Source organism: Mixophyes fleayi, chromosome 6, assembly GCF_038048845.1.
Source record: "Mixophyes fleayi isolate aMixFle1 chromosome 6, aMixFle1.hap1, whole genome shotgun sequence".
In the NCBI taxonomy this organism is placed as follows: domain Eukaryota; kingdom Metazoa; phylum Chordata; class Amphibia; order Anura; family Limnodynastidae; genus Mixophyes; species Mixophyes fleayi.
The window spans coordinates 80816775-80938670 of record NC_134407.1 but is presented as its reverse complement, the minus strand read 5'-3'; the positions used below and the strand labels follow the sequence as shown (position 1 = coordinate 80938670).

General features: G+C 41.0%; 2 protein-coding genes across 6 annotated transcripts; both read left to right on the top strand.

Annotated features, from left to right (window-relative positions):
• The first annotated feature begins 4901 nt into the window (after positions 1–4901).
• Positions 4902–91130, top strand: PIK3R6 (phosphoinositide-3-kinase regulatory subunit 6). Of its 3 annotated transcripts, none has more exons than XM_075216946.1 (20): positions 4902–5083; positions 53490–53626; positions 54319–54405; positions 55671–55762; positions 60129–60197; positions 60675–60807; positions 63858–63927; positions 69238–69421; positions 70151–70298; positions 72823–72906; positions 73718–74126; positions 77777–77876; positions 78202–78321; positions 80252–80362; positions 83570–83660; positions 86418–86488; positions 86610–86700; positions 86778–86842; positions 87808–87920; positions 89423–91130. In XM_075216946.1, exons 2-20 carry the CDS (start codon positions 53614–53616, stop codon positions 89577–89579), a joined length of 2208 nt encoding a protein of 735 aa, XP_075073047.1. In that variant the 5' UTR covers positions 4902–5083; positions 53490–53613; the 3' UTR covers positions 89580–91130. The 3 variants fall into 3 exon arrangements, with proteins under 3 accessions (XP_075073047.1, XP_075073048.1, XP_075073050.1); XM_075216947.1 differs by lacking the exon at positions 4902–5083 and adding an exon at positions 10708–10806; XM_075216949.1 differs by lacking the exon at positions 4902–5083 and adding an exon at positions 17057–17098.
• Positions 91131–107906: 16776 nt separating this feature from the next.
• On the top strand, positions 107907–118319 carry MFSD6L (major facilitator superfamily domain containing 6 like). Of its 3 annotated transcripts, XM_075216942.1 has the most exons (3): positions 107907–108175; positions 112560–112731; positions 116294–118319. In XM_075216942.1, exon 3 carries the CDS (start codon positions 116327–116329, stop codon positions 118199–118201), a length of 1875 nt encoding a protein of 624 aa, XP_075073043.1. In that variant the 5' UTR covers positions 107907–108175; positions 112560–112731; positions 116294–116326; the 3' UTR covers positions 118202–118319. The 3 variants fall into 3 exon arrangements, with proteins under 3 accessions (XP_075073043.1, XP_075073042.1, XP_075073044.1); XM_075216941.1 differs by lacking the exon at positions 112560–112731; XM_075216943.1 differs by lacking the exons at positions 107907–108175; positions 112560–112731 and adding an exon at positions 112737–112820.
• The last annotated feature ends 3577 nt before the right edge of the window (positions 118320–121896 follow it).

The window sequence follows — 121896 nt, the reverse complement described above, 5'->3', positions numbered from 1 at the left end:
CATTAAAGGATAATTTCACCCAAAACTAGCAAGGTAGAAAATCTTACTGAGCTGTACTCCCCTGATCCTCTAAGCCGATAGGTCCTGCATTGCCCCTAAAGCTAATCATACACAGGCCACATGCACACTCAGGTTGGATATGGCAGAAACCACCAGCCTGGTCAGACAATGACTGCATAATTTTTGGGTCTGTACACGCTTTGATTTGCTGCTAATAGGGTTGATAAAGCCCCTCCCCGTGAGCTTACTATTCAGAAGAGTCATTGTAGGAGCCGTCACTTCGAACAGCTTATGCTGTAACTTAAGAAACATTGGGCATGGATATCTATGGCTATAACTATGCACTTTACATTCATTGATAACAGGTTAGGCCACTTCTCTCACACGAATAATATAATAGGGGATGATCGCAGCAAAAAATATTTGCCAGTTCTCTTAGAAAATCTCTGGAAGTTCATATCTGTCTTGACCGTGCACATTGTACCATTTCTCTTGTTCTGTAAAATGACATAGTACAACTTGTCTTGTTATGTATGTTGTGTGCAATTTATACCTATATTCTGTACTTGTGCACGTCTCTTGTGCAGTATGTCTTGTCATTGTGTGTGTATGGACAATAAATTAGTACCACTTTTTTGTTGAAAAGCATGTGCAATTCTCTGTTCTTAGTTGTAATGTAATGGCAGTTTAAAACTTCAACCATGGGACCTGTGCCACAATAATTTGTCATATCTGATTGCCTACCAAAACACTTTTTATTTTAAATATCCATTCTGGACTACTTTTCACCTTATTCCATGTGGTGAATTCTACTTGTTGTGCATTGTTATAAAGTTGTGTTGCAATAGATGCTGCAAATTATAATGAACCTGGGATGAGGTAAATGTTGCGTATTGTAATGAACATAAGCTCTTTCATTTGTTGTTTATGGTGAAATACAATGTGCTTATCCCTTTACAGGTCTGTAAATGATCCAAAACAAATAATTTAATTGAAGGCTTAAACTAGGTGGGGCAATGTATTCTCAGTGATGATGAAATTCTATGTAAACACTAAAGAGCTTTGGAACTTAATCTAAAATATGTTTGATATGTTGTAGAAGAGGGTAAACCGAACTCTCTTGCCTTTCCTGCATAATCAGAAAATCAATTAGGATTTGTACCCTGGATACTGCCATATTTATCTCAATATTCATTTCACATTTACTGTTTTTTTTTTACAAATTGGCATTTCGGTGCAGTAGATCTTCACGTGCCTCCATGAATGTGAAGCTGTAGAGCAAGCACTGATTCGCATGGAACGATGTTTACAGTGGGCATCTGTAAGAACCAGAACATACAGTGTTCTAACAAAGCATACCTCCCAACTGTCCTGATTTAGGCAGAACACTCCCTATTGGAGGGGACCTCCCAGCTGTAATGACAGTCAGTGAATGGATTCCGCACCCAACTGCCACCAGGGGTGGACCAAGACTTTTCTTTAGGGGGGGCATTTAGCATAACCACGCCCCTCCTTCATTTTGATTGGTTGGCCCCAATGGCCTTGCCCCCTCATTCCCTTTAATCAGATCTCTCGGCTGCAGTTCAAGGTAGGAAGATTGCTGTTGGGGGGGGGGGGGAGGTGGGGCAATTGCCCTGATCCGCCAGTGACTGCCACAGGTGCATGCGGAAATGCAGCAATTCCTGTAAGGCAGAGAAAGGGGCTTCATAATGGATACATGTCCAAAGTAAAATGACCCCAGCATGGCATGACTACACCACTGTTCTTCAGCACAGACTGTAACCATTTGGACAGTGACATGTTAGGAGGTATGTCAAAGGTTTGTGTCACTATATATAACTCACTTGAGGCACCACATGGCATTAGGGCAAAACCATATGAGAGTATCTCATGGTAAGTCCAAAACCATGCTTAATTTCTGTCATGGTGGACACAAATTAGGACACTGCATAAGTCTTAATTAGTATGCTGTGTTATTTCTCCGGCTGTTCTCGCACTTAGCAATTCATTTTCAACGCAAGAAGGAAAGACTTGTCTGGACACGGACAGATCCAGCCTCTCGACCCTCATTGTTTAATACGTCACCCACTTTCAAGTTTAATGCCGCCAGATCACAAACATGGGCTTATATGAGCTATCAACAGTCATCCAACCACTTTTCAAGAGGATTATTATTGGATATCGCAGTTTTCATACCATGCAGGCAGCAATATTTTACTGTGTTGGGGAACCTCAAAACTTCTAAGATAAAGTAAGGTCATATTATGTGAGAAATAAAGTCTTTCTTGGTTTATTGCCTAATGCATCCTTTTTATTTACATGTAACATTGTTTGCATATGGAATTTTGCAGATCCATTAAGTAAACTAAATATTTGCATAGACACTGCTTTTTAGAACTGAAAAAGGTTCAATAAAGATTTTTTTGTGCGTGCATGTATATGAACTCCATTTAACTGTTTTACACCTAAAAAGCCAGAGGCAAAGTAGAAGTTATATGAGGACGAGGTATTCTAGAAGTCAGATGATCATCTTCTAAAAACAGTTGGTTACCAGACACTACCCCATACCAAAAAGCATAGATTTAATTTTTCCAAGTTACTATCCCTTTAAGAATAGAAATGTTTTGCATTGGATTCTGGGTCCAGTTGGCCCTGCAGTTGCTGCATTCTTTAATTTTAGTTTTTAACTTGACTAATGCATTTCAAGGTGAAATCCAATCTAAGGGTCTGTGGAACTGCCAAATCAACAGGAGCCTGGTTTTGAGGTTGGCATGGTAGAAAGAATAGGTTGTCACTTTAAAGTCCCAACAACATTTCAGTTTGTCTCCTAAATTACTGCTTAGTATAGCTTAATTTATGTCTTACATTAACCATGAAATTGAGGGGATTCTGGGACTGTCTTTATCAAGTGTCATAAATTGAAGTCACTGTGTTTCGGGCAATCCACATGTAACGAGAATCAGCCTGATCAGCCCAGCTCGTCCCATTGACAAGAGCAAACTATGGCCCCTGCGCTGACTCTGTCATCTTGCCCTACAAATAAATGCACTTCTCCAATTGGTTGCAATTACGCAACAGTAAGTGCATAACATCACTAAAGCACATAGCAGGTTTTCACTTTTGAGGTTCATAAATGACCCTTAGTATGTCTTGCTTAGGAGAGTATAACATGTTTATTACTAAGCACTTCAGAATGAATGAGAACTATTTATAATTAGTTAGTGATTATGGGGCACATTTATCAACAGCCGCATAAAATGAAAAACAGTTACCCTTATCGCATTGATAAGGATTGAACTATTTCTCATATTAAAAAAATCTCCACAGAAGCCGTAGTCACGAAAAACTGCTGTTCCTGTGAAGTTAAAAACTTACCTTTTCACGGCCTCTTCGTTCCCGAAGCTGCTGTGCGATCCATAGAAGCCTTGTGCGCACGCTCCATCTGAAAACTTCCCTGCAGTTCACTGTTGCAGAGAGCGGTGAGTGACAGGGAGGATTCATGTGATCCCTCCACACATGCGCTGTAAAGCTCTGCTCTTCAGAGCAGAGCTGAACAGTGTTGAAAAATAGCAGAAACGGTAATGTACAGCAGCCTGAGCTGGCGTACATTACCGTATGTGTAAAACCAATTCCATTCATTGTTAAATTGCAGTACATAGCAGTCCCCATAGACATCTATGGGGACTGCTATGTATTACGAAAAAAGTGCAAAGCAGCAGATGTCTATGATATCTGCTTTGATGTACTGTTGATAGATGAGGCAAATACTTCAATTGGCGTCTATTCCCCGATAACTGCTGTTTTCAGGGAATAGACGGCAATCGAAGGTTTAATAAATAGGCCCCATTAAATCAAGTAAAGCGCATTTTTATATAGTGTGCCTACAAATACTTCTTTATTTAATTCATAGATTTGCAACAGAACATGCATTCTTCAGATTTACCTTTGTGTAAGGTTCACAATAGGTAAATATGGCAAGGCATACTGTGACTTGTAGTTCCGCACCACCTGCAGAGCCTTGATTTGGCTAAGCCTGGTCTATTCACTAAAAGAACCCAATAAACATAATCAAAATTAATATAATGGAAAATGAATCACCCCCAGCTGTGAAATGATCCTTTTTTTTTAATCTCCCTTGTGTAAATTCTGTAGAACTATAGACGTGTCATATAGCACTTCCTTTTTTATAGGGTGCAACATCCACACCATTATAAGAATTCTATTTTAAGCAATATATGCCTACAAATGCATTTTTTGGGTATAGTTAAATCTGAACAGGGCATTTCTCAGAAAAAGAAGAAAATAGAGGATATTTCCATGCTAAATTCCAGCTCAGGGCATGGGTTATCAAGTTTCCCATGTACTTTGGGGCCAAGATAAAATTTTATTCTAAATATCAGACATTCTTCTATGAAGTACCTGGCTCTCTGGGATAAAATGGTTCAAATTACAGACATTCAGTACATAGCTGCCAACATTTCAATATAAATTCTAGAGCCACTTATTAAACTCAGTAACATCTAAACACGTCATGCTGGGCATCTACGACCCCAAACGTGGCATGGTCTATGTGTATAGTCATAATAATAATAATATACATATACTATATATCTTAAAAACATACAGAATGAGAACAGTTACAATTAATATCATTCTTGTATTGAATTGAAGAAGTAGGACTGTGCAACAGATATACTGAATTTCCAAGGGCAACATTTGCCAGAGACGGATCTTTTAAACTAGGGACTGTCCCTGGAAATAAGACACAACTGACAGCTATAGTTTGCCATTAGCTGTTTACGCCTATTTCATCTAGTGTGTTTTTTTTATGAATTAGCGTTGAGATATTTTTGATTTCCTCATGTGATCGGCTGCTGTCCTGCCCTCCTCTTCCTTCCTGTGCCTAGGGGCCTCGTACACGATCATAAACAGCTATTTATTTCCCCGTCTGTCTCAGCCTCCGGCCGGCGCGTGTATACACTTCTCCAGTCCCACATTCCGATCTGGTTTCCTGGCTCCTCTTGCAGAAAGTTTTCATAGTCAGCCTAAGGACTAGGCTGAAGGGAATGGCAGACAGCAACAGGTGAGACACTTTACACACGTATACTGAATTTAAAGCAATTCTCCGGTTTTGGCATCTGTTTCTTGTTCTTTATAACAGAAAGGTCATTTGAGAGAAAATGTATTTTGGTTCAGAAATGAATGAAGTATTCCAACTAAATATTGGACATTTACATATCTTTTTGCAAATAGTTAAGCTGTTCCAAGTTCAAAGGAGAGGCTTGAGGCAGGATATTAGAAATGTATAGAAATATTGTCACACACTTGTAGAAATGTTATTTACATCCTTATACTGCGCAAAACAAAGCAAACAATCCATTATAGTTACCCAGGATTGTTTATTACTGCGTTCGTCACCAATTGTAAAGCGTTACGGAATTTGCTGGCGCTATATAAATAAATGTTGATGATGATGATTATAGAGAATGCCCATTTCAATAACCTCAGAATCTGCTCTAATCACAAGTGTAAGCAGCTGTATTTTTCTGCTTAACCATTCAAAATACAGAATTATATATTTTTTTCGAAAGTGCACCTGAAGTGTGCGGCTGTAGGTCGGATTGGTTAATCAATCTAAAATAACATTACATACATAAATCATAATATTTAATCTACAGAGTAATTTTCAATTTTGAGTAAGTCTGGAGAATGTTAGTTTATATGGCAGTTATGCTCATGGGATTTGCCTTGCTGCTGACATATCATGCTCTTCCTCGATTATATTCTGTACTTGCAACGCTATATCACTGCTACTGTTGAAAATGCTTCAGTCTGCCACGCGAACAACACCAATAATTACCAGTTATCTAAAATTAACATTTATTTATATAGCGCCAGCAAATTGCTTGCGAGCAGGGTTCTCTTACCTCTCTGTCTGTATGTATTACCCAGTATTGTCTTATTAATGTTTGTTCCCAATTGTAAAGCGCTAGGGAATTTCCTCATCGTTTATTTCTAAATGCCCAGACTGTTAGCATATATTGAAGAAATATATTTTCTATTTGCTATTTATTTCAAATAATCTTTGGCAGGAACATTGACATAGAGGTCCTGATTGATTAAGGCATGCAAAACGAACGTAATCGCGTATTCAAATACAAGAAACGTCTCTTGTTAAATATGGGTGTAGGTATGTTCTGTATATACAGCACTTACCGTATTGTGACAGAAGCAAAACACTGCAGGATACATACACTCAATACATAAGTGGAATATAAAGTCCCAGAACCCACAGAAAAAAAAATACACTCAATTATTGTCACCTTTAAATAATATAGTTATTAATGAAAAAAACATTTAAAACAAAAAAAATTTTGTTTTCATTTTTTCACCCATGATTTATCAGGATATTATTAATGTCTACTGTACATAAAATGCACATTTACAGTTGCTTTTGATTGCAAACACATGTTCAAGCATGTATATGAGACTGTCATCTCTATCACTCAGCACTTAGACATATTCTATAGTGCAAATGATACGACTGAAAAACACATGTCTTAGAGATGGCCAAAGCTTGAATCGGAAGCTGCTTGACCTTGGGACACCAGTTCTTTACATTGACAACGTCCATATACCCCCTCCATCCCCTGTTTTGGTCATGAAATCGTAGGATGTCAGTAGTATCCTTTGCGCGTTCAAAGGTGAATTGGATGTTCTCGCGTTCATTGGTGTATAGTCAGCTTCTGGGTACACAAAGTGCAATTTAGCGCAAAATATGGCACATATGAATCAGGCCCAGAATTTCTTACACCTTAAAACTTTGTGAATTTGTTTCCTTCATATTTCAGTTTATTAAAGGCCAAACTGCAGTACCACCTATAAAATATTTTGCTAATGTGCACCCACCCCTAGCCAGAGCCCTAGGACCAAGCCATGCAGCAGATTGGTTAGCTTAATTACTTTGCCCGTTCTGCATTACCAGGAAAAATTGGGTGAACTCTAGTATATATTTCCATAATGTAGTTTAAAAATAACATTACTTGGGTGTAATTACTGTACTGGTCTTTTGCCATCTCTGTTTCGGAAACCTTTCTATGTAGGCATTTCGTAACACCTTTTTATAGATAACAATTTGAACACCACATTAAATGTAATGTACTGCCCACATAGAAATATAGTAGGGTTTTTCCCCAGCACGGGTGTTGGTCCTTTTAGAGTTAGAATTGTTGCTAAAATGTTCTCTTCTTCTCATTACCTTTTTTTGGTTGGAATAAATTGCTGCACATGTCCCGTATGAAGGTAGAGAACTGTTTGTTATATAATAACAACTAGTGTTTGAGTGTAATATATCATCTCATTTGGGGAAGATTAATGCACAATGGATGGTGATTCTAATTACAAATGGGTTTACAAGAACAATAGGGGCCATGGCTCAAGTACTACTTGGATCATACTTTCCAACTCTCCCGGAATGTCCGGGAAGCTCCCACATTTTGGGAGAGTCTCCCAGACTTCCGGGAGAGTATTTTGCCCACTTCCTAGTGAAGTGGGCAGAATTTGGGCCAAAATGCTGCAATTCTCCGTGAATCGCGACATTTGGCCCCGCCCCTGTGTAAAATGACACGTCATTACGTCACAGGGGGCGGGTCCAAAATTACGCGATTTTTGGCACTCCGCTCCCCCCTTGCGCCCACCTCCCCCGGCAGGCTCCTGGAAGACAACACCATGAAGTTGGTACGTATGACTTGGTTCCATATATAATTTTAAAGGGTCATCCACCTTCCCTTGGGATATGACACAAAACTGATCTCAAGATACAAATGTATCCAGTATAGCAGTGATAGGCAGCCTGATGCACTTCAGGTGCACATTACCCTTAGGGGCTTATTTATCAAAGCCCCCCCTCCCCCAAAACCTGCAAAAACAGCAGTTTTAACAGGATTACAACAATATTTAATTATAGGTGTTATTTAGAGTACTAAATGGGCCAATTTAACATACTGCAATTATGTTTTTGCAGATTGCTAGCGACATCCTTTTGGTATCTGCTTTGTACACGTGTGCGGCCTTATGGACATGCACAGTGAATAGAACTGGACAGAATACTCTTACACCACTGCTATCAGCAAGCAGCGGATGGTATAGCAATATTCCATGTGATAGCTGCTTATCGGAGCATGATTTAATTAATAAATAACTCTGTTACTACATCCCGTACCGATGCAAATAGCGACGATGGGATATTGGTTAATGGGCTAAAATTGTGAAGGGTCCTAAATATACTCCTTAATCTTAGTAATAAGTTAAAACAATACATTTAATCTAAGAAATATACAACTATCTGTAATACATATCAAGACACATTTTAATCAAGTTTTACAACAAACAAATCTACCAATAAAGCAGGAAGCAGCTTTAGGCCACAGGCGAAGGCTCGTAGGGTCGTATACGGCCCTATAGCCTCCTGTTACCCATCACTGCAATGCAGAGAGTGCAGCAGAGCTGTAGCTAGGACAACTATAACCAACTGTGTCTAATGGCTGAAGTGTACATGCAAAAGCTTTAATAAATCAAAGTTGCAGTAGGGTGTATACAAACCAATAACGAAGTCATCTGACTGTGAAAAAAACATGGTATTAGTTATCTGGTGAATAATGTTGTAAAATGTGGTCAAGTTATCACATTAAAGGTTGGGCCTACAGTTCTTTACAACCCTACTTGCCTCCCACCCAAGATTTATATACCATCCACATACCTTCACCTGCTACATCATGCTCTGGAATAAGTTATAATCTCTTTTATATAGAACATATTGTGTACGCTTAAGAAAGGAAACAGGCATGGAAGTGGTTCATATATATTCATTTCCAGCTCAATTTTAAGCGTTGTTTACAGAAAGCTGTGACCAATCTGTCAGGGGTGATAACATTGTATTTATTTATTTTTTGTTGCATTACTGTTTACTAGACATTTATTTTACTCTATACGCAGAAAGTGGACAGAAACATTAAGTTAAAACTTTCATGATGTGGGTAGGTAGGAGGTTGGACTTTGATGTGATGTTTAGACATTTGCACAGTGTGACTATTTCCGTCTGCCCATAAACGTAGGCACTAGTTTGTGCAGGTGGTCCAGAACATTAATGCAAACCAAACCAATTTGCAGTGTTTCCTCCTCTGTGCTTCATAAATGAGGCCTGATGTTTGTAGATGACGGCTGCACATAACTTACCTCCTACATCTCTGTTCCATTGTGGTGCTGTGAGTAGCCTTACTTGTGTTTTCAATTACTCTTAAAAATATTGACAGGTTGAAAACAGGACATGGTGCGATATGCTGGGGTGTTGAATGGGGGTACAAAGTACTCAGGCCTTCTAAGACTATGCTGGCGAGGGCGGCATGGACTCCACAAGACCTCTGAATGTGACCTGTTGTATCTGTAGGTTGTGAGGTGGAGCAAGGTTTCCAAGAAGAACATTGCCCAAAGCTTCACACTGACTCTACTTGCTTGCCATTTTCCTGGTGTTGTCTCTTCCCCAGGTATAAAACAATGCACACACACCAAGCTGTCCACATGATGTAAAAGAAAACGTGATTCATCAGGCCCGGCCACCCTCTTCCATCCCTCCATGGTTCAGTTCTGGCACTCATGTGCCCATTGTAGGCCCTTTCGGCGGTGGACCGGGGTCAGCATGGGCACTCTGAGCGATCTGAGGCTACACAGTACGAAATGCAGGAAGCTGCAATGCACTGTGTGTTCTGACACCTTTCCATCATAGGCAGCATTTAATTTTTCAGCATTTCTTGCTACAGTATCTCTTCTGTATTGGACCAGATGGACTATCCTTCACTCCATATGTGCATAAATGAGCCTTGGACGCCCATAAACCTGTCACCGGTTCACTTGTTGTCCATCCTTGGACCACTTATAGGTACTAACTACTACAAACCGGGAACACCCCACAAGACCTGCCATTTTAGGAGTACTGAATATAGCATAGAGAATAGGGCGTTTTGGGATGCTCTGACCCAGTCGTCTAGCGATCACAATTTGTCCCTTGTCAACGTTGCTCAGATCTTTGTGCTTTCCAATTTTTCCTGCTTTCAACACATCAACTTCAAGAACTGACTGTTAACTTGTTGCCTAATATATCCCACCCCTTGACAGGTGCCAGTGTAACGAGATAATCAATGTTATTCACTTAACGTGTCAGTGGTTTTAATGTTGTGGCTGATTAGTGTAGATCCTTCTGCAATATACCAAGAGCCATGTTCCTGGGCTGTAATGAGGCACTCATGTTTTGTGCAAGGCAGTCGGAAAACTAGTTAATGTTGTGTGTTATTCATGAATATTTGATGGGTGGACTGTTTGTTTGGTATCAATAATGCTCTATCGATCTTAGGAAATCCTTTAAATATTCCATTAGAAGTGTTAACTTTTATCTCTGCATGAGTGCGTAAGGAATGTTAACCCTTAGTTAAGAGGAGATAGCAGAGTAGCTGCTGTATTTACTTGCTGTGAAGGAGTTAAACCTTGTGCGTTATGCCTGCGAGGGAATGTGGTTCCCAGCTCCGCACAGCTTGCTTTCAGCTGAGATTCTCCCTGTAATGACATTCCCCCTTATTAGGGTTTTCAAAAGTCCTTTATCCAGCAAGTAACTGTAGACAACCCGCTCATTATTCAGATGGCAATGAGTCACCCTGAGCCCAGATGCACATCTCTTCTTGTTTCTGTGTGTTTGGGTTTATTGTGGATGAGGATTGGCTCTAAAGACTGGTAGATCTCGTGTCTGGAGGGTTTCAGGTAGGACAGATCAACACACACAGATTTTTATTCTGCACCAAACTTTTCTACAAACTGTTCTCCCACTAACACCATCCTGTACACCCACCTAAGAACCTTTTCCTTCTCCCACTTACACTATATGTCCTATTTTTATCCTCCACCATCTACTTTTATTTTTAGCATTGCTTAAACATTTAATGTAACATTTGTATGTATTCTGCTGTAATTGTATTGTACTATTTCTTGTCTGACATACATCACCTAGGCGTCCTAGCCTGTTATAGCATGCCCTTGTCTTTCCTGTGTCCTCCGCTCTTTCTGTTCAATTTGCACATTTTTTTTACACTTTCTTGTTCACGTTCTCCTCTGCACTTTATACTCAACTTTTTAGTATATATCTTCTACAATCACCTATGTGCTTTGTACTATTTCTTCCAGTATATCCTGCTCTCCACCATATTCTCTATGCTTTGTTCAGTATCCCTAGTCCACCTTGTCCTCCACATTCTCCTGTATACTTTGTACATTACCCCTACTGTATCTTGTCCTCCACCCAATCCTCTGTGCTTTGTACTCTCCTGTCCAGTATATATTATCTTCTCTGGTAAATCTTGTCCTTTATACACGCCTCTTTTCTTCGTCCAGTATTCTCTAGTATATTTAGCCTAGCACACTGCTGTGTGCTTTGTTCACTACCAGTGTATATTGTCTTTAACACTCCTCTGTGCTTTCTATACCACTCTCTAGTATATATTGTCCTCTACATTCTCCTGTGTGCTTTGTACTTTAGCCTACAGTGTATACGGTCTTTCTTACTCTCCACTGTAATTGTACTGTGCTCTCTAGTAGATCTTGTACACCACACTCCTGTGTGCATTGTACTCTTCTCTCCATTTTAGAGTGTCCTCTACACTCTCCTCTGTAATGACTCTCTGTTTCCCCATTTACTTTCCACTTGTTTATTCTAACTTGTCTTTAAATTGTGCTTTTCTAATTTTCCTCCATTTGTAATCCACATTTTGATTTGGCGGGGCTGATGTAGGGTTGTTCCCCAAATCGCAGAACCCAATTTGCATTCACTGAAGAATCTGCAAATGCGATCATTTGCAAAGTGGAAACTATGTGCAGCATATGCGCCTATTTCACGCCACACATGCGTCACGTGCATTTACGTTCCACTTGCACCGATGTCTGTAACCATTTATTTTATTTGCAACAAACGCATTCGCTATTAGGCATCAATAAAACTGTTAAAAAATTCTAATACAGCAGAAATAACTCACCCATCTAAAATACAAAAAAAAACAGTAGAAGCGTTTTGTAAACATGTACACAAAAGCATGATATATGTTCAAGCCACAAAGAATTCACCATTCAGTGTGTGTGGACCATTTGCAAACAGCCAGTCACAAGCAGTTCAATAGTGCTGGGGACCGTCATCATCTTCATCCACTATTTCAACCTGCCCTGCAATAATACAGTTTTCTCAGGTTCATCTTTGCCCTGGTCTGCATCTGTGTGCAAACACACCCTCATTGCCTATGTTAGAACGCCCCTGTCCCGCCTTCCCAGGCTCAAGCTTGCGTCAATGGATGAATCACACAAATCTGCAAGGGTGCATATGGATGTGCCCACTTTTGGTGGCATGTGCAGAGTGAGTTCATGCACACTGGCATAGTACTCACTCTGCATCAGCCCCTGCATCCTCTTCTCACTTGTTCACTAATTCTCTCCACAGTTCTATTCAGTTGTCCTCCATTTGCCTTTTAGCTATTATACTCTCTAGGGCTCAGTTAACAAACCTGCTCTGAACCACTACAACCTATCAGCAATTAGCTTTAGTCTGTCTAGTGCAGGTTAGACAATGAAAGCAAGTGTCTGCTTAGTTTTAGTGCAAATTGTGACCAAAATGTAATGTTGGTAGATGAGCCCTTTTGTCCAGCTTCACCCTTTCATTCCTCTACGCCCGGAGTTACCAATTGTCAGGTTCATTTTGTTCCCCAAATGTTATCTTAAATAATTTCCCTAATTACCTTTGTAGATTCTCTGATACTTCTGTTGTACAGGCGACCACACATAAAAATTTGGTCAACCGATTTCCAAGTCTTTTTTACTAAATTAGTTGATCATAGCCTACAATACCGCTTAAATTATGAGTGAATATATCTTGAACATTAGGCTAGGTCAGTGAAGGGCAACAGGTAGTCCTAGGGACACATATGGCCCTCCGAGCCTTCGCGGCGCCCAGCTCCTTCCTGCTTTATGATCAGGTTTGTTTGTTATAGCTTGTAACACTTGTTTAAAATGCCTACTGATGTGTTATTACAGATAGGTGTCTCTTTATTTAATTAAATGTATTGTTTTACCTTTTTTCTGAGAGTAATGTGCAGCCCTTTTGAAGGTTAGAGGGCCCCTGCAGTGTATCAGGTTGCCTATCAATGGGCTAAGTAGATAAGCACCTGTGGGTGCTTGAATCACTAGAGAAGTCTGAAACTCTGGATAATCAGGTCTACTGGGTAAGAAGACAAAGTCAGACGCATTATAAATTTGTTTTATATTTAAAAAAATAAAGGCTAAATGAAGAATGGGAAATAAAATAGAATTTGTTGTCTCTCTTCACCACTCAATGGAAAGTCCATGGGCTAGATTTACTAAGCTGCGGGTTTGAAAAAGTGGGGATGTTGCCTATAGCAACCAATCAGATTCTAGCTTTCATTTATTTAGTACCTTCTACAAAATGACAGCTAGAATCTGATTGGTCGCTATAGGCAACATCTCCACTTTTTCAATCCCGCAACCTAGTAAATCTAGCCCTATGTCTTCATCTTCTCTCAGGAAGGGCTGTGCCTGATGCAGCTGATATTAATAAGGCCTTCATCTTATTGTGTGTTCAATGTATATTTTGTATTTTCTTTGTTGGGTAGTGGACTGGTTGAATTTGTTTGCATCTCTATCATATGTCCCATTTGAATACCAGTCTTCTCAGGAGTAGGGAAATAACTTACGAGGAAGTGGCCAACGCTATTGCTGCATTTTGTAATATAAGGCAATCCGAATGGAGCTGTGCAGTTCACACGTTTAGCCACATTGCTCACTCAACTGATCAGTTTGGTCTCGTTATAAGTCTCACGTCTCCTTTAACCACTTAGTTACTCATTCTTTGTAGACAATATTGTCCTTTGACATAGCCCTTGTCTTAACACCCCTCACCTGATTTCCTCTTGGAACAAATGAGGTTTTTTTCCCCTACAGGAAACAATTTCTAATTACCTGTAACATCCACCTACTACTGCTAATGGGTGTACATGTAAAATTGTTGTGTGTATCACTTATTTCTTCATGCACAGTGCCTCTACCAAGTCTTCTTAGTATGTATGGTTGTGCTTGTTATGACCACCAGGGGCGACTTCCTTTACCCACACACATTTCGCACAACTCTGAGACACGATAAGATTGTTGTTTTATATATTTATATTTTTTTTACATTTTATATATATATATATATATATATATATATCTTAAATAGATGTACAATTAGGGAATAAATAATAGTTAATATCACAAACACTTTTATGAGGTTGAGTATTAGACTCACTATAGTATACATTTGAATGTTATAGTATCTATGTAAGTTTGATATCATGCTAACTACTTCTAATAGACTACAAAATGTCTGACTCACTATTAAAGGCAGAGTAGTGTGAGATCCTCAACTGCTAGAACCACTTTACGGGATGTTCACCTTTAGTAGCCCCCTTTTCGAAGAAATTGTTATGTTCAACAGTACTCGGTTCCCCCAGGACTTAAGCTCAGGTAGTAGCAGTTGTTGATCCAGCACATGCCCAGTGGAGTAGACGGAAAACGGTAGGAGGTAGTGAGCAACCAGAGTGTATTTGGCAGAACTCAGAGTTAGACAGGCACGGATCAGGAGTAGAGAAGACAGAAGAATCCTATAAACAAGCCTGGTGTCAGGGCAGGTAGAGATATGAGAGCAAAACTGTTTAGCAAAGAAAAGAACCTGGAGTGGATAAGACAGCAGAATCCTTAGAACAATTCAGGTCAAATACAGAGAACTGAACAGGTCAGGATACAAGGCACACTGGCTCAAGCAGGAACGGTCACCAGGATTGGTATGCTTCCAGGAAGACGTTTATAAATGTAGCAGCACCAATCAGAAACTGCAGGATTATTAGCTGCATGGGTGTGGTAAGTAATAGCACAGCTGTCATACTGGGAGCTGAAGAGAAGCTTATTGCTATTTACCTAGCAACCAGCTGAATTGATCCTGCACATGGTTACAAAGTAATGCATAGCTGACAGATCATACCAACAGGAAACATCCGATTTCTTAACACTCACTATAAAATATCACTATGTCTAACACCTATATATAGATCATATCACATTAAATTACTTTATAATAGCCTGGAAGTAATAATAAATTAGGTAAACCCGGCGGTAACTGCCTTAAATTAAACTGAAATGTAATGACTAAATTACTTTATTAACATAATTCAATAACTTTTTTATACACTATATTACATGTAGAAATTTGAAGAATGGAGTATAATGAATATTTTATAAATCAAAAAAAATAAAGGAATCCAAGCATTTCTTTATACACTACATTATATGTATAAGTTCTTTCTACGAAATGTAATTGCTGGGCATGGTCAACTTTAATTTTGATAGGTGCTTCTGTTTTCACTTGGGATAATGCAACGTAAAGCTGTCCATGTGTAAACACCGTTTCTGGTAACCACAGGCCAACCTTTTGAAGGGTTTGTCCTTGACTCTTGTTTATTGTCATTGCCAATGCGATAATTACGGATAATTGCTATCGTTTAAGCAAAAAAGGGAAAGAAGTGTTACTTGGTTGTAGCTGAATGCGTGGTAATAAAATGTCCTTCAGCCTCCCCCTTTAAAACCATTAGAACAATTGTAAGGTATTGGGATGCATATGCTTTACCTGAAGCCTTGTACCTTTGCTAGTGTCCATATGCAAAGATGTAATTGAAGATATTATGGAGATAATGAGTATGTGATTTGAAGGTATTTATCATAAACAAATCTGCTAAATATGGTGGAACAACCACATCGGGCAACAAAATGTTTTCATTGTGACAGTAGTCTGAAAAATGGACGTCAATCTCCTCGACCAAAAATTGTAGGGCACCAGAGTTCACACATTACACGTCCATAGGACCCAAAGAGTAGCACTGTGGCTAATACGTCATATCCAATACAAGCGGCGTATCAGTTGTTTTTGTTATACGTTGATTGTGACGATAATATTCTTGACTGAAAGATTTTTGTTCTGCGTGCTCTGTGTTTGAGGTCCACGCAAGATGTGCTGATATATGTGGTTGCAAATAACTGTCACAGTTTTCAGGTCACCCAGCAGGTGCACAGGGAGAGTTCACTAACTGTCAGCCGATCCTGAGCAATTAGCAGTTGCACGGGTGAATAGCCAACGGTCACATTTTCAGAGTACAGTGGTAATGTATTGTTGTAAATGGCGGGTGGCCGTTTTCCAAAATAACTCAGAAACAATGCAGCAGATTACAATACCAATATGTTTCTGCGAATCCACAGACCAAGACCTTTAATTATTATTTTATATTAATTTTCCTCACTCCATACAGGGCTCTCGTTGGTGCTCTTATAATACTTATCATTTAGCTATATGTATATTTTATTTTCTCCAGATATGAATTTGAATTCCATATCACTAACGATGCAGATGATATAATAAATCAATACATAATTCCTTCTCTAAAATAAGTACTTCTAATAACTCAAATAATATATTGACTGGATCACAGTATCTGAAATAAATATTTATACTGATGCAGGTGTTAAATCTATATCTCCTTTTCACTTCACGTTTTTGTAATATAAGGATATGATAGTTTCTCAGGTTTACTCACAAGAACCAGGGTTTGATTATACTAATACCGTTTTTCTCATTGTTTCTTTTCCCAGAGGGTTGTTTTTTCAAAATGATGTTTCCTCTCAGATACTTTGGCTTCATAGATAATTCTCTTTACACGTATTTCTGTAATCAGATGCTTTTTCTCATAAATGCTGATCTCCACAAATACAACATTTTACATATACATCTATCATTAGAATAGTCTCATTAATATATATCTGTCTTCTTACAGATATGTCTCGATTTGTTTTCTCCTCACATAGGTCTGTCTCCGTTCTCCCTCACACTGGTGTCCAGTAAAATCATTATTCTCCCTCACTTCACTGTGACTGACACACTTCCTTGTCAGTTTTGCAAATTCTTTCTGGCCGCCAGGTATGTAGTCTCAGCCAGCGTCGGCTTCTATATTTATTTTTAATCTCCGCTCGGTGGCAGATGTTAGATTACTAATAACATTCTTCAATTTAAACTTAATCTTTGTTTCTGCACTTTTTAGCTTTCATATAAAAACAAATGCTGTACAGTTTCATTGTTGCTGCAGAACAGACTTTAGTAACACAATGGACATTGATTAGGAACGAGACTTTAGGGGCAACTGTTGGATTTTAGTGTCAAGATCCACAAAACAATGACAGGAGTTAGGGAGACTTTCAAGCTAATCCCCCAACTCTTATTTTTAAATTGAGGCTGTTTCTGTAGCTCTTCACATGCTGACCGGAAAAACAACCTCTGCACTGATGAAGTCGAATTAGGCTAAACAGAGGTGTCTGTAGGTGCATGTTTTGTGCAAGCCCAACCCTGTGTGTTTCTGTAAATACTAAATAGGTGGAGCAGTAAATCAAAGAGCTGCCATGTAAATGACTTACCTAAAAGACCCTCATTGTTTAGGAGAGGTTTATTTGCAGTGTCAGCATTCCAAAGGGTGGCATAAAATGTGAAATATCACAGAGGCAACACAATATTTTTCTGGGAGCCATTACATCTTACTTTTGCTTTGTCACTTCAAATTAATATATATATATCATAACTATAATGTACACATAAGTACAGTATATATCACTTATGCCCTAGCATAGTTTACAAATAATATAACTGAAAATATATACTCTTTGATTACAAGGCCTCTAAGCTATCAGTGTTCATTGGTCTGTTATCCCCTAAATATGTCGGTGAAAGTGTCGTGCCATCAATTTAATGTAGAGAACATACAATTATATTGTTAATTATTAATATTATTATATTATTAATAAGCTGACATTTTCCTACAGCATAGTTTTCTACTCTACCATAATGTCCAGGGGACTCGCAAATCAGTAGTAGACCTCAAAAGAGCGCTGATCTGCCTGCAAGGGGTGGGGTATGTTCTGTGATGATGCAAATCTTATCCAGGCCATGTTCATCTCAGTGATGTTGACAAAGATATAAATAAATATATGTATATAAAATAAATAATGAGGAATATTCTTTAATCATTTCTATCAGAGATATGAACAAGACTATACACTATAATTATAAAACGCAATGAGACACAAAGCTCTGTAGGCACAATAATAATACAATACATGATAAAAAAAATGCCTGTGTGTGTGTGTTAAGTAGAGATGGTCACTGACCCCCGTGTTTTGGTTTTGGATTCGGTTTTGGATCTGGATTACCGTCGTGTTTTGGTTTTGGTTTTGGTTTTGCAAAACCGCCATTGCGTGTTTTGGTTTTGGTTTTGGTTTTGTTTGGTTTTGTTTTGCTATTTTTTGGGAAAATCCATGTTTTTGGGCCTAAATTAACCCAATTTAGTGCTCCAACTGTTTTAGAGACAAGTAATCTAATTGTTGAGGTAATAAATCATCCAAAAAAACAGTTTAATTCTTCGTTGGTAGGCCTATTCTACACACAAAACAGATTGTCTTCCTCTCCATCTATGCATATTGGCAATGCAGCCATCGTCTTTGAATGTATATTACACCCTACACTTATAGTTAAATATGTAAAGAAATGGAAAAAGCCAGTTTGGTTTCTGTCTCTCAAGGCCCCCCTCCACTTGTATAAAATACCAAAATATTCAGCCATTATAGACTGTACAATATTAATTGACATGGAGAAAGCCAGTTTGGTTTCTGTCTCTCTAGGCCCCCCTACACTTGTATAAAATACTAAAAAATTCAGCCATTATAGACTGTACAATATTAATTGACATGGAGAAAGACAGTTTGGGGTCACTCTGTCTCTCTAGGCCCCCCTCCACTTGTATAAAATACCAAAAAATTCAGCCATTATAGACTGTACAATATTAATTGACATGGAGAAAGCCAGTTTGGTTTCTGTCTCTCTAGGCCCCCCTCCACTTGTATAAAATACTAAAAAATTCAGCCATTATAGACTGTACAATATTAATTGACATGGAGAAAGACAGTTTGGGGTCACTCTGTCTCTCTAGGCCCCCCTCCACTTGTATAAAATACCAAAAAATTCAGCCATTATAGACTGTACAATATTAATTGACATGGAGAAAGCCAGTTTGGTTTCTGTCTCTCTAGGCCCCCCTCCACTTGTATAAAATACTAAAAAATTCAGCCATTATAGACTGTACAATATTATGAAAAATGGACAAAGCCAGTTTAGGGTCACTCTGTCTATGACACCCTACCCTTAAGGATAAATTGCCCTAACAGCAGCCTTTCAAGATGGTATGTGATATGGAAATGCCACAAGTCCCTTTCCTCTTTGGGGGTAGATTGCACCCTACACTTACATAGAAAGTTTTAAAAAGATGTTATCGGCATCATCTTCAGCTTCATCCTCACCCTCATCAGTGTGTACGTCATCATCACAGACTATCAATTCATCGCCGCTTGAATCCGCCATTAGAGAACAGTCAGTGCTTGGATGTCTTGGATGGTGAAGGCCTTCCTCGTGGAAGATGTAGTTCATTTTTATAAACATCATTTTCTCCACATTTTTGGGAAGTAACCTTCTACGGCGATCACTGACTAAGTTCCCTGCTGTGCTGAACACTCGTTCAGAGTACACACTGGAGGGTGGGCAGCTTAGGTATTGCAAAGCAAGTTTGTACATGGGTTTCCAAATGGCCTGCTTTTCTTCCCAGTAAGGAAAGGGACTGTCTGACATTTCCATATCAACTACCTCTTGAAAGTAATCCTCCACCATCCTTTGCATGTTTATACTCATATTGGATGGAGTTATGGGCAAAGTGACACATTTTTTTGAAAAATCCTTCAAACCAGCCCAGATGTTAAATTGTTCTCGTCTGCCCCCTGTGTCTTCCCTGCTTCTTTTTTGGAAATTTAATTTTTTACGAGCAACAGCTTGAGAAAGTGAAGGAGGACACGTCGTCAAGCCGAGGCCCAGTTCAGCGGCCAACTTGCTGAGCAATAGCTCCTTGCAAAAGTTCACATCTCGCTCATTTACAAGTAAAGACTCAATGTAGGTTTTAAACCTTGGATCAAGCACAGTGGCCAAAACGTACTGATCCGAGTTCAAGATCTTAATAACTCGAGGATCATTGTGAAGCGAATTAAGTACTTGATCGACAAGGCCAACATACTTTGCTGAATTGCTTGCTTTCAGCTCCTCCTTCATTTTCTCAAGCTGCTTTTCCAATAGTCTAATTAAAGGAATGACTTGGCTCAAACTAGCAGAGTCTGCACTGACCTCACATGTCACAACTTCAAATGGTTTCAGCACCTTGCACAGCACTGAAAGGATTCCCCACTGTGCAAGAGTGAAATACATCCCCCCTCCTTTCCCAATGTCATGACTTGTGCAATATGCTTGGATGGCTTTGCGCTGTTCCTCCATCCTCTGAAGCATGTACAGGGTGGAATTCCACCGAGTTACCACCTCTTGCTTAAGTTGGTGGCAGGGCAAGTTAAACTGCTCTTGGAGCTGCTGTAATCTCCTACATGCTGTGGCTGAATGCCTGAAATGGCCTGAAATTTTACGGGCCACCGAAAGCATCTCCTGCACCTCACGGTTATTTCGTAGGAAGCTCTGCACCACCAAGTTGATGGTGTGAGCAAAACAGGGAATATGTTGGAAATCACCCAGCTGTAATGCTCGCACTATATTGTTGGCGTTATCTGAAATGACATACCCTGGGGAGAGTCCGAGTGGTATAAGCCATGCATCAATCACATCTCTCAGTTTGCGTAACAAATTGTCAGCCGTATGCCTGTTAGTGAAGCCGGTGATACAAAGAGTGGCCTGCCTGTGACAAATGTTACGTAGTGGTGTACATGCTGCTGCTGTTCCTGCTGGTGAAGGTGAATGACCAACCCAGTGGGCTGTCACAGTCATATAGTCTTTGGTTTGGCCACTTCCACTTGTCCACATATCTGTGGTTAAGTGAACAGTGGGCAGAATGGCATTTTTCAGCGCAATCTCTACATTTTTACACACTTTTTGGTATAGTTGTGGAATAGCTTTACGGGAGAAATGGTGTCGCGATGGAATTCTGTAACGCGGACACAAAACCTCAATTAACTGTGAAAAACCAGCTGCGTTTATTGTGGAGATTGGACGCAGATCTAACACTAACATTGCAGCCATGGCGTCTGTGATTCGCTTGGCGACTGGGTGACTGCTGTCATATTTGCTTCCCCTCGCAAATGATTGTTTCACAGTTAATTGCTGAAATGTAGGACTGCTCATTTTATTCACCTGCCTCTGGGATGACGATTCACCCCCAGCAGCAGCAACAGCAGCAGCAGGACTAACGCTTTCTTCAGAGGAATCAATAATAGTGCCGGAGTCATCCAGCCTTAAGTGGGATGCCGGGCTAACTCCGAGCGCTACTGAGGATATTGATGAGGATGGTGTGGTGGGTGTATTTTGTAGCCGTCGGTATGTCGGTGAGCGGAGGGTCTTAGCTGATGAGGGAGTGCTTGTATTCTTTTGGGAAGAACTTTCAGCTTTTCCCAACACTTTGCCATGAACTCTCGTTAAATGGCGTAACATAGACGAGGTTCCAAGATGGTTAAGGTCCCTCCCTCGACTGACTGTGGCTTCACATACACTACAAATGGCTATACAATTGTTGTCTGGATTTGGGTAGAAATAATTCCACACATAAGAAGTGGATTTTTTTGTTTTATGCCCAGGCATGACAATGGCCTTTTTCTTGTCACGTGCCAGAACTGCTGCCACTGGTGCAGGACTTACACAAACAACCTCATCCTCATCAACATCCTCATTAGCGCCCTCGTCGCCTACACAAATCTCCCCCTCATCCTCTTCTAATTCCAAAGTGGCATCCTCAATTTGGGTATCACCGGCTACACTCGGGCTATTAAGGCACACATCAGCAGAATGCTCACGATTAGACATCCCACTGTTGGATGGACTCTCCACAGGGATTGTTGTCATTTGTGAATCAGAGCAAATATTCTCCTGTAATGCCTCACTGGTATCTTGCAGCTCAGCTTTGACGCGTAACAGTAGTTGTGCACCAATTGTAGCCTGGGTAACTTTTTGGGATCTGCCACTAATAGCCAAAGGTGAAGGCCTCATTCTCTCTTTGCCACTGCGTGTGTAGAATGGCATGCTTGCAATTTTTTTTTTATCGTCACTTAACTTTTGCTCAGTTACACTTCTTTTTCGCTTCAATACAGTAAATTTTTTTTTGGTTTTTGTTTTTTGCACTAATTTGAAAACACTCTGTTGTTTGACATCGCCTTGGCCAGATGACGTACTGGGAACACTAACATCAGGACTGGTGACAGAACCTGGTTGCTCATTTAGATCATATGTGGACTGCTTTGAATCCATTCTGAGCGCAAACCACTGGGGAGTGCTAAAAATTATTGAGTAGATACTGCTGACAGATATGACTTTTGACAGCCAGAAATATTAATGCACAATTAGGGAGGACACCCCAAAAACACTGAGGAGTGCTAAAAATTATTGAGTAGATACTGCTGACAGATATGACTTTTGACAGCCAGAAATATTAATGCACAATTAGGGAGGACACCCCAAAAACACTGAGGAGTGCTAAAAATTATTGAGTAGATACTGCTGACAGATATGACTTTTGACAGCCAGAAATATTAATGCACAATTAGGGAGGACACCCCAAAAACACTGAGGAGTGCTAAAAATTATTGAGTAGATACTGCTGACAGATATGACTTTTGACAGCCAGAAATATTAATGCACAATTAGGGAGGACACCCCAAAAACACTGAGGAGTGCTAAAAATTATTGAGTAGATACTGCTGACAGATATGACTTTTGACAACCAGAAATATTAATGCACAATTAGGGAGGACACCCCAAAAACACTGAGGAGTGCTAAAAATTATTGAGTAGATACTGCTGACAGATATGACTTTTGACAGCCAGAAATATTAATGCACAATTAGGGAGGACACCCCAAAAACACTGAGGAGTGCTAAAAATTATTGAGTAGATACTGCTGACAGATATGACTTTTGACAGCCAGAAATATTAATGCACAATTAGGGAGGACACCCCAAAAACACTGAGGAGTGCTAAAAATTATTGAGTAGATACTGCTGACAGATATGACTTTTGACAGCCAGAAATATTAATGCACAATTAGGGAGGACACCCCAAAAACACTGAGGAGTGCTAAAAATTATTGAGTAGATACTGCTGACAGATATGACTTTTGACAGCCAGAAATATTAATGCACAATTAGGGAGGACACCCCAAAAACACTGAGGAGTGCTAAAAATTATTGAGTAGATACTGCTGACAGATATGACTTTTGACAGCCAGAAATATTAATGCACAATTAGGGAGGACACCCCAAAAACACTGAGGAGTGCTAAAAATTATTGAGTAGATACTGCTGACAGATATGACTTTTGACAGCCAGAAATATTAATGCACAATTAGGGAGGACACCCCAAAAACACTGAGGAGTGCTAAAAATTATTGAGTAGATACTGCTGACAGATATGACTTTTGACAGCCAGAAATATTAATGCACAATTAGGGAGGACACCCCAAAAACACTGAGGAGTGCTAAAAATTATTGAGTAGATACTGCTGACAGATATGACTTTTGACAGCCAGAAATATTAATGCACAATTAGGGAGGACACCCCAAAAACACTGAGGAGTGCTAAAAATTATTGAGTAGATACTGCTGACAGATATGACTTTTGACAGCCAGAAATATTAATGCACAATTATGGGGGACACCCCAAAAGCGCTGGGGAGTGCTAAAAATTATTGAGTAGATACTGCTGACAGATATGACTTTTGACAGCCAGAAATATTAATGCACAATTAGGGAGGACACCCCAAAAACACTGAGGAGTGCTAAAAATTATTGAGTAGATACTGCTGACAGATATGACTTTTGACAGCCAGAAATATTAATGCACAATTAGGGAGGACACCCCAAAAACACTGAGGAGTGCTAAAAATTATTGAGTAGATACTGCTGACAGATATGACTTTTGACAGCCAGAAATATTAATGCACAATTAGGGAGGACACCCCAAAAACACTGAGGAGTGCTAAAAATTATTGAGTAGATACTGCTGACAGATATGACTTTTGACAGCCAGAAATATTAATGCACAATTAGGGAGGACACCCCAAAAACACTGAGGTGTGCTACAAATTATTTAGTAGATACTGCTGACAGATATGACTTTTGACAGCCAGAAATATTAATGCACAATTATGGGGGACACCCCAAAAGCGCTGGGGAGTGCCAAATATGAAGAAAAAATAATAAACCTCTATCCTCCTCTCTGCACTAGCGATTTTGGTTAGAGCAATTGCAAGAACAATATGGTATTCTCTGTCCCTGCTCTAATTAGCCTATGACTACACCCTGCTCTCTCCCTCTGTCAAATGGCGATGGATTGCTGTGGAGGCGTGTATTTATAAAGTTGAAGTATCGCGAGAACCGAGTCCCGAGATCCGACGACGTCACAATGACGTTCGGCCTCGATTTGGATTCGGAATGGGCGGGAGAGTACCGAGCTGCTCAGCTCGGTACTCGGATACCCAAAGTTCGGGTGGGTTCGGTTCTCGGAGAACCGGACCCGCCCATCTCTAGTGTTAAGGTACATTCAGATGGGAGGTCATCCAGACTGTGTTGTCCCTTCATCATGGTTGTATGTTGTTCAACTAGCATTAAGCCTTGCCTAATGCAGCTCATATGGGACCATAAAAAGGGATGATTGATCCTTGTCAAGATTGCAAGAGTTATTTACACAGCCACTCTAGGCAATGCAAGAGAAAGAAGCATAGATACATTGGGCCTGATGCTGAGTTAAGCTGGAGCTAGGTCTGTTTGTGAAGCTTAAAATATGCAAATTTGTACTGAGCATGTCCATAAAAAAAGCTACATAAAATGGCTCGCGTGTGACACTGGAGACTGGAGAGGTAGTCTAGGGGAAGGAGCAGTCTAATGTAGGCCGAGTACAGTTAGAGTGATGTCACGTAATTGCAAACAGATGCAGGCACCACATGGAGGCACATATAAGCCTGTCATTAGCCATATTAATTGCAAGTGCAAATACACACCGATGATGATGGAAGTTGCCAGCACTAGCTAGCAGATTCTAACTGGATGACTGAATTGACCTCTGAAGATTGGTGCTTTCTTCATTGATCTTGCATGTATTATATGATTTTGTGGGCAAATTTTAAAAATAATTTTGTTGCTACTTTAATTCATACACGGGAAGGAATACTATACCTAAGTTCTTCACAAGATCTGTGTCTCTCATTCACACTCATTATCTGCTCCCATTCCCAGGTATAGGACTTTTTTCAGGTTGTGGAATTCCCTCCCTCACACAAAACTTTCCTTTTTTTTTTAAACCTTCAAACATTCTCTGAAAACCCACCTGTTCAGACAAGCTTATAATATTCCTCAACCATCCTCTTAATCTAACTAGTGTACACTCTACACAGTTCACAGAAGACTTACATGTATTCTTTCTATACTCAATCAACTGTGTTTGTGTGTGGATGATACAGCCCACTAGGCCAGCGGTTCCCAAACTGTGCGCCTCAGCTCCCTGTGGTGCCGTGCGATCACACAGGGGTGCCGCGGCCAGGCGGGTGGGAACAGGTTAAGGCAGGGGGGAAGATAAGCGCTCGCCTCTGCCTGCCATCGCCCGCGTTTTCCACTGACCTGCCAAATAAGAAAAATACTTACCAGTACAGGACTGGGCACCCTGCTCCCTTTGCACTGAGTGTCAGCACGCCTGATATTTTCTGTGAGGAGCAGCGCAAAGAGGAGCCAGAAGAAAAGAAGACAGAAAAGAAAAAGAAGAAAACAGAAGAAAAAAGTAAAAAGGTAAGAAAAGTAATGGAGAAGGAAAGGGGCACAGTGTTATAATGCAGGGGCACAGTGTTATTGTGAAGGGGCACAATGTTATGATGAAGGGCACAGTGTTATTTTGCAGGGGCACAGTGTGATTATGAAAGGGGACAGTGTGATTGTGTAGGGGCACAATGTTATGATGAAGGGGCATATGTGATTATGAACGGGCACAGTGTTATTTTGCAGGGGTACAGTGTGATTATGAAGGAGCACAGTGTTATTATGCATGGGCACAGTGTTATTGTGAAGGGGCACAATGTTATGATGAAGGGGCACAGTATTATTTTGCAGAGGCACAGTGTGATTATGAAAGGGGACAGTGTGATTGTGCAGGGGCACAATGTTATGATGAAGGGGCACATGTAATTATGAAGGGCCACAGTGTTATTGTGAAGCCCCACAGTGTTATGATGAAGAGACATGTGTTATTTTTAAGGGGCGCAGTGTTATTTTGCATGGACACGTGATTGTAAAGGGGCACATGTTATTGTGAAGAGGCACAGTGTTATTTTGCAGGGACACAATTTTATGATGAAGGGGCACAGTGCTATTATGAAGGGGCATGTGTGATATTATGAAGGGACACATGAGATATTACGAAGAGGAACAATTTTATGGTGATGTCACGTTTCAAAGTATTTAACAGCTATGGAGACCAGGATGAGATAAAGAATATAGGTGTTTATTAATCAAAATGGAGATAAATGGTACAAACCAAATAATGCTGAAACTGCACAGTAATATCAGAAATCACTGGATACTGGTTAGCAAGGAGTACTGCGGATACAGGAGGAATGGTGAGATGAAGAAGGATCTGGAGTAGAGATATGAAGTCCAAAGACAGGAGAACCAGGAGACAAACCAAAAATGGTTAAATTCATCAGAATCATAGTCATCAATAGGGGGCCTGGCATAAAAGGCCCCGTCCACGAGCGGGGGAAGGCATAAGAAGTCATGCCAGAGCAAAGTTGAAGCACTGCAGACCCTCCTCTCTTCTTATGTCTTCCCCTTTTGCGAGATTTCCTCGGAATAGGAGTCTGAACCAACTGGGTGGAGCACAAAGAGTTCTAGGACTGATGTGCTGGGTGGTAGATGCAACAGGCAGTCATTCCCGGTGGCCTAACATCTATCTTACAGCCACTGGATGTATGTCTAAACAAACCCTTTAAAACACTTGCGCCGTTTCTACAACGAGTGGATGGTGAGTGGTGATCACCAATTGATGCCTGCTGGAAATATTAAGCGCCCATCCTTGGACTGATATGCACGTGGGTAATTAAGAGTTGAGACCTTATACCACACGAAACAGTTGTGAAAAGCTTCAAAAAGACAAGAATTTCAAATGCACTAGATGGATCTGAAGATGTCGCACTGTGGAAGAGTGACGACAAAATAAACACATCAGATATGAGTGGTGTGTCAGATAACAAAACCAATGATAGCGGCGCAGAATCTTCGGACACAGAAGATTAAATGTAAGTGTGTAATAAATGATTTATAAGTAAGACAGAATTTACATAATAGTCGCACCCCAATTTTTGGCCAAAATTTTGCATAAAATCCGCAACGATTATGCAGTGAAATACGGTAACTCAGCATCTGCCTCATGGCCGTTGTGTTTTGCATAGAGAACAATTATCCTTTTTAGTATCCAGTCTGAGCTGCATTCTACTTCATTCAAGTTGAATGGAACGCATCTCGGGCACTGGTGCAACGCAAGTTTACGTATGTTTAGTCTCACAGGTTTTCTTTGCTTTTATTATTTTTAGATTGTGGTGGTTGAGTTGTCTCCCACTTGTAGCAAAGCTTGTGACTGGTCTTAGAACAAATAATCGCTCTGTGGCATGTGTTATGCAGCTGATAAGTGAAGTTAGCAATCTACCACAGATTTTCAGCTCTAGCTGAAATACATCATTTCAGAAAGTACATCTCTGGTTGTGGCTACTCTTTACTGTCAACTTATATGACTCATTTTTCTCATATTTAAAATGCATCTACAGCAAATAGTTCCCTTTTTGTATTTGGGGGATCCAAAATAACCCACAGTGGACATAGACTCTTTATCCAAAATGAGTCTGTTTGTCTAAAAAAGTTCCAGGATACTCAAGGTCAGGCTCATGTTACAGGGGGATGGGAAAGGATGTTTTGCAGATCCACAGGAAACTCTGCAACGTAAAAAGCTTAATTATGCTTGAACTCTTTAGTTGCTGAAATATGTTACACCTGCCTGAGTTATTTGTAGTGCTAGCCTGCTTCAGAAGCTTATTAATGATTTATACCTTCGGCAACATATAGGGGCGGAACACAGATCATCAGACCCCACAACACAGATTGGGGTAGGCCCCCCCTTTGCACCGCTGAGCATGTGCAAGGGCTGGTGCAAGGGCTGGTACATGAGCAGTGAAGCCCCATTTGAGACAGAGCGAGTGCCTTGGCAGGGCGACCTGGCATTACCCAGTAGTGGACATAAACCCCGCAGCGCCGGTAGTGTTATCTCTGGAGGCAGACATTTGTAAGCTGAACAAATATTTGGAAACATGTGACTTATTAGCATCAGTGATGACACTGAGGCACTTCATAATGATTATATTCATGAGGCATGAGACTATATTCATGAGGTCTGACATATTCATGAGGCACCTGTTCCAAGTGAATCAATAGGCTCCATTCTCATGGTTATCGAGGAGCATTATTGTTGGATTGAGATACAGGATACAGAGTGAACGTTATATCAGTTTACCCTCTATATATATATATATCAAATTAGGTATCTGGGTGTTCAGTTAATCAAATGATATGACCAGCTATATTCTACTAACATCCCATTGCTACTTGGTAATATCAAAAAGAAATTTAGCAAGATGGTGCTCGCTTATTATCTCCAGGCTGGGCAATGTAGCAACCAACAAACTTAGGGGCATATTCAATTACGATCCCAATCCGCGGGATAGCGCCGGAACGGCCGCGAATCTAATCCGCGGTACCGCATTAACGTGGATTTTCGTTCGCAGCCCATAGGGCTGCGTACGAAAATCGGCGTTAATGCGGTACCGTATTAACGGCTGTACTGCGCATTTTTGGATCGTAATTGAATATGCCCCTTAATGTCTTCCTCAGACTCATGTATTTATTTCAGACCCTCCCAGAGTCCTAAATACCTGCTATTCTACCTCCAGATTTATTTGGGCCAAGAGAGATGCATAGGCAAGGATAACAAAGCTAAATTTGCATGGATGGTGGACTTGAAGTACCGGCTCTTAAACAGTATTGGCTATGGGCTGACATGGAATCAGACTTGTTACAAATGTGGCTCCCCAAATGCCTCAGACCAATGTTTTTTAAGAATCTTCCGACCATGTTTTTCTCCTGCAGTCCCTGAGACCGAGCAACTTTGTTGCACCATCTAACTTCTGCACCTGGCCCGTTGTGCCACCTGTGGAATAATTCACAGTTGCTGTCTGGAATGAATCCTAGGACCTTACCAATGTGGGCACATATCAGGTTCCTCAGACACATCAATATCAATATCAGACACATCAATATCTTCAGATCTAACACTTCTACTACTCCAAATATAAGCAAAGTCAGAGGAGATCCCACTCTACCTTATGAGTCCCTGTGTCTCTCCTAGGGTCTTGAGTATGTATGAGATAATGATTGCACTTCCTCCCCTGAAGAAATTACATGGGAGAAGGAGATGAGAGTTACCCTTAGCTACAAGGACTGGTCTGCATTACGTCAATACCTACCTTAGAATGTGTTGAACATGTCAAAATCAAGGACATTATTTACAAATTGTACTATAGATAATATCTCACATGACTTCTGTCCATCCTCGACAGATTTATGCTGTCGTCAATGCTTCCGTATGGGTACCTTGCATGGTGGAACTTTGCCAAATTGGTTACATTTTGAATTGAGGTCAGAGACCTTATATCACAGATAGTAATATTCCCCTCTAACTGGACTTTTTCTTTTTGCCCCTGACAATGCCAGGAGGCCATAAATCATTTAATAAGCAAATGCAACATATCTGCTGCACTGTGACTGCCCAAATTGCCGTGGCTTGGAGATCTTCTAAATCCCTAATATGTGTGGTTGTGACAAATAAAGTTTGGTGTATTTATAAGATGGAACGCATTACGAACCTTGGGAACAATTCATCCAAAGCATTTAAAAAAACTTGCCACACATGGCACAGACAGTACAATGCTGGGAATACGATCTAGAGTAGCATATGGGTGGCAATCCTTCCCATTCAAACCTGACAAATTTTAGTAATTCTGAGGAATGCAGTTTTCATTAGCCTCTTACAAACCTAAATGCTCTCCCCCTCAAACTCTATGTGACACTCCCCTTATTTCTTCTTTTCCCTCCCCACTCCCACCTTTCTTCATCTCCTGGATCCCCGCTGCGCGCAAAACGCACATGCACCTTGTTAATGTAAAAATCTGATAGTCCTCAGATGTTGTGACTACATTCTTTTGAAGCCTTGATTTATATCTGTTTTAGCACATCCCGCTGTTACCATGCCATTTTATTCATGATATGTACCTCAAAAGAGGTTCTAATATGTTGTAATAAGAAAATAGGAAGGCTCTATGGTCCTTTTGGAACTATGTTTAAAATAAAGATTTATGAACATAAGAGCCTTATGCCAGAATGTTCTTATCATTCTACATCTTCACATAGACATTAGCTCTGGTTTCCTTGTATTTGAAGCATTGATTGAGAACACTCATTGATTTTGCAAAACAAGAGAGAATTGTCTTGGGCTCTTTTATTTCTGACCTATCTCTCTGCCAAGCTTGGCATGTTTTCAGCCAGAACCTCCCTTTGTCAACTTGTATTCAATCACTAAAAGCAGAAACTTGATTTGATATTTGTATGATTTTCTTAGCTGCAATACAATCTCCAACTCATCAGGTAAAAAGAAATTTGGTCTGGTTTGAAGATATATATATATATATATATATATATATATATATATATATATATATACTACACTACACACACACACACACACTGACAAATTAGGAATAGAGATTATAGTTACAATATAGAGTTATATTGTATTATATCCAGGATCAAAAATATCTCAGATTGACTCTGTTGCTACCTGAACTCCTGTGACTTACCTAGGCTAACCACATGTCAGGGCTGTCCATTATCTCCCCTACTTTTTGTCCTCTGCATTGAACCCATTGCTGCTAGAATACATCATAACCCTGACATATACGGCGCTTGACTCGGGCCTAACCCCTATAAAATATCACTATTTGCTGACAACGTGCTCTTCACATTGCTCAACACTGTGATTTCCCTAACAAAACTTATGGCGGAACTGTTGCATTTTGGGACCCTCTCAGGATACTAGAGAAACGATTCCAAGTCTGAGGCCTTCATGTCCCACATAGGACTAGGGAAAGTCTGCAGTGCTCCTTTAAATTTCAGTGCCTCCACTCCATTAGATATTTGGGTGTGGCTATCACTAAAAATGATTCCGGCCTTTATCACTCAAACTATTCCCCTAAACTTGTCCGTATTCAACAAGCTCTTTTTAAATGACAACCCTTGTATATCTCTTGGATTGGGTTATCCCACGCCTCCTCTACCAGGGGTAAATGTATCAAGCTGAGAGTTTTTCAAGCTATTATTTATTTAGTACATTCTACAAAATGACAGCTAGAATCTGATTGGTTGCTATAGGCCTTCAGTGCCGCAGCCATGCTGTAGGTCCAGGCAGACTGCTGCCGCTACTCTGGGGATAGGATTGTGCTCGCCGTCGGTGATGGCTGATCTGCCTGACACACACAGGCCTGCTCCTGCTCCGGAAAACTCTCAGATTGATACATTTACCCCTGGTTCAAGTTCCGCTCCATGTTGTTGTGGCTCTCTTCTCTTGTAATAAATTTATCTGAGGTTGCAATAAACCTAGACAGTCATGGCCAAAAGTTTTGAGAATGGCACAAATATTATTTTTCACAAAGTCTCCTGCCTCAGTTTTTATGATGACAATTTGCATATAGTCCAGAATGTCATGAAGACTGATCAGATGAATTTCAATTAGTTTCAAAGTCCTTCTTTGCCATGACAATTAACTTTATCCCAATACCAACATTTACACTGCATTTCAGCCCTGCCACATCAGGTCAGTGATTCTCTCATTAACACAGATGAGAGTGTTGATGAGGACAAGGCTGGTAATCCCTCTGTCATGCTGATTGAGTTAGAATAACTAGTAAGGAAACACGTGTAGTTGTGAGGTGCCCACGGGGGGAGGGGTGGGGGATGTCCGAGCGTCCAAACATCGCAGGGGTTGTAGGCCCCTGACTTTGTGTGCAGGACACTCGTTTTGCTGTAAGGGGAAAGGGAGAATACGGGAGGGACAGCTCCACAAGGTGAGTGCACCAAGGGAAAAGCCCTCGCCGCGGCTCTACTCACGTACGCGAATCTGCGATGGAGCCCCTCTGTTCCTTCTGCGTACCTTGCCTTCCGATCAGCACCTGTAAGACAAGAGAGGCAGCACCAAGACAACCCTTCCCCACACCCATGATACTTACTCAATCCCGAGGGACCGCTATGGAACTCACTACACCGTACTTCTCCTCAGACAGACCACTCTCACGTCCTGAAACGCTGTACCCCACAGGCCTTCTCCCGAGGCCGAGCCCCAGCCGTTAAGCCCGCCTTGTCCTGGGTCTCAGGAATAGGTGCCCTTCCGGGCGGATGGAGGGGTTCTATAAACCGCTCCAGAACTCTACTTAGTGCCTACTTAGGAACCGAGTGTTCCCTACTCTACGTCAGGACCTAGCGTCCTGCTAGATCTCGGCCGAATGCCCACTTCCAACTATAAGGGCCTACTGCCCGCTCACCATCAGGGAACTTATGTCCTTCTACCAGCAAGGACCCAGAGTCCTGCTATGCTACAGGGCAGCCACCCTGCTATGCTCACGGAAGCCTATCGCTTCCCTCAACCAGAGGCCTGCGCCTCTCTGCACTAAAGGGCCTTGCGCCCTCATACAGCGCAGGGCCGTGCGCCCAACAGCAGCTCAGGGCCTTGCGCCCAACAACAGCTGAGGGCCTTGCGCCCAACTACAGCTCAGGGCCTTGCGCCTTCCTACAGCTCAGGGCCTTGCGCCCTCCTACAGCTCAGGGCCTTATGCACTGCAGGGGAGACAATCTCCTACCTAAGGGCTTTGTGCCCTGTGTCTACCTAAGGGCCTTTTGCCCTGCGGGAGAGACACGCTCCTACCTAAGAGCCTTTTGCCCTGTGACTAGCTCAGGGCCTTGTGCCCTCTGACTAACTAAGGGTCTTGTGCCCTCTAAACGCCTACAATGGCCATCGCTACCTGCCTGAAAGGTGACCCGGGGCCCTGTGCCCGACCTTAAAGAGTAATTGGTACTCACCTGCTCCGCGCAGGAAACTCGGCTTGACCCGCCGTCTCTGGGTCTTCCAGGCTCTCCAGCCACCGGTGCCTCTTCTCCTGTTCGGCGCTGTTGAAGGCTGCTTGGCGGGGACGCTCTTAGCCCTTATAAGGGCTCCACGCCGACGATCTCCTCTCCGGCGTTTTGCTTGGAGTCTTCGGGCGGCAGGGTAGCTCACAGCCCTTACAAGGGCTCCCTACCACTTCCGCCGCTGCTGGACGTCTGGAGACGTCCTCCTTCTTCCTCTCCGCCGCCGGACTGCCCGCATATCGGCGCCGGGGATCGGGGCTCAGGAATGGCAGCAGGCAGGTGTGAGTGCATCTACACGCACAGTGAGACAAAGACTTTTGGAGGATGACCTGTGTCAAGAAGGCCAGCAAAAAAGCCACTTCTCTCCAGAAAAAACATCAGGGACAGACTGATATTCTGCAAAAGGTACAGGGATTGGGCTGCTGAGGATTGTGGTAAAGTCATTTTCTCTGATGAATCCCCTTTCAGATTGTTTGAGGCATCTGGAAAAACACTTGTCCGGAGAAGGAAAGATTAGCACTACCATTAATCCTGTTTCATGCCAGCAGTAAAGCATCCTGATACCATTCATGTTTGGGGTTGCTTCTCAGCCAAGGGAGTGGGCTCACTCACAATTTTGCCTAAGAACACAGTCATGAATAAAGAATGGTACCAAAACATCCTCCAAGAGCAACTTCTCCCAGCCATCTAAGAACAGTTTGGTGACGAACAATGCCTTGTCCAGCATGATGGAGCACCTTGCCATAAGGAAAAAGTGATAACTAAGTGGCTCGGGCATCAAAACATCAAAATTTTGGGTTCATGGCCAGGAAAATCCCCAGACCTTAATTCCATTAAGAATTTGTGGTCAATCCTAAAGATGCGGGTGGACAAACAAAATTCTGCAAATTCTCCAAGCATTGATTAGGCAAGAATGAGCGGCCATCAGACAGTATGTGTTGTCCAGAAGTTGATTGACAGCATGCCAGGGCTAATTGCAGAGGTCTTCAAAAAGCAGGGTCAACACTGCAAATATTGACTCTCTGCATAAACGTAATGTAATTGTGAATAAAAGCCTTTGACACTTATGAAATGCTTGTAATTTTACTTCAGTATACATAGCACCATCTGACTAAAAGGTCTAAAAACACTGAAGCAGTAAACTTTGTGAAAACCAATACTTGTGTCATTTTCAAAACTTTTGGCCATGACAGTATTATCCAAATCTAAAGATTCTGGGTGTCTTGGACTTCCCCTTATCTCTAACTACTATTTTGCCACCCAACTTAGCCACATCATATCCTGGCATATTAACCCATGTCTCAAAAAATTGTTAGATATAGAGAACGCCCTGGCCTTGGAATCACCCCTAAATTATCTCCCTTGGTTGCCTAAGATCCATAGATCTGCCTCGGTCTACACCTGCTGGTCCATATCATTTTCCCTGTCAACATGGGATTCTGAAAATCAATGTTTTGATTTAGCCCCTTACCCTTCTCCCTTGATTCCTTTTTGGAATCACCCGCTGTTTCCTGTGGGTTAATCTGGTAAGATTTCCCGACTATGGAAGCCATACACTTTTGACAGCTTTGTGCACATTATGGGCGAATCTGCCCCTATGTCATACACTGATATTTGCACCAAATATCACCTTCCTGTCTCTGTGCAATTCCAATACCTTCAAATCTGGGGATTTATCCATTCTCAACCAAGAAACTCTGCACACTCTCACCATTTGAGCTCAACTGCATCTACTCAGTTGGCTGCAGAGGTAATATCTTGATTCTGTATCAATCAATTACTGCTCCGACCTCACCAACACTCGAATCTCATGAGGAGGCATGGGAATGTGATATCGGGGTCTCCTTGGACAGAGAGGAGTGGTCATTCATTCATGACCAGATAGCCAAGGTCTCCATTTTTGCTGGTATTCAGGAAATATATTCTCGCTGGTATTTGGTTCCTGAAAGACTCAATTGTATGTACCCTCTGGTGTCCGAACGATGCTGGAGGCTCTGTGTGTGCTAAAGGTACTTTTTCAAATATGGTGGGACTGTCCAGTAGTTCGTAACTATTGGGATCTGCTTTTAGATATCATTAGACAGGCCACTGGGAGGCGTGTCACCAGAAATCCTCTGACACTCCTACTCAACCAGCATGTCCCCCACCTCAGTGAACCTATTGATCGCTTGTTTATTCACATATGTCAAGCCTCCAGAATACTAATAGTAAGGACATGGAAACGGACCGCTTCTCCCGCAAGAACTGAGCTGCTTAACCACATTTCGTATGTCTCTTCTTTGGAGTACATCACTGCTCTCCTGAACAACACTTTACCCAAATACCATTCAACCTGGACCCCCTGGTTCCTTCTCCATCAATCTCCTGTGCCTTGTCTTTCCTTGATTCCTAATACATCCATTATGTCCGTTTATAAAATCAAACGATACAATATGCTTTGGAACAGTTATCGTTGGAGTGTACACACTAATGTGATATCAAGCCAAACGGTCATATCATGTAATTGGCCTGATAATCGGGGGAAACACCTGTAGTGTATACCCAGCCTATGTAAGGGATTAGTAAAATGTTATTTGTTAGTTAGTTAGTTAGTCAACTCTTAAATAAGTCTGAAAAGGAAGAAGCTCTACATGACTGTAGTTTATTAAAAGATATTCTGGATTTTTTGGATGTCACAGAAAATTTCCATTTTTTTGTAGTACATTTCTAGGTGTCTAATTTGGTTGCATAGATAACATTTGAACAGGACAAGCAAAGTTAGGGAAAATAATATATTTCAGTCCATTGTTTTAGAGTTCTGTAGTTGTTCACGAAATACTGGGGTAAAGTTAATTTTGCATCTGTCTCTTTGAGGAGCAGACATAAAATTTCCTAGAAATGTAGTTTTTAGGTTAGATTTCTAGGGCTTGATTCATTAGGAATCTAATTTAAGTCTCCTGGACAAAACCATGTTACAATGCAAGGGGTGCAAACTAGTTTTCTGTTTTGCACATAAGTTAAATACTGTCTGTTTTTTTCATGTATGGACATATGCTTCATGTCCATAATTGTCCTAATGTCAATCAGTAGTTCAATAATTTTAGATGTAAAGTGATGCGATTGTCCAACGATAGAAAAATCAGGGGGAAGGGGCTTTTGGTTTGTCCACACCCATGGGTACAAGGATCTCCGATTGGTCCTTCTTCATGAACCTTTGTTCCAAATGATGACACTTGCTGTTTCACATGCTCGATATATGAAAGTAAAAGGGAAAAACACTGCATAGTGTAATAGTGCAGTGAAGCATTATCCACAAGTAGGGTAATAAATGCATTTACAGAGGGATGTCCTGTAACTTCACAGTTAATACTGGAATTGCTTGTTGTGGCTCTCCATCAGCATGATGTGTCCTATAAAGAGGAAAATTCGCACAAAATTTAAATACTGTTAAAAGTAATTATTTTAGAGATTCAGCATTGCACTTACAATTCATATTCTTTGTAACTGCCTTGAAATAGTTTTAATGTCGCTACCTTTTCTGGTCAGCTTCCCGGAAAATCAAAGATTTTCGGAGCTTGTCTGCAAAAGATAACACCATCTGAAGATAGTTTGCTTCTTAATGGGGAGGATTGTCCTTAAGATTTACCATTAAAGTGAATTGTTGCAGGTGGTGTCTAATTAGACATGCTATCTAAAGAGATTGGATCCATAGATATGGCAATGACATGGTAATAGACATTTAAATATGTGATTTCAAATGACATGATAGGAACATATTTTAGTAGAGACAGTCGATTGTAAATAGGTTGAGCATAAGTGTACCAAGTAGTGATTTTTGAAGCCTGAATCGTATAGATATATACGTTTTTATTCCTTACTTCTCTTGTGAAGATAAAGATGTTGTGGGTGCATTGGTTGCACTATGGAATTAGTATTATTAATGTTTGTATGCAGATTGGAACTGTGATCAGTTTTACAAAATATGGATGGAGCTGGTGTTTTGTTATGGCTGATTCCACGTTCAAAGTAGCTAGTCATTCGAGATCTACATCACAAGTGAACACACTACATCTAATCAAATAACAACCAATTTATTCTGAGAACAAAACAGCCGTCTCACCCAGGTTTGTTCTTACAACATTATCTCTGCTGTATACTAAATACATTTTTTTTTTTTTTCAGTAGATCGGGATGAAGTTCCTAGAGACTGATGTAGGGTACTTTCTGTCTTTATATGGATATAGTTGCCTTATGTAACATGTTCAAATTCTATCAATTTAGAGTTTAACACTACCAAAATTATTCTGTTTTGTAGGTCTGCACACTTGAAAGAGAGCTGATGTAATCCACTACCCACAATTTAGGTTATGGTTCTAGAGTAGATAGTTGCTAGATTTTGCACAAATGTATATGGAAAGCTTTTTGAATCTTTCTGAATTGAATGATTGATTATAGGTGATAAAATGATGTAAAGGCAAAAGCCTTTTTTGACAGCTAATGATAGTGATAATGATAATTAATTTAGATGTACTAAAGTGTTGCATGTTTCTGAAATTTGATATGGAATTTCTTCCTCAAATAAACCCAGTTTGGTCTTTATTAATAATAGAAGGGAATTTCAATTGTAATCTTTCTACATAGAGTTTAGTGAGAATCTGAAACCCTACACTAAAGAGCTGAGTTTGGTGTACACCCATTTGCTTAGCGTAAAATACACAAATTTGAACAGTCCACAAAACCAGTATATGTCTATGTCCGTATGCAGATTAGGTAGTTGCCTTCTTAAACTTGGAAAGGTGAAACGGGGGATGGAAGAATGTAGTAATGGTGTTTTCATGTAGTTGCACACTGAGGCCGACTCACAGGGAAATGCCTGTCAGTAGCGATATCAATTACAGGTGCCTGAGAGCTGGTGCAAATACACACTGATGATGATGGTTCCAGCACTAGCTAGCCGCATGTGACTGTCTGATCCACCTCCGAAGCTTTCTTCTTTGTTCGTGCCTATATTATATTATTTTGTAAACATATTTTAGAATAGTTTGCTACTATCATTTATAAGGTAGTTTAGACTTGGGGGTAAATGTATCATACCCCGGTTTTGTCAACTCCCGCGTTCGGCGTCTTCGCAGCTTAAATTTAAAGCGGCGCTGCCTTGTAAAGGGAAACCCTGTAAAGGGTATGATACATTTACCCCTTGGTGTATTATAACGTTTTATTTTGTTCATTTAAATCATACATGCCAACTTATAGAAATTTCTCCCCTGGGAGATCCAGGAGAGCAGTCATGTGACTGGTGGGTAGGAGGAGTTGTGGTGACATAGCCGCGTCACCATTGTCCCGTCCCCACTATAAAATGCAGGAATTCACGGCATTGAATATAGGGGGAAGGGCTTAATGACGCGCATAAGCCCAGTTCCCACCATTCAATGCCGTAAAATTCGGCAAATGCCGCAGGTTTGCTTAATCTTCCAGGAGTCCGGGAGGATTCCCCGAAATTCGTGAGCCTCCTGGGAATTCTGGGAGAGTGGGCAAGTATGATTTAAATCAAACTTAATAGTAATTGTGTTTTTCACTGTCAGAACAAATGTAAATACACTTTTCTTGTGCTTATGACCTGGCTGGGTATAAATAGATATGCCTGACCTAAACCGTTTGCATATGCTACTTGTGCAGAGATGGATGCATCTACTGATGTATCTGATTCAGTGTATAGGCATAAATACACTATTTTTACCTGCTGCTTTTAGAGTTTACTGTTTTGACACATATGTGAGGATAATGGCATATAAGTAAGTTCTGGGTTTCTGATCCAGTTTAGGGAGGATTTATATAAAGGTCATGTTAAAGTGTTGTGGTGCAATCAGTTGTCTTTGAATAACATTAATTATTGTTGTAAGTGTTCCCCAGTATGATTTTTTGTTTTTTCAATTATCTTTGTGGCTTTATCTACCTCTCCTGTCAGTTATCACCAGTTGTTCGGAAATTTTATTTTGCCGTAAATAGCTATTTTCTTTCCTTGATCTACCAGGCTGCAATTATAAAAGTCACATTGTTATTTAATATTCCTTTACCTTCGTGGCATAATTTGCCGTTTGTCCTGAGTAGCTATTATATTTAAATGAGGTCTAGTTTTTTATAACATATTAGGCAACAAACACGTCTTTACAATTTGGTAGCAAGAGATTTAATATATTTCTTTTTTGATACAGTGCTCTAGTCGCAGAAGTAATCATCATTTTCAGAAGAGCTTCAGTAAGTTCTCTTTTTGTGGTTACATAGGCACTGTATTAGTTTTATTATACTTATTGACAAAAGAGATTATTTTGCCTTATAATTTAGCCTTTGCTAAAGTATAGTGGAATCTAAGCACTCTTAGTTACTTAGTATAGTTCTGCTACACATTTTCTAGCACTCCTCCATAGGATAAAATAATATTCCCCAGTTTTTATAGCTTCCCTCATCCCTAGCCACCTCAACCTCAAACCAAACCAGGTCATGATTTGAAATAACCAAATTAACTCTCCCAGCCACATTTGTGGAAATAAGATAATAATCTCTACTTGAGTAGTATGAGCCATAGAGAAACAAGTGTATTCTAGCTCATCGCGGTGTCAAGATCTCCAAAATACCCAAAAGATTAAGTTGAGTAAGATAAGTTACCTCTTTATTTGTTTTACGAGGACCCATAGAATTTCTGAGCAGAGTCAGGGAGGCCTATAAATAGATGGATTGTCATCAGGGAAAGGAAGACAGTGCAGAAAAGCATGGGAGTAAATAATTATCATAGATAATTATTTTTCCTTACACTTCAACTATAAAATATATCTATTGTGGAATGAGTATTTAACATTCTTTGTTAATAAAATAGCAACCCCTCTTTATTTTAAAGTATAAGAGGCATAAGCCGCAGCTACTTGTTTTTGCATAGATCGTTTCTCAAACTCTAGGGATTAAATGAGTTTCCTGTAAAAAGGTCACATCAGATTCAAGTTTGTTGACACCTAAAACATTTTTTTTCCGTTTCCTGACTTTATGCCTCCTAGTAAGGTAGGTAAATTTCACCCCCGGAATCATATTAATGTACAAAGAATACTTAATAACTTTATCCCTGAACCAAAAGACGAAAAAAATTCCTTCCCCACCAAAATATGAGAAATATGCCTTAAACACCAGAATGTTTCCATTAGTATCCAGAAGCAGGACAGTAAAATATTACAGTTGTTGGAATAGAGAATGGTGGTGATTCTTTAGAAAATCAAACAAGCAACAAATAACTAATATAAAGAAAGATAAAGAACAAAACAGAATAACATAAAACCTGAATGAGCAGTTGTGCTGCCCGGCAACTGCCTAACATAACCAAACTTCTGTAAGATATGGTGCAATAATACAAAAAAACAGAGTCACAGAATTATATCTGGAAAATATGATGTAAAATAGATGTTATTGAAGTGCCTTGTACGGTATTTTAGCTACTTCAGGCTAAAAATGCAGGAGCTAGCCAGTCTGATTATATATATCTTGTGAACCTTACGCAGAGTGACTCCACGCATGGATGATGGAACCGGATGTTCGAATTTATTTCAACTTTATATTAAAACTGCACCACTAACTAATGGAAAAAGGATTTTACTAATAAGCTCTCCCCCTAACTGGCTGCTATATGCAGCTTTTTTTTCCCCAGGGGCTCTCTCATTTCTATAATAAAGAACCAGCAAATCAATCTCGGTTGCCTCTTGGAGAGAGGAGTGTAAGAAACAAACAGGCGGCAATCTCTTGATATTGGCTGTGAAAATAACAGATGAACCCGTCAAAGAGGGCTGCATGTAGCCCTGGGACTCCAGCTAGAGCAGTGATGGGCAACCTTGTACATTTAAACTCATGCAAGCTCCTCTAGCCTTCAAAATGGCCACACATGACCCTTTATCTTAGTAATAATTTAAAAAATACACTTAACCAAAGAAAGAGACATCACGTGCCTTTAGAATAGATCCCACTGGTACTCTAAAAAAACACCCTTCAGATTTCATCATATGCGCATGAAACCCTCAGCCACCACAAAACACCTCTCAGACTCACACACGATACCCATTCTCTAAGAGGTGAGCCACAGGTGAAGCTTGGTGGGGCATAAAGTAGAGATTAGAAAAGTAGAAGAATGGTAGTGAAATCATTGCCATGGGTGGAGTGCATCTTTAATGACTCATCTGGACATTGATAGGGTTAGAGCTTTCCCTGGGACCATGGGCATGGCCTACCAGAAATAGGGGAGTGTCCTTGGTCATTTAAAGCATGGTTTCGGTATAAGATGTAGTGGTTTGGGGACGGGGGTGTTGCTTAAACTGTCATACAATCAGGAATGTTGGCACGTTTGTCTGTCACCACTGTAAGAGTTTGCAAACAAGCTAGATTCTAACAGCTGGTTCTTGGGTGTGAATCTTGAGTTTTAATGAGAAGTTGTATTGTTTAAGTAAAGATAGTGAGTTTAGACCATTTCCATTTGAGGTTATTAGCTGATTTTGGACTTTGAGCGCTGACTTGGTTATCTGTTGATATTTGTGGTATCATAAATACGATCCCAAAATTACATAGGGATAACAACCAACTTAAAGTGCACAAAACACTAAAAATGTGTAACTTCATGTGAGGAACATCTGCTAATGATTACGGTATATTAATGAGTATTTTATACTGAATTGCATGAGGTATGTAACACCCTATCCTTATCATACACAAATTCACTCAAAATGGCTTTATTTTTACAGTGTCATATCTCTTTTCCAACCATACAATTATGGCCATAGGGAATGGATACTGTCTCAATGAAATTTGGGACCATTGTAGGCTGTAGTGAAATAAGTATATGTATCAGTAGAACCATTTGTACATACATCACAACGTTTTAAAAAGCAAAATCAGTATACAATAAGCCTCTCCTAGCATCTGCCAAAACCACAACCAGATCCTGCCAACCAAACCCATATTCTCATGAGGCCATGCCCATTTCTGGGTCTGCAAAATAGAAACTGTATGGAGGAATAATTCAATATGTCCCAGCATTCTTGATCGAAAAACAGTACCTCTTCGGACTACACCCATTTAGCGCTTTGGAACAATAGGGCCATTGCTGCTAGTGCCTCAAGCAGCATCTGTGAGCTGAGTGTAAGTCACATTGCTATCTTTTATTGCAGAGCTGACAATGGGCTTTATTGTGGTTTATAGAGAGCAAATGCAGCACGAAAGTGAAAGCCTTCCCTAGAAACAGACCCGGAAGGAGGTTCAGGAAATATAAATGGTGAAGGAAAATCTTGGTTGCCAGCAGCTGACTGTCTTAAGATTTCTACAACGACTAGTTAATCTTTCATGTCTCTCCTCATTCCAACTATATCACACAGAAATGCCAGGTGCTAATGGCTGTTTTACTAATAGTGGCTGATAATGCTTCTCAGTTATAGTCTCCACGTACACTTTACTCACCATAAGCTACAGTTGTTATCCTGCTATCTTATGTACCTCTTATATTGTAAGCTCGTTTGGGCATGGCATTCTTTACCTTCTGTTTCATGTGATAGCATGTAATTAATTTGTATCATGATCTCAATGTAAAGCACTGCAAAATATACTGGTGCTTTATAAATAAAGGATAATAAAAATTACTTGTAGTGACAGCCTCCTAGGATTTAGCTCTAACTGACTGCTTTCAATGCGACACTGTGAGGAGCACTGACGGTGCTCAGTTAGCAGCTCACCTTTCAGAGCTTCAATATCAATGGAAAGCAGATTGAGAATGCTTTAACCAGCAGGGAACAGGCTGTTGGTAAAACAGCATAGGCCTCCCTAGCCCCAGTACTACTCACTCCTACCTGTCTCTCAGAGTGATTGAACATTTAAGATGATAGTGTAGACCAGTTTCAGTAGTGCATTTCGAACACTGGAGTCCTACCCCACTTTCTCCTACCACTAGACCACTGGGGATCGGGCTGCCACAGAAATGGAGCGTAGTGCTCCTGTTTCTACACTTAGCAATATGGAGCATTGCTGAAAAACCCACCGCCCACCATGAAAGCTAAATCACCCACTAGTAGACGGTAAGGACCAGGTTGACTACCACTGATGTAGACTAATAGATGTGCTTGTATCATGCACTATAACTGGTTACAAGTCCTCTCTCTTTTCACTGATTGGCTGCCAGAGGTCACGGTGTTCATTCTACTTCAGGAGCACTTACTACCAGTTGTATGACTGCTAATCCGGCCCAAGCACAGGGGTGAGAGGGATTTTCGTGGTGACCCCAAGTAAAAGTATAGCTGTCGCAGCCAATTATATTGTATCCCCAGTGCAATCTACACCTAAATTCTTAACCTCAGACAGCCTGAAAAGAAAGCTCTTGACAGTAGGGTGTCAAATAATGGGGGTGGTGTGTGAAGACTTCAGACTGTAGATTTCAAAGTAGCACCCCTTTAAATACTAAATTCACTGCAGAAAAAATGGGTATCTTCAAAAAAAAGGAACCTCTGAAGGTGTAAACTAATATTTAGCATTTTGTGAAGGGTTTTCCTGTACTGTTACACACTTAAATGTAATTCTGTGATTGAATGGTTGATTAATCAAATTTCTTCAGGTGCCATATTTGTATTTTGCTCATCTATGATTTCCAACCCATGTAAACATTTATCACTGACGGCTATATAAAAGTTTTCAGATGGACAGCATTGTTAACAGACAGATTGTTAGGTTATACCAACATTCCTCTAAAAGTGAAAATAGTAATAGCATGTAAAGGAGGATCATAAAAGGTATGAATGTGGTTTCTATGCCTATGGTGACTCATAATCATCATTTGTCTCTTTTATACGTGGTATATTAATGTCTGGAAGATGGCACATGTTCTCCTGTCCTCCTTTCACTATTTTACTATGTTTTTACTGATTGTTAGTGCGGATAGCTGTCAGTCATGACAGTATGCACCTGGAAGGTGGTATTGGGAGAGGTTGTTACACTAAATATTGCACTAGTAGAGTGTGAGTGGCCAGGCCCTCTGTTGTGTGGTTCACCCTATACTACATAGGACGGCACCTGTGGTCCTCCAACTATTGTGGAATTACATGTCCCAGCATTAAAGCGTCCAGGGTGTGCTGAGTCTTGTAGCTGCACAGCGGTTGGAGAGTCACAGGTTGTCTACCTCTGTTCTAATGCAACATATAAAATATTTTTTACAGCTACAGTTATAGTATCAGATTATGTGAGAACTAAATGAACTCGTAGACTTTTTATCTTTGTCTTGTATTACGCAGCCAGTGCGGTGTATCAAGTTCCTTTGCAAACCACTTCATACACATTTGTATATTTTTAGACCACAAACAGGAACCTAAAGCACTTGTTGCAATATCTTTAGTAGATTTGTTTTTGAGTAGAAAAAAACCAAACTTCCCTCTACCTTTGATCAGACATTTTCTTTCCTGGCTGCAAGAGATGTATATTTGCTTTCCTGCTATTTCACATTGTTTGTCAGAGCTTCCTATTTGTAAAACTTACGCACAGTCAGACACATGGATTTTAATAAAATACACTTGTAGAGACTATACTCCAGAGAAAAATGTGAGGCTTTATTCCAGAGACCTCAGATTAATAATCTAATGGAAGAACCTTTCCTAAGGAGTTCACAATCTGCAAGGGAAACAAGTTACATGGTTATTTGCCAAATGTGAATATTTCTCTGTTTAGCAAATAAATATTGAAAGTCCATCCTTCTACCACTTTAGAACCATTCATTCAACTTTTCTCTTTTTTCATGTATTAGAATGAATCCTTGATTACTGGCATTTCCTGATTATCTGTAAAATATCCTTTATCCCCTAAATATAGGCACAAATAGTGTAGTCATTACTGCAGTATCTCGCGGAAGGATGTATAAGTAAAATGTACATGTGGGAGTAAGGGAGTCTAGCCAAATTTGTAAAATAAAGCTATAAGTGGAAAAGTGCCTACACTCCTGGAATGTAGGGTAGTCTCGCAAATTAGGGGGAGATGCCACCCGGAATTCCAAACAACAAGCAAATCTCCTGGGAGCGTTTACCTGCTCGCCAAGTAGGAGGGATTGTGCCTTTTGACCCATAATCAAGCCCCGCCCACCCCAGTAATTGTGTAGAAGGGGGCTTGGGGTTTAATAATGTATTTGCCCCATCTGTTTTCGTCCAAATTGTTTTTTTTACTACCTTGCCTCCACATCTCCTGACTGCAAGGTAGGACATGTACAGAAGAATGCATTATATTTAGCAAAATATATATATTACTAAGCTAAGTAATTTATCTGCACTGAAAAACAAACTTCAAACAAACCTGAAAATGTACTTATACAGTACTTACCTTTGGGTAGCCTTCCCTTGATATTACTATCCAGCACTGCTCTCTTTACTACTACCACTTGCCTGTTTCATATAGCCAGCGTTGTTTTCAAAGCCCCTAACCTGAGGACTTCCAGTTCATTGCTAACTGAGTCCACAGGAAGGTTCAATTAGGCCCATTGTACTAGGAGAACTGAGAGCTGTACAACACCGTTCAGAAGCCAGACTCCGAGTGACAGTCTTGTAGTCTTCTAGGAAACAGAAGTGGTCTGTCTAGATAGGTAGTTTCAGGAACACTTCACGGAGAAGAAATACTTGGCAGCTAATGCTTTGCCATTAGCCCTTTTGTTTTATGTCAACACTTCTTCAGGCAATGTTTGAACTCTGCGGCATCGTTAGCGGTTTTCAATGGAAGGGAAATACTTCACCACATTTTTAACAGAACTGCAATGAAAAGTTAGGATACGTAGCGCAGACAATATATCTTAATGCTTCTTATGTGAGATATTCAAATTTATTTTTGAGCGAATTTCACTAAGATAAAATACATTAAGTTGTGCTGACCACAAATGCTGCGAAATTGCAGCCGATAGTGGGCCATGTTGGTGAATTTGTTTAGAAGATGATCATGATCAGCCTCAAAACCTTGTACAACTAGATCTCATATAATTTGGCTATTATGGTCCTCATTTACAGTTGGACATAAGTCTATTGGGGGGGGTGCATTTACCTACTGCACATGTGTACCACCTGTATTTATAATTAGATTTGAAAGTATCTTAATTCTTACGGCTGTTGAGGTGAAACAAGGATGGGCAAACATTAGCGGCATTAAATATAGGTATCTTATGCTGGTATAAGTGGCCTGTATGCGATGAAACCACCAACAACATTATTTAGCTGGTTTTGATTGGCTGTTTGGGTATTGACCCCTTCAGCTAACAATATTCATTAGCATCTCAGCTATATTATATCAAGTCATAGCTATCTCTTCAGATTCCTTATTTGTCACTTAAGAAGAATTTTATTGGATTTATAAAATGGTAAATAACAGCTGTGGTGGTTTGTTTAATTTCCTTTAATTGGAAAATTCAACTTTAGCATTTATTAATAACATTGTCAAGACACTATTCTCTCTTGCGCATATTACACTTCATTACATTATATTGTGCATGATCAGGGTAATCTGACTATTTAATTTATAACTAACACTGTCAAGCCGCACCCCTACACTATCGATTGGCGCAAGTATATGCATTTGTACAGATGACATACACATGACGTAGAAATACTCCTGTGTTTTGAATTAGGTGTATCTTGAGATACGTGCAAGTCAGCATACTGTTAGGAGCCTTACTCTATGTTGCTGATCCTGCTAAATTGTGTATACTGTTGTCTCCTGGACCCTTGGCTTGTTACTGGAATACTCTCTTGCCCCTTGCTGCCCAGACCCTTGACATGTTGCTGGAACACTCTAATTGCCTGCTGTCTGTCCAGACCCTTGGCTTGTTACTGGAGTACTATCTTTGCCTGCTGTCTGTCCAGACCCTTGGATTGTTACTGCAATACTCTCTTTGCCCACTGTCTGTCCAGACCCTTGTCTTGTTACTGGGATACTTTTTCTGCCCGTTGTCTGTCCAGACCCTTGGCTTGTTACTGAAGAACTCTCTTTGCCCGCTGTCTGTCCAGACCCTTGGTTTTTTACTGGAGTACTCTCTTTGCCCTCTGTCTGTCCTGACCCTTGGATTGTTACTGCAATACTCTCTTTGCCCGCTGTCTGTCCAGACCCTTGTCTTGTTACTGGGATACGTTTTTTGCCCGTTGTCTGTCCAGACCCTTGGCTTGTTGCTGGAGAACTCTCTTTGCCCGCTGTCTGTCCAGATCCTTGGCTTGTTACTGGGATACTCACTTTGTCCGCTGTTTGTCCAGATCCTTGGCTTGTTACTGGGATACTCACTTTGTCCGCTGTTTGTCCAGATCCTTGGCTTGTAACTGGGATACTCGCTTTGTCCGCTGTCTGTCCAGACCCTTGGCTTGTTACTGGAGAACTCTCTTTGCCCTCTGTCTGTCCAGACCCTTGGCTTGTTGCTGGAGAACTCTCTTTGCCCGCTGTCTGTCCAGACCCTTGGCTTGTTACTGGGATACTCTCTTTGCCCATTGTCTGTCCAGACCCTTGGCTTGTTACTGGGATACTCTGCTCTCAGTCTGTCCAGACCCTTGGCTTGTTACTGGAGTACTCTCTTTGCCCTCTGTCTGTCCAAACCCTTGGCTTGTTACTGCAGTAATCTCTTTGCCCTCTGTCTGTCCAGACCCTTGGCTTTGTACTGGGATACCCTCTTTGTCCACTTTCTGTCCAGACCCTTGGCTTGTTACTGGGATTCTCTCTTTGCCCGCTTTCTGTCCAGACCCTTGGCTTGTTACTTTGATACTCTCTTTGCCCATTGTCTGTCCAGACCCTTGGCTTGTTACTGGAGTACTCTCTCTGCCCGCTGTCTGTCCAGACCCTTGGCTTGTTACTGGGATACTCTCTTTGCCCACTTTCTGTCCAGACCCTTGGCTTGTAACTTGGATACTCTCTCTGCCGTTGTCTGTCCAGACCCTTGGCTTGTTACTGGAGTACTCTTTTTGCCCTCTGTCTGTCCAGACTCTTGGCTTGTTACTTGGATACTCTCTTTGCCCACTGTCTGCCCAGACCCTTGGCTTGTTGCTGGAGTACTCTCTTTGCCCACTGTCTGTCCAGACCCATGGCTTGTTACTAGGATTCTCTCTTTGCCCGCTTTCTGTCCAAACCCTTGGCTTGTTACTTGGGTACTCTCTTTGCCCGTTGTCTGTCCAGACCCTTGGCTTGTTACTGGAGTACTCTCTTTGCCCGCTGTCTGTCCAGACCCTTGGCTTGTTACTGGGATACTCTCTTTGCCCGCTTTCTGTCCAGACCCTTGGCTTGTTACTTGGATACTCTCTTTGCCATTGTCTGTCCAGACCCTTGGCTTGTTACTGGAGTACTCTTTTTGCCCGCTGTCTGTCCAGACCCTTGACTTGTTACTGGAGTACTCTCTTTGCCCGCTGTCTGTCCAGACCCTTGGCTTGTTGCTGAAGCACTCTTTTTGCCAGCTGTCTGTCCAGAACCTTGGCTTGTTACTGCAGTAATCTCTTTGCCCTCTGTCTGTCCAGACCCTTGGCTTGTTACTGGAGTACTCTCTTTGCCCGCTGTCTGTCCAGACCCTTGGCTTGTTGCTGAAGCACTCTTTTTGCCAGCTGTCTGTCCAGATCCTTGGCTTGTTACTGCAGTAATCTCTTTGCCCTCTGTCTGTCCAGACCCTTGGCTTGTTACTGGAATACTCTCTTTGCCCGTTGTCTGTCCAGACCTTTGGCTTGTTGCTGGAGAATTCTCTTTGCCTGCTGTCTGTCCAGACCCTTGGCTTTTTACTGGGATACTCTCTTTGTCCGCTTTCTGTCCAGACCCTTGGCTTGTTACTGGGATTCTCTCTTTGCCCGCTTTCTGTCCAGACCCTTGGCTTGTTACTGGGATACTCTCTTATCCCGCTGTCTGTCCAGACCCGTGGCTTGTTACTGGAGTACTCTCTTTGCCCGCTGTCTGTCCAGACCCTTGGCTTGTTGCTGAAGCACTCTTTTTGCCCGCTGTCTGTCCAGACCTTTGGCTTGTTACTGGAGTACTCTCTTTGCCTGCTGTCTCTCCAGACCCTTGGCTTGTTGCTGAAATACTCTCTTTGCCAGCTGTCTGTCCAGATCCTTGGCTTGTTACTGGAGTACTCTTTTGCCCGCTGTCTGTCCAGGCCGTTGGCTTGTTACTGGAGTACTCTCTTTGCCTGCTGTCTCTCCAGACCCTTGGCTTGTTGCTGGAGAACTCTCTTTGCCCGCTGTCTGTCCAGACCTTTGGCTTGTTGCTGGAGAACTGTCTTTGCCCGCTGTCTGTACAGACTCTTGGTTTGTTGCTGGAGAACTCTCTTTGCCCGCTGTCTGTTCAGACCCTTGGCTTGTTACTGCAGTAATCTCTTTGCCCTCTGTCTGTCCAGACCCATGGCTTGTTACTGGAATACTCTCTTTGCCCATTGTCTGTCCAGACCCTTGGCTTGTTGCTGGAGAATTCTCTTTGCCTGCTGTCTGTCCAGACCCTTGGCTTTTTACTGGGATACTCTCTTTGTCCGCTTTCTGTCCAGACCCTTGGCTTGTTACTGGGATTCTCTCTTTGCCCGCTTTCTGTCCAGACCCTTGGCTTGTTACTTGGATACTCTCTTTGCCCGTTGTCTGTCCAGACCCTTGGCTTGTTACTGGAGTACTCTCTTTGCCCGCTGTCTGTCCAGACTCTTGGCTTGTTACTAGGATACTCTCTTTGCCCGTTGTCTGTCCAGACCCTTGGCTTGTTACTGGGATACTCTCTTTTCCCGCTGTCTGTCCAGACCTGTGGCTTGTTACTGGAGTACTCTCTTTGCCCGCTGTCTGTCCAGACCCTTGGCTTGTTGCTGGAGAATTCTCTTTGCCCGCTGTCTGTCCAGACCGTTGGCTTGTTACTGGAGTACTCTATTTGCCCGCGTTTTGTCCAGACCCTTGGCTTGTTGCTGAAGCACTCTCTTTGCCCGCTGTCTGTCCAGACCTTTGGCTTGTTACTAGTGCTCTCTTTGCCCGCTGTCTCTCCAGACCCTTGGCTTGTTGCTGAATTACTCTCTTTGCCAGCTGTCTGTCCAGATCCTTGGCTTGTTGCTGGAGTACTCTTTGCCCGCTACCTATCCAAACCCTTGGCTTGTTGCTGGAGTACTCTTTGCCCGCTACCTATCCAAACCCTTGACTTGTTACTGGAGTACTCTTTTGCCCGCTAGCTATCCAGACCCTTGGCTTGTTACTGGAATATTCTCTTTGCCCGCTGTCTGTCCAGGCTCTTGGCTTGTTACCGGAGTACTCTCTTTGACTGCTGCCTATACAGCCCCTTGGCTTGCTACTGGAAGATTCTCTGTGTATTAGTGCTTCTCCTAAAGTCTTGGTTGAATTGTTAATATCCCTCACGCTCTTCCCTGGAATGCTTCTAGCAGCCATGCTAGTCTATTGTATACCTTGACAGAGGCAGCACATATGAATTGTAAAATGGGGGTGCATCACCAAGTTAGCGATCTACCAGCATAAGGGGAAATGTGAGTATAGTTTCGCAAACTTTTGTGTTGAGAACTTTCAATACTGTCATTTTGTATGAGACCCTTTGAAATACCACTGCCAATGTATTGTATTTATAAATAGATATTAATTAGGCAACCTAAAGAAATCCTGAGAAATATATTCTCAGGCAACAGTAAAGTGAAAGAAAAGCCAACATATACAATTGTTTCGAGTCAACCGTACAAAGGGAAAGGGTTAAAATATAGTGAACCTGCTTCGTTTTTGGGTGTTTGCGGTATTCTTCCTTACGATATTTCCTAAAGTCTAATCACTAGCGGATATTTAGATTAAATGCAAAACTCTTCTGCATTCTAAATAGTTCAGGTGGCATTGTCTTCCAAACAAACAAAAAATGGAAAAGAATGATTGCAAGTGGATATTTTCTTTTAAATAATATTTAGTAGATGAATAAATATGATTTTGTAAAATGTTAGGGCACCAAATAACAACACACTTAAATATTTGGTGCTTTAATTATGCACTAGTGCTTATTAATTAATCCCTCCCTCTATCAGAACCTGCCCTAATCTGTCCAGTTTCAAACGGGCTCTAAAAACCCACCTTTTTCTTAAAGCCTTCCAGTCTCCCACTTAACTCCCTACCAGATCTTCTGCCTCTTTCCCTTCACTCCCCCCTTCCCTTATCCTCCTTCTCTCCCTCCCTCGTGTCTTTCTGTCTGTCTACCCCACCCCTTAGATTGTACGCTCCTTTGAGCAGGGTCATCTCTCCTCCTGTTTTCACCACTTTTAACTCTGCTCTCCAGCTACCTTGCCCTCCTCTTCTAGGACCTTCTTCTCCCCATTCCCTCTTGCTCCCTCCTCTCCACTCTGGGGGTTTCCCTGCCATCCGTGCCCTCTTGGGCTCCGCCGTATGCGGGACCTTCCCCTCTCCCCTCCCCCGCCCCTCTAGCTGTGCTTTGTGCTCACTGAGTTACTGTGCGTTTTGTTTACTGTATCGTGCTGTCTCACCTTTGTATTGTAATTTTGTTTGTCCCTGTACGGCGCTACGGATACCTAGTGGCGCCCTATAAATAAAAATTAATAATAATAATAATAAAAATCAGTGTTACAAATTTAAGTGTTAGTGCCTTCTCTCTGTTTAAGTGACTTGTAATTATTAGGGATCATTTACTAAAAAAGTCACACAGTCTCACTGACATGAGCAGATCAGGAAATGCGGTGGAAAATACAAGATAGGGTCTGCCCACAAATACAAGAAAACAAGAGTTACTTTTATGAGGTGATATCTAATAATGAACTTCAAGTGGTAGATGCAAAAGACAATGTAAATAAAAGATTAATATTTTTAACTGTAAAGGTACCTAAAGTTATTTAACCTTTTCATTGCCAGGGGTCCATGCCAAAAGCAACTCAAAAGGCTATGCCATTTTTAACATTCTCAGTGTAATTTTTGCTGAGAATAATAATAATGAGTTTTTATTTTTTTTTCATTCCCCAAACATATTTTATACTGGGTATTTTTGATTTTTAATACAGTGGTCATGTAAATACCTTTTTAATATTTGGGGGCATTATATGGGTGAAAGGAAACACTGGTGAGATCAGACCGTAATGAGAACTATGGAGTCACTTAACCCACGTGTCTGAAGTTTTAAGAGACTTACCAAGGTATCGGAGCCGGTATCATGCAGTGTAAGATTTACGTTGATGGCACATTCATTGTTGTAAATTTCAACCTCAATGGCACTGAAAGGGTTAAGACTTCAATGATGCTTCAGGAAGCAGTATTTTAGGTAAGAAAATGGAAATGTTGCAGTTAAAGAAGAGAGTGGTCCAACTGTTACTAACACGCACCATTCCCACAAAGTGTTGCACAAAACATTTGTGAAAACGCAACTGAAAAAGCGGAATGCGAGGTGCTTCTGGAAGACAAATAAACAGCATATTAAAAGGAGCTGTCACTCTGCATTTTTTTTTCTTTTGTATAAATGACTCCCCACTGTGTCTCTATAAGCACCATACACAGCAATCAGGTCTCACTTGGAAATATCTCTTTCCACTCAGGGGTCCGCAACAGGCCCTGTGGCTCATCTACATGGAATCATATGTTCTCAGGGGCATATGAAAAAATATTTTATATATATATATATATATATATATATATATATATATATATATATATATATATATATATATATATATCGACCAAAAATATTATTTTGTGAAATCTTTTTTGTAGTATATGACAAAGAGGTATATGAAATAGGAATATGACAGCATTCAGTGAATAACTAGCAAATGATTTCATGAGTAAACAGAACTGTTGTGATCTTTAGGAATAGAAAGCCAGTATAGACCATCCTTCTGTAAGATCAACATGTTTATTTTCAGACCAATTTTTTCTTCAGATCAATGTTTAAACATTAACATGTACATGATGATGATCTGTCTTTTAAGGCTAATGACTAATCTAATCTATTTTATTAACTAACCATTGCACCGCCTTATCTTTATTCTACAGAAAGTTAGAAACAATCATTTATGTTCCATGTCCGCACAGTTCTACTGACAAGATTCCAGCTAATAAGTGATTTTCCAGGACACTGAACCTATATTATATCATCTGGCCGATAAATGCCTCCTCTATGGACCTCTCAGGTAATGCATTATACAAAATGCCAACATCAGTGTTGTAATCTTATGTGCGTTGCTTTGAAATATGTTCTGTATTTTGTACAGTTTAACGTTTGGAATGAAGTTCTGAATGAAGTTCTGAATGCTGCATAGCTATTTAAAGCAAATTTGACTTACTACAATGATGCCCGTAACATTATAAGAGTTGTGCACATTTGGACAACCCACTTCATTTTTACCTACCCCTCTATGTAGCAAATAGAACCCCCCATTAACTTCAGTAGAGGTGAATAGTAGGGTTGTGCATCTATCCGGTTATATAATAAAGAACACTGAAGAGTCATCTTGTCCTACTAACTACCAAGTGATTTGGTGTTTGGTGGTTCCTGGTTACCGGTAATGTAAAAGGGCAGAGGGCAGGGTGTAACTTTTGGGCCCTTATGCAGAAAGGATTCTTGTCTGTCCCTCCTGCCTACCTCTTTCTCCCTCTTTGCATCTGCAGAACAGTGGCAGTTAAAGATAATGAAAGCCCCCCCCCCCCCCAGTCCACCCATTTACTGAACTGTGCACACAGCATTCATTATGAATAAGGCCTATTGAGGTAAATACTAACAGAGACAGGTTTTCCTGAATACATCATTGGATGCAACTCAAAAATATAGATTATTAGAATGGATCATGCATACAGTGATTTGTAATTACCTTGTTTTTCTCAGCGACCGAGGCAGACATGGTCCAACAAAAGGTGCAGGCGATTCTTCGTGGTCTTGATGGTCAACATTCAGGACTGCATTCTGACTCAGGTAACAGGGGGCAGAAAGAAGTGATGAGGGCAAGAAGAGTTATAATTCAGTATTTTTGTATGGAGTTTAAAGAGGTTGTCATTCCTTTCTAAAACAAAACAAATCATTCACCACTCTATAGTGCAAATAGGAAGGTTCCCCCACCAGGAACCCCTGTTTCTTGTTCATCTCTAAGAAAGCACTCCATAGAGCTCTTGGAGGAAGTCATGTAATGAACTTGGAAACACCCAGCTTCAGGTAACGTGGGTGTTACCAGGCGAAGGACACCACCCAATTTGCTGTAAGGTGCAGGTTATTTTTTAGGAGGTATTGGCCAAAAGTGATACAAAGAAAACAACATTACTTATTATGGATGCACCGTTTGCAGGAGCATTGCCCCTCCCTCAGTAAACTTCACAGAAATTATAAGTTCACTGATAGTGTTTGACCTGGCTGAATGGTAAGAAAGAAAAGCAGAGATGTAACCTTCACAGAGACGTAACTATTGCCACAGCAGCCCATGTGGCTACTACAGGGCTCGGTGGTAATGGGGCGGTCTGCAGATGAGTGTCCATCCACTTTGGAGGGCCCTGCTTTTGTCTTTTCAGTTTCTCACAGTGGAGCTAAAAGCCCAAGTGGGGCTCCACTGCTTCGCATACGCGGTGGAGCAGGGGTCTCCAGTGAGTTGATGCACTCCAGTTATTGTTATAGTTGTAAAAAGTAATGCAGGCTGTTAACACAGCTAATTATCTGAGCTGACAACTGGTATCTATACCAGTTTATTTTTAGACTCCTATCTGCAAACCCTAAAACATTATGGGAGTGCAAACGTTGGCAGAGTTTCTCCTAAACTTGTGAGGGTGCCAGGCATAGCTTTATTTCAGAATTAACAATCTTAATTTTAATTTTTCTTTAAGGTGTAGATCAGTGATGGGCAACATTCGGCCCTCTGAGCCTTCACCTAAGGCTCCCAGCTCCTTCCTGCTTTATTGGCGATTAGTGGTTATAGCTTGCTTAAATGCCTGCGATATACTACAGACGGGTGTGTCTTTGATTAAATGTATTGTTTTAACTTATTACTGAGATGAAGGGTGACGTGTGGCCCCTGTGATGGTTATAGGGCCGCTCTCCCCTGGAGTTTCAGGTTGTCTATCACTGGTGTAGATGGAGAAACATAGGATGTGATGTGGAGGCTAAACATGAGATAAGATGTATTAGGAACACATGAGAGTGATTGAAAGGCTGAGGAAGTTCTCTTATAATGGTCAATAAATGTCCTGTTACAGGAATGCTGAGGTGGACTCTACACAAGAGCTTGGACCGGAACCCAAACAACGGGAATATTATGGTGGGAGTTCTCATTAAGGAGCTGGAAAAGGTATGAACATGACAGTAAGGCATTATTCTTTTTAGCATAAATGGAAAACTAGGACTTGCCCTTCATGTTAAGTTTGTTAAACTTATATTTGACTGTTCTGTGCTAAATTAGGTCAAAATAATCTATGGGAAATTATAACCACTTCTCCTGTTGAAGGAACTGTAAACTCTAACTTTATATTTTCTATTTCCCCTTTGTATTTTTCCAATGTAAGCATAAAATGATGACTGAATAAAAGTAGGGTGTGTGTATATAGCTCTCTCAAATATAAATATTTTTCTGATAGGACATAGTTTCTATGGTTTGCTATTAAGTCTACATATTTACCATTCAGTAGAATTGCCATAGTTTTTCTTATCTTCCCCATAATCCCTTGATCTCCTCCAATTTTATTGAAGTGTGACCATGATGATCATCATCATCACCATTTATTTATATAACACCACTAATTCCGCAGCGCTGTACAGAGAACTCATTCACACCAGTCTCTGCCCCATTGGAGCTTACAGTCTAAATTCCCTAAGATACACACAGACTAGTGTCAATTTGTTAGCAGCCAATTAACCTACCTGTATGTTTTTGGAGTGTGGGAGGAAACCGGACCCACGCAAACACGGGGAGAACAAACAAACTCCTCACACATAAGGCCATGGTCAGGAATTGAACTCATGGCCCCAGTGCTGTAAGGCAGAAGTGCTAACCACTAAGCCACCTTAAAATACAGTAGGTTGGAGAGTGTAGCCTCTTGGCAAGGAATACATATTTTTACACAATTATTGGTTGTGATGTGTGAAATTATTGGGACATTTAGGTTCTAATAGCTGCCATCTGCCTCAGATGGAACAGTATTTGTTCTGATGATGTTACTTTAATGAGAGGGAAAAGAATGAATTGATAGGTTAACTGAAAGGGATAGAGGCATTACAAGATTATACCGCATCAGTAAGCAATGCAATATATTTACTCCTCCCTGTATGTAAATTACTTAAATGAACACTTTCAGATAAATGTTAAAAGTTTTACTGAGCTGCTCCTTTTTCTCATTGAAGCCCTGGGAATACAGTACCGCACTAGCGACAGCATGTATTCAATGTGGGCGTGATGACACATACCAATAGGAAGCCACAAACAGAGATCTTGGAGGTGCCCCTTCATCACCGCTATGACCCCGGAGTGTGCTCTGACTGCTCTGATTACCCACTATTTGGAGTAGTGCAGCCTAGTATAATAGAGTATCATTGTTACAATACAATAGGAACACTCTAAAAGTTAAATTCAAGTAAGAGTGAAGTTTATAGCTGTTACTTCTTTAGCACAATTCATAGTAATATGAAGTCCCTGCTACCTATTTAGAGTGTGATGAGGGATAGAACAGTGTTGTTAGGGGTTACTCCTAGGTGAGCACCTTCTTTGGGGGACACTCTCAAGCATTTTATAAAACCCATTTTACCAGCGTTTGTATGCTTTCCACTGTGTTGAAACTCACAGAAATGGCACAAGTAGCTTTTCAGAAATGTTCTGGCAATGCAAAGCTAGTAAAAACGCAAAGGGGTGTAGTTACACTAGAAACAATGCTAGTAGGTAGATAACCTAAAGGAAGTTACTGCTCATACAGATACCCTACACAGCTCACTTGCCTCCCTTAATAACAATTTACTCTGTACGTAACACAGAACACTAAATTACACACGTTACAATGCTATACTAACACATTGACACATACATGAAAATGATTAGGCCTATAGTAGTCACTTTTTCTAGTGTAAACAAAACAAGTGAGTAACTTGGCACCCACGTGTCACCACAGCATGGAATCTTTCTCCATACAGTGACAGGGCACTAAGTGTAGGTTTCCAGTGTAGTAGGTATTGGTGGTTGTGAGCTGATTAGTTATTCCTGAAAGCGCGGAGCAGGAAGCTGTGGAGTTAGTTTACGGGATGGCCAATATGAAAGTTTTTCAGTTCCTTGTCACTAACATTAGCTGAGAAACAGGAAGAAGTAAAGAAACCCATTGGTGTGTAAGTGCTGTAACTTCCACACTGAACTTAACTCTGACCTTGCCAAATAAAACCTTTCATCCAGAAAAGGTAACTGCAGCACCCTGGAAGAGTTTTGAATGTAACCCAGTTTAACGGGAACAGTCCAGAATTTTGCAATTGAAAATCTGTGGAATTCAGATTCCAGATTCCCTTCTAAAATAAAAAAGTAGACATTTGTTCTTTAAACTTTATTAGAAGCACAGCATATATTTTATGTGCTTAACAAATGTAAAGTTATTTGTTTTGTTTAAAAAATGCACATGCACTAAGCCTGAATTCTCTATTAATCTGTGCTTACCAACTATTATTTAAAAAAAACTAAACTTTTTATTTTAAAGTAGAAATTATACAGTATCCCTCCTAAACTATACATATAAGTACATATCTGCTGTAAAGACTGGAAACAATTTATTCTGAATTAATTCACTCTTTTTCCACAACTAATTTTGGCTTAATGATGGTCACACACACACTGCAAATGCAGCATGTCTGACCTGTAAATGACCATCATACACGATATTAATGGGACCAGAGGTGGTTTGCGGTCATGTTGTCATGTGATCCAAAATCCTCTCCATATTTCCATTTTGATAAAACTAGCTGTCATAAGCTCCTTAGGCAATACTGTCAGGGCCCCTCCAAGTTTGTGTAGGGTCAGATCATACCTAGCCCTGCTCACCAAAACTGATAAACCCTAATAGCTGACAGACTGAGGGCATCATGGGCAAATTACATTGACCCGTTAACAAAGAAGTGTTGCCCAAAGCCTCCAGAGACCACCACAAATGTTCACATATTACACCCCTTAGGTTGACTACATCTCACTAACTGACACTTAGCATGATGCTGTCCTTTTGAAGCAAGTTATTGACATTAAATACTCTAGAATGCTTATTAGGCTTTCTAGAAGACTACAGTATCTCAGATCCACTACTCTGGATGAGAGTTCTGTACAGTGTAAATTATAGCAGAGTTAGGTATGCATCATCATCATTTATTTGTAAGGCGCCAAAATACTCTGCTACGCCGGACAGTTGGTATAACAAATCATACATAAAAACAAAACATGTACAAACAAGGAAGACAGAAAATGTGCATACTTGAGACAGAGCATCATGATACATGACCCCAGCTTTCTTCTTTTTGCCATGTTTATTAAAGAACCCCCTATTGTTCCTTGCTCCCATAATTTGTCAAATCACATTACGCTCAGCCACGGGAATTCAAATAACCCTTTGCTATGTTGCATATTTTTTTTAATCTTCTTTTTTGTTAGGCACCATCCCCGTACTTTTCCTAGGTGGCCAGGGAACGGTCGCCTGTCCTACTTCCTGCTCGCATCATGTTGCCTAGCAACGGGACACTCTTCCGGATTCTGTCTCCTGCAGGGCACACATGCACGTTTCAGCTGCGTTCCATTGCTAGACAACGGGACGCTTGTTCTGTAATTCCGTCGTCGGTTAGCTGCGCTCCTGTATTTTCCCTTTTGTAACTCGACATCGCTGGCCTGTACCCGGTTGTTCTGTTATTCCTGTGTCTCACTCCATTGCACTGGTGACTAAGTGGGAGAACCACAACTTGCGCACTTCACGTGGCCAAGCTCATACCTCCTTGCAGAGTTCCCTGGTGAATACCGGAGGTACGTTAGACTCCGTGCCTCTCAGTCTAGTTGTGCCAATACCAGTCAGTGGCAACTTCAGCTACTAAAACGTGACATTTTTTAATTGTCTTGTTTCATTTCTTTTTGAAACTATACAGAATGTTTTATTTGCACACTACTACGCAATAAGACTTTGTTGAATTAAAACAAAACAAAAAAAATTACTTTCTTGCTCATTTAAAACATAGTAGCAGCTAACAGATTTATTGTTCTCTCTTATTAGCTATAGTTAGTCTAAATACCTTAAGTATTCAAAGGTGTATGTCATGTGCCCTGGTGTCTTTTCATCTTAACTTCCATCTCTCTCTTAAACTTTCTTAAAAACAACTGCTTGTAACAATACATTTTGATTTTATGCTAGTAAGCTGTTATGTGTAAAATGCCATTTGAACAAATATATACTTTATATATTGATTAACCCTACTTGCAACATGTAAACCAATAATGAGGAAAATGTATACATATATTCTATGTCTATACATAAATGACAAAACAATCCATCAAATCAACAGAGGTAAATAACAATTTTACAACCCAGTTCTATTGCATTTACTTTGATAACAATGCTTTCAGCTTTGTGTGTGACAACTCAGAAGATCACACAGCTCAATGTTTATTTGTATTTTGAGGTGTGTTGTTAGTTACAGTAGCTGTACTCTCTTTATAGGCGGAGCTAGAAGACAACCTGCATTACATTATACCTTTACTGCACACACTGATGTATGTCATCACAAAGGTAATTACTGTCCCATTGCATTGGGGTGAGGGTAGATATCCCAGTGAAAAGAAATATATTTTCTGTAACCTGACTAGATGTATCACCTTATATACATGTACTGTTCAGAATCTCATTGTACTTGTACAAAAAAAACCTTTGCCTTCAAACTAATTAAACTTCTTATTCTTGTCCTGTTATTTGTAATGAACATAAGAAGAACAAGCATGTAAGAATTGGCTGTTTTCTGTCGTGACTTGTATTTTATATCTTTTTTTCGTGTTGAATCCATTTTATATATTTTGCAGGACTCCCAAACATAGTAGGATATTGGGAACACATTTTTAATTCAAATATCCTAAGAATCGCTGATGATAAACTTTGTGCATCTAAAAATCTTGCTTGGTTAATGTTTGTCCAATAGAAGGCATCACAACCTGTAAAGTTACCTAATCCTGAAACCCAGTCATTGATTATTTTCTTGTAACCAACCTTTAGGCTGCATATATCTCCAATGAATTGTATGAACGGGTTTATATCTTCTGCAAAAAGATACTGACTCTTCCCAAACCGTACTGTACAATTGGACTGGACTATGCACAAAGACTGAAGATTGAGAAGAAAGTACCAGGTATATATAATATGTAAGATAATCTTACACAACAAAAGAAGAGTCCAGTGGTGGACCAAGACAGTATCGGGGGCCATAACATCCATATATTTTACTACAAATAAACTAATAACAGTCAACACGCTTTTTTAAGGGACCAGTTATGCCAAATAATCTGACTAGTTACTATGAAAAAGCAGGGACTGGCTGGCAAATTGTAGCTTGGCAAGAGAGACTTGGCTCAGCAGCCTATTAGGAACATTTTATAGGAAGAAAGTGCAGGCAGCCCACTATGGGACCAGTCCAGAATTAAAAATTAGAATGTCCTTATTCTGGTGGAAATTGCAGAAGACCCACGCCAGTCCACGCCAGGTAGATTAAAGCCAGCCATGACTATAACATTTCCTTTTTAATGTAATTTTAGTGAAGTCCTCCATTATATCCCTGTCAAATTCCTCATCCTGACTTATAGGTATACAGAACACCCCACTGCAAAGACTATCTTTTTCTCCAGTTTCTAGGGATATCCAAAGTTCCTCAGTTTTTTCTCCAATATTTTGTAATAAAGTAGCACTTATAATTTCCTTCACATGAATTGCAAATCCACCTTCTATTCTTCTCACTCTTTCCCAATTGAAGTGTAAAGTGATATAGCTATGTCCCAGTAATGATTTCATTGCACCATGACTCCGAAACAGCCACAATATCTAGGCAATGTTTTATTATTGTTCCTGTTGGTTCTGAGATTAATACATATAACCCTAATGTTTTGTTAGTGCTTTTCCTATTTGCCCCATAATCTTCATTCTTTCTGTGTTGTTTTTATCTTTACTGCCTTCTGTTACTTTGGCTGTGTTTCATCATAAAATTACTGAGATTAGGAGGACAGTATGTACATGGGAAGATAACTGGCTGAAGGGTTGGATGTAGAGGGTTTTTACAAATGGACTATACTGAGACTGGGCTAGAGTTATTAGTGGGGTGCCTCAACAATCAGCACTGAGCCTTGTACGTTTGTTATTATGGGTGGAGTACGATTTAACGGAGCTGATAGCAACAACAGTGAGCATAACAACAAAAACTTAACGAAACTGACTTGTCCGACAGTTAATAAATGCAGACTGACCTTCATCATGACAGAAGAAGTTCCCGACAGTCTGCTGACAAATCACGACCACAAGTAATGACGGCAGGGTGTTTTGACGTCATTTAAAATGGCGACCGCTATATCAGTATTTTTAAAGCGGCAATGCCAGGTCCCTAACCCTAACCCTCTTCCTAACCCTAACACTTACCTTCGATGACAACCATTTCCACTTTAAAAATGGTGATATATCAGCCGCCATTTTAAATGACGTCAAAACACCCTGCCGTCATTACTGGTGGTCATGATTTGTCAGGGAGTTCTTTTGTCATTATGAAGGTCAGTCTGCATTAACTGTTGGGCAAGTCAGTTTCGTAAAAAAAAATTCATGTTAGTCACTGTCAGTGTTATGTGACTACCATCGGTTATTACTAATGATCCTGCAAAAGGTATAGGAAGTACTTAGCTTTCTAAGATTAAGGGGCACATTTATCAATATTCACATAAAGTGAAAAGTAGTTTTCAATCCTTATCGCAATGATAAGGATTGAACTACTTCTCACATTTATGTACAGCCCTGCACAGAAACAGCAGTTCCGAAAAACTGCTGTTTCAGTGATAAAAAAAATCATACTTACCCCCCTCTTCGGAAGCGCTGTCTCCGGGTCTTCTCTTCACTCTTCAATTGCGCATGTCCAGTTCCAAGAACTGGACATGCGCACACAGATCCCCTCTCTCTCTCTGCAACGATAGTTGCAGAGAGAGAGCGCTGAGTGACAGGGAGGGATCATGTGATCCCTCCACACATGCGCTGTCCAGCTCTGCTCTCCGGAGCAGAGCTGACAGCATTAGATTTCCTCAATTCGGATGATGTACGCCAGCTTCATGACAAGTTCCCGAAAAAAATGTTTTTTCGGGACTTGTTAGATTGCGGCCAGGAGCAGTCACCATTCTGTTGAATGGTGACTGCTCCCAAAAACGAAGAGGAATGCCATGCAGCAGATATCCATGATATCTGCTGCGATGCCCCCTTAATAAATTTGCGGAGGACACTGTGGGACCTTAATGACCCGTTAAAAGCACTATAGTGCTTTATTAAATATGCCCCTAAGCTTTGAGAGAATAAATGATAAGTTTGGGAGAGAAATGAGAGCTGAGGTTCATCAGCTTGGAAAAATGTAAGCTGCATTTAAGCCATGGTAATAATTGTGCTACCTATATATTAAATTATCAGAGAATGTATTTAGGGTATACTATTAGACTATAATTTTAGAAGGAGCAACCAGTGTCAGGCAGCTGTTGCAAGAACTGTTAAAATCATGGCATGCATAAATCATAACATAAATGCATAAGAAGTAAATGTAATTTTGCTATTGTATAAATATTTTTTTGGACCACGTCTTGAATAGGAGGTACAATTTTGGGAACCTGCGCACAAAAAAGACTTTAGAGGGTTAAGAGAATGGCTAACCTATCAATAAAAGGAATAGAGGGATAAATTATAATGAAATACCTGGCAAGCTGTTTGTTTCCTTTGGAAAACCTTAGTGGTGACCTAATTAATTTTTACAAGTATATTCAAGAATAATACAAAGATTGTTTACATAATTGAAATACATTTCTATAATAAATTATTTCAACATGATCCAGCCACAGTAATTAAATTTGTATTTAAAGAAAAAAAACTTCTATGTGGGATTGGTGCTTTAAGTGCCCCTCTTTCGTCAACTGAAGCTATTCAATATTTCTCTCTGTATATTCGTACGGAGACCTTTCTCCATATCTGTCTGTTGCTTCTTCCTCCTTTATTGTAAGATCCCATTTATCTTGTATATACTTATTGACACCCTTTATTTATGTGGTTTCACTATACTTTCCTTATAGTGTACCTCTGTTGTTTAGTCATTATGTATTATTGCAGCTTTTGTGACATAAAGCAAATATGCAGATTAATAGAATATTCATCACTGTTTATGTGATCTTTTAGGTTTTTCATATCAAAAAATGGTTGTTTCTGAACAAAACCTCAAGACAGACATCTCTCAACAACAGGGAAAGTAAGTGACCTCCGTTTTCTATATTTACCACTGCCATCCGTGGCTGTCAACTAACAGTAAACTTACTGAGAGTAAAAAAGTTGCATTTTTGTCAGTAAAAATAAATATATCGATCATTAAAAATATGACCTGCGACATTGAATAGCTGGATTGACCTTGTTAACGATACAGTCGGCCATGAAAGGTTTCATGTATACCAGCAGGAATTTGGTGGATAAGTATGAAAGAATATGGTATAGAAGGAGGATATCCCCGTATGTCACGGAGGGATTGAGAGAAGTGGAACTCTCCTGATTGAAGCTTGGGGCAGACATCCAGCCGCCTATTATGTTATTAAGATCAACGATTGTATCTTGTATTGCCAAAGCTGTACCATTATTTCACTATATCTTGGAAAAATTTATATATCTTTACTTGGAAATGTGAATGTCAATGTTTTTTGCTTTTTCTAACTGCATGGTGTACAAATACTTGACAATACTTGTATCACTGTATGGGGTATAGTTGGGGGGATAGCCTACTGTGTTGGGCTTTTTTGTTGTTTAAAGGAAAAAATGCAATAAAATTTTACCTGATTTAAAAAAAAAAAAATATATATGACCTGCTGTAATCCCAGCTAAATGCTTCCACACCAAAGGCTAAGATGTCATATATACTTAAGTGGTAAATGGCATGCTGCATAATTCATCTTTAGATAAGTCGCATCCCTATGACTCTTTGTGACCATGATAGGCTGATCTTGTAGCTGCCTATTGACATCAGAGAGGAGAGAGACCCTGCTACCTAACCATTATGGTTCAGGTGGTCTCTGGAAACAGGTTTGACTTGGATTATTAGATGGATTTACTCAGTTGTTGCTAGCTTCTGGGGAAGAATAGCTTTCCTATGTGGTGCAGTCATGGGGCTTGCCTTTGGTGAAAAGTGATGTTACTTGGCAATAAACCAGCTCTCATCTATCTTGTCTACATGGCATCAAATCACTTGATGTTAAGCAGAAGAGTAACAACTTCTTGGTTAGGGATACAATCCCATACATAAATTGACGTTTAATGTACATCATGGAGGCTTGCCCCATTTTTCCGTTTTGTGTCCTATTGCTTGCATTGTGATTGATTTAAAAATATTGCAGGAAGACTTAATATGACAGAACTGACATGTTACTGAATCTACTATCTGTAATATGCACCATACAATGGTTTGGGTTGGCTAATCTAATAAATCACTTATTTTAAATTTAAATCCTCTGGATTACTCAAACTGGTGACTATCGGTACATTTTGTTAAGTATCAGTCAAAATTATTCTGAAGGGATATTAATACTAGCAGTGTCTCTTAACACCCACTTATCTTTATAAAAATTAAACAGGGATTATCAGGTTAAGTATTTTGAAAAGCAAGAATGAGAGAGGCCAGATTGAGGGAATGTGCAGGGATGGGGCTTCAGCACTGTATTTTATTGCTGTGTAATGTTACAATGCAACCCAGTCAAACCTAAAATTCATGACCACTAAAGCATAAATCCTTACATCAGGTTCATGTGTATCACCCTTCACATACCATTTTGTATTAGATTTGGAGCTTACATTTTTCATTACTCATATATAGAGCTAAGCATGTTACTTACAGTACACCTACTGCCTACACACACTGTAGGCAGCCATTGTGTTGCATGAGACTGCAGTCAGGCTATTCCCTAGAGCCAGAGACATCACAGGGCCTTTTTGTACCTTGGTGATCTCCCTGGTTTTCTAATCAATTTATCAGCTGCATTCACAAAATAGCTACCTCCTCGCTCTGTAGACAACCGGTGCATTTTAAATCCAGATACATCCATGGTTGATAGTGCAGTGGTGCTGAAGGTTTCTGTTACTACAACAAATAGCACTTTTCTACTACTTCCCCTGTAATAACACTTCTGGCCAGTAGGTGTGCCAGGAACATTGAGAGAATTTACATAGGCTCGACTCTCAGGAGCAAAAATCTTTTTTTTTTTTTACTGAGCATGCACAATAAAACAACATGAAATGCAAGCTGCGCTAGCGGCCCCTACAATTGGACAGACAGATCTGAGGCATATTTATTTATTTTGGCTTTCAGTGCATGCTGGAGTTTTTAGAATGCTGATAGCTGACAGGGCCCACTGGAACTTGTAGTTTAACACCGTTAACAAATGTTTTTCTCATTACCTCGACCCCCACTGCCCCAGGGTTGCCGGAAAGAGCCCCAGTGCTGTTCCGCATGGGTTTTTTTCACACATTTTTTGGGGGGTGTTTCTTGGGCTGGTTAGTGATACCCAACCCAAGCAATAAGCACTGATTCCTCTTCTTTGATGTATCAATTTAAATGATATTATGGTATCTTCCAGACCCTAAGTGAGATATTACAGCACTATTGACTCTCATATGTTCTGCACATCTGACCAGCTGTGGTTTGGCGTTCAATGTAATACTTGTATGATTACTCAAACTTTGTAACCCCCTCCTTTACCATTCCCTTTTCTATGTGTAACCCCCTCCCTTACCATTCCCCTTTCTATGTGTAACCCCGCTGCATTTCCATTCCCCTTTCTATGTGTAACCCCGCTCCCTTACCATTCCTCTTTCTATGTGTAACCCCCTCCCTTACCATTCCCTTTTCTATGTGTAACCCCCTCCCTTACCATTCCCCTTTCTATGTGTAACCCCGCTCCCTTACCATTCCCCTTTCTATGTGTAACCCCGCTCCCTTACCATTCCCCTTTCTATGTGTAATCCCGCTCTCTTACCATTCCCCTTTCTGTGTAATCCCGCTCTCTTACCATTCCCGTTTCTATGTGTAGCCCTGCTCCCTTACCATTCCCCTTTCTATGTGTAACCCCACTCCCTTACCATTCCCCTTTCTATGTGTAGCCCTGCTCCCTTACCATTCCCCTTTCTATGTGTAGCCCTGCTCCCTTACCATTCCCCTTTCTATGTGTAACACTGCTCCCTTACCATTCCCCTTTCTATGTGTAACACTGCTCCCTTACCATTCCCCTTTCTATGTGTAACCCCACTCCCTTACCATTCCCCTTTCTATGTGTAGCCCTGCTCCCTTACCATTCCCCTTTCTATGTGTAACACTGCTCCCTTACCATTCCCCTTTCTATGTGTAACACTGCTCCCTTACCATTCCCCTTTCTATGTGTAACCCCACTCCCTTACCATTCCCCTTTCTATGTGTAGCCCTGCTCCCTTACCATTTCCCTTTCTATGTGTAACCCCACTCCCTTACCATTCCCCTTTCTATGTGTAACCCCACTCCCTTACCATTCCCTTTTCTATGTGTAACCCCCTCCCTTACCATTCCCCTTTCTATGTGTAACCCCGCTCCCTTACCATTCCCTTTTCTATGTGTAACCCCCTCCCTTACCAGTCCCCTTTCTATGTGTAACCCCGCTCCCTTACCATTCCCCTTTCTATGTGTAACCCCGCTCCCTTACCATTCCCCTTTCTATGTGTAACCCCGCTCTCTTACCATTCCCGTTTCTATGTGTAGCCCTGCTCCCTTACCATTCCCCTTTCTATGTGTAACCCCACTCCCTTACCATTCCCCTTTCTATGTGTAACACTGCTCCCTTACCATTCCCCTTTCTATGTGTAACACTGCTCCCTTACCATTCCCCTTTCTATGTGTAACCCCACTCCCTTACCATTCCCCTTTCTATGTGTAGCCCTGCTCCCTTACCATTCCCCTTTCTATGTGTAACACTGCTCCCTTACCATTCCCCTTTCTATGTGTAACACTGCTCCCTTACCATTCCCCTTTCTATGTGTAACCCCACTCCCTTACCATTCCCCTTTCTATGTGTAACACTGCTCCCTTACCATTCCCCTTTCTATGTGTAACCGCGCTCCCTTACCATTTCCCTTTTTATGTGTAACCCTGCTCCCTTATCATTCCCCCTTCCTTGTGTAATCTTGCTCCCTTACCATTCCCCTTTCTGTGTGTAACCCTGTTCCCTTACCATTCCCCTTTCTATGTGTAACCCTGCTCCCTGATAATTTTTTCTTGATAAGTAATAATATATATTAAAAAAATCTAACACTAGTCATCATCATCAAATTGATCATAATAAGCAGCACATTTTTAAACTGTGCCCGCAATATCATATCTTGATGCGGCTGCATAAGATACATGCTACTCAAAATAAACAGGGTAAGCAACAATTTTGCAGCCATACTTACTTGTACATTTTGGCTGCAAAATGTGACCTACTCTAATTCAGGCCCTTATTGTAGAAATGTTGAACATGCTTTGTGTGTATATTTTAAGTACTCTGCATTTATAATGAAGTGATAAATATATTTCTGGTCATAGCTACAGCACAGAGGTATTAATTCACAGACCAAAATTCCCAGAAGTGCATATCTTAGCAATGCACCCCTTACATTCATCATCTGCAGAATTGCGGTGATGCCCTCTAGTGGCTGAATCTCTATTTAAAATATGATCAAATATATTTTAGCAAACCTGTACTAAATGTAAAACAATGCAAACATGTTTAGTTACTATTAAGATTACTGATAGCAGCAAAATAAATACCTTAAAATCAACAATAGATTTTGGATGGCGAGACCCAGCTTGTGATTGCTCATCAATTTTGTAAAGTTTAAAATCTTCTTAAAACAGGTGGTATTCACATTTTTGCTGCTATAAGAAGTGTGTAGAAATATTACTTTATGTAAATTCAATTTTAAAGTGAACATATTACCTACACTCAGTGGAGGCAGCCATTTTGTGGGCTAAACTAATATTTGTGAGAATTCATCCTGTCAATTCATTGAACCAGTACCTCATGAATGTAAGTCCCCCCCATGAATATCAGTCAGTGATGTCACTGGTTCCTAGCTACTTGAAAGGCTGCATACAGCTTGATGCCTCCAGTGTGTGTAGGTGATGAGTCCACTTTAAGCAGTGTATTTAGTATTGGTGCTGAGAATGAGGGCTGTGCCTCACCCTGGGGTCCTGGCATTTAGATGGGGCAAATGGGGCTCCGGTCCTATCCCTGGCCACATCAGGGCTGGATTGTGGGCAGGGGAGAGTGACTATGCTTACCAATATTGGTCCACATGGTCACACCCATGCCTGTGCAGCATCGGCTGTTGTTGAGGGTGTGTGCACAGCCTGGGAGGGTGTCCAAGAAGCAACTACACCAGGGCCCTAGGAAACCTCTTGGCGGGCTTGGCATTCAGTATTGGATGGAAGCAATCTACAAAGGAGATAGATTTTGATCTGTAGAACAATATATTTTGTCAAGTTAGCAGTACTGAAGAAATGTGTTCTTTGCAGGGTGCTGCTGTTTTTAGACCCTGGCCTGGTTTCTGAGGCTGTGTGTAATACACTCCTCCGTGAGACTCAAGCAGGTCAGATGTCCCACACATCCATATCATGCATGATGTATGTCATCACTAACTGCATTCAGGCCGCACTGGGCACAGACTGCGACATAACCCTGCTGCAGCGGGTACTTAAGGTAAGGGTTGATTTCTATGTATCTATGTTTTTGGAATTCTTCATGTCATAGGGTATCTAGTACCACAACAAAATGGTTGCAGCTATTACAAGTCCCTTTTGGAAAGTTGCAACTATTTTGTTTGTTGAACTAATATTTAAGATGACATAATATCAGCTCACTAGGAAGAAGTCATAATATCGAGACACAAAATGTTTTTTTGGGTTCCTAGTAAATTCAGCCTGCAGAATAGCTCCATTGAGTTTAAGTGATGGGTCCACATTTGTAAAATTAGTTCAGTACCTACATATAATCTGCAAGAGTTACTTGTGCTTTTGTGTTACAGTTATTTTATCTCACTCGTCTCCACACAAAATTGTCTAAAATAATTGTCCCTTGCCTCAAATAAAAACAGGGCTGACAGCCCTGTAACAAGCTGTAACATCAATTTACTGCAAAATCAATTACATTTACGTTCAAGTATTTCATTTTTAACTTTGCACTGAAAACTTCTACCAATGGGGCTACAGAGTGTCCACTAGTAACACCATCAGTTCAGAGTGTGAACAGTCTTCTCTAGAGTTAGGGGAGTAGAGGACCAGACAAGGGATCAGGGAAGAGTTGGCTTCATCGCACTGAGGGTATGTTGAATATAAATCAAACCGGCCCTCTTCATCTAACCAGTTTTCACTATTTTACCTAGGATTTATTTCAGATTGTGTCATTATATTGCCATTTATTCCCCGACAGGATAAAAGCACAGAAGAGGTGGAACTTTGGTTTCAGGAGGTTCTGTCTGCAGTAGAGCGCAGTGAACAGGAGAGTGCAGGCAGCAGGCAGAGGCATAGCGACAGGTTGCAGGAGATATATAGCAAGATGATCATCTCATCAGAGGAAGGTACAATATGGACTTGCATGTTTAAATGTAAATTAACCTTAGTTGCAACTGGTCGTGAATATTTTAATAGTTATAATCTGGTAATGTCACTTAGAAAAATAGCTCCATTACAACACCATGTATTCAGTGGTGAATTAAAGACACAACTATATTTCAAATGTAATCCCACCTTCCTTATAACTAGCAGAAGTACAATGTCTCATACCGTGGAGATCCTCCCCACCTTTTCCATGGTGCCTGATCAGGGTTCAGCCTGGGTGTTGGTTATGGCTTATCCAATCATCCTCAACAATCCTGTTCATAGTCAGAACGTCCCTCTCTTCACCCTCAGAGCTATTCTGCCACTTACCTTTCCTCCAAGCCTGTCAAAATGTTGTCAGTCTTATGTTACTAGGCATCATCATCAGCAGCAGCTTCTCTTTATATAGCACCAGCAAATTTCCGTACTGCTTTACCATTGGGAACAAACACAATAATAAACAATACTAAGTAATACAGACAAAGAGGTAAGAGGGCCCTGCTCACAAGCTTACAATCTATGGGACAATGGGAGTTTGATACATGAGGTTATGTGCTACATATTGCATATTGGTCCAGCCAGAGTGCAAAGATAACAAGTGCTTAGTATACTATGTGATCCAGCAATGTTGGTCAGGGGGTCAGAGGGTTGTTGTCTTGTGTGAAGTGTGTAAAGGGTGGTAATAGGCTAACCTAGGGAGATTCAGATGGTGGTTGAGGAATATTATAAGCTTGCCTGAAGAAGTGGGTTTTCACAGAGCGCTTTAAAGGTTTGAAGACTAGAGGAAAGTCTAATTGTGCGAGGGAGGGAATTCCACAAAGTGGGTGCAGCCTGAAAAAAGTCCTGTAACCGGGAATGGAAGAATGTAATGAGAGTGGAAGAGAGATGCAGATGTTGTGCAGAAAGTTTGTGTCGTGTTGGTAGATATTTTGAGAGAAGTGAGGAGATGTATGTTGGTGCAGCTTTATGGATAGCTTTGAATATTAGTAGAATTATTTTATATTGGATACGGTGAAAAACAGGCAGGCAATGTAGAGACTGACAGAGTGGCTCAGCAGAGGAAGAACAATTTGCAAGGAAAATTGATCTGGCCGCTGCTTGCAGAATAGATTGTAAGGGTGAGAGTGTCTTGTGTGAGATAAGTATGTATTCTGGAAATGTTTTTTAGATTTATATAACATGATTTAGATAGAGAAATGATGTGGGGAACAAAGGATAGTTGAGAGTCAAGGATCACACCTAGGCAGCGAGCTTGCAGGGTGGGATTTATTGTCATGTTGTCAGTAGAAATAGAAATGTCAAGTCATGGTGAGAGATCAGGGAAGGATAGATAAATTTGGGTATCATCTGCATAGAGATGATACTGAAATCCAAAGGAGCTTATTAGTTTTCCAAGTGAAGCGGTGTAGATAGAGAAAAGCAGAGAATCCAGTACTGATCCTTGTGGTACTCGAACTGATAATAGAAGCTTAGAGGGGCATGGGAGCTGAGAGATGGGATGGTAATTGGAGAGAGTGTTTTGGTCAGAATTTAGTTTTTTCAGAATAGAAGTAATCACTGCATGCGTGAATAATAATGGAAAGTGTCTAGTAGAGAGAAAAAGAGATTACAGATATTGGGTAGAGGTGGAGTGTGCACAGGAGACAGGGATCTGCCGATTTGTGAGGGAATAGGATCTAGAGGACATGAGGTAGAGTAGGAAGACAAGAAGAGAATAGATAACCTTACCCAAATACCAATCGACCTGGAGCCCCCTGGTTTAAACTTTATCACTCACTTGTTCCTGGAATTGCCTGATCAGTAACGGAAGCTGCTCTCTCCACCTTCCTTCCCCCTGCACCTCAACAGTTCCCACTCTGCCACCCACCCTCCCACTCCGCACCTACCCTACCCTTCCTGTGACCTATACAAAACAATCAAAACCCCCATATCTATTCAGCAATTATACCAGCCACCCACATCTCTACCCGCATAGCTTGTAGCACCCGATTTTGTACCTATAGATTTTTAGTATAATTACTGTAGTTTTCTCCCCGGGACTTTAGGTGCTTTCTCTACACTCTAATGTTGTCCTTGAAGTAGAAAGCAAGATCCTGGGCACTGATGGTAGTCAGAGGGTTTGGGGTGGGAGGGTTTAGAAGAGATTTAAATGCATTATAAATGCTTTGGGCGTTAGAAGCCTGAGCATAGATGAGAGTTTGGAAGTATGTAACACACTGTACAGGACCTGGAGGCCTGGGATTTAGTGCTCCACACTTCACACTGGACAGGACTCTTGGAACAGATGCCTCTCACTTCATGGCTCCCTTTTTACTATACTTATAGATACAGGACGTGAACATTGGTTTTCACATTATTAAAAATGGTGACCTAGTGGATGTAGCAGCAAAGAGCCCTAACTGTATAAATGTAGCGAAAAATACCACACCGCACATACAGAGGCTTCACGGTTACAGATAAATCACTAATGGATATTAACTGAAACTTTTCTCTTTTCTTTTGAAGAAGTGCCAATGTCCAAGCTTGAGAGAATACCTCTGCCCAGTCCAAACATTAGTGTTCACCTATGGACTGATGACGATCAACTATGTAAGTGTGTTTTGTACTCTAGCAGCCCTTATTGCTGCATTCTACCTATGCAAAATCTTAAAATACCTTATTTGCATCCATGGATATTCATGATTGTGACTCTCATTTTTAAATAAGTTGCTGGGACCATACCAACTATGCAGAATGATAATGGCAATGACTAATGCTGCGTTGTGCAGTTGTTGTGGGACATTCTGAGCAGGTTGACCAACCATTGTACCATTGTGATTACCCAGAGGTGTAACTAAGAATTTTTCTACAATAGGCACAGAGTTATGTTATTGTGTCCCTCTCCTCTCACTTTTCAATGCAAGGAAAAATAGGTAACGAAACATCCAAACCCAGTATAAACAGTGCAGGTACTTCCCACAATAGCCAATGGTTATCAAGGAGTAGATAATTAAAAACACGTTAGCTAACAGAGCTTTCAAACCACAAAAAGAAAGCTTTGGACAATATATAAAACTGAACTTAATCACTATATATATGTGTATATATATATATATATATATATATATATATATATATATATGTGTATGTATATATATATATATATATATATATATATATACACACACACACACACACACACACACACACACACATCAAGTTCAATACTCAGCTGCCTATGATAAACATGAAATTACATCAGAACTCACTGTTTATACAGATATTATTTACAGTAGTTTCTATATATTAATATTACTTGTCTATTATTGTACCTGCTATATTTGTGTAGCACATGAGGAGAAGCAACAAATAATTATTGGATACATCTTAATAATAAATAAAACATTTTTTCATGTACCAGGGAAAGAGCTGATGCTGTTTACCAGGGAGACCCAGGCTACAGATACCGAGGCAGAGTCCTTCAAAATGCCAGAGCTTACCATGGACACAGATGGCAATGAGCAGCACCGGATCTCTGTGTGGTCTAATGACAGTGGGATAGAGAGAGACTTACCCGGGGTGGAAGAGAAAGAACTGGCCAAGTTATATAGGAAACCTTGTATTAAGAAAAAAGGTGCAGACCTGGATTCTGCTGTACTTCTACAAAATCTCACCAAGGCACCCAGGGGAAGCCGGACAGCGACATTACAGAGGCTCTCAGGACAGAGCACGGAGGTCTCTACTTGTCCTGATAAGCTGCCCACTAGGGTTGTCATACTGGGAGATGACAGAGCTTTAGGGAGGCTGGCTAAAGCATACTACTCTTTCAGGTACTGCTAACATTACAACAGTTGGATGACTTGCCTCATCAGCTCAGCCCACCATGTATAATTCTCAATGACAGATAAGTGCAACTTCCTCTCTAGTATATCAAGGAACTCCAGCAGTTTCCAGGAACAGTCCCACTACATCCAGTTAAAAATAGAGAAGTATTGTGTGAACAGTTCCTTCACATTGCCGGTATGAGAACCAGCAGGCCACTAGTTGACATTAATCTGTTCCCCAATTGTGTAAACTGCTTAGTTGAATAATACACATGAAATAACTGAAGGTTTTATGCTTCACTAAATATGTCCACCATGCGCTCTTTCACTTATTTGCAGGAGGTTGCCATGACCGGAGGGAGGTACTTTTGCAGCAGAGCAGACAGAGTGATTTGCTTTGCAGAAGTGTGCTGTACAGATTAGATGATTCATATACAGGGGCAGGTGTAGTGATGTCACAGCAGCTTACACGAGTGCAATCTCAATTGTTTGACCTATCTCAGATTCCATTAGGACACTGTCCTAAACATGTGGGATGTACTTCAGCTGTCTGTAATAGAATGGGGAGGTGATACTTTACTTTTTAACAGAGCAGCAGAGGAATGCCAGCATAACACTGAACAACATATTTTACCTTCATGTGTCATATCTGAAAAATGTAAATCAAAATTTTGAAGCTAAGTGGTCCTCTAGTATAATTTGGCCTGAATACTGGATTCAAGTTAAGTCAGGGCCATCTTAACAACATTATGGGTCCCCGGGCAAAGCAGTGCACCGGGGCCCCTAGATATAGATATAGATATAGATATAGATATAGATATATAGATGTATACAGATACAGATATAGATATAGATATATAGAGATAGAGATAGATAGATGTACTTGCTCAGTGACCCTTGTAGGTTTTTTTGCAGGTTTTTTTCTTTTGCAGGATTATTTTTTCTCATTAAGAGCCATGCCTATGGGGCCCCCTTTCCCGTGGGGGCCCCGGGCAGCTGCCCATCGTGCCCAGTGGAAAAGATGGCCCTGAGTTAAGTAGCCTTATAAGACCAAGTTAACTGAATTTTCCATTTGTCAGTAGGAACTTTCCTTTAAATGTTTTGCTCTCCTAGGCTACTTTTATTACTCTGCCATTTGTGTCCTTCATCATCACATTGCTACAAGCACAACCCCAATCAATAAAATATTGCCTCATTGATACTTTCCTGAAAACAATAAGGGGGGTATTCAATTGTTGCTCCGGGCGCCGCCGGAACGAGCGCGTTAAAACTATTACCATTTATACGGTAATTACTCACTCAATTTCAGCTCGCAGCTCCCTGTTCCAGCGGCGCCCGGAGGAACAATTGAATACCCCCCTAAGATTTCAACCTTTCCACCAGGCAGGACTGAGGAGATATGAAATCTCTAGCCAGTTCACTCATGTACTGTGGAACGGACAGCCCAGACTTGGTGAATCTAGTGAACAAAAAAATTGTTCAAATAGTTTTAAAAAAAATGTTTAGACATTTTTGCACACTGAATAAATGTATTTCAAAATTATTGTATGATGGCTCGCTGTGATCATTGTGGTGTTTTGCATGGGGATGTTACCACCAACTACACTCAGTGAATTTAATAGCAAGAAGTCCTATCACTGGCGAAAATGCTCGTTTTTGCCAGACATAGATCTTTCGTCCTTGGCAAGCCGCAAGAAATGTTTGCACACTGATTTCTGCCAAAGAAAGTGTTTTTTGACAAAAGTACTGACTGACAGGGGCCCTGACTCATTAAGGAAAGTTAGGTAAAAAATTGATTAAATAGTCTCCTGGACAAAACCATGTTACAATTCAAGGGGTGCAAATTAGTTTTCTCTTTTGCACATAAGTTAAATACTGTCTGTTTTTTAATGTAGCACGCAAATATCACCTTTAAATTTCAGTGTACAAAAAAAGCTAACAAGTATTTGTGTGCTACATGAAAAACAAACAGTATTTAGCTTATGTTTAAAATAGAAAACTAATTTGCACCCCTTGCATTGTAACATGGTTTTGCCCAGGAGACTACTTACTTTATTAATGAATCAGGCACAGGTTGACCAAACTCATGCCAAATTAACACTAATTCTTTAATATATTAAAAAAAAATTAGCAAAAAAACAAGTAATTTTACATTAAAATGTGCAGAAATATATCATGTCTAAATTTGTAGACTGCAGAGGTTATGTAAACGTTTGTCCACTTTTTTCAATGAAACATGCACTTTGACCAGGACTGCCCAGACTTTGGCATACACCTGTATAAAGTGAGCTTTTACTATGCACTGATAATCTACATACGTCATGTGCAGCTTGGACCATGAACTTGCATGTTACATTGATGCTGCTCTGTGTTGGCGAGATTGCAACCAAAGGCAACATTTTCACATATTGGTCAGGCATTAAAAAGCTATTTCAAGACTGAGCCCTTGGACATTATTCTTGTTCTTACCCATTTCTCGGTTATTAGAAACTACAATAAATTAACATTCCATGTACTCCAGGCAGCTAAAAGTTCAGTAGCAAACATTTAGAAGCAACTTATCTCACCCACCAGCCTTATAGTCGAAAACAGGATCTGGTTCTTGATTGGTGGAAAAATGACCACTACATACATGATAAAGGAGACAAATGTAGCCACATTTAAGATCCATGGTTTATATAAACCATGGATCCTAAGGTATATAATTCGGCAAATAAATATAACTCCTAGGAAAAGAGGTACCAAAGACTCTCATGTTACTATTATTATTATTGATAACTGACTTTCGAATTATGACACTTTTCTTTAACTATGTACTTGGTATATTGTAATTTTGAAGATTTGGGTTATAGTTACTAAACTGTGGGTTTGAAAAGTTGAGATGTTGCCTATAGCAACCAATCTGAATCTAGTTCTCATTTATTTAGTACATTCTACAAAATGATAGCTAGAATCTGATTGGCTGCTATAGGCATCATTTCCACTTTTTAGACCCGCAGTTTAGTAAATATAACCACTAGATGTCACTTCCTATTTTTCCCTTATATCCCCAAGGTTATTTAGGTTGTATTTCTCCTCCCTTCTCACAATCCCATTAATAAAAAATATTTTTATTTAAATACTCCCTTCCCAGTGTGCCCCCTCTGCTCTCTAGTCCACTGGCTGTGTAAGGGGGCAGTGGGGAGTGAGGCATCAGTGCTGCAGGACTATTGCCATGGAGTCTTGCAGATATATAATAGTGACCTTGCGCTTTACTTACTAATATATCACTGCAGGACTCCACAACAGGCCCGGTGCACTCTCCTCTAGTCTATAGACCGGGCAATGGAGGATGTCATCTTGGTGGTTCTTATAGCTGAAGATCTGGCAGTTTGTGTTTCGAGAAATCCTGTTTCTTCTGCAGGGATTTTGACTGGAGCCTGCACAATCGCAGGGTGATGAAGCACTTTTAGGAAATGGGTTGGTCTGTCTGTATATGAATATAATATATAATAAGGAAGCAGTGCTACAGGAAGGCCTATCATGTCAGCATTGTAATAAGACTACATGTAGTTTTACATATATAGTATTTGGAGGTAGTTACTTTTATATTACCTCCTTACAGCTGGAATCTAAATTGGCCACACTTTTACATCAAGCAATTTATTTTGTTCTAGAAAGAGAGAAGCCAGAAGGCCTCACCGGACCCTGAAAGCCAATCTTCAGTTTTATTGTATTCCCGTCCAAGGGGATCAGACCGAAACCTCATCAGACACGGTAAGATTATATTACAAATCAGTTTTTCAGGGCAGTCAATAGAAATAGGTGAATAACAGATTAATGTAGGTGTACTGGCAGCTATTAAAGAGACAGTAAAGCTGGTTACACATGCTAATATCCCAGTGATCGGCCCGATCACCGAACAATTGCTGAATTGCAATATATTAGTGCTATGTACATACTTTCTTTCCCTGTGGAATAATTTTTTCAGTGCAATAATAAGTATGCACTCTTGTTTAATTATGGAACAAATGCCAAATATAGAGTCTCTTTCACTTTCCCCAACGGCCTGGATTTAGTGGTGTCTTGTGTCGCATTTCAGGAAGACTCATCCAACATGGGCGATACATGTGAACTCAGCACTTACCTCGGCCAGGTGGATCCGTGGTATGACAGAAACATCAACACTCTCTGCAACACGATTGCCAAGCTCACCCTTATGGTAAGTAGTTTGAAGCTCCTACTAGTAATATCTCCAGCTGCACTGTGTCAGTTAACCACGAAATGTAAGTGTTTTGATATGTGTGGCAGTTAAAGATGTTAGCATTGTTAACTATAGAGGTTTTATACTAACAGGGAAAGCATACTGACTGTGTAGATGGTTTCCCTTCTAGTAAAGAGAATAAGGGAGATATAATCAGCCAATCAGCAGAACATAAACCAGAGAAACTACATATTGTGGGGCTAGTGAACACGGGAGATAAATAGAGAAAATGTTTGACACAGTCCCTAATGGATTTGTTTTGTGAGAAGAAAGGGAAGTTTGCAATGAGCAGAGGTAACTCTTGGGGTGATTAGGTCATGCCTAAACAGGATTCACCAAAATTAATTTTGAAGTTATTGCATACACTGAATCTTTCCGATTCCTTCATCAGCAAAAATATCAAAATATGAGGAGAGGTCACGTATGGCATAAAGCCTTTTCATAACAGGCATTTCTGACTTTGCTTGAAAGAATGACAGTTAGTCAAGATATATTCACTAGTGTTTGGCATTTGGTAAAGGAATAATATTATATAAAAGAAAGAAGGACTCTGGCCTATCTGCTCCAGTTTTAACCTCAGTAAGTCACAGTTCACCCAATGAAATGCCTTTTAGGCATCTGTGTATAATAGTCACATTGGGTATTACATGTATGTGCTAGTGCTTTCAGATAGAGTTTTCCATGTGTTATTCCTAGATTCTCTTTGTGGGGCAAAGTCCACTCAATCTAGATGTACAGTTCAGTCTGAAGTTGGAGCATGAAATTAACTTCCCCTAATGTAAAGACTGTGATGTGCACCTTCAATAGATCGGAGGCAATTCCCAACCCTCAGGAACACCACCAATGAAGGCCATCAACGATAGGGGACATAATCCTAGGTCAAGTAGACCCTTATTTGCTAACCACCATCCCATGTTTCGCTCTATTCTACAAGTTTAGGATGTGGCGATGCAGAATAAAGTGCTGACTATCCCATGGTCATCCTTAATACCTCTACAGGGGAACACACAGCATGGAGGTGAAATTTATGGCCAATGGGGAAGGCCAGGTTAAGGTACACCATGTATGCAGGGATGGTATTTACATTCCTTTTACTACACTCTGAGATAATGGAAATCCTTCAAAAGTTGAGTAATGAATATAAATATATATATATATATATATATATATATATATATATATATATATACACAGAGCTTGCGCTACATAGACTCTCATCAGAGCATATCAAATATGACAATTTCTAGTAGAGTAAATACTGCAAGGGACTGCTTGTATGCAACATGAAGGATGCTCATCTGTGCTCGTCAAAATTGCAGTGATATTTGGCGTGTATTGAGTATGATGGTAAAACAGGCCATTTCGCAGTGGAGCCAAATTTTGCTCATCTTTAATCTGCTTACATATGTAATCTATTTTGCCACATTTAATCAGTAAACACTTATAACCTCCCACTGTACACTTGGTGAGAAGGGCCTGTGAACGTACATCCAGGGAAAGTCCTGGATGGTCTGCTTATATTCTTGGTGGCATTTGCAATAAAACTTAAAGACTGAAAAATGATGGCCAATGGATGATTAATGAACTCAGTGGAAGAACATTTAATCCAAACAGCTATATGAGTTATGTACCAGTTGAATAATCTTTGGTGTTGAGGGTTATGAAACTCTACATGTATCTAACAACTAGAAGGCCTCTTCTTATTCCTTATTCAAGCCCAACACATTTGTATTAGTGTATTGTACATAACTAATTTCTCTTTAATCATTATGAGATCTACCAGCTAGATGACCATCTAATTTATAATGGTGGTTTTATATCTACTAATACTATTGTTGAGGAAAACATGTATGTTAGTCTGAAGCAATCCGATATGTGTATTTCACAGCCACCATGTCCCACCAGAGACTCCACCTCTGAGCCTTTCATCCTGGATGTTGCCTCCTATTACCTGCGCTTTGGATTACAGCCAGTGTACTTCCAAATTTACAATGTCAAGGTCAGTATCTTCCTCCACAATGTATCTCCAGTGTACCTTTATACAGTGTAAGGCATCATTAGAAGTGTTGGAAACTGTGACTACAATAACTAGAAATTCAGTCCATATCACTGATAGACAACCTTACCTTATGGGGAAGGGACGCAGCTCATCAAACTGATACACAAGTAGCATTCGATTTACCAATATAGTTTTTAATATTTTATAGATCATTGATAAAATTTGACTTAATATACTCAGAGCTAAACTTACTGCTTCGCCTGCAATCTAAGAGATGCTCTCGTGTAACCAGAAAATCATTAAAGGCAAAGTCCACTTTTGAGGACTTCTTTTATGTTTGTATTTTTAGGGGTTAGATGTGCAAAATAGAAACAAATAGGCCGATTCAATCTGCCATGGTAAAGGAAACTTATCTCGCTTCAAGATACCGCATCTTGTCACACCCAAAGCTCCACTTATAGCACATAAATTTCACTCAATTGAATGCGTGATGCACTTCACGCAAAAAGTGGGGGGAAATTGGGAGCTGAGACTCCCAAGATTTGTATCCAGCTCTGATTGCACAGCTGTTTTCGCCTCAACGATTGAGGAACTGCTGCCAACTATTGTGGAACCACATGTCCCAGCATGCACTGACAGACATGACTGACATGCTGGTGTTTGTTGAACAATAATGGCTTTCAATTCATACTGTGAAATGATGTTCCACAGTAGTAAAAAAGTCAAATAATATAAACCTTTTTTCACCACTTCAGTATAAAATAAAACCTTCTCTTTTTGTTTTTTTTATTGTAATCCATTAAAATGTACCAAGTTCTGACCAAGGAGGTCATAGCAGACAGGACTTTGAAGTGACGTTTCTACTCTTACCAGTGACTCAAATGGATTGCCTGCCCACATATTAGCTCATATACCTCCCAACATTTAGAATCCTGAAAACGGGACAAAATAAGCCATGCCCACATTCTGTCCAAAGTCCACCCCATATGTTCAATTTACTGTACAGTCGTGGCCAAACATTTTGAGAATGACACAAATATTATTTTTCACAAAGTCTGCTGCCTCAGTTTTTATGATGGAAATTTGCATATACTCCAGAATGTCATGAATAGTGATCAGATGAATTGCAGTTAATTTCAAAGTCCCTCTTTACCATGACAATGAACTTTATCCCAAAAATAACATTTCCACTGAATTTTAGCCCTGCCACAAAAGGACCAGCTGACATTAGGTGAGTGTTGACTAGGATAAGGCTGGAGATCACTCTGTCTTGCTGATTAAGTTAGAATAACAGACTGGAAGTTTTAAAAGGAGGGTGGTGCTAGAAATAATTGTTCTTCCTCTGTTAACCATGGTTATCTGCAAGGAAACATGTGGAGTCATCATTTGAATAAAAAGGGCTTCACAGGCAATGATATTGCTGCTAGTAAGATTGCACCTAAATCAACCATTTATTGGATCATCAAAAACTTCAAGAAGAGAGGTTCAATAGTTGTGAAGAAGGTTTCTGAGCACCAAGAATGTCCAGCAAGTTCCAGGACAGTCTCCTAAAGTTGATTCAGGTGCAGGTCCGGGCACCACCAGTGCAAAACTTGCTCAGGAATGGCAGCAGGCAGGTGTGATTGCATCTGCGCACACACAGTGAGGCAAAGAGTTTTGGAGGATGGCCTGGTATCAAGAAGGCCAGCAAAGAAGCCACTGCTCTCCAGGAAAAACATCAGGGACAGACTGATATTCTGTAAAAGGTACAGGGATTGGACTGCTGAGGACTGGGATAAAGTCATTTGCTCTGATGAATCCCATTTCAGATTGTTTGAGGTATCTGGAGAAGGAAAGTTGGGCGCTACCATCAGTCCTGTGTCATGCCATCAGTAAAGCATTTTGAGACCATTCATGTGTGAGGTTGCTTCTCAGCCAAGGGAGTGGGCTCACTCACAATTTTGCCTAAGAACACGGCCATGAATAAAGAATGGTACCAAAACATCCTCCAAGAGCAACTTCTCTCGACCATCCAAGAACAGTTTGGTGATGAACAATGTCTGTTCCAGCATGATGGAGCACCTTGCCATAATGCAAAAGTGTTAACTAAGTGGCTCTGGGATCAAAACAACGAAAGTTTGGGTCCATGGCCAGGAAACTTCCCAGACCTTAACCCCATTGAGAACTTGTTGTCAATCCTCAAGAGGCGGGTGGACAAACAAAAACCCACAAATTCTGACAAACTCCAAGCATTGATTGGGCAAGAATGGGCGGCCATCAGACAGTATGTAGCCCAGATATTGATTGACAGAATGCCAGGGTGAATAGCAGAGGTCTTCAAAAAGAAGGGTGAACACTGCAAATATTGACTCTTTGCATAAACTTAATGTAATTGTCAATAAAAGTCTTAGAAACTTATGAAATGGTTGTAATTTTACTTCAGTATACCATAGCAACATCTGACAAAAAGATCTAAAAACACTGAAGCAGCAATCTTTGTGAAAACCAATACTTGTGTCGTTCTCAAAACTTTTGGCCATGACTGTACATCTCCACACACTTTCCTGTTAAGCCCCCACCCCTTTGGCGGCCTGCGAATTGGAACGTCCCACCAAAATTGAGACATTTGGGAGATATATATTACCTGGTTGGGTACGCGTAAACAATGGTGAGAATTCCAACAGCAAGGACACCTACAAAGAAAAAGCGAATTTAATAAAAACCGATGTACATATAAGCAGACTTACCTGAAAACTGACTGTGCACATCACCGATGGGAGCAGCATGCTGACTGCAATTTATTCCAATTCCACAGCTCTTCGGCAGTACACTCTGATGTCATCGCGACTTGTATGAATGTTCATTTAAAGCGGCAATGTCGGGTTAAGTGTTTAAACACTTAACCTGCGGGGTCCCGACATTGCCATTTTAAATGAACATTCATACAAGTCGCAATGACACAATGACATCAGAGTGTACTGCCGAAGAGCTGTGGAATCGGAATAAGTTGCGGTCAGCATGCAGCTACCATCGGTGATGTGCACAAAAAGCAAAAATTGAATGCAAATAAGTACCTCCCACATTCCAGACAGATCCACCCTAACCACTCCCACATTACCAGGCTCCTGTCGGGGTCCACAAATCGGGACAGTCCAGCCAAAATAGGGACTGTTGGGAGGTATGCATAATGCCCCTTGGGGACTAGATCATTCTTCTTCTTTCTTTCAGGTCCACTTCAGAGACTTGAGTCTAGAGCCAGTTGAAGATGTGTTCCTAACTGAACTTAAAATTGAGATGCAAGATTGCACATTTACAAAACGTAAGTAGAACAGATTAAGTGGACTGTTCAATTGCCTATTTTGAAGCATTATTATGTGTGAAAACGGGCGGAATTTTAGCTCCTCCACATTGAATTCTTTAACTATTTACACCAAAATTGTAGATATTAGTATTAGAATAAAACACAAAATACATTTTTAAAGTAAAGTTTACTTGAAATAAAAACTCACCCAAAACCCCTTGTTCCCTACTTTAATTTATAATCCAAAAATCTTCACTGTAATCTAATGAGAAACTTGTCTGATTTTGTAATCCAAGGGGAAATGGAAAAAAAAAAAAAAAATCACAGGAAAGATACTGCTAGATTGCTAGATCCATTGCCGATTTACTTTTACCTAGATTGACCAAGTGTCCCACTAGTCAGTAACTCACAAGCGTTTTAAAACATTAGCTAGCGGCTAAGGGAAGTCATGCCCAGTTCAGGTCACAGTGAAACAGTGCCATGTTTTTTACTGAGCAATCTGGAGTCAGGTTGTATGAGGTTATTTTTCTCTCATTGGACTACAGCAGAATTTCCTATTGGATTATGAAGAAGAACGAAGATAATTTTATATTAAAGTGGTGAACAAGAGATATTGATGAGTGTTTTATTTCAATTAAACTTTATTTTGTATCTGTATTTATTTTTTACAGCTGTGATATAATGTACAGGGGTCTTTGGGAACTACAGCTATTGTGAAACATTATGTTCCACACCATACTGGCGGCCATAGACTGGAAGCTTTGTGGCTCAACAAGCACCAATGTGCTGTTCCATTCAATGGCTTCTAGTGCGTGGTGGAACATGTAGTTTCTGTAACGGCGCACACTGGAATCCTCAATAAATTCTTAGAACAAGGTGTATGTGTGAAAGGTCATCACCTACAGCAAGCCGCCTCTCCTTAGGAAGCGATATTCTCACTGGTACTCAGATGCCCACAGGACTTATATTTAGAGTAGTAAGAGTTTGTCTAGGTACCAAGTAGCGATGGGATATTGAGAGTGAGACTGGATGTAGCAGTATACCAGGCAGTATACAAAGGATAAACCAGAAAAATGCAAATGGTTGAGGGCAAACAGCAAGCAGGGATAACCGGAGAAAGGCCATAGGTCAGGGCAGGCAGCAAGCACGGATGTCTAGAGACAAAACAAACAGTCTAAGGCATGCAACAGACATAAAATACCCAGGGACAGGCAAACAGTCAGGCAACAGATAAGAGAGAGCTCTCCCCTCTTTCCCTGCAGGCTAATAGCTTATTATAAGGTATATCTGAGGGACAGCATCCCGGCCGTCTAGCAATTAGTGGCAGAAGTACATAAGTGGCGCCTCTTAACAATTTCACAATAACTGTATTTCCTTAAGACCTCTACCCATTTTATAAAAGAAAAATAGCTTAGGCAAAAACAGCTGGGGACTCAGCAGCTATAACCTCTAGACAAGACTGATATGCCGATTGCACTGCATTTGCAATACAGCCTGATTTATCACAGCAGTATGACAATATAATGTTGATTACAGGATTGTATGCAATGATTCTAGAATATATAAAGAGTATATTTAATATTTATAATATAATTAATGTTATTATATGAAAGGCAAAGTTGAGATTCCTCCTGTGAAAATCCTGCACTTGTCCCTGCTGTACCCGTCTGTAAATGTCCCCTATTAGTAGATACCTCCTAATTTTGTTTCTTTTAAAGCACATATCACTTACATACACTGTACATAAACCAGAAAACTAAGCAGACAATACATACCTAAAATAGGTAATATTTACAGTGTGCTACAACTGCACAGTTACTTCTATAGTCACCTTTTCACATGCCAACCTGAAGCTACCCATCTACCTGCAGCTGTGAATGTTCATGAGAAACATCTTGTGACATCATTAGGAGCCAGCTTTCAGTACATTGGCTCTGAATGATCACATGAGCTCAGTGTTACAAAAACGTTTGCAAACACCAGCAGATAATTTAGATAATGATCAAGGCACAGAGAGGGAAGGATAACATTTAATAGCTGGACTCGTTTATGTGCAAATACCTTTGCATTGCAATTAGTCTTTTACTCGGGCTGTACTATTAATGGCAGACTTTTCAAAACTGCATGAAAAATACACTTTAAAGTTAATCTTGTTTTTATGCTCACTGTTATTATAAACAGTAGGAGTCATTTATAATCCAAGTTGTCCATCTTCACACAATTATACAATTTTGTAAGTAGCCCCTTCTCTGGTACACCCACCGTTACGCATATCTTATTAATGGTTTTTGGTCTGCAGAATGTCAATGTTTCAAATTGAGGTAGTAGTGTGACACTTATTACTGGACAGCAGCGGCTTCAGAAGTATCTCATACGACTGTAATTGTGGCTGTCCACTAATAAACGGCACATTACTGCATTCCTCAATACGGAAAGGCTTGGTCTCCCAGGCCGATGGCACAGAAGTGATGAGAATACAAGACTCTGTAATTTTAGGTAACAGTGGGAGGACTGTTATATGGTGAGAAGGGCACTATTTAAGTTGAATGATTGTCCATAGGTGGATAAGTGCCTCTAAGGGGGCAGCCCCTTTAAGTACAAGTAGGGGGAATGTGAAATGTAACAGATATATAGGATCCAAATATCTAAAAATTAAGGAGAAAGGTCAGTTATTTAAAACAAAAAGTAATTAACACAATCCTATCCCTAGTATGGTTATACAATATATCTCTTCGTCTGTCTGACCAGTATGTCAATAAAGTTCTTTTTATTTAGTGAACACACTGACCAAAAAGAAGGCGGCAACAGATTTCCGTGGTGCAGGGATCCAGGTGCATTATAAAAAGGTACTGTTACCTGGTGCAGCACAGTTTGTGTATGCCTTTAAACCTTCTGTCGGCAGAAAGATATTGTAATGTTTTTTACCAGTAGTAATGATTAAAATATATCAAATAATTCATTTTTCAGGCGTTAGCCAGTAATCGTGAGAAAGAAGGATCCATTGTACTGAGAACGTCAGGAGCCACAATTAAAACAATACCGAATAAAGAGACAGAAGGTAAGAATATTTTTTCAGACCAGCAGGCAGCGTAACCAGAAATGTGCACATCTCATAACCGTGCTAATCTCTTACAGACCTGGTATGTTTGAATGTCTATATTGACGAGACGACAAAATCCTCCTCTGGGCGCTCTGCACCGGTGAGTGTGTGTCTAGTGTACAATTGTTTCCTGTTCAGAATTTTCACATAAAACAAATGTAACGCCTGCCTTGAACAATATATTCCATTTTTAATATTTATATTATTACAAAATACTTAACATTTCCAAGTGTTATGCACTGCACGTTCTTCTCCCTGCTTTGACATAACATGTCTCCCACTCTGTGGCTGATACTTGGAGGTCACCCTTCTTTTTTAGGGAAGGTAGACCGTTTTTTACATATAGAAAATAACGTACTCCCCTTCCTGGAAACCTTGTGGAATGGGATGGCTGCACCCCACTGGAAGAGTCAGCCTGTCAGATGCAACTAGGCCGTACATAACCAGGCCTAGGACCTTAGCAGGTTCTCCAGAAATAGATGAGTGTTTCCAATAAAACTGTTAACGTCCCATTGGTTATCTGAAGGTAATGGTGGAATCCCAGTGGGAAAAGTAAGTAGGATTCTCGGTTGTGTAGGAAGAGGTATTAGTAGCAGAGAGAGAAGTTATATTACTTTACAGGTCACCGGTAACACCTCACAGTGAGCCCTGTGAACAGTTCTTTAGGCCAGATATCCAAAAATACATTAAAAATATAGAAAAAAAGAAACATAAGTGCTACTAAAACGGTGCATGTGGAACATAACAATTCTAATCAGGAAAGTCTACAGAGTTGAACTTGTACATATCTATAAATTTAAAAAAACAAAACAAAAACAAGAATTTCCCTCCCCCATACTAACCAGAGCATAGATGGAACTGCAGGTGCTTTCTGCCCTACATATCTATGTACCTGAACAGCAAAGTTACATATAAATCTGTGAATTTTAGGAATTGTTTTATCGTATGAACATCGATCAATGAACATCGATCATTATCCATTATTGTAAGGAAATTGTAAGATAGTTCTCTGCATACAGATAATGCCATAAAGCAGATGTGAGGTCATGGTTCTGTTGGTTGCAGTGCAAAGTGAATGGGCTGAAAGCATCTAGCATCCAGATGAGGAGCCTGGAGCTCAGGACCTTGAGCCTACAGCTGGACAAGGACAGCCGCAGGATATACACTAATGTGTCCAGGTAGGAGTTGTTGAATAATCGGAGAGGATATTAACCCTTTACGTGAACCCTTCCTCCCCCTGACTACAATAAATGTGGATGTGCCTCCTAAGGCCTTTCCAGTTACCAAGATGTAGGTTTGTACAGCTATGGGGCTATAGATAGCCTGGTACCCGTTTAAAATTATCCTCACAGCGATGCTCGAAAGACATCTTGCCAGGTCCAGGCTAGGGCCACTTAAATGACGGGCATTTGCCCTGGGCATACCAAGGCCAAGGGCTCACCATTGTACTTACATGTAATGAAACCTAAATAGGGAAGGTTCTAAAAAGAACTAAGCCGCTTGATGTCATAGAAAGACTTTTCCAAAGTGAGTTGCTAACCTGGCTATTCAAAAAGTATATTAATATCAGCCATAACATTATATTTAAATCCATATCTCTAGCTAAATCTGCTAAATCTGAACCTACCCATCTTTAACCCTGACAATAGCACAAGGCCTAACCCCCCTAACCCAAGCCTAAACCCAACAGTCAATATGCAGTTCCATGCCTACTTTACAGCAGAAATTCTGTTGTTGAGGCCCCCGATTGCTAGATACACAATACATTCTATTGTGAACTATTTTGAGCAATTGAAATGTATGTGAGGTATCGTACACTTTCTTTATAGTTTGATGGAAATACTCTTCTGTTCTGGGGCAAACTGTGCTTACTTAGTAGCTGCAATACATGGTGCCATTGATATTGAAGCAGTTGCACTTACATTTATCTGGTCTTTGTGAGATAGGCATGGACGTTAATAAATACATACATCACATGACATAAAGCCCTCGGACAGCATCATTTGTGCCAGTGGTATAGTAAGAAATAAATCTCTCATGTACTGTACAAAGAAAACTTGATACACTCTACAGTACACGTGACATACAGCTGACTAATGTGATCTTAAAGTTGTTCTCCAATCCCACTGTTCTGATAGTAGGGGGAGGTGGTAGGATTTGGTTAAGAATGGTCAGTCATCAATGTCATCTATTTGTATTGTCTGACCATGTTTTCCATAGGGCATATTGTTTCTGATAAGTTTTATCATTTAAGAGGAATTAGTGGCTTCATTGAGGCATGAGACAGGTTTTGCTATGTGTAGGTGACAGGTTTATATAATATTGGCATCACAGTGACACAGTGGTCATCATTGATGCCTCACAGCACTGGGGTCATGAGTTCGATTCCAGACCAGGGCTGTGTCTGTGCGGATTTTGCATGTTCTCCACAAGTTTGGGTGGGAGTTCTCCAAGTGCTCCGGTTTCCTCCCACCTTCCAAAGGACATACTGGTCGGTTAATTAGCTGCTGACTAAAATGGACCCGAGTGCGTGTGCTTCTGTGTAAGGGAAATTAGACTGTAAGATCCAGAGGGGCAGGGATGGATGTGAGTGACAACTATTCCCTCTATAGAGTGCTGATTAATATGGTGGCATTATGAAAAGAAACAATAATAATTAAACATATAACTTTTTTTGCAGCTTTGAGGTAACTCCATGCCAGGAGCCTGGTTACAGCCTACAGAAGTTACGGGCAACACGTGCCCACTGGGAAGGGAAAGAAGACGGTGGACTGAGCAAATATATGACAAAGTCTCTACTCCTGCCCATTAACACATTTGCAGGGATCATTCAGTAACCTGAGACCACATGGTGACTTGTGCTGCCCAGGAACCTGATTCTACAGGAGTAGAAAGAACTGGATTGCACAGGGCTTACACCAATGTTTTATTGAGCAGCTCCTGCAAACTTACACTGGAAACAAACTCAAATTAACTATATATCCAAGATAGGCAACCTGTAGCATGGCTTGCTGGAACTTATAGTTCCACAACTACTGTGGCCAACTCCTTCTGTACTTAGCCTCTAAATCCTTTTCTTCTTAGGATGATCTAGATGATTTCTTATGTTTATAAGTGAGATATGAGACATATTAATTTATTGAAACTGCTGTAAAAATAAACTTTGGGGCCACAAAGACTAATTGTACTAGCCCAATTTTTCCAGATGGGATACTGGTGGTGGTTGTTCCCTGTTTTTGCAAGCATGGTACATAATGTGATTGTGATAAACCTTGGATATTAACAGCAGGCAATTGTCACCTATTATAGATGAATGCATTTAAACAGGGGGACCTCCTTTCCTCCCATCAACACTTTAGTAAGCAGCCTTTCCCTCCACCCCACAATATCTGTATGAAATAAATGTAGGTATTCAACCACTAATTATACATGATCATAAATTATTTATCACACATATATAAGAAGTGGTACGATGTCAGAACAGGTCAGTTTCTTATACCATTATTTTTACTCTAGAAATTTGCGTTCACAGATGCACACAGACTTTTGGGTACAGATTATCATAAATACCCACAACTATGGTCTGGTACTCCTTATCTTACATGTTTTTGTGCTGTTGTCAGGGGTTTGGACCTGTAGAGTACTTCCACCACATCCTGTGGAACTCCTAGAAAACACTATAACCTCAACAAATGTATTTACTTTCTGTTGTGTCTAGTACAGGTGATTTGTATACCACACATAGCTTTATATTACTGCTGATCATGATGCTTAGTGGAGAATTCAGTTCATGTTCCGTAGAAGCTTCACGCTATGTGCGGCTGCGCACACTACCGGTTATTACTTAGAGAAATCTCCGCTCATTTTAGAGGTGGGAACAAAAATCCCAACAGCGGCATAGAGTGTTTTCACGCAAGGTTCCTATAGGACCTCACGTTAACTTGTATACCCCCCCCTCCCCTCCCAAGAGTCATAAATGATCCCAATATATTGGACGGTATTAGCAGCAAATTTAATATAAATCATTTATGACTCTAAATTTAATGTTATCTTTTTGTTCAACCTATTTCCAAAACTAGGGCTATATATGTGCCTCCTTTTTCTCCTCTTCTATCCTCTAGGCTAGGCAATGCTCCAAATATTTTGTATTATGAGAGGAATATTATCCACCAGTATGATTGCCTTGAGAGTTATAAGAGGAGATGTGGGTATTGTGAAACACCCTATGACTCTGTGCTTGTATAGCTTATCTTGGGTAGAAGCTAGGAAAAGTTATAAACATACTATGCATTCATCTGTAAGAGGTGTTGTCTACCTTCACATGTCTTTAATTTACTGACATGCTTTCCTGTAACTTTTACTAAATATATTGCTTTTCTCTTTCTTAACTTCCTGTTTAGCCACAGATTAATATCACTTGGCAGAGTTGTTTATGTTTGTTGCCTTGTGATACCGTACCTTCCAACTTTCCCTGATACTAGATGAATGTCTTGCCATCTCGATAGTTAGGATGTGGTGAGCTGGTGCTGCACCCACTTGCCTCTGCTGCTCGTAGCAATGCAGGGGTGTTTTTATGGGATTGAGGTGAATTGGGAAGGATCTAACACTTTAAAGTACTAGCCATGCCCCTGGGGATGTGGCACACTCCAACGTGATTTGGCTATACCAGTGTGACGTGACTATGCAGATAACCTTTTTGTCATGACAGTGTTCAGCTGTTAGGAGGGATACGACACATCTCTCCCAAGCTCTCTGCATTGAATACAGTTACATCCAGAGAGCAGGTTTGGGCTGTATTAATAGGAAATGAAAATAAACAACTGATTATATAAATTCATGACTAAAAGACACAGAAGGACAAGTTATATAATACCACTTAAAAAATATACTTTTTTTTAAATACACAGACAGATATTTGGATGCCCATAATCTGATCAACAGGCCCACCCACCTGCTTTCCTTAATGTCTATGTATGCAGCGATGGTAATAGAAAAGATGAGCTCCAGGGTAGACAACAAGCACAGAGCACTCTGTTGTTGGAACTGTTCATACAAACTTTGACATTCATATATTCAGAGCAACTAAAGAGCCCATTCAGTTAGCAAGTATACAAAACAGAGCGAATTCAGGTGACAAATGTCCCATACAGGCATACAGAGCCAATTTCATTGAATCATATAAAATTACGTACTCTGGGGCTACTAATGTACAGTTACAGAGCACATTCTGATAAGTATACAAAACAGACTTTCATTCTGGTGGCTAGTATACAAATCGGACCTACAATCTGAAGGCTAGTATAGAAAGTAGACCCATTCTGATGGCTATTGTTTACAAATGTGCCAATATCTGGTGACTTGTGTATAAAATGGTCTGGTGGCTAGCATACAAAGCAGACCCCTATACTGGTGGCTAGAATACAATGGATGCATACATTCTGGTTGCTAATATACAAAGAAGATCCCATGCTGATGGCTATTGTATAAAACTGTCCCAACATATATGGCGACATATATAAAGCAGTCCTATAAAGTCATCGGTTTTGGTATAATAACATAATAAAGGAGGAACTATATTATAAGTATTAGTGCCTAGTTAGGTACTATGTCATTGTGTCTAACATTATCTAGCAGATGATTTTCCTATTTTGAAGACGGAGTGCATGTAGTACTTTTTGCACTTCAAAGCAATAAATGTCAAATGATGCAGTTGTAAGGCATCATGTATCCAGAGAACCGCATTCAATTCTTTCCCCAGAGAGAAGACTCTTCAGTGTAAGGTAATGTTGTATAATTTATGCTAGTGGCTCCATCATAACCAAGGCTTCTCATTCACAGTGCACAGACTCAATTTAGCTAGCACCACCGCCATCTTGTGGTTACTTTTGAAATTGCACATGCTGCATTACTGTTCTAACTTTGAGACATACAGACTGGTCTCATCAGTCAACTGACGTATGACACTTCCACCACTAGCACTGGTCTCGGTCCGTGGGTTGCCACACCTGCAATGATTATTTGATCTCTTTCATCTTGCCCGGAAATGGGCAGACCCTTCTCATACAAACTGTAACCAGTGTGCAGCTCTTTGCTTCCTTTTCCATACCAACCTAACCTTCTCCTGCCCTCTCAACCTCATCATGCTGACTACTTAGACCCACTGCTTTCACCATGTCTAACAAACCAAAGAAAATGACTTCAGGGTCTTCGCCCAACTTCTTCAGACCAAAATCCAAAGCCCCCCTCCTCAATCTGACAACAGTAGCTGCAAGGCTCCTCGTTATCCTTGGAGGTGGAGCTGGACCCTCAGATCCAGGCAGTGATGGCTAATCTCCTTGAAGGTGTCAAAATGGCTTTCCAACAGGAACTCTCTAAGGCGGTTAACGATTTCAAATCCAAATTAAATTTGCTTTCCATTAGGACGAATGCCCTGGAATCAAAAACAAATGACCTTTGCTGCTCTCAGATTGTACTTGGCAAAGAACTCTCTCACCTCCATGATGAAGTTGAAGCCCTCAAAGAGGACTCTGAAAACTACTCTCGTCACAACAATATTTGCATTAGAAATGTTGCCAAAGACGTTTTGCCAACAGATTTCCAAGCTCTTGTCAAAGGCCTTTTCCTCCATATTCTTCTGGATCTCTCCGATGCAGACTGCCTTATGGATCAGGCTCACAGGGTTCTGAGAGCCAAGCCTACCAGTGGTCAACCTGTTAGAGATATTATCGTCCTCTTACATTACTTTTGCACTAGGAACCACATCAGCTACTAGAGATCATTCTGTTGTCTCCTTCCAGGACATGGATATTCAGCTGTTCCAGGATCTTGCACCCTCCACGATCTAAAAAGGAAGAGACTTGGAACCTGTTACTAAGATCCTCCACCAGCACAACATCCACTTTTTCTGGGACTTCCTGTTTCGACTCCTGATTTTTGCGGCCAACACCTCTTATTAGACCTTCTATTTCTCCAGCTGGAGCTGGCTTCTTCTTTGTAAAGAAAAAAAATGGAACTCTTCACCCTTGCATTGATTATAGAGGCTTGAATACCATCACAGTGAAGAACTGCTACCCCATTCCATTAATCACAGAATTATTTGATCTCATTGAAGGTGAATTTTTTTTTTCTAAACTGGATCTTCGAGGCGCATACAATATCATTAGAATAAGAGCTGGTGATGAATGGAAGACTGCGTTTAACACACAAGATGGCCATTATGAATATCTTGTTATGCCTTTTGGTCTGTGCAATGCACCTGCAGTTTTCCAGAGCTATGTCAATGAAATTTTCCGTGATCTCCTGTATTCTTCTGTGGTAGTGTACCTTGATATATAAACTTTTTCAATAGATCTCCAGTCTCATCGTCTTCAACTCGCTAATGTTCTCTCCCAACTACGAAAAAACAACCTGTACTGTAAATTGGAGAAATGCTCTTTTGAAGGCACTGAATTGCCTTTTTAAGGGTACATCGTATCTGGTACCGGTCTGCGGATGGATCCTGAAAATGTCTGGGCTATTTTAGAGTGGCCTTGCCCAGGGGCGGGCTGGACCAGGAGCAGGGGGGCAGCGGGCACCCGGGCCGCTCAGTCTAGCGGCTGTTCGGGCCAGCCACCTCCCCCCGTCCCCCACCGTGGATGTAAGTGCTTAGAATTTGATCTAGATTTGTGAGGGGGACGAGTGGAAAGACTGCTTTTTGTACTCGAGGTGGACACTATAAGTACCTCGTCATGCCCTTCGGATTGTGTAATGCCCCCGCTGTATTTCAGTCTTTTGTTAATGAGATCTTCAGGGACCTCCTCTACAACTTGGTGGTAGTCTAGTCTACCTAGACGACCTATTGATCTTTTCCTCCGATATCGCTTCTCACTGTTCCCATGTCAGAGAGGTTCTATCCCAATTACGGCAAAACAAACTCTTCTGCAAGCTTGAAAAATGTATCTTCGAAGTTCCTCAAATACCGTTCCTGGGGTATATTGTCTCCGGTTCAGGATTAAGGATGGATCCGGAGAAGGTTTCCGCAATCACCAATTGGCCTCAACCTCTGAGCCTGAAAGCCGTTCAACGTTTTGTTGGTTTCACCAACTATTATAGATAATTCATTAACCAATTCTCCACATTGATTGCTCCCATTACAACTCTCACCCGAAGATCAGCAAATCCAAAGGTTTGGCCTCCGGAGGCCATTTATGCATTCACCTCCTTGAAAGAAGTCTTTTTGTCTGCTCCTGTCCTTACTCAACCGAATCAAAAGGAACCTTTCTTTCTAGAAGTGGACGCATCATCTCTCGGGGTAGGAGCTGTCCTTTCCCAGAGATCTCCCTCTGGTGTTTTTCGGCCTTGTGGATTCTTTTCCAAAAAGTCCCGAACACCCGTAGCCCCCGTGTCCAGGCCAGAGTAACACAGGGTGATGACAGGCGGAATCGAGCAAGTGTCTCCGTTCCTGGTCGTAGCCCCAGACAGCCCCTTCCTTTCCCCCTTGGGTGTACGTCTCTCTCTCTTTTGTCTTGTCTGCAGGAAGATGGGATCAAACACCATGAAGGACGGGGATGGAATTGCTGCAGCCGGAGAAAGTATCCCCTTCCATAGCAGTCCCTCGGGATCACGTGAGTACCTTCAGTGGGTAACGGGGGAACCGCCCTGGTTGGTAAGCGGGGTAGGGACCCTCACAAACTCAATCTTTTAAAAACAGAATTAATAATATTCCCACCCACCAACAAAAGCGTCTTGCCTGATATTTCTATTTCTGTTGACAACATGACCATAAATCCAACCCCGCAAACTCGCTGCCTAGGTGTAATCCTTGACTCGCAACTATCCTTTCTTCTCCACACCAACTCTAGATTTACATCATGCAGCATAAATCTGAAAAAACATTTCCAAAAAACGTACATATCTCACACAAGATACTGCAAAAACTTTAATTCATGCACTTATCATCTCCCGCATCGACTATTGCAATTCCCTCCTTACTAGTCTTCCCAAAATTAGACTCAAACCCCTACAATCTATTTTGGACGTAGCAGCTAGAATGATTTTCCTTGCAAATTGTCTTTCCTCTGCTGAAGCACTCTGTCAGTTTCTACATTGGTTGCCTGTATTTCAACGAATCCAATATAAAAAAATTTCTACTAACATACAAGGCCATCAACAAAATTGCACCAAAATATAGTTCCTCACTTGTCTCAAAATATCTCCTTACTCGACACCTTTGTTTTATACAAGATCTGCGTCTCTCTTCCACTCTCATCACATCCTCATATTCCCGGTTGCAGGACTTTTTTCGTGCTGCACCTACTTTGTGGAATTCCCTCCCTCACACAATAAGACTTTCCTCTAGTCTTCAAACCTTCAGACATTTTCTGAAAACCCACCTCTTCAGACAAGCTTATAATATTTCTCAACTACCCTCTTAATCTCCCTAGGTTACCATATTACCACCCTCTACATAGCTAACACAAGACGAAAAACCTCTGACCAACATTGTTGTGTGACTGATCATACAGCCCACTAAATAATTTATACCTCTGCCTTCTAGCTGGACCAATATGCAATATAATGGAGCACTTACCCTTGTGTATCAAACTTCTATTGTTCCATAGATTGTAAGCTTGCGACCAGGGCCCTCTTACCTCTCTGTCTGCATGTATTAACCAGTATTGCTTTATTATAAAAGCATGCAAACATGGTCAAAAATGGCAAAAAATTGCAACAATTGCAGACCAAACACCAGAATAGAGAAGAAATGTGATCTAAGTGACTTTTACTGTGGAATTATTGTTAGTGCCATATGGGTTGTTTCAGTACCTCAGAAACTGCTGATCTCTTGGGATTTTTACACACAACAGTCTCTAGAGTTTACAGAGGACGATACACAAAAGCAAAACCATTACCATCCAGTGAGCAGCAGTTCTGTGGGTGAAAACACCTTGTTAATGAGAGACGTCAGAAGAGTCTGATTATAGCTGAAGGCGACAGTAACTCAATTAACCATGGGTGCTATGCAGAAAAGCATCTCTGAATTCACAGAACATCCAACATTGAAGTGGATGTGCTACAGCAGCAGGTGACCACACCCTTGTGACCGCCACACAATACACAGCACCCTTGTGACCACTACACAATACACAGCACCCTTGTGAGCGCCATACAACACATAGCACCCTTGTCATGGCCACACATTACAGAGAGCAACCTTGTGACTGCCAACAATACATAGGGCAGCCATGAGACTGCCACTCAATACAGAGAGCAAAATATGATTTTTATTGATACAAATTGTGCAGTTAATGTGTGAGAATAAGATTATCAGTTGTTGGTCATTTTCATACCTCCTAACACCTCAAATGGCCAAAGGGGAATGTATAAGATTTGTTATCTATAACTATTCTTTCTTCAAGTGTTCATACATCTGAGCAGACTTTGAAATACAAATAGTCAAACACAGCTAACTATCAGTGGCACCAGGGCATAATCTCCATTGAAAAAGTTGGTAATTTTGTTGCAAGAAAAGGAACTGATCCCTATATTAATACACACGGGTCATTGACACATATATATTATATTTTCACATATATCTTGTTGGGCCTGTTTTTACATATCCCCTGATGTCACATATCCCCTGTTGGGCCTATTGTCACATATCCCCTTTTGGGCTTGTTGTCACATATCCCCTGTTGGGCCTGTTGTCACATATTCCCTGTTGTCACATATCCCCTGTTAAAAATAAATTGTTCCTACATGTTGTGTTGAATGCCGTTGCCCTCCATCTGGGACTGGGTGGAAATTGGTAGATCACGAGTAACACACAGCCTCTGAAGATGCAGCCCCATCCCACTCAGCAACAGGCAGACAATTGTGAGGCTGTTGCTTTCCAATGACAGCACTACCCTCCAGGGAAGCCTCATCACCTTCGCCATGCCAGGTGCCCTCACAAAAAAAAAAAATATTTTTTTGACTCCTGGCTGGTCTGGGCCTATTTCTGTGGAGAGGGGCTGCAACCCCATCAAGCCAATTGTTAATCTGCTCCTGTCCTCCTCGCACGCTTTGGTATTGTTCACTGTAACATGTATAGTTTTTTTACTATGTCTTTTAATCCTTTTTGGGTTCCTTTCATTCATTTTTGTCGTTCTTCCTTTTGTGGCTTACTTCCTTCTATTTTCTTGTATCCATTATGTTAGGGAATTTAGACTGTAAGCTCCAATGGGGCAGGGACTGATGTGAGTGAGTTCTCTGTACAGTGCTGCGGAATTAGTGGCGCTATATAAATAAATGATGATGATGATCCATACCATTTGTCTCAGGGATATACTAATTGTTTATTCCTCTTTTAACAGCCTTTAGTCCTACTTTCGAGAATCAGTTCCCCACCAGTGCCATGGCTTTAAAAATCTTCTGCGTTAATGTTATTGGCCTCAACACCACACGTAAGCGCACCATGCTGTTGGGAGCCTGTAGGGGAAAGAGAGAGAGAGAGACAACATCATTTTTTTTTTGTAAGAAACTATTTACAGTGACAGATTCTTTCAGGTTGCAAGAGTTAAAGAGTCGTGACCACAAACATCAATCTTTTATTGCAAACAAATAAAAATGTAATATTAATATACTTAGCTTTGATAGTTTGATAGGCACCATTATCGACGGTCCAGGACGAGGCAATTTGTGTTACAGCAAACTCAGCTTTTATAGAAAGGAAACTAAGTGTGCCCGATATTAGTAACATATAAGGTATAAACATAAATAAGAACTTCTTATTGGTACAACTTTGAGTAATAAACAGTTTCACTTATTCTACGCAAGTGCAATAGCAGTGAAGTTACACAGGACTTTCCAGTACATGCGCAGTTAGCACTAGGACTACGCATAGCTGATGTATGTATATAGACATATCCCGGCTTTGCCTTGGTTACATAGCATTTTACAATACGCACAATAAAAGTATAAGAATAATAAAATGGAGTTCAGCAGCCATTTTGTTTGGCCTGTTTGAGAAACGCTTCTCACTGGAGTTCACTCCCAGCTCCAGGGTAGGCAGTTTTCTCAGACTTTCTTTGCCTCTGCGGGCTGCAAGAAACTGGGTATGGCTATATTGATTCATACCAAAGTCCCCTTTCTGCACTCCAACACTATGCAGACCCGGAGGGTCGATTAGTGCTTATAGAGGGTACCCTCAGCTTTGCTCCTGTCACCCTGGTCTCGGTTTCTGCCCCGAACCAGAAACAAAAGCCTTTTTTTACCAGACTTTAACAACATTGAGCGGGTGACGTAGGGTCACGTGATAGTTGGCGGAGTAGTCCTTGATCCTGCCTTGGACAAGTCTTCTTCCAACGGGGAGCTACTCCATCTCCTAAATCCACCTCAATTGTCTATTTACTTACTCCCCAGCGTTTGTATGACTCCTGGCGACTTTGTAACTCCGATGCCAGGGACTACACCCACTTCTCTTCTCCTCACCAACTCTATTTGTGTATCGATATGATACGTCTCTCATACCCTCACTCCTCACATGACTCAAGCAGGCAAAACTCCCCTCTCTTGGACTGACCAGTCTGAGGTATTTCTCCTCCTTGAGCTTTTCAAGCCCCCACCTCAACGAGGTAGATGGCGCTTAGACGACTCCCTCCTGCTTAATGAACCCACCATCCTAGATGTTAAATCCTTGATCTCTAATTATTTTCTGGAGAACTCTACCCCTGATATAGTCATGGGTGTCTTCTGGGAGGCCCACAAGGCCACTATCTGGGGTCATTTGATTAGCCTGACTGCTTCTTCCAGGAGAAAGGCTGCAGAGGAGGTGTCGCTCCTAGAACATAAAATTGCCTCTCTCCTTACTCAACACCAGACCGGTCATGACCTTACTTATTCAGATTGACTCAATGAAATGGCAATACCCTCCTGTCTCATAGAGTCGCTGTCAATATGTAGAAACCCCAACAGTGTTTCTATGATACAGCTGATAAAGCTGACTTAGTACTCATTAGAGAGCTTCGCAAAAAACAGGCCCTTAATCATATTGACAAAATATAGCAATCCCCTACGGGCGACACCTACGACCCGTCAGCGATAGTCCGTAAGTTCTGGGCATTCTATTGCTCCCATTATAATTTTCCAGCACCCTCCCCTTGTGAGGAACTCCTGGTTCCTATTCTGGAGAATTACCTTACAATTACTTCGCTTCCCAAATTATCCCAACGCTGCTGTCCACTCTGAACTCGGACATCACAATGTCTGAGGTCCTGGCAGCCATCACATCCTTGAAAGCTTCATCTGCTAAGGGGCCCAGATGGCTTCATCCCTTAATATTACAAAAAGTTCACTATGGTTCTTGGCTCACATCTGACAAAATTCTTTAATGAGGTGTTGGAGGGGGCGTCCTTTGACTTAGCAACCATAACGGCTAACATTATCGTCATCCCCAGAAGCTGGGGAAAGTCCCTATTGCTATAGGCCAATATGGCTGCTCAACGTTAATTTGAAACCTTACGCTAAAATCCTGGCCTTCAGACTGAACTTGCTCCTCCCTTCCCTCATCCATTCTGACCAGGTGCAGATCATCCCGGGCGTCAAGCCTTTGATAATACTAGGAGGATTATCGACCTTATCCATACAATTCATAGTAATAAACTTCCCTCCTTACTTATGGCACTTGATGATGAAAAGACGTTTGATCGCATCTACTGCTCTTTCATGGATAGGGTGTTTAGAGCAATGGGGATCTCTGGTAAGTTCCTGATTAGTATCTTGGCCCTATATCGCTCCCCATCAGTTATGATCTCTGCGAATGGTCTAACCGACTCCCATTTCTATATCGAATGGCACGCGTCAAGGTTGACCCCTCTCCCCACTTATATTCACTTTTGTCATTGAGCCTTTGGCTGCCAGGATCCGGGCCAACCGGGAGACAGCTGGTATTCCTGTGAACCCCTCCGCTCACAAATGTTCTGATGTCTATTGCTCACCCAAGTGTGCCTCTGCTCCCCTGCTGAATAAGTTGGACCTTTATGGCCACTTTTCGGGATACAAGGTCAACTAAGACAAGACTGAGGTCCTGGACGTTTCTGCACCAGACAAGTCGCTCCCTTTCCATTGGCGCCTCCAAAAACTTAAATACCTTGGGGTGTTTATCACTAAAACTACCACCACCTCTTCAAGCTAATTTTCCTTGAATTCCTGCCCAAATAAACTAGATCTTACCACATGGTCACACCTTTATATTTCTTGGATCCGTTGTATTAACGCTGTTAAGATGAATATCTTCCCCAGACTTCTTTACCTCTTCCAGATCCTGCCTATGTTTAAGTTTCTTCAGTTCCATTTTTCAAAATTCATCTGGTCTGGTAAACATCCCTGGGTCCGCCTTAGGGACCTTCAAAAGTCCTTGCAGGGAGGGGGGTTGGGGTCCCTGATGTCTGACGCTATTGTCTCTCTGCCCAGTTCACTCAGTGTGTTTTTTGGTGTAGTTCTGGAACCCCCAGAGTTTGGACCCGTATTGAAGCTGAAGGTCTGGGAATGCTTTTGTGGTCTTTTCTCCTTTGGCTCCCAAGGGCTCGTCGCCCAAAACAATCCTTGCTTCACCAAGTTATCTCTCACTCTTTGTCGATTTGGGACTCTTCCTCTCAAAAATACAGCCTCTCTCCTCACCTTACCCCAATGATACCGCTATTCAACTCCCCTGATTTTTCTCCGGGACTCACTCCCAGGGCTCCTGAGAGAGGGGGAGCTGGCACTAATTACCCGGACCCGCCAGGGGTCCCGGCCCGGGCCCTCACTCTGGATTTTTTATTTATTTTTGAACTTTTTTTTTTCCAATCTGTTTTTTTTTTGCGCAGCCGGGGAAGGGGGGGTTGTCGCCGCGATCATGTATGTATACAAATATACGCATCCCGCTACCCTCTCTGTTTGCAATGAATGTTGGGCGTAACATCATTGTGTCACGCCCGTCATTCAGTGACGAGCCGCACGCAGAAGACAGAAAACAGAAAAGAGAAGAAAATAAAATAAATATGAACAAAAGCAATACAGAGAGGCACAGGGGGTTGAAGAAAGGGGGGGCAAGGGCAGCATGGCATAGGGGGTTGAAGAAAGGGGGGCAAAGGCAGCATGGCACTGGGGTTTGAAGAAAGGGGAGGCAAAGGCTGAATGGCACAGGGGGTTGAAGAAAGGGGGGGCAAAAGCAGCATAGAACAGGGGGTTGAAAAAAGGGGGGGGCAAAGGCAGCATGGCACAGGGGGATGAAGAAAGAGGGGCAAAGGCAGCATGGCACAGGGAGAGGAAGAAAGGGGGGGCAAAGGCAGCATGGCATAGTGGGTTGAAGAAAAGGGAGGCAAAGGCTGCATGGCACAGGGGGTTGAAGAAAGGGGGGGCAAAGGCAGCATAGCACAGGGGGTTGAAAAAAGGGGGGGCAAAGGCAGCATGGCACAGGGGGATGAAGAAAGAGGGGCAAAGGCAGCATGGCACAGGGAGAGGAAGAAAGGGGCACAGTAATGTGTGTGTGATGACACAGGGAGCTTTTGGCAATGTAGTGTGTGAGGTAGATGGTGGCTAATTAATGGTTGTTATTTTGTTTGCGGGGTGATGGGAATACTATTATTTTTATGTTGGGGCTGGAGGAAGGCCTAATTATTAATCATGGGTGCTATTGATTTAACGGCGGGGTTGGTTGTAATTTTCTAAATGTAGCCATTTTCTTTTTCCAAATAGGGTTCCCCAGCATTCCAGGACCCAGACAAGCCGCAACTAAAAAAACCTGCGGCCACATGGGGTGAAAGTGAGAAGAACAGGTAGGAGAGAGCAGGAGAGTGTTTGAAATGTTGTGATTGTAGTGGGACAATGTAAGTTTTTGGTGAGTGTTCTGCCCAATGTAAGGTACAGGCCAAGACTGCGAACTCTCTGTGTATACACTGCATTCTTTCTGTAGTACACTGTTGTGCTAGATGTCTGGAAAGTCAGTAGTGCTTGGACATATGTCACGCTCCAGTGAATTCAGGGCCTAGCGCTTTTCCCCACCAGCCATGGGTGATGCATAGCCACGCCCCCAACTGTATGACCACACCCACTCCTAATTTTAACACCTATTCAGAACTGCCCAGGCAATAATCTTAGCTGCTGGCCATTGCCTTCTTTTGTGCCCACCCAGGTTCATATGGGGGCCTGGTTTTAGCAGGGTAGTTCTTAGATAACTCACCTGCCCTGGACTGGTGCCTTCTTATGGGAGGGGCTGACCCTTAGGTTCCCCCCACCATGCGCACCTATAAGGGAGCTCCATGAAGTTGTTGTACCAGGGCCCTGAATTCCTCTTGGCAGCCCTGCTCACTCATAATGTGTTTGAGCCATGACTCTCATGGGGAGTCAGATACCTCAATGACCTCACTTCTACCGTGACTTTCCCTCAATTTTCTGACATTCAAACTCCCTTCACATCCCCTCAAAACATTTCTACCAATATTTACTGTTACACCACCTCCATAATACAGTCAAATTATTCCTTTCCTCCTGCCCTCCTACTACTTTTGAATCTCTCTGTCTGCGTCATATCTTCATGAAAGGTCTCTTCTATGAACTTGCCCCATCCACTTCAAGCCTTAGGAGCCCCCATGAACTAGCTTGGGAACTGTTATGCTCCGGGGAGTCCCTCAGTCAGTATTAGCACTAGCTTAGCAGGGCGCGGAGTCTAACAGCCTCTCAGGTCTTCACCAAGTTGGCCGCTTGCACACTGGTTTAAGAAACCCCTCCAAGATTTAGGGTCACCATCAAACTTGGGGGGATTGGGAATGCAGAGTTGGGAGGGGGTAGAGAGAGTGACAGGAGCACCAACCACCGGAGGAGAGGAAGGTGGGGGGTTAACCTGGGCTGCCAGAGTGTTCTGCAGGGTATCCATACAAGTGGAAAGGCCTCTAAGGAATTGTAGGACCTACTATTTGACCCAGGAGTTCTTGTGGCGGGGGATTGCCTGCATCGTCCATTTTTAGGGTCAGAGCAAACTGTTATGCTCAGGGGAGTCCCTCAGTCAGTATTAGCACTAGCTTAGCAGGGCGCGGAGTCTAACAGCCTCTCAGGTCTTCACCAAGAACTTCCGCAAGGCAGGATGGGCTTGGCTGCTGAGAAACTGCAGTTCGCGGCCCCTACTAAGCCTACAGACGCGAGAGACAGGTAGACAATCGACAATATAATACTGGAACAGTACCTGTAGCCAAAGTCAGATGTACGGCGGAGATTCCTCCAAGAAGTAGTGAAGTACAGCTGGGTCTGGTACACAATAGCATATGTCCGTAGTGCCTAAGGAAGATCCAATAGCATAGTGAGGTCCAAGACGGGTCTGGTACACAGGAGCAAATGACAGTCGAGCCAAAGGGAAGTCCAGCAGAATAGTGAGGTTGGTTGTATTTTATTCCATGACCTTGCAAAAATAAAACTTAAAAAACAAAAAGAGAGATACTCTCTTTGTGCAGAGCTTCCACTTGTAAAGTTAGTGGAGCAGTGAGCTGGTAAATAGTGTCTTGTGCACTCTTACTGCCATCAATAGCTGTCAAGGAAAGTGGACTTTCCAGAGAGTTAATAGGAAGAGACAGATTAGTGACTATGGATGCTGGGATGAATTTTCCAGCTGCGCCTGAATCCAGAAGGCAGACAATGTGACTGACCTTGTGGGATAATATAAAGTCACAAGAGTGGAAAAACTGGGACTGGGATCAGTAGAGGGAAAGTAGATGGATGTAGCTAACATGGCTTCTCCAGTACCAGTTAGGCTCCGGAGATTTCCCGGACACTTGCAGTAGGATCCAAGTAGGTGTCCAGGCTCTGCACAATATAGAAAAAGGTTGTGTTTAAAACTTCTTCCTCGTTCTTCTGGGGTCAGCCACGATTGCCCCAACTGCACAGGTTCTTCAGTACATACTACTGAAGTCTGAAAGTGGAGTGCCAATGTGACCACAGAACATCAAGAGGATTCTTTCTCTTTGATGCGCTCCCTAAAGCATATTTTCACTTTATTGCAGAGCGTAATAAGGTCATCCAGGGAAGGCGGTTCTTCTTAAACACAGTCAGGCAGCCCTTGATAGAATATTTCCACTAGGACTTCAATTTTCCACTACAGTTCAGGTGCAAAAGTCTGGAAATGAACCCCATACTGGCCCACTATGTCAGAACCTTGAAGCGGGCAAAGAATTCCTGAAGCAGCTGAGGAGACAAGACCAGGTTCATCAAAGATTCTTCTAAAACATTCCAAAAAGGAGGTGTAATTGTGCAGAAGCAGAGCATTACACTCACAAAGCAGGAAGGCCCAGGCAAGTGGTTGACCAGAAATTAGGGATATAATCTAGGGTACTTTAACTTTTTCGGAAAGGAAGCTCTCCAGAAAGAGTTCGAATTGTATAGCACACTGGTTCAAAAAGCCTCTGCAGGTCATGAGATCCTTGGCATATTTAGGCAGTGCAGGAATATGAAGTTGTGATGGCACTGCAATAACAGTAGGCATCAGTACAGGAGTAGCTGGGGTGAATTAGTGCCGACGGTAGTCAGGAGTATGTCCAGGAGGCAGGAGAGACCAGGTAGAAATGGCATCAGCTAGTCCTGATTAGCTTCTTGCTTTTCTACCCTGCTGAAAAAATGTTTCGCAGAAGATCCTGAGGAGATGAATTATCAGTGGAATACATAGCCAGAGTATACTGCCCCGATTCAAGTGGATTCTCTTTTGACAACTTGAATTAGCACTGGCAGATACAGAGGCACGAGACCCCAGTTTTCGCTAGTGATCCTCTCAAGAAGATTTGGGTTTCGCTGCGTGTGGGTTTGCAGGTTACAGCCCCCTGAGCTGCCTCCAGGTGTGACAAACTGGTGTCAAACTACAAGAAAATACTGGTCTACATAGCCAGGATGTCTCTTGTACAGACTAGGATTGTGGCACAAGGTTCTGCACCTGGAGCGGAGGGAAGAGTAGAGGTAGCGCGCCAGACAGTGAATTTTAATGTAACAGCCGGACTCTAATGTGTGCCAATTCCAGTGGGTCAATGCACCAAACCTAGCATACACCCCTATTTGAAAGGAGCTATATTCACTGTCCCTTGGTAGTCATGTTCGGCTGCTGAGCCATGACCTTATGCTCCTCTACCAGTGAGGTGGGACCAAGTCCAATGTCTCTGGTAATGCCAACAGAAGCCATAACACCTACTCAGAACTGCCCAGGCAAGAATCTTAGCTGCTGGCCAATGCCTTCTTTTGTGCCCACCCTGGTTCCCACGGTGGTCTGGTTTTAGCAGGGTAGTTCTTAGATAACTCACCTGCCCTGGACTGGTGCCTTCTTATGGGAGGAGCTGACCCTTAGGTTCCTCCTAGTTCTCACGTAATAGGGAGCACTCACCAGCGAGCAGGACAGGAAGATGAGCACACATTACCTGGGTAGTCTCGCTGGATAGGAATATGAGCACACAGTACCCGCTCAATCATCAATAGAAGCATAAGTCAAATTAACCCCCTAGAGAGCACCAGTCCATCCCTGTTTAAGCTTATGTAGACTTTTCTAAGGAGAATGTCCTAGGGCTGAACGATATTTCTGGCACAACATGGCTAACTAGCAGACGAAGTGCTACAAGCTATTATGCCAGAGTTCAGTGCAGCTCCTCGGGCGTCTCCAGTTGGCTGGGGCTCTGATAACCAGGAGCTCCTTTAGGTGACATGTCAAACTACCTAACAGAGCTGAGGGGACTTACCTGGCAACATTTAAGGACAATGTGCATAAATAATAAAATACATACAATATATCCATCAGTACCTTGAGGGTGAGAAAAGACACTAGGTAGGATGAACCTTTATTTTTATAATGCCCAGCACCCTGAACTCGCCACACTGTTTTCTGGTTTTTCTCAGGGTCAACGATAGTCAAGTTATTTTAGCATTGTGGATGGTGCAGACACAAAATACCAGTCAACAGCAATTTAAATGCATTACTGAACAATCTGGGTAATTCGGGATGTGGGCAATGGACTTCAGGTTAATTATTACGTCATAAAGATCACATTAATCCTAAAGATTAGATTAGTGCATACCTCCCTACTATGCCGCATTTGACGGTACAGTCCCAATTGGATGGGTCTGTCTCACCACCCCATGGATCAGTTTTTAGGACAGGTGGGAGACATACACGCTGGCAGGTGTACCTTCAATGCCATGTGTACCAGTTGTGCATGGCTTTGAAAGGGTGCTTTTAAGGGAGGAAAATGCAATTGGGGGTGGCACAGGGATTTGGAAGTGTGGAACATCGCACACCCTGGCTGTGCCATGGCTACTCTGCTATGTGACCCCCATGCATTGTGACCACGCCACCTTTCTTTACGGCAGCACGTGTTCACTGCTCTGATTCCAGAGATAATATAGGTGGGCGGCATGGATTAATGTTTCCCTCTGAGATCATTTTCATCATTAGGCTCTGCCCACCCATTGGACCTGATGATGACAATCGTGCCATCAAGGCCCATGCCCACGAGAAAGAAGAAGTGTGATCTAGTTGAGTGGCCTATTCTCCTGGGAGGTGGCAAGTTTTGCAGCGCCCATTCCCCCATGCAGTCTACACATGCTCAGGTGAGGCGCTGACTGTCTGCAGTTCATACTGACTGGCCTTATTATAGGGCTGGACAGCAGGCACAAACAGATCTATGTGAACTGAGCATGCTGTGTTACCACACCTTGAGAAGGGCAAAGGGCCATGTGGCAATGGTATGTAGTTCGAGGACTATCGCCCTAGTCAGCCCTCCTATAATCTGGATTATTATCTGGACTATTTCACTAATATGAGACTATGTTGTATATATTTTTTTGCTTTCATACATGTTCATTATGCTTCTTATGGGAGGGGCTGACCCTTAAGTTCCTCCCAGTTCTCACGTAATAGGGAGCACCCACCAGCGAGCAGTACAGGAAAATGAGCTGGATAGGAATATGAGCACACAGTACCCGCTCAATCACCTATGCCATATTTTATGCGTAATTTATTTGCAAACTGCCATAATGAATCAGTACAATAATTATATAATGTAGGTACCCAAAGCTTCTTTCTGGTAATAGTGTGTGCAGAAATATACCACCACCAATGTGGGTTTGCAGTTAGCCATGTGTACACTAGATGGCGGTAGTATTTGCTTGTCTATATGTATTCTAATCTCTTTGGTTCTCTGACGCTTCCTGTAGCCTAGTGACAGTGTCATCTATCTTGTATCAGGTGCAGAGCGACACCTGCTGGTGGGCGTGGTCAGAAAAGGATCGGCAGCGGCGCCCAGGAGGCCAGGTGACGTGTCCCCCCCTCCTCCAGCAGGTGAGGAGGTGGGCGGGGCAGCCAGCAGGTGTAACTGTGTCCTGTCCTGCGATGTGGAGGGTCAGAGAGACCCTCCCCAGTGAGCCCGCAGCCCCTAGGGAGGAGGCGAACCCTGTATGAGTCCACCGACAGCAGGTCAGTCTATAGAAGCACTAATAGCTATGGGTGTGTTATCCCCAGATCCCAGCTGCATACTACTGCATGTTATATACAGTGTTGTCTTTATGTGATGTCATAATAATGCTCCTGAATTATAATCACTTATATGCCATTAGCAGACACTAATACAAATTGTACATCACCTAGACACGGCAGAATTATTGCATTGTATATTCTGCTGTGATGAATATGGTACTGTACTCTTATGATGTAATCATATTATAACTATTGCATTATTATTTGTATCCATAGCTGTTGTATGTCCATAATTTGCAGGGACAGTTCAGGATTTTAAAGATTTTTTTTTGCATGTTTGATGCAATATTTCCTATATATTAATATTTTATTATATTCTAATAAGTTAACATGTATTGAAAATCAGTAGTTAAAATGCTAAAAAAGTATGATACAATTAAATTTGGAAACAAAGATGATCGGAATTGTAGTACTACCAAGGTCAGACAAGACAGTATTGTGCTTTGATGTGGCGGTTCAGTAGCTAAATGCGCCTGACAAATATGTTAAAACGTACGCAATGATGCATATGTTTTTGACAGACACTGATTCATCTAAGTGACCGTACAACACTTTTATGTTATTATTTATGTTATAACATTACTGATAAAATTGTCACTAAACGCCACAGAAACGTTAAACACTTGCTGTCCCATGAACATGTATCAAACATATTGTGGCTTTCTATTTGATAAATTACTGGCCCTTTTTTATTGCAATGACAGCAATACTTTATAAAATAAGTTATTCCATGTATAATGTGTGTCTGGCAGCATATAGAATCCCATCATTCATTATAACACTTTGAAATAAATTATGTTGTTTGCTCCAATATTCTTACTATCCCATTAGTATAAGCAGCTATCGCTTATAATCTTTTTACAGCACTTTGGAAAATGTCGTCAGTGAGAAAATTATAACTACTATTACAGGGATCCCAATTGTTGCCAGACATATAATCTTTTATATGATGGCATGCATGGAGAACTGGAGGCTACCTTAACTAGGGCTGGACAAATCATAGTTGCCATGGTAACTAAGATATGTGTCCTGGTGACTGGAGCATGTCCCCTTTCTATGCTCCCTTCTCTCTGTATTGGCTGAGAGTAACAGCCGCTTTTACATAACATGCGCTGTTTCCTGGTTCACGGCATATGATGGCGTATAAGTTTGATGTATAATATTTGGGGGTAATTATATGCTGATCATTATTTCCGATGGTACTAACATACCTGCCAACATTTATCACCACAACCTTATTTTATTGTGTGGGTCTTGTTGCTGGATAACTTTTTACCCCAGCTCCTAATTTCAGTCATTAAAGCCTCAAAAATAATGCACAAGATTTGGAGTCCCCGCTGGCTTCTCCATATAATTGTAACCTTAGCAAACTAGTGGTAGTGCCCAGAAGAGAAGTTCTAGGGACATGATGGCATTGATTGTTCCAAGACATCCCCATCACATGGGGCTCCTGTGTATGTTTCCATTCTTGGGGGGGGGGGGGGGGGGGAATAATTTGCCAGCGATGTGCTGCATACAGCACTGAGTCTCTGCTCATCGTCTCCTCACATCTCTATGGGACATGAGGGAAAATGAGCAGAGATTTTAGAAAAAAATCTTCTGCGATGTGGAAATATTGTGGCACCTCGCACTGAATTATTTCTGTCCTGATATATCCCAATAACTTATCCACTGAATACATCAATCTCCCCAACAGTATATCTAAAAACAGAAAGATATGTTTTCCCTCAGACAAGTTATCATCTACTTCTGAGCCTCATTTAATTCTTTTGTTCAGTTTACCGACAAATCCTCAGTTGTCAATGCACACGAAGGGCCTCATTTACAGTTAGACACATTTTGCACTCAAAATGTATGTGTAAAGAGTTTATTGCAAAAAAAAAAAGTGTACTTGCGTATATAGGTGAGACGCACGTATGTCGAGATTTCTCCAACTCTGAAACAGCAGTAGTTGTACATCGGACGTACAAACGCATATACTTACACCCAACAATAGCGTAGAGATGGAGCTGGACAGTGATACTTGTAACAAAAGTCGCATTATCCTATACATACACATATAATGTTATGAAGTGTCATACACAACAGAGGATAGTGTTGTGACCATGTTATAAATGCAAAAATCACATTTTCCATATAAAATGTAATGAAATAAAAACACCCCACTTCCATTGTTTATCCCTTTAAAAATGTGATTAGTCAGACACGAGTTGATAGAATATAGCTGCAAAGCTAATGCAGGAAGTATTATCAGCTGGAGGGGTCAATATGCAGCCAGCCAGATAGTGCTGCTGGTGTCATCTTCACCACCCCATATCTTTACAACAGGCCTCCAGTACCTGCAGAAACTTCCTAAGGAGCATAGCTCTAGGGAGTATACCCTTACTGTCTTCAGCTTCTGCTTATCTGCTCCTGTTTCTTCTCCTAAATACACACAAGTCTAGATATGGACACATTTTGGTTTGCATGTTGCATGTTCAGTAAGGAAATGCTTAGATTTCCACCACAAAAATTGACATTCCCACCAACCCCTGAATGTTGATCACTAGGTAGTGAGAATTCAGTCCAACTAGTTCAGTTCTATTTATAGACAACTTTTCCTTGAACGAACTTGCCCAACCTGTCCAGACGGGTGTTTTGCATATCGCCTTTGTGGGTCACTTCAACTCTTTGTTGTAGGAAAACACAAATCTTGAAAAACTGTTAAGTCAACATCTGTCTTAATTATTGCACACTCCAGGATTAAAACATTTCCAAAATCTGAGAAACGGGGAAAAAGTGTTTTGGTTGTCAAAAGTTTCTAGGCACATAAATTGCTTTTCCCCATCAGTTAAGCTGTGTACACACCTATACAATCAAACTTCAGATGCAATGTCTCTACGGCTTTCTCCAATGATTGAAAGTCTAGAGGAGTTTGTCATTTCATGTGTTCACGCCTATACAATGTACCTTTAGATCTGTGAACTTCATCTCTCATAACCATCTGCTGAAAATACATTGTTCCATTGTTGATCATGATGTTTGGGAAGTTTATAAAACCATACGATGTGCTTTGGTACATTTAAAACATGATCTTGGGAGTGTACTTACTCTAGGAATATCTGACCAAATGATCGTGAATCGTGTGATCTGCACAATAATTGCATAGGTGTGTACCAGCGTTACCCAAGTCAAGAGTCATTATTGGATCTAAATACTGAATGCTAGCCTACGGATTTGGTATGAATACACAGTATATTTTTTTCTCACGTATTGACCTACATTTAAAACGATATGTTGTTTTGCATGCTTTTTATGTCAAGTGTGGGTTGACATGTGAAGAATTTTACCTAGTTGGCTTATTTTCACACCAGGAAGTAGAGTCCGGAAGTGAAGAGCAAACATTCACACCCCTCTACGAGGTGCTATGTATTATTTTGCCAAGCTTCTTAAGGGACAAATGAATTTTCTGAAGGGTGTCATTGGCTGCAGTGCTTCTTCTGCCTACATCCCGCCAATTTGCTCTATCTGTTTGCTGATGTCAGATTTTATGCACAGGAGAGCAAAGACCAATTTATCCTACTGTGCTTAAACTCGATGACGTCAGGTTTGTGTCATGTGGAGGAGGCTCTACAGCCGGACCCCCCTGAAAATGGCAGGGGCTGCAAGACAGGTAGCAGACAATTGTCTATTACATGGACTCTTAGGGGTCTCTTTTACACATTTAGGGTCTCCTATAGAGTTGTGAGTAAATCCAACTAGAAGGAGCAGTATTGCACCATGGTAAAACCATGCTGGACCACAGGAGGTTGTCATCCTAGCTTCACTGTAACTAGCTTGATTTGTTCCTCATTAAATGAGGGCCTTAATCCCTGAAAATCAAACCTCACATAATTTACATTTTCCTTTTTTAGTATACCCAGTGCCTGCATACAATGGAAGTGGCTATTTTGTGGACTGAACCAATATTAAGCTCCACAATTCGCCTAATACTAGTGCCCCATACCTCAGTAATGTCATTAGTTTTTAATAAATTGATAGACTGCATTCAATATTGGTTCAATGTCTGACTCCAAATCAAGTAGGCGACAAATAACCTTTTATTACCATTTAAAAGAAAAAAGTTTGCGTTTTCTAATTTCCTTCCTAATTATTGGGCATTGGGTTTTTTTGTTTGAAGTATATTTATAGTGTCATGCACAGGCAGAGACCATTTCATGTCATTCTATGCTGTAACTAATTACAAAATTATTTAAATAGAGAAATGGCAAAATTAAAAAAATCAGTTTTACCCCCTTTTTCCCCCTTTTTCTTTTTCTTTTTCTTTTTTTTAAACCAATTGCAGACTTATAGCGAGGTCCATGGTAAAACAAATAGCTGCTCCACGCAGCCTTGCTTTAGATATTTACAAAGGATATAAAAAAGGAGGTAAAAAAAGTGTGCCTTCAGGATACTTCCCCTATAAAACGAGTGGAACATGTAGACACAAGAACGAAGCTTGTGGAAAACGCTAAGACGTACTTGTAGTTTCCATGTCTTGTCAATGCTAAAACTGGACAGGTGCTGAAAGTTAGACAGGGCTTAAACACTCTCCTGGGACAAGAAGGTTAGTGTCCCATAGACTCCAATGTGTCACTATGTTAGCAGTTCAGCTCTTATGAATACTGTGCTTTTCCAGAAAGAAAAGCAATGCTCACAAGCTGCCGTGTCATACTATATTATACATGATGTTGCCTAGAATAATTAATGCTACGTTTTTCCAGCCAGAAATAGTCAGCGTTTATTCAATTTATGCGGTAGTCTCTGCTATAAAGGGGAAAAGAATAATTTGCCACTAAATCCTTGCCTTTATTCATGCAATACTTTACCTCCCATGAATCTATTACTGTTATCTAATATATAAATGTCTAGTGGCGTGTGTAAGTCTGTCTGTCTGTGTGTGTGTGTGTGGAAAAAATAAAACCAAGCTGCAGCGCCACCTGCTGGGCAGAGTTATACACTGACCTACTAAATTCTTAGTGTGTGTGGGAAAAAAAAAATCAGAAAGGGCTTAAATTTGGTATACTAAGATGTTTTTAATTTGTTAATTTAATTTGTTAATTGTTAAAAGTGTTTATAAAGATTTAAAAAATATATATATATATTTCTTGAAGGAGAAGTGACAGTTGGGAGTGGTTGGTGGTTGCCGGGGGTGACAGTGGGGAGTGGTTGGTGGTTGCCGGGGGTGACAGAGCGAGAGGAGTGTGATACTCAGGACCGCTGAGAGAGATCCCTGTGTCTGGATAGACATCTGGATAGATGTGGCGATGAAAATGAAGGATGAGGTGATGGAGAAGAATTATGAGGTGGCGACATGTGGACAAAACCACGTTAAAAAAGGGCGCTTACGTCGGGAAGTAACGCTCTTCCCCTGAGGAGGCCTGGGCTAGGCCCAAATGCATGACAAGAACCTTTTTAACACCTTAAGTAGCTTGATTTGACTAGAATGCATGAGTATCATGCACGGGTTAACTTGTATTAAATATGTTATTATGTGTTCACTCTTTTCCCTGCACTGTTTTTGGATAGTCTTGTTATATACTCGCATCTCTTTCGTGCTGTTCCTTATACCGGGTGGTCCATAAGTGTGGAAACACCCTTTTAAAATGAAAATGTTAATCCAGTGTTTAGACATATGATCTGGGTGTTGTGAAAAACTTTTTTTAGGGTATGTGGCCAGTATGGCGGCCATTTAGATGCAACTTTTTTTAAATGGCGAGGTAGTGTGACTTATCAAACAGATGTGGAATTTTATAAGAAAAACAATGGTGTTCTTTTGTTTTATTTTGATTTAATGTAATTTTATTCATTCATTTTAACTGAGTTTTCTTTTGCAGGTAGTGACATTAATGACAATGGTTTTAACACAAACGGAACATGTTGAGATTTTCTTGATATCTGAAGAACGAAGGACACGTGCAATGGCAAATTATTTCAACTAATGTCACCCAAACAGGCCACCCATTAGTCACAGTGCAGTTGCCATACTCCCTGCCAAATTTAAACAAATCGGATCAGTTACAGAAAACCAAAAAGTGGACGAGCAAAAACTGCTACAGATGAAGCAAGAACAACAACTGCTGTGCTGGCGTCATTTTGAAACAGGCCACAACATAGCACTCGTTGTCTGTCTTGTGAGTGTGGGGTTAGTCGTACAGCCGTTTTGAGAACTTTGTCTACACATAAGTGGCACCCTTACAAGATTCAGATGTTGCAACACCTGACTAGGGACGACCCAGACCGTCCGGTGGAGTTTGCACACCGGGAAACACTTCAACTGAACAGTTTTTGCTTGACCACTTTTTGGCTTATCTGTAAGTGATTTGGTTTGTTTAAATGTGGCAAGGAGTTTGGCAACTACACTGTGACTAATGGGCGGCCTGTTTGGGTGATGGTTGAAGTAATTTGCTATAACCTGTGTGCTTCATTCCTCAGATATCAACACAATCCCAACACTTTCTGTTTGTGTTAGTGACATTGTCATTAATTTTACTACCTGCAAAAGAAAACTTATTTAAAACTCAAGAATGAATAAAGTTACATTAAAATAAAACAAAGGACAGTTTTTTGTTTTTTTAATGAAATTGTGTATCTGTTTGTCACATGACTACCTTTCTATTTAGAAAATTAGAGTTGCGTCCAAGATGGCCACCGTACAGGCCACATACCCTAGAGTTTTCCACCACACCCAGATCATATGTGTATACACTGGATTAATGTTTTCTTACTTATTTACGTTTTAAAAAGGTGTTTCCACACTTATGGACCATCCTGTAAAACCACACCTACTTCAGATCTGAATCTACTTTCCTGTTCTATATAATTATTAATAGTTAGAGATGGTTTATAATTAGGCAATAGCCAATGGTTATAGTTAGGTGATTATAGTTATGATAACAGTATCAATAGTCATGCTTTAGGTAAAGATTATAGTAATTATAAGAGTAGTTATTATATATAAAATACCTATGCTTTCAGGATCCTGTGTTTCTGTAGTGCAGGGAGATGCATGTCTCTAGGGGAGGAGGTAAAGGCCTAGGTAGAATGAGAGTTCCAAGTCTGGGCTTATGTATTTCCAAAGTATGTATGTCCAACTCCCAAAGTCCCTTGGTGACCACGTGTGTGCGATGATGTCATACCACACATGTAGTTGCTCTGTTTTTATGACCTCAGTGCGGTAGTCATCAATTTGTATCAATGCAAATCACTGCGGTACATAAAGAAGCATTGCTGCAATTTACTATGCTGTCTGGGACCCCGGCGTTGACCCACTAACCCAGAGAAGACTTTTGTCTGTTCACCGGCAGTAAACGGAGAAAGTGCAATGCTCATGTGAAAAGTGATTTCTCCCGGGAGAGATCCAGGGAAGTCAAAGATTCTTCAGCTAGATCCCATTGAAAGAGACCAGTATAATGCCACCACGCAAAGTTGAAAGAGACTTTAGCTGGCGTTTATGGCGGCTTTTTGGCTCCTTACCACTTGTTAAATAGACCCCTTAGGAAGTTGTCTGAGCTAAACATATTTGAAAACCTTTGTGGGAACCATCTTCCTTTCACCATTTACATCATGTTTTGATGAAAAAAAATATTGGGGGACATTTATGAAAAGGTGCTGCAGTCCATAGCAACCAATTACATTATCTTTATTATATTTTTCTAGTTCATTTTAGAAAATGGAAAGAGTAGATACATATTTGCCTGCAGGGGACTGCGACGTACTCAGAATGATATTACAGTAATATGATTGTATACCTGTTGAAATTGACGTTCTTTTAAGAGGTTTACACACCTGCCCCAAGGAGCTTATAGTCTAATTCCTTGAGTTCTAAACAAAAGTATTTTATACTTCTTGCAAATTACAGTTTGTGAAATTGGCAGTTTTGTGGCAAAATATTGCAAGGTATAATATATTTAGCTGTTATAAAATGATCTTATAAAATATTTTCTTGTCACTGTTAGATATCATATCCTAATTCACAGATCAATAATTGCAAGATGTGTCATATGATTTATTAACCCATATGCTGTTGTTTGTTCAAAGGTCTTTTGGAAGTGGCTATTCCCAGCTGACGACATGAGTGCCACCAAGCAATGGGACATCAGCAAGGCCCTGGCTGTCGCCAGCTTATTCCACTTTTTCCACAGTTTTGGAAAGTTCTGTGTTGTACCTTTCTTAACCATCTTCTTTCGATACCTTGGAATGAGCCCTCCGCTGGTGGGCATTGTAATGGGAATAAAACACATAATCTATGTTTTTTGGGCTCCTCTCTGCTCTTTTGTGGCTAAGAGTAACAGCAAGAGGAGGTTACTCATTACTTCATCTCTGTTTTTGTCAGCTGGAGCAGGTTTAGCCCTCACGTTTATTCCACCAGTAGAAAAGGATATGGTCTTTAAGTACTGCAATGTTAGCCTTCCTTGGAAAGACAGACTGACCACACCAGGTGCTATGGACTTGGAAATGTTTGGGCCTGAGCTTAATACAACTTTTGGAGTGACTGAAGGACCACATACCACTACACTGGCATCAATTATGTTTACAGATCTTAGTGACAAGATGATTGCAAACACTGCTATGCAAACAATAAGTCCTAAGTCTCTGGAGAACTCCGATACCACAGATGTATTTGAACACCTTTCCAGTCCTACCCCAACTCCCAAAAGCTTCACTCCTCAACAAAAAAGACTTAAACCAGGTACTAATGAAAGGTTGGCCAAGAAGAAAACTAGTGTCACTAGAAGTCAGTTACTTACACTTGACAGAGTAGATAGTACCACTTCAGCTAAAGCACATCATGTTAACAGGAATGGTTCTGGTTCTCCTGATGCTTCATCGCCAAAACCCTCTGTTCATCAGAGAAAAGTCAGAGACGTGAACAAGATCCTTTCTGAAGAGGAACGTTTTATGGATGACGAACACAATATATTCCTGATTGTTTTGGGAATCATAATTGTCTGGGCAGTCTTCGCTGCACCATTGGAGTGGACAGCTGATGAAAGTCTTTATGAATATCTAGACTTTGTAGATGCAACAGACAGACACAATAAAGTTTGGATTTGGCATTGTATCGGAGCTTGTCTCGGATCATGTTCCATTGTGTTCTTGATAGACCATCTTAACTGTTTCCTCACCGCTGACATTCCCAAAGTCTACCTCCATTTCTACGGGTACTCCGCTTTCATGGTCATAACTCTACTTTTAAGCACTTTGTATCCTATATATGTCTCCAAGAAAACCGAACATGCCAACAAAACCATAAAAGCTTTAGGCCTCATTGGAAGTGATGGCCGTATTATTTTACTGTCTGTCACTGTCTTTTTGACAGGTGCTATTGGGTCCACAGCACACAATTTTTTATTTTGGCAGATGCAAGATATCGGGAGCACTGAACTTTACATGGGCGCCGCTGTCTCTCTTGCCCTCTTTTCCGAAGTTGTGCTTCACTTTTTTAAGGATAAACTATTGAAGGCCATTTCGTTTAAGTGGACAGTGGCCCTTGGCCTTGGTTGTCTGGCAGTGCAGTTCCTATATTACTCCTTTTTATGGACTCCTTGGGCTGTGTTGCCCATTCAACTTTTGAGTGCCTTCAGCAATGGAGTTCTCTTTTGGTCTGTGAATTCCCAAGCAGACAATGTCGCCACCCCAGGAACAGAGAGGTCCCTGCAACTTGTTCTGCACAGCCTTTCACATGACTGTGGGGCCAGCATAGGCAGCTTTGCCAGTGGTTTCATTATTAGTAGTTTCAGCCTCCCCATATTATACCAAGCATGTTGTGTAACTCTGCTGCTGTGGCTGTTAATGTTCTTGCTGGTCCAGCCCAAGCTCCCCCACATAAAAAAAATTAACTATTCACGACTCCTTGCTGCGGACAACAGCGAGATGAGTGACTCGGATGATGAACAGGAAAGAGATTGGCTTGTCAAGGCCATGAAAGATGATAAAAAATGGTAGCCTACTACAAACTGCATGATTGATGATCAGGCTAACCATAGCATGGATTCTATAATTTAAAAACAATCTATTATGTATATGTCTCTTTCTGCTAATGAATAATATTTTATTACAAATACTTTGCATTTTTGTTTTACCTATTTTAAAGAAAAGGGAAAAAAAACTTAAATACAATTAACAAAAATACTAATTATGCTGCTTTTCTATAGTTACCTGTCATGACATGCCTCACTTGGGATGACTCGACAACCCCCCCTCCAAGTTTGTGTTACTCAAGACTAAACCGCCTGGTTTGTCAAATGATGAATAAACTCCCTTGAAATGATCTCACACTTACTACTAACTACCCAGTTCTGCTACCCCTAAGATATGTTTCCAAAGCGGACTCTCTGACCCAATTTAATCAGAGTTATTGTAAACCCCAAAAAATTAACTATATAATAACAAATTTAAGAATACAAACACAGAATGTTATTAAATTGATTTTACTATGAAGAACAATCACAATGCTTCCTGTGTAACAATTATACTGACTGTTAGGGCTCCTGTTGGACACCAAATGAATCCTTCGAACCAATGGTAGAGTACAATGAGGTTTTCACCTTCATCTACGGGAAATGCAAGCCGCCTTTTCCGTAGAGTGCTTTATACTCACAGGTACTCAGATGCCCCTGGGACTTAAGCTTATGGTAGTAGTGACTTATCTGAGTGCCAGCTCGCAAAGGGGTATGGAGACTGCATGAACAAATAACCAGCTAGGCCAGCAGTCGGGCCAAGGAGATCGAATAAGACAAACCAATGGTCAGGGCGGGCAGCAAGCAACAATATCCAATAAGACAAACCAACGATTGAGATAAGCAGCTGACCGGGAATTCCAAAATCCAGGCAATAGGTTAGGAGAGCAATGGACAGTGAAACAGAAACAGCAGGTTTCATGAACATACACACAGCAAAAATGCTATCACGGGCAGGGAGGCTGAGCACTCCCTGTCCATTTAAACTACAGATGCCCCACAAATTTCTCCATTAGCCTTTTTGTGCAACTGTGGTCATGTGACTGCTGACAAGGCCGGAAAAAGTATCCCGATTGACTAGTAACCAGCTGCGATGAAGAAGGTAGTGGCTACCTGCATTTTGAGAACAGCAATGAAACGGAAAAGTCATATAATTTCCATATAACTCCTGCCTAGGTGAGACTAGAAGGATTGGACAATTCATCAGTAAAGAGTTCCAAGCACCTACCAATCTCTAACATCATGCTAGCATTTGTAAACCTTCATTAGCTTCCCACAAACCCACCTTCATTGTGAGGTCACAAAAAGAAGTCTGTGAATTGGCTAATTGGTTTTACAACCCTCTTAAAGATGCTACTTTTTTTTTTATCACAGCTACTTTTAGTACCAAGTTCTATACATAAGTTTCCTATAGAACATTACATAGCTTTATATAATCCATTAAATCGAATATGAATTTACGGGAAGATGCATATGAGACATGACCGTTTTGATAAATCATATTGGGAAGTTGCTTGATCTCTCTCGTGATAAGGTTGGTATGTATGCTTGACACATGGTATGTGCCTAAGTTTACTATTTATGTGTGCATACAGAGATCTCAAGTAGGGATTACAAAAAGGATTTAACATGCACCAAAACAATACTATCTTATGCTTAATGCACTTGGCGTCACCCCCTCCCCTTCGCACAACTGGTTCTTCTGGTCAACGACATTTCTGAAATCTTTCAGCATTTGGGGTAAAGGGCAATGAACCATAGTTGACTGGTACTTTGGTCACAGGGCCTGTCTTGTACAAACCATTCCAACTGGCTTTCGAGAATCTGGTCTCAGAAGTGTGCATCACTACATATTTAATCTCTGGTCTACTTACAGTGGTACTCATATCTGTGGGAGTAATCATGATTACATTTGTATATTATTTTCTTAACTTCTAATTATGCTATAATCATAACATTACATATATGGTAAATACAGCCTTGGGTGTCTCCCATGGGCTTAAGCTATCTACAAATAGGTGTTAAAATTTAACAGCCCCAGAAAGCATTTTTATGTTCCAGGTGCACTCTGTCTCATTCCAATCTATATATGCCTATTGCAATACACAATTAACTAAGCAAAAATAGCGCATGTTGAGGTCACAGAATACCACTTGCTGTGAACTGAACCTGCAGATGTCCGTGAGTTATCGATGACTGAGGGTACCAAGACATGGCATTTTCTGACCTCTTTTTATTGTCTCTTTAGCTAAGAAAACTCTGTATTTTCCTTTGCAAAGCAGGCAGCATAAGTAGTGCGTTTCTGTCACATCAGCTGATAGGCTTTGTGAAAACATTCAGAGCAGAGAATTTTTCTGTAGTGTGTACCCGTCCTTACATTATTGGCTATAGCACAGGAAGACAAAGTGACTTGTTCCAGCTCACAGACAACTAACACTAGAGCTTAATCTAGTTACACACTAGAGAAAAATTCTCCCGATGCGACATCGCAAAGATCTTACCAGCAACTGCACGTCCCGATCAGCATGCCAATTCATGCGCACACACTTACACGATTTACCTTCAGATCTGTGCTCTTCATCTGTCATAACCATCGACTTAAGAGATTGTGACTCTGTAAACTCTATGGAGATCAGCCTACACTGCTGGTTGTGAGTGCATACACACTGCAGAATTTGCCCGACATTCTATTGTTTATACAGATTTTTAGTCCGGTTATAAAATCAAATCCAACAATACAACTTGCTTTTGTACAATAAAACATGATAGTGGGAGCGTACACACTAATGCAATATCAAACCTAACGGTTGTGTAGCGTGTGATTGGCATGATAATCGGGTGAAAAACCTGTAGTGTGTACCTAACTGTATGCTTTAAAAATAACTGCAGGTTACAGTTACAGCACTCTATAGGGGTTTTTTTTCTTTCAATTTTTGGAGGCCTATTCGGAGTCCAATTCTTTCCTCACAAGTGTGGAAGCTGGTGGATTTAACCACTTTACTGACAAACTAGTAAAGTTTTTGTGACCAGTTCGGTAAGTGGATGAGACAGTCTTCCCATACAGGGCTTTTATATGTAGCTACTGATGTTGAAATGGTCAAGGTGATTATCTACAGATGAATGGACCAACTTAGCAGGAGAAATGTGAAACAATTTTTTGCAAAACAAAAAAAGTTGTATGTATAAACTTTGTTTCGTATAGAGGTATAGTTGACCCTACAATCTTTCTGCACCAGTTTGATAGGAGCCTCATATCGCTACTCTGTGCTGTCGGGGACCTTACACTATTTAAATTTCAGTCTGCTGTCATGTGTCCCTTCTTTCCCCTCTTCACATCATGATATTGACCGTTTCATAGAGCCATACAGTCACACCAATGTTAAAATCACTGCCTCTTGCAATAAATATTCTGTGCTGCTGTGAGCATTCTGAGGGTCTGATTGGTCACAAGTATGTCCCTACCCACAATAATACTGGGGACATATGAATTTGCAGGAGATTAAGACTTATAACAACTAGGTGCTTACACCCTAGACAAGCTCACCTTAACAGGTAAGTGGACAGTGTTGGTGTATTATGTTATACATTGAGAGAAAATCGGTAGCTTTATGCAGATTTGATCTTGTCTTTAACCTAGGCATTAGTGTGTTCTAAAACCCAGTAGACTATATGTGATTATTG

What these genes read in the sequence shown, in the direction of transcription:
- MFSD6L (XM_075216941.1), top strand. Translation starts at nt 116,327, where the DNA reads ATGAGTGCCACCAAGCAATGGGACATCAGCAAGGCCCTGGCTGTCGCC.
- PIK3R6 (XM_075216946.1), top strand. An exon ending in TCCAGGTGCATTATAAAAAG is followed by an intron (nt 86,489 to 86,609) that starts GTACTGTTACCT and finishes TTCATTTTTCAG; the next exon opens with GCGTTAGCCAGTAATCGTGA. An exon ending in ATATACACTAATGTGTCCAG is followed by an intron (nt 87,921 to 89,422) that starts GTAGGAGTTGTT and finishes CTTTTTTTGCAG; the next exon opens with CTTTGAGGTAACTCCATGCC.